Genomic DNA, 144,179 nt, shown 5'->3' with positions numbered 1-144,179 from the left:
CTGTCATTTTGACACCGATCCATTTTAGACGACAACTCCATTCTAAAACCGACAAACCCAGACGTACAGACAGACGTCTCAGATGCCGTGGGGTTTTGTACTGTGTATTTAAATACTGTATTCTCGACATAGCTCATTCTACTGTACATTGCATTTTAGTTAACACTGTTTATACACACCACATATTTATTTATATACTGAATTCTTGACATAGTTCGCTCTAATATATGTACTGCTGTACATATCTTTCTTAGTATATCTTGTGTAAATTCATCTGTTGTATATACTTATAGGTCAGAGGCTGGTGAGGGGAGGACGGCTCATAATAATGAATGGAATGGAGTGAATGGAATGGTATCAAACACATGGAAACCAGGTGTTTGATGGGTTTGAGACTATTCCATCAAATTCAAATTTTATTAAACACATCAGCAGATGTCACAAAGTGCTTATACAGAAACCCAGGCTAAAACCCCAAACAGCAAGCAATGCAGATGTACAAGCACGGTGGCTAGGAAAAACTCCCTAGAAAATCAGGAACCTCTTCTGGCTGTGCCAGGTGGAGATTATAAGAGTACATGGCAATTAAGGCCAGATCGTTCTTCAAGGTGTTCAAACGTTCATAGATGACCAGTAGGGTCAAATAATAATCAGTGGTTGTAGAGGGTTTAACAGGTCAGCACCTCAGGAGTAATTGTCAGTTGGCTTTTCATAGCGAGCATTCAGAGGTCGAGACAGCAGGTGCGGTAGAGAGAGCGAGAGAGAGGGGGAGGGAGAGAGAAATGGTCGAAAACAGCAAGTCCGTGACAAGCTAGCACATCCAGTGAACAGGTCAGGGTTCCATAGCCACAGGCAAGACAGTTGAAACTGGAGCAGCAGCAAGACAAGGTAGCACGTCTGGTGAACAGGTTAGGGTTCCATTGCCAGAGGCAAAACAGCAGAAACTGGATCAGCAGAAATTCCATTCAAGCCATTACTATGAGCCCGTCCTCCCCATTTAAAGTGCCACCAGTGGTATATAATGCATTTGGATTACTGTTACAGTGCTATTTGGGTTGTTAATTGGATTCGTTCTGATATTTCTAGATTGATTGTATTTTTTAAATATATATTTTTATTTGACTGCATTGTAAGAAGCTAGTAACATACGCATTTCACTGAACCCGCTATATCATCTGCTAAACGACCAATGCACGTTGATTTGATGTACAGACGCAGCCTACAGACACACACATTCACACAATAACAGGAAAGACTTAAGACAGTATGAAACCTGAAAAGCAACATTATCATAAAGATTATCTGCATTTATTTGCAGGCACGCACACACACCATCATCATCATGCACTCAACGCGTGCTGATATGTATAACAAAGGGTTTGCTGAGGATACACGGTGTTCATTTTATCTTGAAGTCATGCTATCAAGTTCTGATACAACTCAAAGTCCACAAAAGATGGGTTAATACACAAACGAGGCACGGTCCGACTTTCTAGACCAATTGCAGCCTCCCTCCGCCGTCATCCCGTCCTATAAATAATGCTTTGTAAGCAGGAATCGGCCTCCTCAACTAGTCGTCATTGTTGGAAGTAGGAGAGACAGTTTGTCTGTTCATTTTCTGCAGCTGTCGGTGTTGACGTTATCATATTTTCAAGTAAGTTTTACTTTCAGCTTCATGCTTAGCCTAAATGTACTAAAACTGGGAAAAAGGCTTCCGATGGACAGCAACGCTGAAAGCAGATGCTCTGAAATGTTGCAATGGAATTGTAGTAGGTTACAATGTTTCAGCCCGATGTTGCAAGAAACTCTATGGAAGTTTGCATTGTTTGAGGCTCAATGAGGTTTGCGGAACTCTGCAACCCATGCTTCAGATTCCTCTTCTGTCTAGTCAAAACATTAATGAGTGTAGGCTAACCGTTTTTATGGCAAGTGTAGGCTTACAACTTTTTGCTGTACTCAAATGTAGATATGCACGTATTTAATTGAAATAATGGGTTCTATAACTCGACAGCGTATACTTGACAGTATTTAGGTAGTCTGAAATGCCCCACAGAATTGTGTAACAATTGATCACATTTACATCCGACTCACTTGTTTTAATTATGTAGGGTAATCATGTTACAGCTTTTACGTCACCTTGAAGTGTGTTTTGAATAAACGTTTTGCAGCAGAAACTGCGTAATGAATACACCCCTGAAGTTACCTTATCTCCCTAGCACAAATAGGTTCACAGTTCACTGGGAGTCAGTCGAACCCCTCTGGAACCATATATTCTAAAGAGCAATCAGGAGGACGTTTATTCAAAACACACTTCAAGGTGACGTAAAAGCTGTTGGGTTCTTAAACGGTAGTGCTGAGAGATTGGTGCATTTTTTGGTCATTTTCGGTTCGATTATTAAGATAATTACTTTTCGGTTTCGATAATTAAAAAAAATAAACATTAAATGCATTATGAAATAATGATATTAATGTGTTAAGCTTTTTAATGGAAATTCCTAGAGGTGAAGCGAGAGGTTTCACTGTTACTAAAATCTGTCCAAAATGCGTTTGTATGGGTTATTTGGGGCCTACGCTTGTCACCTGCGTTCCCGCCTTTGGGACAACGACTCCCATTGTTAGGGCGGAGACATGAGCATCTCGTCTTTATATACAGATCTCTGATCAGTCTGTCCAATCCGGAAACAGGCGCTAATTATTGTAGCTAATTACCACGTTTCTGAGCAGAAATAGGTTGAGTATTTTCTGAATGAGAACTACAACTCCCTTCAAACCAGCGTCCCTCATAATTTTTTACTTGATTTCTCTCGTGAATGATTTGATTTCTCTGTAGAGAAACAGCACGCTGGGCTCACAAAAATATGAACTAAATTGAATTCAAGTAATTGAACAGACCTCGGTCAATTAGTTTAATAAACAGAAACAAATGAAATATCGGTTAATCGCACAACACTATTAAACAAAGTTGTAGTTCATTTTAATGTTATGTTTTACACAAGTTGCCATTCCAATCCGAAAAGTCGGCGACGTGTTTGGCACAAGCTACACGTCTATAAATTATCGATTTTTCTATGCTCTAAAGTGGAGTGAAGTCCTCGGTTCCTTCAAACTTCATCCAGCCACTTTGTTTTTTTAATAGACAAAACTGAACTACAAGTTCCATTTTAATAACAAAATGGTACTCTACATCTTGGGAGTAAACGGTTTCTGTTGCAAAACGTTTTGCAACAGAATATGCATAATTAATACACCCCTGCTTTCAGACTAAAGTTCAAACTACAAGCCAAATATTGACAGAGTTGCTGAGAGTGAAGGTCCAGTACAGTGGTGGTGGATACTGTCAGTGTCTGAGAATAAGCCACACTTGAACAAACTAGCCTACATAAATGGATTTAGGTTACTGGATTGAATTCCTTTTTGTTCTGTTTTAACAGACTTTTCTCACCTCCACAGGATGACTACCCAGTTCCCATCCCTCTCTCCGGCGCAGAAGAAGGAGCTCTCCGACATAGCCCAGAGGATCGTGGCTCCAGGGAAGGGCATCCTGGCAGCAGACGAGTCCACAGGTGAGTAGGCCAAACTGGCCATGGAGGACTGGATGAGTGGGGTGGAGAGGGTGTTGGCGAAGTGGGAAATGGCTGTTGCATTTTCTCAGCAAGTAGTGGTGGCCTGTATGGGTTAGGCATCTGAAGGATGAGTTCGAGGAAGCCTTAAGTTGAGAAGTTGTAGGAATCTGTCATTCTTAGATATTTTTCTCCCCCCTGAAATGCCACTAATGTTCTTTCCTGCCCATCATTTCTCCGTCCAGGCACTATGAGTAACCGCCTGCAGAAGATCAATGTGGAGAACACAGAGGAGAACCGTCGGACTTTCCGCGACCTCCTGTTCTCTGCAGTTGACCCCAACTGCATTGGTGGAATCATCTTTTTTCACGAGACGCTGTACCAGAAGTCTGACAAGGGCGTCCTCTTCCCCCAGGTCATCAAGGACAAGGGCATCGTGGTCGGCATCAAGGTGAGAGGACCAGCAATGTCAGAGGTCCCTTTTTGAATACCATCCTTCCATCCTTGATCAGGGAAGGTTTGATTGGTGAAAGCAACAGGGGAGGGAGGAAATATCTATTTTGAAAAGTTCAGAAAGGACTTGAGGCCACGTCCCTCATTCATGAGAATTACAATGTCTCCAAATACCCATACTAGTGTACTAAATAGTATGCAAAAAAATTATGTGAAATTTCAAAAATAGTACTCAATGCGTGATTGCATTGACTCCTGCCATTTGTTCATTTTATCTGATTATCAGCGTTTGTCAAACACGTGAGTCAGAAAAGACAAGTGAATTGTACTAGATCAAACGCCGAAATTAGTATGCAGTTTAAGTATGTAGTAGGCTAGTATGGGTATTCGGACACGGCCACTCTCTTTCCAATAGTCTACTGATAAGATTGGTTAGGTGAAGGCAATTATGACCATACGTCCACCCAGACAACAACTCAATACTGGAGTACCTACTGGTTTCACTTATCAAGATTGTGTGTGTGATGTAATATAATGGCACTATAACAATCAAACATTACTGGGAAAGGGTAGGCTTGGGCGCTATACTGTTTATACCGGGGTATTTTGAAATACCGACGGTATGATTTTCAATACCGTTGGGTTGGGGGCACCCCCGCGAGTGTGCTATGACACTGCTTATTACTAAGTTAAGTATAACTATAAGAAATCTAAGATGTGTCAAATGAATTGTATCCAGCTCAGGGCTCCAGCTATGCATTTGTTTGCTAAATGTTAAGATCAAGCTTCTTGGTTACAGCAGAGACGTTCAATCCCCTCCTTGCTCAAGATCCCTGTTGCCTAAATTGTTTTGTGTCCCCCCCCCCCCCCCCAATAAAAAAATAAAATGGCGCCCCTTGTGATTCCTTTCAGTAATACATACCTCTGTATGACTATAAATCTGGATACTGCCCAATCCTAGGAAAGTGGTTAGTTTGACAGTTTGTTTTCTAGGTGGACAAAGGCACAGCTGGTCTGAATGGAACAGATGGAGAGATGACCACACAGGGTAAGAATAACTCTTAAGTTATTTAGCAACTCTTAAGTAACAAATGCGTTTTAAAGCTATATGTTTAAATCAACCAGGTTCTTCAATCTCCCTAGCCCACATTTAGTCAGTTTGACATGATGGCTTGTAAGACGTATGACAACAGTAAAATGAGCTGGATGACTATGGAAGCAATGTAATATTAAAAACCTCTCATCAGGTCTTGATGGACTCTCGGAGCGTTGTGCTCAGTACAAGAAGGACGGTTGTGACTTCGCCAAGTGGAGGTGTGTGCTCAAGATCTCAGACGCCTGCCCCTCAGCCCTCGCCATCGCAGAGAACGCTAACGTCCTCGCCAGATATGCCAGTATCTGCCAACAGGTGTGTGTGTGCATGCCATGAGAACTTCTCCCTTCTAAAACTATAGTGCTTAGGGTAGGATCAAATGTAATGTCCCAGAGGAGGAAATTCTTAGACACACAGTACTGCTACTGTATACGCTACCGGACTTTACACACACAACTAACACATGATCTGAGAAATCCCTCAATGGCAAGGTTTGTCCATATACTGTTAGTGTGTCCATGTGATTCCTCTCCTCAGAATGGCCTGGTACCCATTGTGGAGCCAGAGATTCTGCCTGACGGAGACCATGACCTCCTACGCACTCAGTATGTCACTGAGAAGGTGAGATCATAACATTGTTATCCTCTCAAATACTCTGTTGGCCTTCAGTTAAACACTTATGTGAATCACATTTCTCAGTCCTTGTTTTGTCTTCCACAAAGCCAGTGCTGGCTGGTTTACCAGCATGGAATTACAAACTCATACCTCAATCTCCTCTTAGTCATGCTCCAATTTAATTTCACATCAATGAACTTGAACCAAACGCCTTTTTAAACCCAACTCGCCCTCACCAGGTCCTGGCTGCCACGTACAAGGCCCTGAACGATCACCATGTCTACCTGGAGGGCACCCTGCTGAAGCCCAACATGGTCACCGCCGGACACTCCTGCCCCAAGAAGTTCACCCCCCAGGAGGTCGGCATGGCCACCGTCACCGCCCTGAGGCGCACCGTCCCTGCCGCCGTGCCCGGTGAGACTGGGTTGGGGGTTTGTAGAGGTGGTGATGGTAATGTAGATGGTGGGGGATGTGATCAACACAATGAATGTCTCGGAAAGGTGGGGTTAGGTGTAAAGGTAGACTTGAAGGAGTAAAAACCGTATAATTTGGTTGATCGGTGATGCCAAAATGAACCCCATCAACAAATTGCTAAACATTCTACCCCCCTTAGGCATCACCTTCCTCTCTGGAGGCCAGAGCGAGGAGGAGGCCACTCAGAACCTGAACGCCATGAACCAGACGGCCCTGCACCGGCCCTGGAAGCTCTCCTTCTCCTACGGCCGCGCACTCCAGGCCTCTGCCCTCGCCGCCTGGAAAGGCAAGGCCGCCAACAAGAAGGCGGCACAGGATGCCTTCACCTCCAGAGCCAAGGTAAGATGGAGGTGCTACACTATTTTAGGGTAGAGTGGACACCTTGCTTAGAGGTACATGCTACATGAATATCATTGGGAAGCTATTGAATGGTGGAGTTCTCTTGTATCCTGAAGTAGTGTCCCATCTGTGGTCTCCTTTCTCTCTCAAAGCTTCATTCTGGAACCAAATACCTTGTTTACTGAATCACAAATGTACATTTCAGAGCAATAGTCTGGCCTCCAAGGGAGAGTACACAGCGGTCAGCGGCGCTGACCAGGCCTCCATGCAGTCCCTGCACACAGCTAACTACGTCTACTAACTAGACCACAAACGTCAGACAAGGACTACAGAATGCAGAAAATGTCACCTGTACACCGTCCCTTCTCTTTCCTGCAAGGACTACTTTCCGCTATGACCAATCCAGTTGTACAAGTTATTATTTTACTCAAGTCATTTATTAATAGTAAAGTGTGTAGGTGGGTGGGGGATGCATTTAGGGGGTTGCCTGTACATTCCTTAATGGGTAAAACATTTAACAATAACACCATTTGCTGAAAGTATGACAAACAATGTACAGAACATACATGTTGAACTGTAATGGCTACAATTGTTGGCTGGATTAAAAGGGTAAATGTCATGGTGGGTACTTAAAAATAAATAAAAATCTATATATTGAATTTGATGTGGGGAGTTGAGTGGGGCGGGCGGGCATAGGAAGTGGTCAGATGTTGATCCTATTGGCCAGGTGCAGCAGGTAGGACTGTTTTGTTGGAGAAAAGTGGGTGGACGTTTCAGGATGCTGGGCAGGTTGTTTGTACGGGCCTTGTCAGAGAAGAGGCGACTCGAGCGGGGATAACTGGGCCCATAATCGGTCTTCTCCAGCAGGTGGAGTTTTTCGCTCACCAAGTGGTGTTTTTGTATGGAGGTCGGTGTTGAATTTGGTCAACAAAAAAATGTCATGGCTTATTTGCGCGAATATACGTTTTGTAATGCTTAGGTTACAAGTGTAATGATAAGTAGGACACTTGACATCTGGCGACTTTGATAAACACTACCGGAGTTGTGCCTGTTCCCATGTATCTGCCCTCTCATTAGCTAGAATGGTCCTACCTGATCTTCCTCCCGCCCAACATTTTTGAAGACATTTCTTTCCCTTGTTAGAGCGGCCACTTGAGTATCTGGTCAACATAATGGATAATCTGTGAACCTGTCCAACGCCTGATGTCACGCTCCTGAAGAAGGGTTCAAATAGGGTTTTGGGGAAAATAAAACAGTTGCTTAGGAAAGGGTTACAAACTGGGACTGAACACCTTCAAATTGGCTAAATGGTTGTCATTGAGCGGTTACTGCCGTAATAACAGCCAAACCCTTCTATTTACGGATGTGTTGGAGGTACCAGAGGGGTGGCTCCGAACTCCAGCAGCCTGGACACCATGCTCCTCTCCCTTAGCTTGACTGCAGCGGCGTACTGCCGTTAGTCACTCTGGTCCAGGTTAATCTGGAAGCGAAAGAAACGCACACCTGGTTAGGCGAGGTGCTGGCTCGCGGTGTAGAACACTTGAAAAGGAGAGCCGCACACTCTAGGAGCTTGGATGCATACATTTTAAACCCAATAACCAACATTACGACAGACACGCTGTCTTCATTAGGGTATAATGACAAACACTGCGGGTCACTAGTTTATATAGTGTCAAAGGACACACACGTGTCTGTAATCATGGCCGGGTGTGGCTTGATAACATTGGTTAATTTACAGACATAAATAGAACATATAAAAAACATGAATGGTTAGCATACGATCATAGATACAATTTGGCTACATAGGCCTACAAACATTTACAATGAATAGCAAAATCACAAGAATGGCTTCAGATGAAAGTCTAAGTTGAGACCAAAGGGAGCAACGGTCTTTAAATTAAAGATCCAGGCAGCCTCACGTTTTAACAATAAATTGTCAAGGTCACCCCCTCTCCTAGTGAGGGTGACGTGTTCCGTTAGTCACTCTGGTCCAGGTTCACCCCAGACAGGTACCAGTCCTTGTTCAGGACATCCCTGATCAACACACACAACACGATTGAATGGACTTGCACCCACACATAACATCTACAATGAATTGAAAATAAAAACTTTATTTTCTTAAATACTATTTTGTCTCGCACTGGTTATCTGAAAGATGTGCATACCACCTTCGTTTGCTTATAGGCACAGACCGATAAGCAAATGTTGTATATGCTATGAAATGGAGAGATGCTGAGCCCAAACGTGTGGTTACAGTTGAAGTCGGAAGTTTACATACACTTAGGTTGGAGTCATTAAAACTCGTTTTTCAACCACTCCACAAATTTCTTGTTAACAAACTATAGTTTGGTAAGTCGGTTAGGACATCTACTTTGTGCATGACACAAGTAATTTTTCCAACAATTGTTTGCAGACAGATTATTTCACTTACAGTCGTGGTCAAAAGTTTTGAGAATGACACAAATACTAATTTTCACAAAGTCTGCTGCCTCAGTTTTGATGATGGCAATTTGCATATACTCCAGAATGTCATGAAGAGTGATCAGATGAATTGCAATTAATTGCAAAGTCCCTCTTTGCCATGAAAATGAACTTAATCCCCCCAAAAACATTTCCACTGCATTTCAGCCCTGCCACAAAAGGACCAGCTGCCATCATGTCAGGGATTCTTTCTTTAACACAGGTGAGAGTGTTGACGAGGACAAGGCTGGAGATCACTCTGTCATGCTGATTGAGTTAGAATAACAGACTGGAAGCTTTAAAAGGAGTGTGGTGCTTGAAATCATTGTTCTTCCTCTGTTAACTATGGTTACCTGCAAGGAAACACGTGCCGTCATCATTGCTTTGCACAAAAAGGGCTTCACAGGCAAGGATATTGCTGCTAGTAAGATTGCACCTAAATCAACCATTTATCGGATCTCAAGAACTTCAAGGAGAGAGGTTCAATTGTTGTGAAGAATGCCTCAGGGTGCCCAAGAAAGTCCAGCAAGCGCCAGGACCGTCTTCTAAAGTTGATTCAGCTGCGGGATCGGGGCACCACCAGTGCAGAGCTTGCTCAGGAATGGCAGCAGGCAGGTGTGAGTGCATCTGCACGCACAGTGAGGCGAAGACTTTTGGAGGATGTCCTGGTGTCAAGAAGGGCACCAAAGAAGCCACTTATCTCCAGGAAAAACATCAGGGACAGACTAATATTGTGCAAAAGGTACAGGGATTGGACTGCTGATGACTGGGGTAAAGTCATTTTCTCTGATGAATCCCCTTTCCGATTGTTTGGGGCATCCGGAAAACACCTTGTCCGGAGAAGACAAGGTGAGCGCTACCATCAGTCCTGTGTCATGCCAACAATAAAGCATCCTGAGACCATTCATGTGTGGGGTTGCTTCTCAGCCAAGGGAGTGGGCTCACTCACAATTTTGCCTAAGAACACAGCCATGAATAAAGAATGGTACCAACACATCCTCCGAGAACAACTTCTCCCAACCATCCAAGAACAGTTTGGTGACGAACAATGCCTTTTCCAGCATGATGGAGCACCTTGCCATAAGGCAAAAGTGATAACTAAGTGGCTCGGGGAACAAAACAACATGGCCAGGAAACTCCCCAGACCTTAATCCCATTGAGAACTTGTGGTCGATCCTCAAGAGGCGGGTGGACAAACAAAAACCCACAAATTCTGACGAACTCCAACATTGATTATGCAAGAATGGGCTGCCATCAGTCAGGATGTGGCCCAGAAGTTAATTGACAGCATGCCAGGGCGGATTGCAGAGGTCTTGAAAAAAAGGGTCAACTGCAAATATTGACTCTTTGCATGTAATGTCCCAGAGGGGGAAATTGTCTTAGACACACAGTACTGCTACTGTATACGCTACCGGACTTTACACACACAACTAACACATGATCTGAGAAATCCCTCAATGGCAAGGTTTGTCCACATACTGTTAATGTTCATGTGATTCCTCTCCTCAGAACGGCCTGGTACCCATTGTGGAGCCAGAGATTCTGCCTGACGGAGACCATGACCTCCTACGCACTCAGTATGTCACTGAGAAGGTGAGATCATAACATTGTTATTCTCTCAAATACTCTGTTGGCTTCAGTTAATTGACAGCATGCCAGGGCGGATTGCAGAGGTCTTGAAAAAGAAGGGTCAACACTGTAAATATTGACTCTTTGCATAAACTTAATGTAAATGGTCAATAAAAGCCTTTGACACTTATGGAATGCTTGTAATTATACTTCAGTATACCATAGTAACATCTGACAAAAATCTCTCATAACACTGAAGCAGCAAACTTTGTGAAGACCAATATTTGTGTCATTCTAAAAACTTTTGACCACGACTGTATAATTCACTCTATCACATTTCCAGTGGGTCAGAAGTTTACATACACTAAGTTGACTGTGCCTTTAAACAGCTTGGAAAGTTCCAGAAAATGATGTCATGGCTTTAGAAGCTTCTGATAGGCTAATTGACATCATTTGAGTAAATTGGAGGTGTACAATACCGGTCAAAAGTTTTAGAACATCTACTCATTAAGGGATTTCTTTATTTCTACATTGTAGAATAATAGTGAAGACATCAAAACTATGAAATAACACATATGGAATCATTTAGTAACCAAAAAAGTGTTAAACTAATGAAAATATTTTATATTTGAGATTCTTCAAATAGACACCATTTGCCTTGATGACAGCTTTGCACACTCTTGGCATTCTCTCAACCAGCTTCATGAGGTGGGGGGGGGTATACACAGAAAATAGCCCTATTTGGTAAAAGACCAAGTCCATATTATGGCAAGAATAGCTCAATTACGCAAAGAGAAACGACAGTCCATCATTACTTTAAGACATGAAGGTCAGTCAAGAAGTAACATTTCAAGAACTTTTAACGTTTCTTCAACTGCAGTCGCAAAAACCATCAAGCGCTATGATGAAACTGGCTCTCATGAGGACCGCCACAGGAATGGAAGACCCAGAGTTACCTCTGCTGCAGAGGATAAGTTCATTAGAGTTACCAGCCTCAGAAATTGCAGAACAAATAAATGCTTCACAGAGTTCAAGTAAGACACATCTCAACCTCAACTGTTCAGATGAGACTGTGAATCAGGCCTTCATGGTCGAATTGCTGCAAAAAAAAACACTGCTAAAAGACACCAATAAGAATAAGAGATTTGCTTGGGCCAAAAAACAAGAGCAATGGACATTAGACCGATGGAAATGTGTCCTTTGGTCTGGAGTCCAAATGTGAGATTTTTGGTTCCAACCGCCATGTCTTTGTGAGACGCGGTGTGGGTGAACGGATGATCTCTGCATGTGTATTTCCCACCGTAAAGCATGGAGGAGGAGGTGTTATGGTGTGGGGGTGCTTTGCCGGTGACACTGTCTGTGATGTATTTAGAATTCAAGGCACACTTAACCAGCATGGCTACCACAGCATTCTGCAGCCATACACCATCCCATCTGGTTTGGGCTTAGTGCAGTGCTTCTCAATTATTTTCTGTTACGCCCCCCCTAGGAAGAAGTAAACATTTCGCGCCCCCCAACTCTCCGCCGCGACTGTAAATAGTATCATTTGTCTATAAAATTGTTATATGTACACCTCTGCATAACATTGTATCCTTATTAACATTAAATAAAATAAAAAAGAAAGAAATATAGATCAACTTACAACAAAGAATAACTTTATTAACATAGTTTTTTAGTCTGTAACAGAAAAGACTTAAAGTCCATCAATTTGCCTGAGATAAAAAAAAAATGCAACCCTTATTTAAACTGTAAATTTTTTTGGACCATTTGATACTGAAAAATTAAATTAAATATAATCAATAAATAATAATAAATTCAAATTGATCAGCAACATTAACTCAGGAGCACAATATATGAAACACTTTGACCTATAAAACAAAAATGAATAAAACAATTTGTGCTGATTATTTTAATTTTTTTATCAAAATGAGGAAGTCAGGATTAATGGCTACAATGAGCACGTTTTGCAGTGCACAGCTTTTCGAAACGGGGTTTGAAGCATGATACTTCAACTCTCAGCTCCTGCTCAATGTTTAGCTGGGACCTGTACTTGGTCTTCAGTGCAGCAACAGCAGAGAAGCCAGTCTCACAAAGATAAGATGTTGCAAAACGAAGAAGAATGCCCATGGCCCTCTGCCCTAAGAGTGGATACTGCCTCTCTACACTCAGCCAGAATTCACTCAGTGTCTGTGATGTGAACCTCAGTCTCAATGTGGAGTCAGACGTGATATCAATGAACTGGTCCTCCTCTGCAGAGCTGAAACCAGTTGGAGCTGGTGCATTGAAATGATCTCTCACCCAGTCATATTGGGAACTGTTTTCAGGGAAGTACTATTTAAAGAATCCCATCAGTGATGAAATATGCTCCTTAATATATGAAATCACTGAGGTGGCATCATAGTCAGTAGTGTCAACAAATTCATGCAGGTTCTCGAATGAATCAGTATTTCCTTCATCAAGTCGCCTGCCCCACATTGCAAGCTTTCGAGTGAAAGAGCTGATCTTGAAGCTGTAGATTTAGTTCATTTAGCTTTCCAAATATGTCGCTCAGGTAGGCCAGTTTTGCCAGGAAGTTCTCATCAATAAATTTTTCTGCGAGGTCATACTTGTTCTCCTGCTCCGAAAACATTCTTATCTGCTCTCTGAGCTCAAAAACTCGGGACAAGACTTTTCCTCATGACAGCCACCTTGCTTCACTGTGAAACAGCACAGCTTGATGTTCAGCTCCCATCTCCTCACAGATAGCAGAGAAGACTCTTGTTTTTAGTGGTCTGGTCTTTATGAAATTGACTACACCTACAATGCCAGTCATAACCTCACTTAATTCAGAGGAAACGTGCCTTGATGCCAGTGCTTCTCTCTGTATAACACAGTGTGTCCACTCAGCATTAGGTGAGGCCTTCTTGATGAGTGCCCGAAGTCCTTTTCTCATCCCTGCCATGGTCTGTGCACCATCACTGCAAACACCAATGCAGTTCTCCCACTTTAGCCCATTCTCAGTCAGGAAGCAGTCCAGCATTTTGAATAGCTCTTCACCTGTGGCTCTGTCTCTGACATATTTACAAAAAAGTAGATCCTCACACAGGGAGTTTGTCATGTCAAAACGTACATAAACGATAAACAAACAGTCTTTGTTGCTGTCAGTTGCTTCATCGAACTGTAAGGCAAAACGTTTGTCTTTGAGTTTATCTACCAGCTGTTCTTTAAGATCGTTATCAATGTCGTCTATACGTCTGGCGACAGTGTCATTGGTGACAGTGTCATTGGACAGAGGGATAGTTTTTATTTTTGCAGCACTTGCGTCATCCAGCATGACCGAGACCATGTCTAATGCTGCAGGCAGTATCAGCTCCTCTGCTATGGAGTGGGGTTTTCTGCACTGAGCAATTTGGTACGCCACCTTATATGATGCTAACAGTGCTCGCTGGTTTACTGAAGTAGCATTCACAAAGTGGGACGATTGTTGGAAATATTCGGCATGTTTTTGCTGAAAAAACTCAAGAGGCTTATCAGCGTGATTGGGGTGTAATGTCTTTAACTGACGCCTTAATTTATTTGGCTTCATGCTGTCCGCTGCCAACATTTTTAGACACAGTAAACATACCGGTCTTTCCTCGTCTCCCACCGTAGTCACAGTGAAGCCAAGCGCTACATACGCTTCGTCATATTTCCTCGTCTTAGCTTTCGGGAGACTTTGTCTCATTATCTCCGTCTCTCTCCGCCTTTCTTTTCATCCCAGTTGAATATGTTTCCATGGTGTCTCTTAAGGGTTTGTTCTCTGCACTTCATATCTCCTGCTCTGTGCTGTGTGCTCTTGTTCGGTGCAAAAAAAACCTACTCCCTGCGGCAAAAGAAAGCATGTTCCCCGGGGTCACACGCGCCCCCCCTGGCATCGCTCCGAGCCCCCCCAGAGGGGCGCGCCCCACTATTTGAGAAGGACTGGCTTAGTGGGACTATCATTTGTTTTTCAACAGGACAATGACCCAACACACCTCCAGGCTGTGTAAGGGCTATTTTACCAAGAAGGAGAGTGATGGAGTGCTGCATCAGATGACCTGGCCTCCACAATCCCCCTACCTCAACCAAATTGAGATGGTTTGGGATGAGTTGGACCGCAGATTGAAGGAAAAGCAGATAACAAGTGCTCAGCATATTTACATTTTACATTTTAGCAGACGCTCTTATCATTTTACATTTACATTTTAGTCATTTAGCAGACGCTCTTATCCAGAGCGACTTACAGTTAGTGAATGCATACATTATTTATTAATTTTTTTCCTACCCCCTGTGGGAATCGAACCCACAACCCTGGCGTTACAAACGCCATGCTCTATCAACTGAGCTACATCCCTGCCGGCCATTCCCTCCCCTACCCTGGATGACGCTGGGCCAATAGCGCGCCGCCCCATGGGTCTCCCGGTCGCGCCGGCTACGACAGAGCCTGGATTCGAACCAGGATCTCTAGTGGCACAGCTAGCACTGCGATGCAGTGCCTTAGACCACTGCGCCACTCGGGAGACTTTAGAACCTTCTATCCAGAGCGACTTACAGTTAGTGAGTGCATACATTTTTCATACTGCATATGTGGGAACTCCTTCAAGATTGTTGGAAAAGCATTCCAGGTGAAGCTGGTTGAGAGACTTCCAAGAGTGTGCAAAGCTGTCAAGGCAAAGGGTGGCTATTTGAAGAATCTCAAATATAAAATATATTTTGATTTGTTTAACACTTTTTTGGTTACTACATGATTCCATATGTGTTATTTCATATTTTGTCTTCACTATTATTCTACAATGTAGAAAATAGTAAAAATAAAGAAATCCCTTGATGAGTAGATGTTCTAAAACGTTTGACCGGTATTGTACACCTCCAATTTACTCAAATGATGTCAATTAGCCTATCAGAAGCTTCTAAAGCCATGACATCATTTTCTGGAATTTTCCAAGTTGTTTAAAGGCACAGTCAACTTAGTGTATGTAAACTTCTGACCCACTGGAAATGCGATAGAGTGAATTATACAGTCGTGGTCAAAAGTTTTGAGAATGACACAAATATTGGTCTTCACAAAGTCCGCTGCTTCAGTGTTATGAGATATTTTTGTCAGATGTTACTATGGTATACTGAAGTATAATTACAAGCATTCCATGAGTGTCAAAGGCTTTTATTGACCATTTACATTAAGTTTATGCAAAGAGTCAATATTTACAGTGTTGACCCTTCTTTTTCAAGACCTCTGCAATCCGCCCTGGCATGCTGTCAATTAACTGAAGCCAACAGAGTATTTGAGAGGATAACATTGTTATGATCTCACCTTCTCAGTGACATACTGAGTGCGTAGGAGGTCATGGTCTCCGTCAGGCAGAATTTCTGGCTCCACAATGGGTACCAGGCCGTTCTGAGGAGAGGAATCACATGAACATTAACAGTATGTGGACAAACCTTGCCATTGAGGGATTTCTCAGATCATGTGTTAGTTGTGTGTGTAAAGTCCGGTAGCGTATACAGTAGCAGTACTGTGTGTCTAAGACAATTTCCCCCTCTGGGACATTACATGCAAAGAGTAAATATTTGCAGTTGACTCTTCTTTTTCAAGACCTCTGCAATCCGCCCTGGCATGCTGTCAATTAACTTCTGGGCCACATCCTGACTGATGGCAGCCCATTCTTGCATAATCAATACTTGGAGTTTGTCAGAATTTGTGGGTTTCTGTTTGTCCACCCGCCTCTTGAGGATTGACCACAAGTTCTCAATGGGATTAAGGTCTGGTGAGTTTCCTGGCCATGGAACCAACATTTCGATGTTTTGTTCCCCAAGCCACTTAGTTATCACTTCTGCCTTATGGCAAGGTGCTCCATCATGCTGGAAAAGGCATTGTTCGTCACCAAACTGTTATTGGATGGTTGGGAGAAGTTGCTCTCGGAGGATGTGTTTAACCATTCTTTATTCATGGCTGTGTTCTTAGGCAAAATTGTGAGTGAGCCCACTCCCTTGGCTGAGAAGCAACCCCACACATGAATGGTCTCAGGATGCTTTACTGTTGGCATGACACAGGACTGATGGTAGCGCTCACCTTATCTTCTCCGGACAAGCTTTTTTCCGGATGCCCCAAACAATCGGAAAGGGGATTCGTCAGAGAAAAGGACTTTACCCCAGTCCTCAGCAGTCCAATCCCTGTACCTTTTGCAGAATATCAGTCTGTCCCTGATGTTTTTCCTGGAGAGAAGTGGCTTCCTCGCTGCCCTTCTTGACACCAGGCCATCCTCCAAAAGTCTTCGCCTCACTGTGCGTGCAGATGCACTCACACCTGCCTGCTGCCATTCCTGAGCAAGCTCTGCACTGGTGGTGCCCCGATCCCGCAGCTGAATCAACTTTAGGAGACGGTCCTGGTGCTTGCTGGACTTTCTTGGGCGCCCTGAATCCTTCTTCACAACAATTGAACCTCTCTCCTTGAAGTTCTTGATGATCCGATAAATGGTTGATTTAGGTGCAATCTTACTAGCAGCAATATCCTTGCCTGTGAAGCCCTTTTTGTGCAAAGCAATGATTAGGGCACATGTTTCCTTGCAGATAACCATGGTTAACAGAGGAAGAACAATGATTTCAAGCACCACCCTCCTTTTAAAGCTTCCAGTCTGTTATTCTAACTCAATCAGCATGACAGAGTGATCTCCAGCCATGTCCTCGTCAATACTCTCACCTGTGTTAACGAGAGAATCACTGACATGATGTCAGCTGGTCCTTTTGTGGCAGGACTGAAATGTAGTGGAAATGTTTTTGGGGGATTACGTTCATTTTCATGGCTAAGAGGGACTTTGCAATTAATTGCAATTCATCTGATCACTCTTCATAACATTCTGGAGTATATGCAAATTTCCATCATAAAAACTGAGGCAGCAGACTTTGTGAAAATTAATATTTGTGTCATTCTCAAAACTTTTGACCACAACTGTAGTTCGTAGGAGTCACTAGCTAGATAGAGGTAGATAGGAAGATAGAACTCACTTGATCAGCTCCAGCCCGATCCTCACAGGCTCCAGAGACAGTGACTCCCTTCAGACGTGGATAATGTCAAAGTGCATGGAAGGAACAGTTACAATGGGTTACTTTGTCAATCCAGGTACGTCTTTGAAATTATTAGATACAATTGTATGCTTATTTGTCATTCAGCTGGTATTCAAATCACAAAAGCATATCCTGTAACTATTCACACTGCACCTGTTCTTGATGGCCAGGTGAAGAGGTGTGTTTCAAAGCGGTCTAGGTGCTGGCTCCTTTACTCATCAGGTACATGACCTTATCCAGTCGCCCTTCTCACAGGCCTTGTGTAGCGGGGTGATGCCGTTGTAGTCCCCACAGTTCACATCCATCTGGGAGAGGAAGGGGGAGAGTGTGTGTGTGTGAGGAGTTTAATCTCAGATGTGAAAGGGTGTGTGTGTGTCTGTGGTGAATAAATCCTCACCCTCCAGAATCTCCTGCAGGGAGAGGAAGTCATTGTTCTCCACACATCCAGAGGCAAAGGAGGGCAGCAGCTCCCCGATCAACACCTTGACCTCCTGAGAAAGAGATGGTGGATATCAAAGTGGGTGAACATCAGCCATGTTATTGGTCAAAGGTCAGAATAACTTAGTAATGAACCATAAGAAATACTACTTGGTAACACACTGTGTTCTTGTTCTTCAGCCATTTGAGTTTGCGCACTTGGCCCACCCATTGCAGTGCCCAGAATGATGATGGGTTTGGTGACAATATCAGGTCTATCCTGTTCGCTGCCACTGTCCATCTTGGCAAGGAGGATTTGATAAAAGGATGAGTTTGAGGGTTGGGAGTGGTTTCCAATAAAATAGGCTAACGTTACACCCAATGATGTTGAATGATGAAATGAAACCTAGATTGATCAAACGTTTGGTTTAAGTAGCTAATGTTAGCTAGCTAGCTAATTGTTAAAAAATATATATGGTAGAAAAATCCCCCAGGTAAGAAGAGAGAAGATGTTCTAGGAAAGAGGTACTAAAATCTTTGCTTTGTTTGGTTAGCTAGCTAACTAGCTAGCAGTTAAGTTATCTAGCTGTTAGCTTGCTAATATTATCGTTGGCCAACTTTTTCATGTAACTTAGACTCTCCTTTAACTCATTCTCAAACATTGTAAATCTAAGTAGAAAGTGAAGTAGCTAGCTAATTGTCAAGGTATTTCCGTATAGTAATATCTCAAATAGCTAGCCATTTAAGACTCAAATTGGACATAAGCAAAATTCTTGCACTTTCTAGCTAGTGTAGCCCAAAGGCCGGCAGATAGTGATCTTAAACGACTCAAAATCACCATCTGACGGCCTTTGGGGCTCTAGTGTGACTCACCTGCTGCGTTCTTTGACAGTCAACCTTTGACTTGATCGCGAGACCAACTGGCCAACTATACCTTGAGGCGGTAAGCAGCATAAAAGAAAAGCAGTCCTCTGCTGTTCAATGCTGAATTAAATGGCTTATCAATAATTATCGGTAGTCAGCTAAGTGTAAAAACAGTTCTTCGTAATCTGGTTGGCTAACCCAGTCGTCCTCAAACCTGTCCTTGTGGACCCCAGCTGGTTCATGTATTTCAGGGGTGTGAAACTCATTCCATGGAGGGCCTAGTGTCTGCTGGATTTTGGTTTTTCCTTTCAATTAAGACCTAGACCACCAGATGAGGGGAGTTCCTTACTAATCAGTGACCTTAGTTAATCAATCAAGTACAAGGGAGGAGCAAAAACCTGCAGACACTCGGCCCTCTGTGGAATGAGTTTGACACGTGATGTATTTGATCTATTCCAGAAGTAGCACACCTGATTTAACTTCTCAACTAACCCTTGATTTGGTGAATCAGGTGAACTAGTTCAGGGCTAATCTGTGAAAATTGTGAAACGTTTAGGGTCCCAGAGGAGAGGTTTGAGAACCACTAACCTAACCAGTTAAAACTCCGGATCCTAGTTGGAGGGTATGACATAGTAGTAAATCAGCTGTTAAACGGTTTTATATGGGCCATCATGGGACCAGATTTTTTCTAATCAGGTCATATGGTTAAAAAAAATAGACAACAACTGCGATTGGACAATAGAACTAATAAGGCTGAGTTTGCTTTATGCAGGGTTGCATCGTGTAGGCCTTTGCATCTATAATTAAAAAGTTACTCACACAGTATGTCATCACTATTGTGTTTGATTAATAGGTAGCCCAGCCACCTGAAGTTAGAATATAAACACAATTCTTTTAAAACAAATAAATAGGCCTATTTTAGGCTATAAATACATTGCTTAGGCTATAAATGCATGATGTTACTGCTTTGTTTCCCTTGGCCAGAGGGGATCAGAGCGCATAGGCTTTTCTAGGCAACCTGCAGTTGTGGTTGTTATCAGTAGGCTACAGTTGATCAGACTGAAGCACAGATTCATTGTGTGCGAGTTGACAAATCATGAGGCAAATCAGTCTAAACAACAGTACCCTAACCAAATCAAAAGTGTTGGGGCATATGCCAGCTCGCCACACGTTTTCCGGCTGCCCTAGTGTGCTGATCTCTGCAACATGAATAGATGGAAATCGGCACATAATGCTACAAATGAAGAAACATATCCTATATGTATGTTCTACTATCTCAAAATGTTGTTAGTATCTTATGCATCTTGAAATTTTGAGAGAGTATTGACAACAACAAAATAATTGTGGCAGTAATGGGCTTCCATACAAATGTCTGTACTCTGAAGCAGTCACTCAGTAAACTGGTACTACTTTGTTTATAGGCTATGTAGATTAGGTTAATGTCTTGGGGTCTGTCCTTTTTGTCTACAGGTTGACAGTCATTCTCACCCATCTACCATGGCAGGAAGGACATCATTAAACAATACTTAGGTTGAAAGGCCACTTATACAACACAAGGCTGTACATGGGAGATGGGGAGAGAGACAGAGCAAGGCAGAACTGAGAAAAGTGGATAAGAGAAGCTAAAACAAATGGATCAGGTTGGGTTTTTTGTTCTCTAATACTACATTAGTATAAAAATGGCGGAGCAGCTTCAAAATAGCGTGTCCCCTGTCAGCCATCTAGGGTTTATATTTCAGTTACATCTGAAACAAATCACTTCAGTGCTGAACTTTAGTGTTACCTAAGAACAACAAATACAATCTTATCCATTTGTTGACCTTTTTTTTTCTTTCTTTTTTCTCTCTCTCTCTTGCTCTCTCTCCCTCTCTCTCTCTAAAATGGATTAAATTGAGATTTTGTGTCACTGTGTCACGCCCTGGCTCCCCGCACCAAGCCAGTGGTGCGTGTGTCCAGTCCGGCACGGCCCGTGCCTGTTCCACCGGTGCCTGGTCCGGCACCGGTCAGCTGCTCCACTCCGGAGTCAGAGCAATCCGCTCCACCGGGGTCCGGTCCAACTCCAGTCAGCGGATCCACTCCGGAGCCAGAGCAATCCGCTCCACCGGTGTCCAGTCCAGCTCCGGCCAGTGGCTCCAGTCCGGAGCCGGTAAGGTCTGGTCCACCGTCGTCGGGTCCAGCTCCAGTCAGCGGGACCAGACCAGGGGCGCAACGGGGAGGTGGAGAAAAGGTGGCGGTCACGCCCGGAGCCGGATCCGCCTCCGAGGCGGAATGCCCACCCGGCCCCTACCCTCTTGTGTTTGTGTGGCGCGGGGGGGGGGGGTACTGTCACGCCCTGGCTCTGGGGACTCTTAAATGTTGAGCCAGGGTGTGGATTTTCTATGTTTAGTTTTCTATGTTTTTTGTTCTAGATCGTTTAGTTCTATGTTGGCCAGGGTGGTTCCCAATCAGAGGCAGCTGTAGCTCGTTGTCTCTGATTGGGGACCATACTTAGGCAGCCTGTTGGCACCAGTTAGTTTGTGGGATCTTGTTCCGTAAAGGTTTGTGTTGTTGTAACCTCAGGACTTCACGTATCGTTCGTTTTGTTGTTTTGTTCGTGTGTTGTGTACTAAATAAAATGTACGCTTATCACGCTGCGCCTTGGTTCCACGAGTCATCAGTCAACGTTCGTGACACACTGTCCTACACACAATAACGGAATTATGTTTTTAGACATTTGTACAAATTAATAAAAAATGAAAAGCTGAAATGTCTTGAGTCAATAAGTATTCAACTCTTTTTTTCTATGGCAACCCTAAATAAGTTCAGGAGTAAACATGTGCTTAACAAGTCACATCATAAGTTGCATGGACTGTGTGCAATAATAGTGTTTAACATGATGTACCCCACTCATACAATTATCTGTAAGGTCCTTCAGTCGAGCAGTGAATATCAAACACAGATTCAACCACAAAGACCAGGGAGGTTTTCCAATGCCTCGCAAAGAAGGCACCTATTGGTAGATGGGTCAATATAAAGAAAGCAGAAATTGAATATCCTTTTGAACATGGTGAAGTTATTAATTAATTAACTTTGGATGGTGTATCAATACACCCAGTCACTACAAAGATACAGGCGTCCTTCCTAACTCAGTTGTCAGAGAGGAAGGAAACCACTCAGGGATTTCACCATGAGGCCAATGGTGACTTTAAAACAGTTACAGAGTTTAATGGCTGTGATAGGAGAAAACTGAGGATGGATCAACAACATTGTAGTTAATTCACAATACTAACCTAAATGACAGAGTGAAAAGAAGGAAGCTTGTACAGAATAACAAATATTCCAAAACATGCATTCTGTTTGGAATAAGGCACAAAAGTAAAACTGCAAAAAATGTGGCAAAGAAATTTACTTTATGTCCTGAATACAAACTGTTATGTTTGGGGCAACTCCAACACAACACATCACAGAGTATCACTCTTCATATTTTCAAGCACGGTGGTGGTGTCAGGATAAACGTGTATGCGGTGAACGAAGTCAAGCGCAGGACACCGAGAGACTGGCAGATGTACTTTACTAATAAACATAATGAAAAGTACAAAACAACAAAACCTCCAAAACAGGGAGGAACAATAATCGCAATACACAGTCCTGCCGAAAACAAACGGAGAACAATCACACACAACAAACGAATGACAGACAGGGGTTATAAAGGGAAACCATCAACACTAATGGGAAACAGGTGTACACAAAGCAGACCAATCTAGATGATTGCTGAAACCTAGATCGGTGGCAGCTAGTACTCCGGGGACGACGAACGCCGAAGCCTGCCCGAGCAAGGAGGAGGAGCAGCCTCGGCTAAATCCGTGACAGGTGGCTGCATGATGTTATGGATATGCTTGTCATCGGCAAGGACTAGGGATTTAAAAAACAAAACGGAATAGAGCTAAGCACAGGCAAAATCCTAGTGGAAAACCTGTTTCAGTCTACATTCCAACAGACACTGGGAGACAAATTCACCTTTCAGCAGGACAGCAACCTAAAACACAAGGCCAAATATACACTGGAGTATCTTACCAAGACAACATTGAATGTTCCTGAGTGGCCTAGTTACAGTTTCACTTAAACCGGCTTGAAAATATATGGCAAGACTTGAACATTGCTGTCTAGCAATGATCAACAGCCAACTTGACAGAGCTTGAATAATTTTTTAAAGAATAATGACCAAATATTGTACAATCCAGGTGTGCAAAGCTCTTAGAGACTTACCCAGAAAGACTCACAGCTGTAATCGCTGCCAAAGGTGATTCTAACATGTATTGACTCAGGGGTGCGAATACGTATGTAAATTAGATATTTCTGTATTTCATTTGCAATAAATGTGCCAAAATGTTGAAAAACTTTTTCATTATCGGGTATTGTGCCCATCTGGTTTGGGCTTAGTGGGACTATCATTTGTTTTTCAACAGGACAATGACCCAACACACCTCCAGGCTGTGTAAGGGCTATTTTACCAAGAAGGAGAGTGATGGAGTGCTGCATCAGATGACCTGGCCTCCACAATCCCCCAACCTCAACCAAATTGAGATGGTTTGGGATGAGTCGGACGGCAGAGTGAAGGAAAAGCAGCCAACAAGTGCTCAGCATATGTGGGAACTCCTTCAAGACTGTTGGAAAAGCATTCCAGGTGAAGCTGGTTGAGAGAATGCCAAGATTGTGCAAAGCTGTCATCAAGGCAAAGGGTGGCTATTTGAAGAATCTCAAATATAAAATATATTTTGATTTGTTTAACACTTTTTTGGTTACTACATGATTCCATATGTGTTATCTCATAGTTTTGATGTCTTCACTATTATTCGACAATGTAGAAAATAGTAAAAATAAAGAAAAACCTTTGACCGGTAGTGTATCTCTCAAGTTTAGTTAGAAATCGATACATAGTGTGTGTAAGAGCAAACATGAATGAAAAGTATCTCTCAAGTATACTGTAAATGTGTGGTCTCTTTGCTCCCTGTCTTGGTGATACATTAACTATTGACTACTGCCACAACTTGAAAGCAGAGAAGTAGCCCATTATCACCAGATTTATCTGTGTTGGGACATTTATGTTAGGGTCATGTTTACATGCACACCATGAACAGATCAATACTGTGACATTTTTACTTTGTCATCATGAGTAACTCTGCTATATCAGCCACCACCAACACCCCTCCTAGTAAACTAGTGGTTATTACTGTCTCATAACTAATACGTCTAATGTCGGTTCTTACCCCGAGGCATTGTGGCTCTCCTCTGATGGAGAGTCTTCTGTCCTATAACCCCGCTAAACACCTTTATCCCCCATCCTTCCCTTCATCCCTCTCTCCACCCATCGTCATGGGAATGTCCATTCTCAAAGGTGCTGATCTTGTGTTCACCTGGCTGTGACTGAGGGGAATGATAGAAAGGGTTACACTTTACATTACAGTGTCCTTATTCCTGTGTAGTTAGTTATTCCTGCATTGTTTCACTGTACTCACCCTGTACTTAGGGTTAGGGTTACTGCTGTAATGGAAAGTGTTACTAAAGATGGTTATAGCAGATAATAATCGTATTAAGTCTGACCAACTGATGACATGCAGCTGCGCAGTTCATTTTGGCAGGCTTGTTTTGAGACCCTAGAAAAACACTGATAAAAACAAAACGCTCACTATTACTACACTACTGCTCAGAGCATAACATGCAAAGCTAAACTGAAAAGTTTGAGAGAGGGGATCAGATATACAAATCAAACAAAATGTAATTCACCCTTTTCCAGCTTAGAGATAAACAAAGTGTGAAATAAAAAGAGGGGACAGCATGCGTGGTGACAGACGGGAAAATAGGAGGGAGGACAACAGAAGAGGGAATTCGGGGGGGGGGGGGGGCGCATTAAAGGATTGAATTACTTCCGATTTTTTTTTCCTGAAAAGAGAGCAAGAGAGAGGGAGGGGTGTGTGTGAGAGAAAAACTCAAACAAATGTAAAACTAAGGTTCAGCGCTGAAGTGATTTGTGAACAGAAGCAGTTCCGACAGTCACTACTAGCAACAGGACTGGACTGCATCTAAGACTGAAAACAAGCACAACAAAGAGAGAGAAAGAGGGAGAAGTCGGGGTATAGGGAGGAAGACAGATGGGGAAGATGGAGAGAAGTGGAGAACTGAGAAAGAGTGAGAGAAAAAGTCAAGCAAATGGATCAGGTTGTGTTTGTTGTTCTAAGTTTCACCACCGGTGTGATTTGTTTGAGGTGTAACTGAACTGAAGCAGTTCCGACAGTCACTACTAGCAACAGCATTGGACTGCATCTAAGACTCAAAACAAGCACAACAAAGAGAGAGAAAGAGGGAGAAGTCGGGAAAAACGGTTTTTGGCAAACCTGTGCCAGGCTATAGAAAAGTCTCTCTTTCACTTAGTAAAATAACTCGGATTCACTTACATTTATAATCACCCCATCTACACAGTGTGAAAGAGAGACTTTGGAGCTCTGCTTTCAGATCTATTTAATTAATACATCCATTTAATTAAAACAATGTGTCAATAAAACAAACACAGAAAAGTTAAGAGTCTGTAGATCTGAATGTTTATTGTATTTTACATAACACAGGAAATGTAAATTGATCATTTGAATCAGAACAGTAGCTGAATCAAAACATTTGATCTTGAGCATGATATTGGTTATCTTTTTATTGATTCAAAACTTTAAAGAAAAAGTAATTTCCACACCAGTTATTGTTTATTGTCAACATAATTAAGGAACAGAAAAATCACTTTAGATCTGTGTTAATTATAAGGCTTTGTTCTCCATTGCTCACGTGGTGAAATTATTAATGACGCATATACAGTGGGGAGAACAAGTATTTGATACACTGCCGATTTTGCAGGTTTTCCTACTTACAAAGCATGTAGAGGTCTACAGAAAATCACATTGTATGATTTTTAAGTAATTAATTTGCATTTTATTGCATGACATAAGTATTTGATACATCAGAAAAGCAGAACTTAATATTTGGTACAGAAACCTTTGTTTGCAATTACAGAGATCATACGTTTCCTGTAGGTCTTGACCAGGTTTGCACACACTGCAGCAGGGATTTTGGCCCACTCCTCCATACAGACCTTCTCCAGATCCTTCAGGTTTCGGGGCTGTCGCTGGGAAATACGGACTTTCAGCTCCCTCCAAAGATTTTCTATTGGGTTCAGGTCTGGAGACTGGCTAGGCCACTCCAGGACCTTGAGATGCTTCTTACGGAGCCACTCCTTAGTTGCCCTGGCTGTGTGTTTCGGGTCGTTGTCATGCTGGAAGACCCAGCCACGACCCATCTTCAATGCTCTTACTGAGAGAAGGAGGTTGTTGGCCAAGATCTCGCGATACATGGCCCCATCCATCCTCCCCTCAATACGGTGCAGTCGTCCTGTCCCCTTTGCAGAAAAGCATCCCCAAAGAATGATGTTTCCACCTCCATGCTTCACGGTTGGGATGGTGTTCTTGGGGTTGTACTCATCCTTCTTCTTCCTCCAAACACGGCGAGTGGAGTTTAGACCAAAAAGCTATATTTTTGTCTCATCAGACCACATGACCTTCTCCCATTCCTCCTCTGGATCATCCAGATGGTCATTGGCAAACTTCAGACGGGCCTGGACATGCTCTGGCTTGAGCAGGGTGACCTTGCGTGCGCTGCAGGATTTTAATCCATGACGGCATAGTGTGTTACTAATGGTTTTCTTTGAGACTGTGGTCCCAGCTCTCTTCAGGTCATTGACCAGGTCCTGCCGTGTAGTTCTGGGCTGATCCCTCACCTTCCTCATTATCATTGATGCCCCACGAGGTGAGATCTTGCATGGAGCCCCAGACCGAGGGTGATTGACCGTCATCTTGAACTTCTTCCATTTTCTAATAATTGCGCCAACAGTTGTTGCCTTCTCACCAAGCTGCTTGCCTATTGTCCTGTAGCCCATCCCAGCCTTGTGCAGGTCTACAATTGTATCCCTGATGTCCTTACACAGCTCTCTGGTCTTGGCCATTGTGGAGAGGTTGGAGTCTGTTTGATTGAGTGTGTGGACAGGTGTCTTTTATACAGGTAACGAGTTCAAACAGGTGCAGTTAATACAGGTAATGAGTGGAGAACAGGCGGGCTTCTTAAAGAAAAACTAACAGGTCTGTGAGAGCCGGAATTCTTACTGGTTGGTAGGTGATCAAATACTCATGTCATGCAATAAAATGCAAATTAATTACTTAAAAATCATACAAATGTGATTTTCTGGATTTTTGTTTTAGATTCCGTCTCTCACAGTTGAAGTGTACCTAGAATAATAATTACAGACCTCTACATGCTTTGTAAGTAGGAAAACCTGCAAAATCGGCAGTGTATCAAATACTTGTTCTCCCCACTGTATTTGTAAAACAATTTGTCAATCTAAACATTACATTTATATCTGTGATGTTACATATCAATAACACATTCATAATCAGATGCATTGAAACTTCACAAATAAAGCAATTAACAAAACATGACAACATGAACACATATTACATATTAAGTTAATACAAAAGTTTGGATTTGGGGATTTCTTCAAATATGTTTTGGTTTTAGTGATGTAATCTTGCTCGGTTGTTTTATTCTTTAGCTTTCCTGTCACACCTCCTTTTGAAGAAAAGTGTCTGCTACTATACAATTCCCAAATATTACCTCAGAAATACATAAACAATCAGAAACAGAAGAAGCAGGAACTCCTTAACCTTTTGACTACTGTAACCCTTGTATGGGGGGTACTGAGGGGTGGCCAGGACATGTGGCATCTCAGTTTCACCCAGCCTACTGAGTACACCTGACACCAGACCGCAAATGCCACACCACAGACACTAACTGCCAAGATGAGGTCTTGTTCCGGGGTCAACGCATTTGCAATGGTGAAACTGCCTCAAATGACTTCCATAACAAAATAACACACAGCTTTTTATGGGTTAAACCGCCTCAAGGGAAAATGTGTGTGAGTATGTGGAAGAATTCAATCTCCATTTCTGTACCCTTTTAGTTACTTATTTTGGGGGGAACAACCTTTCACCTCAACCTTGTTAATTTAGACATGAACTTTCACACAACCTCTAACTTCACATGTACTCTAAGAATGAGGGAGGCAGAGTTCCAGAATTCCACATTTTCCCAGTAGTTCAAACGCGCCGACCCCGCAGACATCACCTCTGAGCCAAGAGTTAGAAGGTTCTGCAATCGCCACCCCTGTCCACCTGTTCCAGCGCTCTCCTCAAACCCCCATCCTCAAAATCTGCCATCTTCTTCTGCTCTTCCTTCATATAACTATTTAGCTAACGAAACTCTGACCTACTGTATGTGTAATATAACTCCCCCTCCAACCCTGCACTGCTATGTGTTCACAGTGTGCAGGCTATTAATCAACTGCTATGGCTGGATTATAATGTAGTAGGGTCATTCCACCAATTAGGTCCCTTTTGAGTAGTGTAACTTGGAGAGAAAAAACACATTTCATCTCATTTTAACATTGTCATGAAGAGCACATGTTCAACTTAATGAAAAACACCCCCCCCCATCTCAAGAGGTTAAAGAAAAAAATGACTATAGTAAGTGCCTATTTAGTGCCAAATACATTAACAGGGTTGACGACTTCATTTTAAATTCAGCCATAAATCTCCTTGTGACAGGGGGAATGGAAGCTTGTTGTGTACAACAGGGAGGGGTAATTGAATGCAATAGTAAAAAAATGTCTAAACTGTCTATCTCTATGGGCACCCTCAGCGGGGTGGATTCAATGGATGCATCTGTTTTTCAGGGTAAATGGAAAGAGAGCCTGTGTCGCGGCTTCCACTTTTGGACGTTAACAAGGCAACACTCCATCTTAACTCCTCCCCCACATTTACTGGATTGGTTCAAAGAGGACCTCCCCCAACAGTTTCTTTCTCATCAGGACCAGAAAGAAAGAAATGCCACCACCACAAAACACCAGAAAATTGCAAAAATGAGTAGAACCAGCTCATCTGCTTTACATATTTAAAAATGAATAGTTTCACCAATTAAAATGTGTTCAGTTCACGTAACAGGGTTGACCTTAAAATGAGGGACAGGGTTTTTTGTAGTCTGACGACCCACATTAATTTATTCCGCTTCTCTGTCGTTCGCTACATGCTTTAGTCTGAGACTGCCATCACTGAAGTCGTTTGTGGTGACGAGGGGCGTTGTACAAAACAAAGTCATCAGCGTTTGGATTGTCGCTAACCAATCAGAGTATCAAAGCCAAGTATGGGTAGCCAGGCAAGACTTTTTTTTTTTTTTTTTTTACTTCAAATTAATTACTAATAACAATCTTCAGAAATGACTTTGTCAAAGCAACAAAATGACTAGGGCTTTACAATGATGGTGAAACTTGGGAGATACATTGGGGTTAAGTGGGTTAAAACTTCCTAGAAGTCACAGAGGATGCACAGAGGGACATGTAAAAATGATGAATTTTAGCATTTTAGCAAGTTTTTATTCATAGTATAAATCTGATTGATTGAATTGTCCATGTGGTCTATATTAAAGGGCACTTCATTTAATATAACAAGCTTTTAAAATGCAATATTTGTGCACAATTTCTACTTAAAATATCAAAGGGACGCAAAAGGCACTCATTTTGTTGAACGACCCAGACTGCTGATGCCACAACCTAATTGATAGCAGGGGCGCAGTCAATTCGAATTGAACGCTGTCAATTCAGGAAGTTAACCAAAATTCAAATTCAATAATTGGACAAAGGGCCTCTATTTTCTTAATGACTGAAAAGTAGAAGCTATTTATTTAAAAAGGTTTTTCCATTTTTTAATTTGATATTGAAATCACTTCCTGAACCATGGTAGATAGATAAGACACCCATATCATATTCTCTCCAAATCACTGAAGATGATACCTATTTTATTCCTGAGATGGTCCCTAAAATTTAAGTGAGAAAAATGCAAAGGTTGTGAGATATGTTTTTATATAACAGGAGTGTTTTTTCTTCCTGTGATGTACCTTTTAAACTAACTAAACTAACCCTTACCCCAGTACAAAAATACACACCCGCACACAGCATACCCGTGCTAAACATGGGTTCTATTCAGAAGGGTCCAATGTTAGGAACAAACACTTAGGCAGGACTAAAACACATATGCTTCTCTGTCATGCAGAATAGGGAATCGATTTTTTTATTACTTTGATCTGTGACTAAAATCTAAACATTGCACCCTCCTGAACAAACCCCAGGTGCTTCTCCCCCCTGACTTCCTGTCTAGTTGAAGTGGGACAGGAAGTACCCCAGGTCGTAGCGTGGAGGACAGTGCAGGCCCAGCCCCTGGCAGAGGGCGAGGAGGCGCTGGCGAGCGTTGGCGGCATTGTGGGCGTCTCTCACCCCGACATTACAGAAGGGCTCCTCGTACTCCCCAGAGATCAATTCATCCTCCTCAGCCAGCTCGTTCAGCCATAGAGCCCCCTCCTGGTGCAGCCCTCTCAGGCGCTCAGGGCTGGCTGTGCTTCTCAGGGCCTGGAGGTGCTGTGACACCACCACCATCACCCCAGCAAAGTGGCCTCTGGCTGGGAGCGCTGTGGCCGAGGGCAGGCACGGACGCAGCCCGCAGGACACCATGAAGGCGGCCATCAGGATGTCCACGCCATACAGCTGCCGGATCCAGTCGCGCAGGTAGAAGCCGCCCATGCGGGCATTGATCTCGATGAGCCTCGGGCCCACCTCCGTCATCTTCATCTCAACGTTGAACACGCCGTCTTGCAGGCCGCATCCCAGGCAGGCGTGGTGCGCCGCGCGGATCAGCTGAGCACGCTTCTCCGGCGCCAGCCCAGAGGGCATCTGGGAGGCCGTCTCGGTGAAGGCCGGGGCACGGGTGGGGCCATTGTCGGACACGAAGGCGCCCTCCAGTCGCCCCTCAAACAGGACCACGTCCACATCGTGCTCTGTGCCTCCCACGTACTCCATGAGGGTCATGGCGTTGCCCCATCCCAGGCCAATGCCAGGGTAGTCTGTCTCCTCGCGGAGGTCCCCTCCAATCCTCTCAAAGTGTGCCAGGCTTTCCTCCAGAGAGCCCACCTTCCTCACGCCCACCGCCCCGGCCCCGTACTCCAGCTTCATGATGGCAGGGAACCTCACCACCCCTACACTGGCCCCACCAAGCCCCCCCACCCCACCACTGGCTGCCTTCTCCAGATCCAGGGCGCTCTCCACATGGATACAGGGAACAGCATAGGAAGAAGGGGAGGGAGAAAGGAGGGGAGCGGAGGGCCGGAAAGTGCCGAAGGACTGTGAGAAGGAAGAGGAGGCTGAGGCGGATGAAGAGGTAGAGGTGGTAGTGCCGGGTTTGCCCATTGCCTCATTGAAGAGATCCCCCCTGTCAAAATCGGCCATAGCTCTCATGCTATCTCCTTCCATGTTGACCATGCCGTTGACCACACCGTTCTGTTGTCTTCCTCTCCTCTCACCTTCTCTAAACTCAACCAGGCCATCCGCCTGACCGGAGGGTTGCTCAACACTGATCAAGTTAGTCCCAGTAGACTTTAGTAGGCCCTGGAGGTGCCTGTGGGTGCGGCTCTTCTCCTTTGCGATGCGGATGGCCTCGGGGGGAGGTCCCCTGAGCCCCAGCCTATCACAGACCAGAGACGTTAGCACCACGCAGTCATCCCAGAAGCACACGCAGCCATCAGGGCGGAGCCCGGAGGACAACAGCCAATCACAGATGCGGGAGCAGTGCTGGTCGTCACGGCGGTGGTCGGGCAGGTCTGGCAGGGGCAGGAAGTGGTCGACCAACTGGGAGGCGAAGTGGGCGGGGTCACAGTCCACCAGCAGGATCTGATTGGAGGGGAGGGAGTTGGTGAGTTCAGTTCAGCACATTAGCATAACTAGCTAACCAGTAACCATTAATGTGTCATTTGATCGGACTTGCACTGCAGTAAAATGCACTTCTAAAATGGCTGAAAAGTCTGTTGAGGCGATCTATTCACTTTCACTAGTTAATTCCCAATGTAGACATTCACCTTGAGTTTGTATTTTTTGGCTGCTCCCCAAATGAACTTCTTGCTGTGTCCTCCAGCTCCCACCACCAGCACAGTCTTCCCCTGCATCAGGTAGTACTGGGAGCGGGTGAGGGGGGTGAGGAGGAGGGTGCCCCTACTCCACCCCTCTATCCCACTGTCACATCCCTCCATCTCCATCCCCATCCCTCGGTCCGAGAAGGAGGAGCGGAGACAGAGGGAGGGGTGGAGGCCAAGAACAACAGGGCTGATGATGTAACCATCCATGGTGAAGAGGAGGTCTACGCCTAGGAGAGAGGGAGTAGAATGGAGGTAGAGAGATACAGAGGGAGTGGAAGGGTCAGACAGTAGCTCAGTGAGACAAAGGAGTGCTGACAGAGGGTGAAACTTATGATGCCATAAGTATACCCATGCTTTCAGAGAGGCTTCGACATGGATCTGCAGTAATCCTTATCAAGTTATAGATAAACTCAGACGGCTTCATGCTACCTTAGAGGGAAAACTTTGGCAGTGAGCCAACACACACCTATCATGTCGGTCTGGGCGCCCGCTCCACCGCGCAGTTCTGCAGACATGCTAGACTCTGTTTCCATGACAACACAGAGGCAGGACAGGGCGGTGTCCGTTGCTAGGCGACGGAGAGAGGTCGCCATGGTAGGGTCAGTGAAACCGCACTCTAATAGGGTGATCTCCAAGGACTGAGAGAGGGAGTGGCTGTGAGAGAGAGGGGCGTCGGACACACCCACTCTACACACCAACTGAGGGAGGGGGATAGAACGTGAGAGGGAGGGAAAGAAGAGAGAAGTTAGTGAAAAGGTCATTGATTTCAAACAAACATTTCAGTTCATGTACAGTGCCTAGAAAAGTACTCATCCCCCTTGGCGCTTTTCCTATTTTGTTGCATTACAACCTGTAATTTAAATGGATTTTTATTTGGATTTCATGTAATGGACATACACAAAATAGTCAAAATTGGTGAAGTGAAATGAAAAAAATTACTTAACGGAAAAGTGGTGCGTGCATATGTATTCACCTCCTTTGCTATGAAGCCCCTAAATAAGATCTGGTGCAACCAATTACCTTCAGAAGTCACAGAATTAGTTAAATAAAGTCCACCTGTGTGCAATCTAAGTGTCACATGATCTGTCACATGATCTCAGTATATATACACCTGTTCTGAAAGGCCCCAGAGTCTGCAACACCATTAAGCAAGGGGCACCACCAAGCAAGCGGCACCATGAAGACCAAGGAGCTCTCCAAGCAGGTCAGGGACAAAGTTGTGTAGAAGTACAGATCAGGGTTGGGTTATAAAAAATAAATCAGAAACTTTGAACATCCCACGGAGCACCATTAAATCCATTATAATTTTTTTTAAATAATATGGCACCACAACAAACCTGCCAAGCGAGGGCCGCCCACCAAAACTCACGGACCAGGCAAGGAGGGCATTAATCAGAGAGGCAACAAAGAGACCAAAGATAACCCTGAAGGAGCTGCAAAGCTCCACAGAGGAGATTTAAGTATCTGTCCATAGGACCACTTTAAGCCGTACACTCCACAGAGCTGGGCTTTAAAGAAGAGTGGCCAGAAAAAAGCCATTGCTTAAAGGAAAAAATAAGCTAACACGTTTGGTGTTCGCCAAAAGGCATGTGGGAGACTCCCCAAACATATGGAAGAAGGTACTCTGGTCAGATGAGGCTAAAATTGAGCTTTTTGGCCATCAAGGAAAACGCTATGTCTGGCTCAAACCCAACACCTCTCATCACCCCGAGAACACCATCCCCACAGTGAAGCATGGTGGTGGCAGCATCATGCTGTGGGGATGTTTTTCATCGGCAGGGACTGGGAAACTGGTCAGAATTGAAGGAATGATGGATGGTGCTAAATACAGGGAAATTCTTGAGGGAAACCTGTTTCAGTCTTCCAGAGATTTGAGACTGGGATGGAGGTTCACCTTCAAGAAGGACAATGACCCTAAGCATACTACTAAAGCAACACTCAAGTGGTTTAAGGGGAAACATTGAAATGTCTTGGAATGGCCTAGTCAAAGCCCAGACCTCAATCCAATTGAGAATCTGTGGTATGACTTAAAGATTGCTGTACACCAGCGGAACCCATCCAACTTGAAGGAGCTGGAGCAGTTTTGCCTTGAAGAATGGGCAAAAATCCCAGTGGCTAGACGTGCCAAGCTTATAGAGACATACCCCAAGAGACTTGCAGCTGTAATTGCTGCAAAAGGTGGCTCTAAAAATTATTGACTTTGGGGGGGGGGGTGAATATTTATGCACGCTCAAGTTTTCTGTTTTTCTGTCTTATTTCTTGTTTGTTTCACAATGAAAAATATTTTGCATCTTCAAAGTGGTAGGCATATTGTGTAAATCAAATGATACAATTTTAATTCCAGGTTGTAAGGCAACAAAATAGGAAAATGCCAAAGGGGGTGAATACATTCGCAAGCCACTGTATTTGGTCTTTTACAGGAATTTGTCTCACATTCCCGAGTTAAATAAATTTACAGAGCTATATATACACATGCTATAGGTTTACAGTATTGAGGGTCAATACAAATTGTGATGCACAGTCAACATTTCATTTCTCTCTCCTACCTCGTTCTCTCTCGTTCTCTCTCTCTCTTTCGCTCACCTTGTAGAGGAGAGGCAGGTCCAGAGGTGAGCGACTTACGATGGCACACAGTCTGAAGGACAGGTCTGGAACCTGAGGCCTGCAGTCTGACACACACACAACATCTACTACTTCACTATGAAAACACCAGGAGGATCATCTATGGTAACAGCCGTAGTACATTACGTTGTACTAGAGTCCTTACAAGTTCAATATCATGTGAGGAACACATTCAATAATCATGAAAATAAGGTCCTTAAACCTCGAACTACCCCCCTCTGTTCCAGACTCAAAGCCCTCACCGGTGTACCGTTCCCAGGTGCGGTCCTCTACCCGCGGCCCAGGCTTCAGTGGTGAGCAGTAGACCTCCAGCAGTACTGCCTCTCCAGGGAGGAGCTGGGGCAGGAGATAACCTACCTTGGCCCAGACCTCATCCCTATTGTTCCTGGACAGGTAGACAGGGGGTGAGGTTGCCTCGCCCACGAACCTTCCACCACTGCACCTGAGCACCACCTATACACAAAGTAAAAGGAAAGCTTGAGGAAATGTGTACATTTACACAAATGCTGACTAAAATATCCTCTAACAAACAGGACATACACTTTCAGATCCCTTCATATCCTCAGACTCCAGGAAAGAGTCCACCTTGTTTCGGACGGAGTTCATCCCTCCCTCTGCCCCCATTTCCAGGTGCACCACCTCCACCCCTCCTGTCCTGCCCTCCTCCAGTCCCATCTGCCCCGGGGGCAACAGTAGGGCCAGCGTCGGGGGGCAGTGGATCTTGGCCTTCTGCAGTAGAACCCTGGTGGTTAGAACATCCCCCCAGAACCGACCCAGTGCGCCGGAACCTCCGCTTGGGCAGTCTGTCTCCCGGGTCACTTCCTCCTCAGCCCAAGGGTCACATGACAGGAAGTAGGTGACCCTGCGAGGGGGGTTAAAGTTGGAGAGGAAAGTACGGCCTCCCAGGTCAAAGGTGACAGCCTTGTGGACCAGGAGGGAGGGGGAGGAGTGAGAGAGCCAGGACGGAGAAAGACACAGGAGAGCATCTCCTAGAGAGAAGAGTGGAATGGTTGGGGTAGAGAGAGACCGAGGGAGGTAAACGAGAGAGAGAAAGAGGGAGGGACAGAAGGAGTGGGTGATGTGGAAAGTGAAGTAGAGAGAAATTGGATGGGGGTAAGAGAGAGAGAGAGAAAGATTCTTGACCGGTCACAGCTTTCCATGAAAATATAGGGGGGTTGACGTACCTAGAAAACTGGAAATATCATTGACATATAAACATTTCCATAGAAAAAGGTCAAAAGTCATAGAGGCGATCGTTTCACCTGTAAAATGAACTATTTTTTCATTTTTTCCCCCTCTCCACCACTGAAGTAAAGTGTTTTAATCTGGTATTGGTCATAACAGAGAGACAAAGCAGGAAATAGAATTACTATTTATGTATAAATAGAGTCAGGAAGGGCAGTGACAATCTCATTAAATGTCAACCTGCACTAGTGATCTTTCCCCTCAACCGTTTGGCCATCAGGCTAAAATTAGAGCTATTACTGTTAGACTCAGAGCTTTTCTCTCTAGGGGGCGATTATGTTATTTGATAATGACACCAATGAATCCCATAAAAGGAATACCGTTCCAACATATATTTTGCCGGCGATCTGGCAAGGCAAAGTTTTGAGGTCCATAGATGGTGAAGAAAGCCATGTACAAGCTAACACCATTATTGGAATCACTAAGGAACACTTGGAAGACCTCTTGGAAAACACTTTGGCACCTACTTTGAAAGGAAGGGTGTATGTTTTGACTGATGCTCTGGCCAAATAGGGTTTTACATTGATTCACTGTCAGATTTCTACAGGTTAGCAAATGCTGGTACTGGTTGGTATAAAGTACCAAAGTATAAATAAAGTGGAGTGATTTATATATCGGTTGTATTTCCTGTCTGGCTGTGTTCTGCTAGCGTACCTGGGCTCCGTTGGCCTACCTCCAACAGCAGAGAGAGGTAGGGGAGGGGGGATCCCAAAGCGCAGACACACAGCTCAGAGTGACTCATACCTAGAAGAGAAGGAAAACAGTACAACAGCCATTAGTGACAAGGTCAAATTCCCCATGCATCAGTGCAGCCCTTCACTATGTAATAGAAAGTAGTTAATGAATGTTAGCCAATACAAAAGTTAGGTCCAAAAACAACCATATAGGGGCAGAAGGTCATCATTGCTCATTGAAGGACACACAACCTTATTGCTTACACCCCCATGGTCCCTCTGGCCCTTTCCCGTCTGCAAACACTAAATGGGTAGGTGCTAGGGGAAGTGGCTAGGATCTTGCCTAGGGGTTGTTTTTGGACCAGGTGAGAGTAAACGGAAACACACCTGTTCACCTAGTAGCCCATTGACATATAGTACTAAACTCACTTGGTCTGGGTGACTCTGTGCAGGTTAAGATCCAGTGTTTGTGATAGGTTTAACTCTGGTGTTCAAACATTCAGAGCATTGCAGATAGAAAGGTAAGGTCATAGAGCAGCCACAATTCCCATGTCATAGGGATTGTAATAAACAGCGTCCGGTGTCTTTCTAGCCTGGTACATTTCTATCTGCATCATCCTGTACGTTTCAGCCGGGTGATCGTAGCCCGGGTCTCACCCTGTGGCAGGTCCTGTGTTTCAGGCAGGTCGATCTCCCTCAGAGCCTCTTGCAGGGTCTGGAACAGCGCCACCTCCTGGCTGGAGGACCATACCCTTGGTCCCCCAGTAGCACATCCTCCTGGAGAGGAGGGGAGGCTGGGGACAACGGTGCTGGGGAGAGAGCTGAGAGAGAGCTGTGGGGGACAGGGTGAGTGTGAGAGACATAATAACAATGTTGAAATTATACATGTTGAGAGAAGGAGAAAGAGAAGGGGTTGTAAAATGACTTTACAGATGGATGTTCAGGGAGAAAAGAGGATAAAATGGTGATCATGAGCCAGAACAATGAGCCATTACAGGTTACTACTGATTTATAAACTATCTACAAATAATTAATAGTCTGTAACAACTTATAAACCATTTACAAACCCTCCATTAACTGTTTTTCCTTGATGTAAATGTTTTTTCCCTCAAGGAAAAGTGTTACCAAACACTGTCAGAGAGGAACATGAATGTCAGAGTGCCACCGATACTGTTAAACACATGCCACTGACAGCTGTGCGTGTACATCCCGCCCACGTAGTAAACACACCCATTCATTAACACACACACACACACACACACACACACACACACACACACACACACACACACACACACACAGATATGGACTTTAAACAATGGAATTTATTACAACAAAGCATTGATTGATATGTTGGCCAGCAAACTTTGTTAACCTCGTAACGATCGGACCCTTTTTTTCAATTTTCGCCTAAAATGACATACCCAAATCGAACTGCCTGTAGCTCAGGACCTGAAGCAAGTATATGCATATTCTTGATACCGTTTGAAAGGAAACACTTTGAAGTTTGTGGAAATGTTAAATTAACGTAGGAGAATATAACACATTAGATCTGGTAAAATATAATACAAACAAAAAAACATGCGTATTCATCTTTGAAATGCAAGAGAAAGGCCACAATATAATATTGCAGTTTAGGCGCAATTTAGATAGCAGCGTGTGTGCAAAGTTTCAGATTGATCCAGTGAAGCATTGCAATACTGGACTATTTTGTATCAAGTCTGCCCAAATGTGCCGAATTGGACAATTTATAAATGTTCAAGTACATAACTATAGAGAACATACAAACATGATATGATTATACAAAATGTAAGTTTACACACTCCCAGGAATGTCATACATGATGGATCATTAGCTTATACACTAACTTTCACACATCTAGATGGCCGGACGGGGTGGGTGTGGAGCCAGAGACAGCAGGGGTTCAAACTGTAGAACCCAGTTCCTACATTTGAATATAAAAATGGATTTTATCAAACAAAACTATGCTATATTTGATCTCTGAGACCCTTAGGATGATAAATCAGAGCAAGATTACTGAATGTAAGTACATTATTTACCTTCAGAGGTGAATGTATCAAACCAGTTGTCGTGATAAGTTTTGTTGTTGTTGTGCACTCTCCTCAAACAATAGCATGGTCTTTTTTCACTGTAATAGCTACTGTAAATTGGACAGTGCAGTTAGATTAACAAGAATTTAAGCTTTCTGCCCATATAAGACATGTCTATGTCCTGAAAAGTTTGCTGTTACTTACAACAGTCATGCTAATCACATTAGCGCACATTAGCTCAACCGTCCCGTATAAGGGACACCGATCCCGTAGAGGTTAAATACTAAGATATCTATCTTCTGGTTTATATGGGTATTAAGATAATCAAATCAGTTGTATCCTTGAGGGAAAAAACAATGTTTGAAGTTATCTTTTTTTATTTAATTTTTTTACAGAAAATTATATCTTAGAATATTTATGAGTTAGCTGTTTAAATCATTGAACTTGCATTGTTAAATTCTCCGTGGCTCTCTCTACTTCAGTAGCAGGTTGTGTGGGCGCTCAGATTATATACGATACACACAAACAAACCACATGCATTGTTATGCAAAACGATCACCTACACAGCAACGGCATTGTTTGGTGTGCAATCACGTGAGAACAATACACACGGTCCACTTGTTCTCCTTCAACTCTCGTCACCCTCTCTTTGTCCTCTTCCCTCCTTCACCCCTCTCTCCCTCTATTTGCCCATCATCACCAGATATGTTTATTTACCTTCTCTTCTAATGACCTACACACCTGAAGGGTTTTACTCTACTGTTTAATTCCCACCACCATGTACTTGTAGAGCTCCAGTAGTTTGCTGCCTGTATAAGACATTCAATGAAACTATAAATACTTATTGGCACCGCAGAAAACACAGCCCCACCTCTCGCTCAGCATTACTTGCACTGTAACCTATGTAAATCACACTTGACACTAAATTTAACACGATACGCACAGACCCTCTGACACTTTTCTCTCTCACAGACAACAAGCAGAACTGTAAAGGTTCCGCGATGAACAGTCGCAGCTGCTTTCCCTCCAATCTCTCCCCATTCCTCTCTACAGCAATCGCTCAGCAGTCTCACTCCATTCCACCTCGTCGTTCAGTCTCTGCCACCCTGTCTTGGGCTCTCTTTCATTCCTCACGTCTATCACTTGTATTTCAACAAGCCTGTTGCACTCAATTGCATTTGATTGCCAAATACTGAAAAAAACGATTCAGTCAATTTATCAAATGTAATAAAATGCAGAGCAAGACCAAGCAAACCTTTGAAGACTTATCATGCATTAACATACAACAACTATCACACAATTATAGGAAAAACTTTGCAGAAAAGCTAAAGAACGCTTACTTCAAATAGAAATGTTGAAAACCTGCAGATATAAGCTTACATCAACGTTCATGCTACCCAACTCTCTTATTCAACTCACCATTATGTCTGCAGTGACCAAGTGGCAACCTGGAAATGACAGAAAGAGGAAGAAAGTGAGAGGGTAAGGTAAGAAAGGGAGGGAGGGAGGGAGGGAGGTAGGAAGGGAGCAAGCTGGAAAGGGTCAGAGGAGGGAGGGGGCAGAAATAGGAAATGTGGAGCATACTGAAAGCTGAGAAGAAGTAAAAACATAACAGGTGACATGCTATTCAACTTGTCTCTGTTTTCTTATGTAATATATTGTAAAAAGCCCATGTGAGCCTAATAAATCTAAGTGGCAGTATTATTAGTACGCTGACCTATAGACTATTTATAAACACAAACACATTGTGAGAGCCAAGGCACTTCCATAGACCTCGGAGATCACAGGAATGCCAACCTGTTGGTCGGTTGTGACACCCTGCCATGCAAATGATGCTACGGATGTTACGTCCCCAATTCCTTACATGTAAATACTTATTGGCGTAGTCTGCAACTTAAATGGGCAAGATAACTTGGTTTACCGTTTTCCATCGTTTAATCCCTTTCTGTAATTGAAGAAAGGCAATACAACCTAACTCTCTGAAAGAACAATGGTAAATCACTTGTACACCAACACATTACACAGACATTATAGGCTACCCTTTTTTCAACCCTGGTTAGGGCTGTGGCGGTCATGAAATTGTGTCAGCCGGTAACCATCATGCAAATAACTGTCGGTCTCACGGTAATTGACTGTTAATGAACATAAACATATTTAGCATCTCCCGGCTTCCACGCATCGCCTACAAGCCACTGATGCAGAATTTTTGAACATTTACATTTGAAAAAGTCTTATAATTCCATTTAATATAGCCTACTCCATCACAATAAATCCATTATTTATTTTAGGCAGGTCTAAAGAAATATTATGATATGAAGAAAATGTAGCCTATTTCAGAAGAACAGAATAGCATATTCTGAGTCGTCCTTATGTTAGGCACTGATCTGGCTATGCCATATGGCTATACCAGTTCATTTAGCAGACAAGATTAGCTTATAATTCCCGTGGCATTATTTTATATTCTTTTCTAGTAAGAAGGATACAATTGAACATACTGTAGCTGAATAAAATAGAAAGGGTATTTTTCCCCAAACGATTTCAGAGGGAGTGCGCACATGCAGCTATTCTGTGTTGAGCAGTTAACCAAGTGATTATTTGAAACAGGTCCTCCTATATGCTTAAATGGAAATGTAAAAAAAATGTCAGCTTCATATTCATCTCCAGCACCACCCCAACATCAACATACAGTATGTGAAAATGGTGTGTTTCTATGTTTTGTACAAAAAAAGATAGAGGAAGATGAGTGTTTCCAATGACATCATCAACTAATTATACTGAACAAAAATATAAACGCAACATGTCAAGTGTTAGTCCCATGTTTCATGAGTTGAAATAAAAGATCCCAGAAATGTTCTATATGCACAAAAAGCGTATTTCGCTCTGATTTTTTGCACAAATTTGTTTACATCCCTGTTAGTTAGCATTTCTCCTTTGCCAAGATAAATCCATCCACCTGATAGGTGTGGCATATCAAGAAGCTGATTAAACAGCATAATCATTACACAGGGGCACCTTGTTCTGGGGACAATAAAAGGCCACTCTAAAATGTGCAGTTTTGTCACACAATGCCAGATGTGTTAAGTTGAGGGAGCGTGCAATTAGCATGCTGACTGCAGGAATGTCCACCATTGAAAAGGCATGGGACAACATTCGACAATCAACAGCCTGATCAACTCTTTGCGAAGGAGATGTGTCGCGCTGCATGAGGCAAATGGTGGTCACACCAGATACTGACTGGTTTTCAGATCCACGCCCCTACTTTTTTTTTTAAGGTATCTGTGACCAAGAGATGCATATCTGTATTCCCAGTCATGTGAAATCCATATATTAGGGCCTAATGAATTTATTTCCTTATATGAACTGTAACTCAGTAAAATCTTTGAAGTTATTGCATGTTGCGTTTATATTTTTGTTCAGCGTAGTAGACAATTAGTGGGCATTGCCTACTCATAATTGGTTAAAATCACATGATGCATACCAATGATGTCATTGGAAACTTATTTTCCTCTATCCTTTTCACTAAAAAACATAGAAACGTGCCATTTTCACATATGTTGATGTTGGGGTGGTGCTGGAGATGATGAATATAAGGTTTCAAAATTGTGAAATGTTCCTTTAATTTAGAGTTATTTATGCAACTTTAGTTGTGATACAAACCTTATGCTATATGTTTTGATTTCTAGTACAATCGAAGGCTGCATGATGCGACTCTAATGATGATTTGAAAAAAGTTGCATGAAAGGCATGTGCTCTGCTCTGTTTCTTACGCAGGCTGCACACACTTCATCAGCCTCTCATTCACAATTTGACAGGCACTTGAAAATATTCTCATCCATCAGACTATTCTCAATTTAATCTGGTCTTTACATATAGCCTACTAATATACAGTGCCTTCCGAAAGTATTCATACCCCTTGACTTTTTCCACATTTTGTTGTGTTACAGCCTGAATTTTATATGAATTAAATTAAGATTGTTTCACTACACACAATACCCCATAATGTCAAAGTAGAATTATGTTTTTAATTTATTTTTTACAAATTCACTCAAAATGAAAAGCTGAAATGTCTTGAGCACAGGAGGTTGGTGGCACCTTAATTGGGGAGAACGGGCTCGTGGTAATGACTGGAGCAGAATCAGTGGAATGGTATCAAATACATCAAAACACATGGTTTCCAGCTGTTTGATGCCATTCCATTTGCTCTGTTCCGGCCATTATTATGAGCTGTTCTCCCCTCAGCAGCCTCCACTGGTCTTGAGTCAATAAGTATTCAACCCCTTTGTTATGACGCCTAAATAAGTTCAGGAGTAAAAATGTGCTTAACAAGTCACATAAGTTGCATGGACTCACTCTGTGTGCAATAGTGTTTAACATGATTTTTGAATGACTACCTCATCTCTGTACCCCACACATAAAATTAACTGTAAGGTTGATCACTTGAGCAGTGAATTTCCAACACAGATTCAACCGCAAAGACCAGGTAGGTTTTCTAATGCCTCGCAAAGAAGGGCACCTATTGGTAGATGGGTTAAAAATATAAAAAAACATACATTGAATATCCCTTTGAGCATGGTGATGTTTTTAATTACACTTTGGATGGTGTATCAATACACGCAGTCACTACAAAGATACAGGTGTCCTTCCTAACTCAGTTGCCGTAGAGGAAGGAAACCGCACAGGGATTTCACCATGAGGTCAATGGTGACTTTAAAACAGTTAGAGTTTAATGGCTGTGATAGGAGAAAACTGAGGATGGATCAACAACATTGTAGTTACTCCACAATACTAACCTATATGACAGCGTGAAAAGAAGGAAGCTTGTACAGCACACGTGTCAAACTCATTCCACGGAGGGCCGAGTGTCTCCGGGTTTTCGATCCTCCCTTATACTTGATTGATGAATTAAGGTCACTAATTAGTAAGGAACTCCCTTCCCCTGGCTGTCTAGGGCTTAATTGAAAGGAAAAACCAAAAACCAGCAGACTCTAGGCCCTCCATGGAATGAGTTTGAAACCCCTGCTGTACAAATTTACAATATTCCAAAACATGCATCCTGTTTGCAATAAGGCACTAAAGTAAAACTGCAAAAAATGTGGCAAACAAATTAACTTAATGTCCTGAATACAAAGTGTTATGTTTGGGGCAAATCCAACACAACACATCACTGAGTACCACCAAGTGTTTTGGGGGATAAAAATAAAATGGAATAGAGCTAAGCACAGGCAAAATCCTAGAGGAAAACTTGGTTCAGTCTGCTTTCCAACAGACACTGGGAGACAAATTCACCTTCCAGCAGGACAATAACCTAAAACACAAGACCAAATATTAACTGGAGTTGCTAACCAAGAAGACAGTGAATGTTCCTGAGTGGCCTATTTACAGTTTTGACTTAAATTGGCTTGAATATCTATGGCAAGACTTGAAAATGGCTGTCTTGCAATGATCAACAACCAATGTGACAGAGCTTGAAGAATTTTAAAAATAATTATGTGCAAATATTGTACAATCCAGGTGTGCAAAGCTCTTAAGACTCACAGCTGTAATCGCGGCCAAAGGTGATTCTAACCTGTATTGACTCAGGGGTGTGAATACTTATGTAAATGAGATATTTCCGTACTAAAAAAATAATTTAGTCTATTTTGAATTCAGGCTGCAACAACAAAATGTGGAATAAGTCAAAGGGTATGAATACTGTCTGAAGGCACTGTATGTGTGGAATTATTTTTTATTTAAAAAACATGTAATCCGTAGAACGATTGCACAATGACTGGGCTTATAAGAACACGTTTCACTAGGCTCTGTAGGCTATGGGCTTTCCAACCCTGTTCCAGGGGTCTTTGGCCTATAGGCTGCCCTTAGAGTTATTTGGCCACTTCAGTTGTGATATACAAACCTTATTAAAATAGGCCTATGGGCTAGGCTACATTAGGCCTCTTCTTGCCTTAGACTGCACACGCTGGGCATCATTCACAAGGAATAATATTCTCACCCATCAGACTATTCTCAATTTAATCTTGTCTTTGCATATACTAAATCATATATGTGTGAAATTAGTTTTGATTTAGAATGGACCACTATCATGCACCTGTCGGAACAGAAAAAAAAGACATCATCCGTATGCACTTGAATAGCGGACGCTTTTCCCACAGTTCATTTTCATGCTAGCTAGGTAGGCTACACCGGTTGTAAAGCAAAGCAATGTGCTTAATATATGGAAAGTTGAGAAATAAATATAGTAGGCCTAGCCTATAGAAAGCTGATGGGATCCTCCTCTTTTTAATAAGAGGCCATCAAAACTCTGTTTTCTCGCGCAATTGCATAGAATAGCCTATAGAAATGTTGTGCAACATGGGCTTATAGGAACACATTTCATTCCATGCATCAACCAGCTATGAGGAGCTGGCTCTCGCTGTGCAACAGGTGATCCTATTCCACTCAAACGCTGATTGCCAGGGCTTTCATAAAATATTTAATTCGATTTTCGATTTCATTTGCATTGATGTCAGCGTGATTTGAAAGAGAATAGAGCGCTGATTACCAGGCCATTAGCGACTGGCTATTAGCAAGTTTGGTAGGCTACTGGTCACGTGGAATTTGACTGAGGTCATGACTCGTGACTGCCGGTGTTGTGGTAATACATCACCGTAACGGCCCTAACCCTGGTTATTGTTGCCCTTTAAGTCAACCACTCTGTATGAAGCTTGCCAATGTAAACAGACTGAGGAGATTGCGGGGAGGAGCCAGGCTGTACCAGGACAGACGTTGATTGGCAGGGGAGGAGCCAGGCCGTACCTCTGTTCCACCTCTGCCAGCCCTGTACAGGTGAGTGTCGACTAAAAGGGAAGATCCCCTACCTTATCAGGTGCCATGGAGGTGTAGGGACAGGGATGGAGGAGAAAGGTACAGTCCGACACTATCAGTACGTCTCGCTCCTTCACACAGGCTCTACCTGCCGGCCTCCTTGGCTATCTGACCACTGTGATAGTCAAGGGCTTTTAGACGTCTGAAACACACAACACAGACAAAAGTAATTTAATCAGAAGTAATCAACCGTTATCAACCTAATGATTGATGCGAACAGGTGTGTATGTTTACTGTTGAGTCACTAACCTTGTTCACTGGACACTTCCTCGCTATGCGCAATTAGCTTGGGGACAAGGTTACTGAGTCACTCACACGCACACCTGCTGTACTAATCGAACAAAAACAAGAGGCTCCAAAGATATCATATTCTGTTGGTTTAATTTGGCATTTTATTAAAGCAGTGTAAAAATAACATCCTATTGATATCCAGCACATATTTACATTTGAACATCTTCACATAATTGTATAAAAACTTTTGAAATGTACTAGTAGGTTTTCTGAGTAGACCTGTTTAAAACATTTGGAAGTCTTGGGTTTGTGGCTATCCCGTTCAGTAGGCTCCTCATGGGGATGCAGAGGTATCCACCTTTAACAACAAAACAAAGCATTAATAAATGTCTGTACTCTAAAACACATACACTGAGTGCCAGGTGCACCGGTTTGTGTCAAGAACTGCAACGTGGCTGGGTTTTTCACGCGCAACAGTTTCCTGTGTGTATCAAGAATGGTCCACCACCCAAAGGACATCAAGCCAACTTGACACAACTGTGGGAAGCATTGGAGTCAACATGGGCCAGCATCCTTGTGGAACGCTTGACACCTTCTAGAGTCCATGCCCCGACAAATTGAGGTTGTTCTGAGGGCAAGGGGGGGAATGCAACTCAATATTAGGAAGGTGTCCTTAATGTTTTGCACACTCAGTGTATATGTATACCCACGTACAGATGTACACACACCCGGCCTGTGTCAGGGCAGAGTCCTCACCGTGCAGCGTGGGGGCAGGTGATGTTCCAGCAGGTGGGTTGCTCTGAGGCGGATGGTCTCCTGGTTGCTATACTGGATGGCTTCCAGCACCGGGAGTCCACTCTGCCTCACAAACTCCTCTGCCAGCTGAGAAGAAGAACCACTGCTTCATCGAAGTCATCCTCTAGCTGCCTGTGCTAGTCTGTTTCTGCCAGATATCACATTTACAGCCCCCTTTTTCCATACATTAAAGACAGCATATAAACAATGCAAGACTAAGACAGCATATTAAACATTGTTTATGGCTAACAACAAACTATGACATCTGCATGGCAGGCAGCCATCTTTAGTGTGGCGGGGTGTTGGGAGCCTTCCCTACCTGTGGGTCACTGGCCACCAGCTGGCCCAGCACCTCCAGGCTGAAGGTCACCACCTCGGAGTCGGCCATCTTGAGTGTGGCACAGAGAGCAGGCAGCAGGCCAGCTTGAGCCAGGTGGAGACAGTACTCTCTCCCCTGATGGGCAATGTTAGCCAGAACCCTTAGCACCTGAAAAGGTTGGGGGTGAGGAGGGAGAAAGATTTTAATTCAATCTAAATGTCACATCCTTTCCCTAACCCGAGTAAAACTGCTGATGTCTATAGTGTATGGCTCAGTGGATTGGAGCAGTGGATGTAGAAGCATAATGCTGCCCACATCAAGGTTGAATGGGCCAAATAATACTGGGAAAAATGTGTATTAACAGTAAGTTGTAAGTCACCTTTCAGGGAAGTGTTGGCTTGATAACAATGTTACTACTATGAACAGAAGCGTCAGTGCACTGACCATGATGTTGATGCCGTGGGAGAAGGGCAGGAGCTGGATCAGAGTAGGAACCAGATTCAGATAGAACAGGGCAGAACAGAACACACTGGAGTCTGCAGCAGCTGATGGAGGGGAAGGGGGGGAGAGAGAGAGAGTGCGAGAGAGATGGAATAGGAGAGGGAGAGCAGACGGTAGAGAGGAGAGAGATTCCTGACCGGTTATCAGAGGTCACATAAAGTTCAGCTGAAAAAAGCTGAACTTTATGTGACATTATGTACACTGTACATAATGACATCATGTAAACTGGAGATTAAAAATCAGATCAAGGAAACAGTACCACAGAGTAAGACACAACAATGACATACTTAGGGGCATGTTTTTTTTGCCCTGACTACGTGACCTGACCAGGAAACACCTGACCAGTTACAGTACACAATCAGATAGAGCAGGGCAGAACACACTGAAGTCTGCAGCAGCGGATAGAGAGAGAGAGAGAGACGGAGACTTCCACTATGAAAAAGTCAGCTGAAGCAAGCACACACATTTTCTTCACGAAATGTACCTTTTCTACTTTATTCTCTGATTTGCTCACTTTGATCCTTCTTGTCAGAAGCTTTGAAAACACACACAGAGAGAAAGCGAGAGAGAGCGAGAGAGAGCAGAAGGTAGAGAGGAGAGAGATTCCTGACTGGCCTGAGAGGATGGAAGTTAAATATGTAGCTAGACGTAGTAGGCTAATTTGAACTAGCCGGCTAATCGTTGCCCATGAAATGAAGTTAGGCTAGCGAGTAAGCATTTTAGCCAGGTAGCCTAGGACAACAATTAAAAGCATGTACTGTATGACAAAGTCATAGACCGTTTCGGCAACATGAAAGAGAGGAGGACGGCATTGAAACAAAGGTGTGGTTGAATTTGAACTAACAGGTTATAGAGCAAACAACGCAATTATCACAACACATAGGTTGTAATATGGCTTTTTTCCCCTGGCTTGGCTTCCCCAGTCATTTTACCCACGCACCGCTACTGCCCTGACTACATTTACATTTACATTTTAGTCATTTAGCAGACGCTCTTATCCAGAGCGACTTACAGGAGCAATTAGGGTTAAGTGCCTTGCTTAAGGGCACATCGACAGATTTTTCACCTAGTCGGCTCGGGGATTAGAACCAGCGACCTTTCGGTTACTGGCACAACGCTCTTACCCACTAAGCTACCTGCCGCCGCCTACGTGACCAGACCAGGAAAAACCTGACCAGTTACAGTAATGCTGTAACTTTTCCTGGCCAGGTCAAATGATAAATGTGTCCCGTCAAAGGAGTTAAATCAATCATGTTTGAATGAGTTGACATTTATGATATGATGGATATAACACAAGCATTCAATATGGCCGAGCTCCAGAGTGTGAAGGGAGTGATGTATTACCGCTGCTGAAAATATGGTCACTTTATATGACAAGCAGTTATCTATACAGATTTATAACACAAACAGATGTATGAGTCAATTCACTCTCTCACACACACACACAGCCTTGTCTCACCTGTGAGATTGTTGAGGACCCAGATGCTCTCTCTGGCCAGGGCTGGGTGGGTCTGGAGGAAGGCCTGAGAAAACGCACACAGAGCAGCCAGGAGACGGCTATCGTTTAGCTGGGGCTGCAGGGCCCCCAGGGGCCCAGATAACAGCAGGTTCCCCACGCAGCGCAGCAGGGGCCAGATCAACTGGAGAGGAGAGAGCGAGAAAGGAGGGCGGGGATGTAGATTATGACAGTAGCCTAGGTTATCTACATATCTATTCATCTCATCAAATGGATTCCTTGCCTTCTGGTGCAGTTGGTGTCTATCAGCCACACAGTTACAACACATGTACTTGTATTGTTTGGAAGAGTAACTTCGAAAAAGTGTTTGGATTCAGCGACTACTCACCAGCTCCATTCCCTCCTCTGTACTTTCTTTAGCAACAGCACCACCAAGTGTCACCAGGAGGGAAGTGCACTGTAGAAGAGTCCCTTGGGCCACCAGTGCCCCATTGTCCACGTTGCTTTAGACAAGAGAGCAACAAACAGACAAAGGAATCAGTACTAGATCCATGGCAACAACTGACAGAGTAATTGGTCCTCCTGGGTGACACGTTACACCCAGGTTAAGGTGATATAGTGTGCATCCGAAATGGCAACCTATTCCCTACAAAGTGCCCTACTTTTGACCAGGGCCATTAGGCTCTGGTCAAAAGTAGTGCACTATATAGGGAATAGGGTGTCATTTGGGACGAACCTGATTCTAAGGTGAAGTGTCTGACCTGCAGGCCAGGTAGTGCAGGCACCAGGCACACTCAATGGCTGGTCCCAGGCCAAACTGAGAGTCAGGGGTCAACACTGAGAGGAGGTGAGGGATCAAACCAGACGCCAAGACTGCCCTACAGACAAACGGACAGGAGAGGAGAGCATAGCCCTGACTATGAAGGGATCACTCAATGGCGTCTCTGAATGGTGTCTGATGAAGTTTCTATAGTATAGTATAATATTATCCCTCAGTTTAGCTACAACCATGATGTTAACTTACGGGATGATTCTACCTGTGACGTGGTTCGCTGAGATGAGCTGGGAGAGGGTGAACCCCACTGCTTCAACCACTGCCAGGTTTGTCCTGTGGATCTACACACACAAACACGATTATAGTGTGCTATAAGGAGTCAATTGCAGGTTGGTCCATTGGCAGACAGTACAGAGGTTTGTAGCTGACCTGGATGCAGCTGGTCAAAGCAGGTATGATGCCCTGAGCTAGAAGCATATCTCTCACATTCTCACTGTCTGGACACATGTTACCCAGGGTGTACAGACACAGCTCCTGTAGAGAAACACACACCCACACAACACAACACATACAAAAGTGAGAAAAACATATACTGTAATACTTCACTAGGCTGTTTGATAAGACTGTTGTAAGGTGCTGTGTACGAGCTGTGGGACTGACAGTGAACTTGGGGCTCTGTCCAGAGAGGAAGGTGATCAGGTAGGGTGTGGCCTGTCGGAGCCTCCAGGAGTCCACCTCGTGGTGGTCGGAGTGGGACAGCTCGTGGAGACAGCGGGCAGCCTCCAGACGACACTGAGGGTTGGGGCCACTGAGGTTAGTCACCAGGATCGCAATACTGCTCTGCTGCCTGAGCACAGATGGGACGGACAGACAGAGACGAGAAATGAAGGCCCATACTGATATATACACATATATACAGTCCCTCTCAAAAAACCTCTTAGATTTCTTCATTTTTTATTGTTTTACGAAGTGGGATTAAAATTGATTTAATTGTCATTTTTTGTCAACAATCTACACAAAATACTGTAATGTCAAAGCGGAAAAAATATATAGTACCAGTCAAAAGTTTGGACACACCTACTCATTCATTTCTACATTGGACGACATTGAAATGTAAACTATGCTAATATTTTTTTAGGTGGTTTGACACTTTATTCAGACTAATTCAATTAGATAGGGAGACAGGCAAATACTAGAAACAGTGGGAAGGTTAGAAGCAGGGATTGATCCCTGTTCTCAGTGTTACCACTACACCAAGGCTCTGCACAGAAAATAGTAATGGTCGATGGCAGTGGTTAACCTATTCATAGATTGCAGTCTCCTTGTCCATAGACTGCTTTCAAGGTAAGGACACAAACATTTTGTATTTTGTCATTTGGGTGAACTATCTCTTTAAAATAAGGCAGGAAGAAAATCCTGCTTGCTCTCCAGGAGGGTTGGCCACCCCTGATTTATGTTTCCCAAGTGCTGGGTGTTTGAAAATGTTGTTGTTATAACACTTAATTTCTCAAAATCACCAAACCTTCATGGAAAATCAAATGAATATCAATATTCAGGTGGTTTATACCTACTAGTTGAAGATCCCTGCCATCATCTTACTCTACATAGACACAATATGATGTGTTTATGAGTTGCCTAGCATGTGCACAATACTAAAATGTCAAATTATTTTAGATTCCTGGAGCATTTAATATCCAACGCTTATTTGTATGACTTATTCAAGACTGTCCATGAATGGCTGCAAAAATACATAGCCTCATAATTCATTTTGAAAGACAAGTAGGCATATAGGTTCAAATATGTGTTTACACAAGCAACATGTGGAAGAAATTGAGTAATACACTAAGTGTGGGGAAAACAGTAGCGTTCTTTCTGACAAGCACAGTAATTACCCTAATAATCTCCTGAAGACAAGATTATATAAATTTGCCCCTACACCCTAACCAAATAATTTGTATATTTATTGTCTCCCCTCTAGAATCAAACTTAAACTTTTGGGTTCACAATCTGTTTGACAAAATTATTTTCATATTTACAAATCAGGTCACCAAATTTCCCTGCTAAAACATACTGTCTGCTGCCTTTTTGTTGTCACAGCCTAAATGGCAATCACCAAACGAGGGGACTAGTTCAAATGAGGATTAAATCGACTTTAGTACATGCTGTCAAAAAGCTGCATTCTGCAATAGAGACGGGAGTAAAAGCAACCTAATTTTGTTGACAACAATGTACATAAAACAGTGCTACTCTTTTTACAGTTTTATAAACTCAGTGGAGAACCTTCTCTCTCTCCATTCAGCTCCACTCTAATCTTGAGGGGCGTTTCTTTAAAACATGCATCCAATCCTCTTGATCCCTTACATAATGTTACGCGTTCACAGTGCTGTGGCAAGGCAGGACAATGATACAGGTTCCGCTCGTGATGTTAAATTGCAGGCGCAGATGCTCCAATTTCAAAACGAGTTGGAGCACAGTTGAAAAGTTAACGCGCTGACAATACAATGGACGAATTAGAAAAATGAAAGCAGTACTTTTCAATGCGTGAGATTTAAGAGGTGTACCGTGAGAGCGTGAGAAGAGGGTAAAATGTGTGTCTCAAGGCCAATGCGTGAGAGTTGGCAGCTCTCTAGTTACAGAATTTTTGTAAATCTTTTTTTTTTTTATTATGAATTTTTCTTCCAATTTGACATTAGAGTACTTTGTGTAGATTGTTGACCAAAGAAATTACAGTTAAATACATTTTAATCCCACTTTGTAACACAATCAAATGTGAAGAAATCCAAGGGGTCTGAATACTTTTGCAAGACACTGTACATGTACCCACACACACAGAGAGAGAGAGAGAGAGAGAGAGAGAGAGAGCGAGAGAGAGAGAGAGAGAACTTCATACTTGATGAAGATGAGGTGGGCTGAGGGGCTGCGGAGGGCTTTCCTCAGAGCTCTTAGGTCAGCCTCTTTCTTCACCAAGTCCCTGCCATGGTGAACCATCTTGAACAACTCTACCACCAAGGAATCACTTGTATTGGAGCTACCCCCTAGTAAATCTCTCTCCTCTTCTATCCTGGAGTTCTACCGATCCCAGCTATTTCCCCTAGTGGCCATTAAATACTCTGCTCTCGTCTGTTCCTTTTCTTACTCTGTTAGTCTCTGCTTTTCAAGCTCCAGAAACTGTTATCTCTGTCTCTCAGCCTTTTATTCTCTCCCTCTCTAACTTCCTCTGTCTCTCTAAGTCTGTCTCTGCCTCTCCTTTTTCCCGCCAACCAGAGCCACAAATCATTCTCCTTGTCCTCAACTCTCAACCCTCTCAGCTCTATCGCTACTTCCCTCCTATCATTACTGAATCAATGATAATACATTTACATTCTAGTCACCCAGCAGACGCTCCTATCCAGAGCAACCTAGTGAATACATTTTTATTATTTTAATCTTTTTTTTTTTTTACTGGCCTCCCCCTGTGGGAATCGAACCCATAACCCTGGCGTTGCAAACACCATGTTCTATCAACCGAGCTCCATCCCTGCCGGCCATTTTCCCCCCTACCCTGGACGACACTGGGCCAATTGTGCGCCGCCCATGAGTCTCCCGGTCGCTGTCGGCTGCGACAGAGCCTGGATCCGAACCAGGATCTCTAGTGGCACAGTTAGCCCTGCGATGCAGTGCCTTAGACCACTGCGCCACTCAGGATAATAATAATTGCAATAACTATCAATAATAATTATAATAACTATTACGGATTATATTGTCCTTTTTCTGATGTTCCAATTGTAGTCTATTCATTTTAGTTTAAAATATAAAGTTATTTATAACAAATCCAGAACCCACCACAGGCTGGCGCTATTTCCCCAGCACAACAGCCAATGCCACTTGCTTCCTTGTAACGAAAATAAATTACGTTTTAAAATGTTCCAATTATTTGTATTCCATGCCTTTCATTTTCAGTTCGCTATTCAATATATTTAACAGTTTTCTCTGATTAGGCCCCAATCAATAAAACAAACGCTTGATATTATTTATCAGCATCCACTTAATGACATTCCTACCATTTGAACGATGTCCTGTCTCTCACTCCCCCCCCCCTCCTACATTATGGGGGAGGCGCGGGAAACTTCCCTACAATTTTACTTCTTAGGAAATAATGTCATTAGTACGTATAACATATTTTCATAGACATATCTAGAATATTACTAAAGCTATCTAATGCAACTTTTAATACACGTAAAAAAACTCCACCCATTCCTTTTCGAATAAGTGCGTCTTCCTAGTTACCCCATAACCACGCCTCAAATCTTTTATTTAGCATTTAACCAACCAAATACTAAGTAGTATCCGGTTATCATTCATACCCGCCGTTGAATTTCCTCATACACACATATTTCATCTTCTGCCATTCAAATGCCCAACACAACAGAATAGTTCCATGCAAACCTCTATTGGCTCTTCAAGTCGCTCCGGACTAGAGCGTCTGCCAACTGACCAAAAACGCAAATATTCTCCACCTTCCCACTCATAACGTACGTCTACGTTTGAGTGCGAAAGCTCATACACACGCATAATAATATGTCATTTAGCAGACGCTTCCATCCAAAGCGACTTACAGTCATGCGTGCATACATTTTTTATTATGGGTGGTCCCGGGGATCGAACCCACTACCTTGGCGTTACAAGCGCCGTGCTCTACCAGCTGAGCTACAGAGGACCACATCGTTGGATTTTATAGGTACCTCTCAAATAATCGCTTTGTGGTGTTTTTAGCCAATTCTATTCTTAACCTGACTACCTCCTGTTGTAAAACTTCCCCCTCTTTGTTCTCTTCACTGGCCTCTTTACTCTGCCCCCCGTCTTCCCGCCCTTCCAACATTCCGGCTTGGCCGTCATATGGTGGGGGAAGGACGGGGATCACCCCTAATCTTCTTTTACACATGACAACGGTGTCATCTGGGCTTTCTTTCCAAGCTTGCTCTACCAACTCTGGATATAACCTCTCTGCTCTTTGCTGTGGGGGAGGTCCTGAAACTTCCTTTTTCTCCTTCCTCTCTCCTTCGCGCTTCAAAAAGCCATACCCTCGCTGTCTCTAGCCCCTCCGCTCGCTGTTTTTTAACATTTGCTCCACAGTTGATATGCATTTGCGTAATCATATTTTCTAACTTTGCAACATCGAGATGCGCAATAAATCCATATCTCTTATCCCAAATGGACCCATAAAACATATTTCTTTCATCTCCCGTTAATTCTCGGACTTGTTCAGAAGATGTCTTTCCCATCGTGGAACAATAAGAAATCCCTCCCCCCCTTTCAGTTTTTTAAATAATTCACTCCCGAATTATTTCCGTAGGAGCCAATCTCTTAGTGCGCCTCTTGCTTTTGTAATTAACCCTTTAAAATTATTTAACCCCTAACCCAGAGTTTCTATTTAAAACTCCGGTTTCATGAAAAGAGTAAGTTACCCAATTTTCCTCACGGGACTTATTTTTTTCCCTCCACCCCTGAAATAATGATCACGTCTCCGAGGGATTAAGTCTCACACACATACGACCTTATCATCTGTCAAACTTGTTTGCACAGTTCTAGCAAATGCCCAGTCGCATATATGAACTCCCGACACATCCCTCTCATACGATGATAATTATTTCCCTGTTTATACTGAACATTGCAATTCGTACAATGACAATATTAACTTAGTTTACATTTGTGATTGCAATTCACTACCATGTCATTTCGGACTATTTTTTTTTTGTAATAGCTATTTACCTCTAGGATCAATTGCGGACCCTCCCTGTCGTAATAATTATTACCTTCTTTGACTTTGGTAACTAAGTTCAACTCATTTTACCAAAATCCATGAATAAAAATTACTGACCTTTTCCTTGCAGTCTGGATTAAAATGCTTTTTCAATCTTGTTAACGTCTTTATCGTTCATAAAGAGTAATCACCGGCCTGTTTATTAACCTTAACGTGGAAGGCCAGGACTATTTTTCACGGATGTGATCACCCGGCCGTGCACGGATTTCGGTGTCTCTAGAACGATAAAGATGTATTAAGATCCGGCTCGAAGGACCAATCTGTCATGTGAATTTTTATCTCTAATTCACCCTAAGCTTGAATCATGACCACAGGTTGTAAGGCTCTGGTTTTAATCATCAATGATTCAAGGTCCACAACTCACAACTCTTATCTGTATTTTTATTCATGACGAGAGCTCTGCTCAAAAACACAAATATCGTGTTTTTATACTCCTTGACAAACAAAGACACTATGCTCCTCCCACCTTTCTTAAACAGTTCCCGCCTTCCCCCTTGAATGGTTAGTAACGCCCCTTCTGTTAGTGGGTTGACACTACATGATAATTCTAACATTTATACTGTGTTTGGGGTGAAATTCTTTAGTCATTATTCTTAAAATCCAAATCAATCTAACACTCCCCCTCCAACCCTGCACTGCTATGTGTTCACAGTGTGCAGGCTATTAATCAACTGCTATGGCTGGATTATAATGTAGTAGGGTCATTCCACCAATTAGGTCCCTTTTGAGTAGTGTAACTTGGAGAGAAAAAACACATTTCATCTCATTTTAACATTGTCATGAAGAGCACATGTTCAACTTAATGAAAAACACCCCCCCCCCCCATCTCAAGAGGTTAAAGAAAAAAATGACTATAGTAAGTGCCTATTTAGTGCCAAATACATTAACAGGGTTGACGACTTCATTTTAAATTCAGCCATAAATCTCCTTGTGACAGGGGGAATGGAAGCTTGTTGTGTACAACAGGGAGGGGTAATTGAATGCAATTGTAAAAACATGTCTAAACTGTCTATCTCTATGGGCACCCTCAGCGGGGTGGATTCAATGGATGCATCTGTTTTTCAGGGTAAATGGAAAGAGAGCCTGTGTCGCGGCTTCCACTTTTGGACGTTAACAAGGCAACACTCCATCTTAACTCCTCCCCCACATTTACTGGATTGGTTCAACAGTGCAAAGAGGACCTCCCCCAACAGTTTCTTTCTCATCAGGACCAGAAAGAAAGAAACGCCACCACCACAAACACCAGAAAATTGCAAAAATGAGTAGAACCAGCTCATCTGCTTTACATATTTAAAAAGGAATAGTTTCACCAATTAAAATGTGTTCAGTTCACGTAACAGGGTTGACCTTAAAATGAGGGACAGGGTTTTTTGTAGTCTGACGACCCACATTAATTTATTCCGCTGCTCTGTCGTTCGCTACATGCTTTAGTCTGACACTGCCATCACTGAAGTCGTTTGTGGTGACGAGGGGCGTTGTACAAAACAAAGTCATCAGCGTTTGGATTGTCGCTAACCAATCAGAGTATCAAAGCCAAGTATGGGTAGCCAGGCAAGGCCTTTTTTTTATTTTTTACTTCAAATTAATTACTAATAACAATCTTCAGAAATGACTTTGTCAAACCAACAAAATAACTAGGGCTTTACAATGATGGTGAAAACTTGGGAGATAAATTGGGGTTAAGTGGGTTAAAACTTCCTAGAAGTCACAGAGGATGCACAGAGGGACATGTAAAAATGATGAATTTTAGCACTTTAGCAAGTTTTTATTCATAGTATAAATCTGATTGATTGAATTGTCCATGTGGTCTATATTAAAGGGCACTTCATTTAATATAACAAGCTTTTAAAATGCAATATTTGTGCACAATTTCTACATAAAATATCAAAGGGACGCAAAAGGCACTCATTTTGTTGAACGACCCAGACTGCTGATGCCACAACCTAATTGATAGCAGGGGCGCGGTCAATTTGAATTGAACGCTGTCAATTCAGGAAGTTAACCAAAATTCAAATTCAATAATTGGACAAAGGGCCTCTATTTTCTTAATGACTGAAAAGTAGAAGCTATTTATTTAAAAAGGTTTTTCCATTTTTTAATTTGATATTGAAATCACTTCCTGAACCATGGTAGATAGATAAGACACCCATATTATATTCTCTCCAAATCACTGAAGATGATACCTATTTTATTCCTGAGATGGTCCCTAAAATTTAAGTGAGAAAAATGCAAAGGTTGTGAGATATGTTTTTATATAACAGGAGTGTTTTTTCTTCCTGTGATGTACCTTTTAAACTAACTAAACTAACCCTTACCCGAGTACAAAAATACACACCCGCACACAGCATACCCGTGCTAAACATGGGTTCTATTCAGAAGGGTCCAACGTTAGGAACAAACACTTAGGCAGGACTAAAACACATATGCTTCTCTGTCATGCAGAATAGGGAATCGATTTTTTTATTACTTTGATCTGTGACTAAAATCTAAACATTGCACCCTCCTGAACAAACCCCAGGTGCTTCTCCCCCCTGACTTCCTGTCTAGTTGAAGTGGGACAGGAAGTACCCCAGGTCGTAGCGTGGAGGACAGTGCAGGCCCAGCCCCTGGCAGAGGGCGAGGAGGCGCTGGCGAGCGTTGGCGGCATTGTGGGCGTCTCTCACCCCGACATTACAGAAGGGCTCCTCGTACTCCCCAGAGATCAATTCATCCTCCTCAGCCAGCTCGTTCAGCCATAGAGCCCCCTCCTGGTGCAGCCCTCTCAGGCGCTCAGGGCTGGCTGTGCTTCTCAGGGCCTGGAGGTGCTGTGACACCACCACCATCACCCCAGCAAAGTGGCCTCTGGCTGGGAGCGCTGTGGCCGAGGGCAGGCACGGACGCAGCCCGCAGGACACCATGAAGGCGGCCATCAGGATGTCCACGCCATACAGCTGCCGGATCCAGTCGCGCAGGTAGGAGCCGCCCATGCGGGCATTGATCTCGATGAGCCTCGGGCCCACCTCCGTCATCTTCATCTCAACGTTGAACACGCCGTCTTGCAGGCCGCATCCCAGGCAGGCGTGGTGCGCCGCGCGGATCAGCTGAGCACGCTTCTCCGGCGCCAGCCCAGAGGGCATCTGGGAGGCCGTCTCGGTGAAGGCCGGGGCACGGGTGGGGCCATTGTCGGACACGAAGGCGCCCTCCAGTCGCCCCTCAAACAGGACCACGTCCACATCATGCTCTGTGCCTCCCACGTACTCCATGAGGGTCATGGCGTTGCCCCATCCCAGGCCAATGCCAGGGTAGTCTGTCTCCTCGCGGAGGTCCCCTCCAATCCTCTCAAAGTGTGCCAGGCTTTCCTCCAGAGAGCCCACCTTCCTCACGCCCACCGCCCCGGCCCCGTACTCCAGCTTCATGATGGCAGGGAACCTCACCACCCCTACACTGGCCCCACCAAGTCCCCCCACCCCACCACTGGCTGCCTTCTCCAGATCCAGGGCGCTCTCCACATGGATACAGGGAACAGCATAGGAAGAAGGGGAGGGAGAAAGGAGGGGAGCGGAGGGCCGGAAAGTGCCGAAGGACTGTGAGAAGGAAGAGGAGGCTGAGGCGGATGAAGAGGTAGAGGTGGTAGTGTCGGGTTTGCCCATTGCCTCATTGAAGAGATCCCCCCTGTCAAAATCGGCCATAGCTCTCATGCTATCTCCTTCCATGTTGACCATGCCGTTGACCACACCGTTCTGTTGTCTTCCTCTCCTCTCACCTTCTCTAAACTCAACCAGGCCATCCGCCTGACCGGAGGGTTGCTCAACACTGATCAAGTTAGTCCCAGTAGACTTTAGTAGGCCCTGGAGGTGCCTGTGGGTGCGGCTCTTCTCCTTTGCGATGCGGATGGCCTCGGGGGGAGGTCCCCTGAGCCCCAGCCTATCACAGACCAGAGACGTTAGCACCACGCAGTCATCCCAGAAGCACACGCAGCCATCAGGGCGGAGCCCGGAGGACAACAGCCAATCACAGATGCGGGAGCAGTGCTGGTCGTCACGGCGGTGGTCGGGCAGGTCTGGCAGGGGCAGGAAGTGGTCGACCAACTGGGAGGCGAAGTGGGCGGGGTCACAGTCCACCAGCAGGATCTGATTGGAGGGGAGGGAGTTGGTGAGTTCAGTTTAGCACATTAGCATAACTAGCTAACCAGTAACCATTAATGTGTCATTTGATCGGACTTGCACTGCAGTAAAATGCACTTCTAAAATGGCTGAAAAGTCTGTTGAGGCGATCTATTCACTTTCACTAGTTAATTCCCAATGTAGACATTCACCTTGAGTTTGTACTTTTTGGCTGCTCCCCAAATGAACTTCTTGCTGTGTCCTCCAGCTCCCACCACCAGCACAGTCTTCCCCTGCATCAGGTAGTACTGGGAGCGGGTGAGGGGGGTGAGGAGGAGGGTGCCCCTACTCCACCCCTCTATCCTACTGTCACATCCCTCCATCTCCATCCCCATCCCTCGGTCCGAGAAGGAGGAGCGGAGACAGAGGGAGGGGTGGAGGCCAAGAACAACAGGGCTGATGATGTAACCATCCATGGTGAAGAGGAGGTCTACGCCTAGGAGAGAGGGAGTAGAATGGAGGTAGAGAGATACAGTGGGAGTGGAAGGGTCAGACAGTAGCTCAGTGAGACAAAGGAGTGCTGACAGAGGGTGAAACTTATGATGCCATAAGTATACCCATGCTTTCAGAGAGGCTTCGACATGGATCTGCAGTAATCCTTATCAAGTTATAGATAAACTCAGACGGCTTCATGCTACCTTAGAGGGAAAACTTTGGCAGTGAGCCAACACACACACCTATCATGTCGGTCTGGGCGCCCGCTCCACCGCGCAGTTCCGCAGACATGCTAGACTCTGTTTCCATGACAACACAGAGGCAGGACAGGGCGGTGTCCGTTGCTAGGCGACGGAGAGAGGTCGCCATGGTAGGGTCAGTGAAACCGCACTCTAATAGGGTGATCTCCAAGGACTGAGAGAGGGAGTGGCTGTGAGAGAGAGGGGCGTCGGACACACCCACTCTACACACCAACTGAGGGAGGGGGATAGAACGTGAGAGGGAGGGAAAGAAGAGAGAAGTTAGTGAAAAGGTCATTGATTTCAAACAAACATTTCAGTTCATGTACAGTGCCTAGAAAAGTACTCATCCCCCTTGGCGCTTTTCCTATTTTGTTGCATTACAACCTGTAATTTAAATGGATTTTTATTTGGATTTCATGTAATGGACATACACAAAATAGTCAAAATTGGTGAAGTGAAATGAAAAAAATTACTTAACGGAAAAGTGGTGCGTGCATATGTATTCACCTCCTTTGCTATGAAGCCCCTAAATAAGATCTGGTGCAACCAATTACCTTCAGAAGTCACAGAATTAGTTAAATAAAGTCCACCTGTGTGCAATCTAAGTGTCACATGATCTGTCACATGATCTCAGTATATATACACCTGTTCTGAAAGGCCCCAGAGTCTGCAACACCATTAAGCAAGGGGCACCACCAAGCAAGCGGCACCATGAAGACCAAGGAGCTCTCCAAGCAGGTCAGGGACAAAGTTGTGTAGAAGTACAGATCAGGGTTGGGTTATAAAAAATAAATCAGAAACTTTGAACATCCCACGGAGCACCATTAAATCCATTATAAAAAAATTGAAATAATATGGCACCACAACAAACCTGCCAAGCGAGGGCCGCCCACCAAAACTCACGGACCAGGCAAGGAGGGCATTAATCAGAGAGGCAACAAAGAGACCAAAGATAACCCTGAAGGAGCTGCAAAGCTCCACAGCGGAGATTTAAGTATCTGTCCATAGGACCACTTTAAGCCGTACACTCCACAGAGCTGGGCTTTAAAGAAGAGTGGCCAGAAAAAAGCCATTGCTTAAAGGAAAAAATAAGCTAACACGTTTGGTGTTCGCCAAAAGGCATGTGGGAGACTCCCCAAACATATGGAAGAAGGTACTCTGGTCAGATGAGGCTAAAATTGAGCTTTTTGGCCATCAAGGAAAATGCTATGTCTGGCTCAAACCCAACACCTCTCATCACCCCGAGAACACCATCCCCACAGTGAAGCATGGTGGTGGCAGCATCATGCTGTGGGGATGTTTTTCATCGGCAGGGACTGGGAAACTGGTCAGAATTGAAGGAATGATGGATGGTGCTAAATACAGGGAAATTCTTGAGGGAAACCTGTTTCAGTCTTCCAGAGATTTGAGACTGGGATGGAGGTTCACCTTCAAGAAGGACAATGACCCTAAGCATACTACTAAAGCAACACTCAAGTGGTTTAAGGGGAAACATTGAAATGTCTTGGAATGGCCTAGTCAAAGCCCAGACCTCAATCCAATTGAGAATCTGTTGTATGACTTAAAGATTGCTGTACACCAGCGGAACCCATCCAACTTGAAGGAGCTGGAGCAGTTTTGCCTTGAAGAATGGGCAAAAATCCCAGTGGCTAGACGTGCCAAGCTTATAGAGACATACCCCAAGAGACTTGCAGCTGTAATTGCTGCAAAAGGTGGCTCTAAAAATTATTGACTTTGGGGGGGGGGGGGGGGGGGTGAATATTTATGCACGCTCAAGTTCTGTTTTTCTGTCTTATTTCTTGTTTGTTTCACAATGAAAAATATTTTGCATCTTCAAAGTGGTAGGCATATTGTGTAAATCAAATGATACAATTTTAATTCCAGGTTGTAAGGCAACAAAATAGGAAAAATGCTAAAGGGGGTGAATACATTCGCAAGCCACTGTATTTGGTCTTTTACAGGAATTTGTCTCACATTCCCGAGTTAAATACATTTACAGAGCTATATATACACATGCTATAGGTTTACAGTATTGAGGGTCAATACAAATTGTGATGCACAGTCAACATTTCATTTCTCTCTCCTACCTCGTTCTCTCTCGTTCTCTCTCTCTCTTTCGCTCACCTTGTAGAGGAGAGGCAGGTCCAGAGGTGAGCGACTTACGATGGCACACAGTCTGAAGGACAGGTCTGGAACCTGAGGCCTGCAGTCTGACACACACACATCATCTACTACTTCACTATGAAAACACCAGGAGGATCATCTATGGTAACGGCCGTAGTACATTACGTTGTACTAGAGTCCTTACAAGTTCAATATCATGTGAGGAACACATTCAATAATCATGAAAATAAGGTCCTTAAACCTCGAACTACCCCCCTCTGTCCCAGACTCAAAGCCCTCACCGGTGTACCGTTCCCAGGTGCGGTCCTCTACCCGCGGCCCAGGCTTCAGTGGGGAGCAGTAGACCTCCAGCAGTACTGCCTCTCCAGGGAGGAGCTGGGGCAGGAGATAACCTACCTTGGCCCAGACCTCATCCCTATTGTTCCTGGACAGGTAGACAGGGGGTGAGGTTGCCTCGCCCATGAACCTTCCACCACTGCACCTGAGCACCACCTATACACAAAGTAAAAGGAAAGCTTGAGGATATGTGTACATTTACACAAATGCTGACTAAAATATCCTCTAACAAACAGGACATACACTTTCAGATCCCTTCATATCCTCAGACTCCAGGAAAGAGTCCACCTTGTTTCGGACGGAGTTCATCCCTCCCTCTGCCCCCATTTCCAGGTGCACCACCTCCACCCCTCCTGTCCTGCCCTCCTCCAGTCCCATCTGCCCCGGGGGCAACAGTAGGGCCAGCGTCGGGGGGCAGTGGATCTTGGCCTTCTGCAGTAGAACCCTGGTGGTTAGAACATCCCCCCAGAACCGACCCAGTGCGCCGGAACCTCCGCTTGGGCAGTCTGTCTCCCGGGTCACTTCCTCCTCAGCCCAAGGGTCACATGACAGGAAGTAGGTGACCCTGCGAGGGGGGTTAAAGTTGGAGAGGAAAGTACGGCCTCCCAGGTCAAAGGTGACAGCCTTGTGGACCAGGAGGGAGGGGGAGGAGTGAGAGAGCCAGGACGGAGAAAGACACAGGAGAGCATCTCCTAGAGAGAAGAGTGGAATGGTTGGGGTAGAGAGAGACCGAGGGAGGTAAACGAGAGAGAGAAAGAGGGAGGGACAGAAGGAGTGGGTGATGTGGAAAGTGAAGTAGAGAAATTGGATGGGGGTAAGAGAGAGAGAGAGAAAGATTCTTGACCGGTCACAGCTTTCCATGAAAATATAGGGGGGTTGACGTACCTAGAAAACTGGAAATATCATTGACATATAAACATTTCCATAGAAAAAGGTCAAAAGTCATAGAGGCGATCGTTTCACCTGTAAAATGAACTATTTTTTCCCCCTCTCCACCACTGAAGTAAAGTGTTTTAATCTGGTATTGGTCATAACAGAGAGACAAAGCAGGAAATATAATTACTATTTATGTATAAATAGAGTCAGGAAGGGCAGTGACAATCTCATTAAATGTCAACCTGCACTAGTGATCTTTCCCCTCAACCATTTGGCCATCAGGCTAAAATTAGAGCTATTACTGTTAGACTCAGAGCTTTTCTCTCTAGGGGGCGATTATGTTATTTGATAATGACACCAATGAATCCCATAAAAGGAATACCGTTCCAACATATATTTTGCCGGCGATCTGGCAAGGCAAAGTTTTGAGGTCCATAGATGGTGAAGAAAGCCATGTACAAGCTAACACCATTATTTTAATCACTAAGGAACACTTGGAAGACCTCTTGGAAAACACTTTGGCACCTACTTTGAAAGGGTGTATGTTTTGACTGATGCTCTGGCCAAATAGGGTTTTACATTGATTCACTGTCAGATTTCTACAGGTTAGCAAATGCTGTATAAATAAAGTGGAGTGATTTACATATCGGTTGTATTTCCTGTCTGGCTGTGTTCTGCTAGCGTACCTGGGCTCCGTTGGCCTACCTCCAACAGCAGAGAGAGGTAGGGGAGGGGGGATCCCAAAACGCAGACACACAGCTCAGAGTGACTCATACCTAGAAGAGAAGGAAAACAGTACAACAGCCATTAGTGACAAGGTCAAATTCCCCATGCATCAGTGCAGCCCTTCACTATGTAATAGAAAGTAGTTAATGAATGTTAGCCAATACAAAAGTTAGGTCCAAAAACAACCATATAGGGGCCAGCAAATATGGCAGAAGGTCATCATTGCTCATTGAAGGACACACAACCTTATTGCTTACACCCCCACAGCCCTCTGGCCCTTTCCCGTCTGCAAACACTAAATGGGTAGGTGCTAGGGGAAGTGGCTAGGATCTTGCCTAGGGGTTGTTTTTGGACCAGGTGAGAGTAAACGGAAACACACCTGTTCACCTAGTAGCCCATTGACATATAGTACTAAACTCACTTGGTCTGGGTGACTCTGTGCAGGTTAAGATCCAGTGTTTGTGATAGGTTTAACTCTGGTGTTCAAACATTCAGAGCATTGCAGATAGAAAGGTAAGGTCATAGAGCAGCCACAATTCCCATGTCATAGGGATTGTAATAAACAGCGTCCGGTGTCTTTCTAGCCTGGTACATTTCTATCTGCATCATCCTGTACGTTTCAGCCGGGTGATCGTAGCCCGGGTCTCACCCTGTGGCAGGTCCTGTGTTTCAGGCAGGTCGATCTCCCTCAGAGCCTCTTGCAGGGTCTGGAACAGCGCCACCTCCTGGCTGGAGGACCATACCCTTGGTCCCCCAGTAGCACATCCTCCTGGAGAGGAGGGGAGGCTGGGGACAACGGTGCTGGGGAGAGAGCTGAGAGAGAGCTGTGGGGGACAGGGTGAGTGTGAGAGACATAATAACAATGTTGAAATTATACATGTTGAGAGAAGGAGAAAGAGAAGGGGTTGTAAAATGACTTTACAGATGGATGTTCAGGGAGAAAAGAGGATAAAATGGTGATCATGAGCCAGAACAATGAGCCATTACAGGTTACTACTGATTTATAAACTATCTACAAATAATTAATAGTCTGTAACAACTTATAAACCATTTACAAACCCTCCATTAACTGTTTTTCCTTGATGTAAATGTTTTTTCCCTCAAGGAAAAGTGTTACCAAACACTGTCAGAGAGGAACATGAATGTCAGAGTGCCACCGATACTGTTAAACACATGCCACTGACAGCTGTGCGTGTACATCCCGCCCACGTAGTAAACACACCCATTCATTAACACACACACACACACACACACACACACACACACACACACACACACACACACACACACACACACACACACACACACACACACACACACACACAGAGATATGGACTTTAAACACTGGAATTTATTACAACAAAGCATTGATTGATATGTTGGCCAGCAAACTTTGTTAACCTCTTAACGATCTGACACTATCTTTCAATTTTCGCCTAAAATGACATACCCAAATCGAACTGCTCAGGACCTGAAGCAAGTATATGCATATTCTTGATACCGTTTGAAAGGAAACACTTTGAAGTTTGTGGAAATGTTAAATTAACGTAGGAGAATATAACACATTAGATCTGGTAAAATATAATACAAACAAAAAAACATGCGTATTCATCTTTGAAATGCAAGAGAAAGACCACAATATAATATTGCAGTTTAGGCGCAATTTAGATAGCAGCGTGTGTGCAAAGTTTCAGATTGATCCAGTGAAGCATTGCAATACTGGACTATTTTGTATCAAGTCTGCCCAAATGTGCCGAATTGGACAATTTATAAATGTTCAAGTACATAACTATAGAGAACATACAAACATGATATGATTATACAAAATGTAAGTTTACACACTCCCAGGAATGTCATACATGATGGATCATTAGCTTATACACTAACTTTCACACATCTTCTCTTCTAATGACCTACACACCTGAAGGGTTTTACTCTACTGTTTAATTCCCACCACCATGTACTTGTAGAGCTCCAGTAGTTTGCTGCCTGTATAAGACATTCAATTAAACTATAAATACTTATTGGCAGCGCAGAAAACACAGCCCCACCTCTCGCTCAGCATTACTTGCACTGTAACCTATGTAAATCACACTTGACACTAAATTTAACACGATACGCACAGACCGTCGGACACTTTTCTCTCTCTCACAGACAACAAGCAGAACTGTAAAGGTTCCGCGATGAACAGTCGCAGCTGCTTTCCCTCCAATCTGTCCCCATTCCTCTCTACAGCAATCGCTCAGCAGTCTCGCTCCATTCCACCTCGTCCTTCAGTCTCTGCCACCCTGTCTTGGGCTCTCTTTCATTCCTCACGTCTATCACTTGTATTTCAACAAGCATGTTGCACTCAATTGCATTTGATTGCCAAATACTGAAAAAAAATATTCTGTCAATTTATCAAATGTAATAAAATGCAGAGCAAGACCAAGCAAACCTTTGAAGACTTATCATGCATTAACATACAACAACTATCACACAATTATAGGAAAAACTTTGCAGAAAAGCTAAAGAACGCTTACTTCAAATAGAAATGTTGAAAACCTGCAGATATAAGCTTACATCAACGTTCATGCTACACAACTCTCTTATTAAACTCACCATTATGTCTGCAGTGACCAAGTGGCAACCTGGAAATGACAGAAAGAGGAAGAAAGTGAGAGGGTAAGGTAAGAAAGGGAGGGAGGGAGGTAGGAAGGGAGCAAGCTGGAAAGGGTCAGAGGGAGGGGGCAGAAAGAGGAAATGTGGAGCATACTGAGAGCTGAGAAGAAGTAAAAACATAACAGGTGACATGCTATTAAACTTGTCTCTGTTTTCTTATGTAATATATTGTAAAAAGCCCATGTGAGCCTAATAAATCTAACTGGCAGTATTGTTAGTACGCTGACCTATAGACTATTTATAAACACAAACACATTGTGAGAGCCAAGGCACTTCCATAGACCTCGGAGATCACAGCAATGCAAACCTGTTGGTCGGTTGTGACACCCTGCCATGCAAATGATGCTACGGATGTTATGTCCTCAATTACTTACATGTAAATACTTATTGGCGTAGTCTGCAACTTAAATGGGCAAGTGATAAAGAAATGTGTGTATAAGATATGACTAAAATGTAACTATGACTATTAGAAGACTAGAGCTTAGAGAGTTAATCATATGTGCTTGTATAAGATGCATATTTGCCCAGCAACAGAGTATTTGTGTCTTGTGAAACCAGTTAAGGAAGTCTGTGTATGTAATTATCCAAAGCGACTTACAGTCGTGCGTGCATACATTTTTTGTGTATGGGTGGTCCCGGGGATCGAACCCACTACCTTGGCGTTACAAGCGCCGTGCTCTACCAGCTGAGCTACAGAGGATGTGTGTGACCTGATACTGGAGGAACCAGAAAAGCAACCACACGAACACTGCTGGAGTGTGAAATAGATACAAGAAGAAACAAGTAGGTTGTTGTGCAAGCCTACAGAGAAATGTGACAGTTGCCTAAATATGGGCTAGGAGATTTCTCATTGGCCCACTTAGGGGCGTAGTAAAGGTATAAAAAACATTGTGCATTGTATGATTTTCAGAGCACTCATTAATAAAGACTGATCTATTGCAGAAATGGGATTTTGTTTAATTAATTATTAACTAGAGCCTTACAACCTCTGGGAATTATTCAAAACTTGAGAAGTAGTTGACTTCAACCATTGAGATAACACAATTCTCGTGACAGCAAGATCACTTGGTTTACCGTTTTCCATCATTCAATCCCTTTCTGTAATTGAAGAAAGGCAATACAATCTAACTCTCTGAAAGAACAATGGTAAATCACTTGTACACCAACACATTACACAGACATTATAGGCTACCCTTTTTCAACCCTGGTTAGGACTGTGGCGGTCATGAAATTGTGTCAGCCGGTAACCATCATGCAAATAACTGTCGGTCTCACGGTAGTTGACTGTTAATTAACATAAACACTGATGCAGAATTTTGGAACATGGTTCCAGTAATGCCTGGCGAAAACCAAACTCTGCATTCCACAGTAAGAACATCATACCAAAGGTCAAGCATGGTAGTGGTGGTGTGATGGTTTGGGGATGCTTTGCTGCCTCAGGACCTGGACGACTTGCCTTAATAGAAGGAACCATGAATTCTGCTCTGTATCAGAGAATTCTACAGGAGAATGTCAGACCATCCGTCTGTGAGCTGAAGCTGAAGCGCAGCTGGGTCATGCAGCAAGACAATGATCCAAAACACACAATCAAGTCTACATGAAAATTGCTAAAAAGCAACAAATTGGAAGTTTTGGAATGGCCCAGTCAAAGTCCAGACCTAATCCCAATTGAGATGTTGTGGCAGGACTTGAAACGAGCAGTTCATGCTTGAAAACCCACACGTCACTGAGTTAAAGCAGTTCTGCATGGAAGAGTGGGCCAAGATTCCTCCACAGCGACGTGAGAGACTGATCAACAACTACAGGAAGCATTTAGTTGTTGTTGTGTTATTTGTCCACTTATGTTCCCTTTATCTAATATTAGGTTTTGGTTGAATATCTTATAATTCATTATCACAAATATGCAAAAGTAGAGAAAATTAGAAAGGGGGCAAATACTTTTTCATAGCACTGTAGAAACGCGCCATTTTCACATATGTTGATGTTGGGGTGGTGCTGGAGATGATGAATATAAGGTTTCAAAATTGTGAAATGTTCCTTTAATTTAGAGTTATTTATGCAACTTTAGTTGTGATACAAACCTTAGGCTATATGTTTTGATTTCTAATACAATCGAAGGCTGCATGATGCGACTAATGATGATTTGAAAAAAGTTGCATGAAAGGCATGCGCTCTGCTCTGTTTCGTACGCAGGCTGCACACACTTCATCAGCCTCTCATTCACAATTTGACAGGCACTTGAAAATATTCTCATCCATCAGACTATTCTCAATTTAATCTGGTCTTTACATATAGCCTTCCGAAAGCATTCACACCCCTTGACTTTTTCCACATTTTGTTGTGTTACAGCCTGAATTTTAAATGAATTAAATTAAGATTGTTTCACTACACACAATATCCCATAATGTCAAAGTAGAATTATGTTTTAAATTATTTTTTTTACAAATTCATTCAAAATGAAAAGCTGAAATGTCTTGAGCACAGGAGGTTGGTGGGACCTTAATTGGGGAGAACAGGCTCGTGGTAATGACTGGAACGGAATCAGTGGAATGGTATCATATACATAAAACACATGGTTTCCAGCTGTTTGATGCCATTACATTTGCTCTGTTCCGGCCATTATTATGAGCTGTTCTCCCCTCAGCAGCCTCCACTGGTCTTGAGTCAATAAGTATTCAACCCCTTTGTTATGACGCCTAAATAAGTTCAGGAGTAGAAATGTGCTTAACAAGTCACACAAGTTGCATGGACTCACTGTGTGCAATAGTGTTTAACATGATTTTTGAATGACTACCTCATCTCTGTACCCCACATATAAAATTAACTGTAAGGTCGATCAGTTGAGCAGTGAATTTCCAACACAGATTCAACCGCAAAGACCAGGTAGGTTTTCTAATGCCTCGCAAAGAAGGGCACCTATTGGTAGATGGGATAAAAATAAAACATACATTGAATATCCCTTTGAGCATGGTGAAACTATTAAATTACACTTTGGATGGTGTTATGATGAGTTTCTCTGGTGTTCAAAGAATCAAGGATGCAAGGATATACTGAGACACTTTGTAGAAAGTTAATGCAAATATTTAATGATCGGTACCGGGTTCGTGACAACAATGACCAGAGCTTTGCCCTTGATGCTACGAACTAACTTGAACAAAGAAGACACTTTACCTTATATACCCTTTATTACCCTCCTCCTGGCATACATCTGGCAAGTCTCCATGGGCACTCCCTGTCTTTGATGTTCATCACTCTTTACCCCAAGTCAGTATCCTGCCCATCACTCATGCTATTCTAAACATCACTAATCTACCTTGACATAAGGAATGTAGACTTCATGGCCCCAAACCACTCATCTCTTAACTCTTTCCTTGTCCTCACAATCCTATTGTTACGCACACCTCTCGGAAGAGGGAACGCAACACCCTGCTACAACTCAACTCTACGTGGTGTGAAAGAGGTATGGGACTTTTTGCTCCATTTCTAACCGGGCCAGCCTCACCTTTAGCCTAGCGGTCCCGCTTGAACGACCTGAAGCAGAAGATAAAGGATCGAATCGGGGCAATGTAAAGGGGGTACGAGCAACCCCTTCCTCCGTCCTGTCCTCCGACTTGGCATCGGAAGGTCTACCCGTCTCCTCTCCTGAAGCCTCCCGCTCATTATCTTGAAATGAGAGAATTCGCTCTCTCATTAAACCCTCCCTGACTAGCACCAAAAGCTCCGCCTTTAGGGCTTTCTCAGGGACAACAATTCCATAATGGTGAGCAATAGCGAAAAGATCTGTTTTCCGAAACTTCACCAAACTATCAACAGAGGGCGCTTCAATGAACTTGGAGATGGCTGAGGCAGCCATCTTGTATACAGCAGCCTCCTGAATACACACAAACTAAACAAGTCACCCAAACTCACAACCTCCCATCACACCTCAATCACAACTCAGAGAGCTCAGTGCAGCAGGGTCCGGTGGGTTTAATGAAATCCCAGACGAGCCCCCATTATGTTACGCACGCCTCTCGGAAGAGGGAACGCAACACCCTGCTACAACTCAACTCTACGTGGTGTGAAAGAGGTATGGGACTGTAGGTGTGAGTAAGGATGACAAAAGGCAGAGAATACCGTTAACAGGAATGCAAACCTGTTGGTCGGTTGTGACACCCTGCCATGCAAATGATGCTACGGATGTTATGTCCTCGATTACTTACATGTAAATACTTATTGGCGTAGTCTGCAACTTAAATGGGCAAGTGATAAAGAAATGTGTGTATAAGATATGACTAAAATGTAACTATGACTATTAGAAGACTAGAGCTTAGAGAGTTAATCATATGTGCTTGTATAAGATGCATATTTGCCCAGCAACAGAGTATTTGTGTCTTGTGAAACCAGTTAAGGAAGTCTGTGTATGTAATAATAACAATAATAATAATAATAATAATAATATGCCATTTAGCAGACGCTTTTATCCAAAGCGACTTACAGTCGTGCGTGCATACATTTTTTGTGTATGGGTGGTCCCGGGGATCGAACCCACTACCTTGGTGTTACAAGCGCCGTGCTCTACCAGCTGAGCTACAGAGGATGTGTGTGACCTGATACTGGAGGAACCAGAAAAGCAACCACACGAACACTGCTGGAGTGTGAAATAGATACAAGAAGAAACAAGTAGGTTGTTGTGCAAGCCTACAGAGAAATGTGACAGTTGCCTAAATATGGGCTAGGAGATTTCTCATTGGCCCACTTAGGGGCGTAGTAAAGGTATAAAAAACATTGTGCATTGTATGATTTTCAGAGCACTCATTAATAAAGACTGATCTATTGCAGAAATGGGATTTTGTTTAATTAATTATTAACTAGAGCCTTACAACCTCTGGGAATTATTCAAAACTTGAGAAGTAGTTGACTTCAACCATTGAGGTAACACAATTCTCGTGACAGCAAGATCACTTGGTTTACCGTTTTCCATCATTCAATCCCTTTCTGTAATTGAAGAAAGGCAATACAATCTAACTCTCTGAAAGAACAATGGTAAATCACTTGTACACCAACACATTACACAGACATTATAGGCTACCCTTTTTCAACCCTGGTTAGGACTGTGGCGGTCATGAAATTGTGTCAGCCGGTAACCATCATGCAAATAACTGTCGGTCTCACGGTAGTTGACTGTTAATTAACATAAACACTGATGCAGAATTTTGGAACATGGTTCCAGTAATGCCTGGCGAAAACCAAACTCTGCATTCCACAGTAAGAACATCATACCAAAGGTCAAGCATGGTAGTGGTGGTGTGATGGTTTGGGGATGCTTTGCTGCCTCAGGACCTGGACGACTTGCCTTAATAGAAGGAACCATGAATTCTGCTCTGTATCAGAGAATTCTACAGGAGAATGTCAGACCATCCGTCTGTGAGCTGAAGCTGAAGCGCAGCTGGGTCATGCAGCAAGACAATGATCCAAAACACACAATCAAGTCTACATGAAAATTGCTAAAAAGCAACAAATTGGAAGTTTTGGAATGGCCCAGTCAAAGTCCAGACCTAATCCCAATTGAGATGTTGTGGCAGGACTTGAAACGAGCAGTTCATGCTTGAAAACCCACACGTCACTGAGTTAAAGCAGTTCTGCATGGAAGAGTGGGCCAAGATTCCTCCACAGCGACGTGAGAGACTGATCAACAACTACAGGAAGCATTTAGTTGTTGTTGTGTTATTTGTCCACTTATGTTCCCTTTATCTAATATTAGGTTTTGGTTGAAGATCTGATAATTCATTATCACAAATATGCAAAAGTAGAGAAAATTAGAAAGGGGGCAAATACTTTTTCATAGCACTGTAGAAACGCGCCATTTTCACATATGTTGATGTTGGGGTGGTGCTGGAGATGATGAATATAAGGTTTCAAAATTGTGAAATGTTCCTTTAATTTAGAGTTATTTATGCAACTTTAGTTGTGATACAAACCTTAGGCTATATGTTTTGATTTCTAATACAATCGAAGGCTGCATGATGCGACTAATGATGATTTGAAAAAAGTTGCATGAAAGGCATGCGCTCTGCTCTGTTTCTTACGCAGGCTGCACACACTTCATCAGCCTCTCATTCACAATTTGACAGGCACTTGAAAATATTCTCATCCATCAGACTATTCTCAATTTAATCTGGTCTTTACATATAGCCTTCCGAAAGTATTCACACCCCTTGACTTTTTCCACATTTTGTTGTGTTACAGCCTGAATTTTAAATGAATTAAATTAAGATTGTTTCACTACACACAATATCCCATAATGTCAAAGTAGAATTATGTTTTAAATTATTTTTTTTACAAATTCATTCAAAATGAAAAGCTGAAATGTCTTGAGCACAGGAGGTTGGTGGGACCTTAATTGGGGAGAACAGGCTCGTGGTAATGACTGGAACGGAATCAGTGGAATGGTATCAAATACATAAAACACATGGTTTCCAGCTGTTTGATGCCATTACATTTGCTCTGTTCCGGCCATTATTATGAGCTGTTCTCCCCTCAGCAGCCTCCACTGGTCTTGAGTCAATAAGTATTCAACCCCTTTGTTATGACGCCTAAATAAGTTCAGGAGTAGAAATGTGCTTAACAAGTCACACAAGTTGCATGGACTCACTGTGTGCAATAGTGTTTAACATGATTTTTGAATGACTACCTCATCTCTGTACCCCACATATAAAATTAACTGTAAGGTCGATCAGTTGAGCAGTGAATTTCCAACACAGATTCAACCGCAAAGACCAGGTAGGTTTTCTAATGCCTCGCAAAGAAGGGCACCTATTGGTAGATGGGATAAAAATAAAACATACATTGAATATCCCTTTGAGCATGGTGAAACTATTAAATTACACTTTGGATGGTGTTATGATGAGTTTCTCTGGTGTTCAAAGAATCAAGGATGCAAGGATATACTGAGACACTTTGTAGAAAGTTAATGCAAATATTTAATGATCGGTACCGGGTTCGTGACAACAATGACCAGAGCTTTGCCCTTGATGCTACGAACTAACTTGAACAAAGAAGACACTCTACCTTATATACCCTTTATTACCCTCCTCCTGGCATACATCTGGCAAGTCTCCATGGGCACTCCCTGTCTTTGATGTTCATCACTCTTTACCCCAAGTCAGTATCCTGCCCATCACTCATGCTATTCTAAACATCACTAATCTACCTTGACATAAGGAATGTAGACTTCATGGCCCCAAACCACTCATCTCTTAACTCTTTCCTTGTCCTCACAATCCTATTGTTACGCACACCTCTCGGAAGAGGGAACGCAACACCCTGCTACAACTCAACTCTACGTGGTGTGAAAGAGGTATGGGACTTTTTGCTCCATTTCTAACCGGGCCAGCCTCACCTTTAGCCTAGCGGTCCCGCTTGAACGACCTGAAGCAGAAGATAAAGGATCGAATCGGGGCAATGTAAAGGGGGTACGAGCAACCCCTTCCTCCGTCCTGTCCTCCGACTTGGCATCGGAAGGTCTACCCGTCTCCTCTCCTGAAGCCTCCCGCTCCTTATCTTGAAATGAGAGAATTCACTCTCTCATTAAACCCTCCCTGACTAGCACCAAAAGCTCCGCCTTTAGGGCTTTCTCAGGGACAACAATTCCATAATGGTGAGCAATAGCGAAAAGATCTGTTTTCCGAAACCTCACCAAACTATCAACAGAGGGCGCTTCAATGAACTTGGAGATGGCTGAGGCAGCCATCTTGTATACAGCAGCCTCCTGAATACACACAAACTAAACAAGTCACCCAAACTCACAACCTCCCATCACACCTCAATCACAACTCAGAGAGCTCAGTGCAGCAGGGTCCGGTGGGTTTAATGAAATCCCAGACGAGCCCCCATTATGTTACGCACGCCTCTCGGAAGAGGGAACGCAACACCCTGCTACAACTCAACTCTACGTGGTGTGAAAGAGGTATGGGACTGTAGGTGTGAGTAAGGATGACAAAAGGCAGAGAATACCGTTAACAGGAATGCAAACCTGTTGGTCGGTTGTGACACCCTGCCATGCAAATGATGCTACGGATGTTATGTCCTCAATTACTTACATGTAAATACTTATTGGCGTAGTCTGCAACTTAAATGGGCAAGTGATAAAGAAATGTGTGTATAAGATATGACTAAAATGTAACTATGACTATTAGAAGACTAGAGCTTAGAGAGTTAATCATATGTGCTTGTATAAGATGCATATTTGCCCAGCAACAGAGTATTTGTGTCTTGTGAAACCAGTTAAGGAAGTCTGTGTATGTAATAATAACAATAATAATAATAATAATAATAATAATATGCCATTTAGCAGACGCTTTTATCCAAAGCGACTTACAGTCGTGCGTGCATACATTTTTTGTGTATGGGTGGTCCCGGGGATCGAACCCACTACCTTGGTGTTACAAGCGCCGTGCTCTACCAGCTGAGCTACAGAGGATGTGTGTGACCTGATACTGGAGGAACCAGAAAAGCAACCACACGAACACTGCTGGAGTGTGAAATAGATACAAGAAGAAACAAGTAGGTTGTTGTGCAAGCCTACAGAGAAATGTGACAGTTGCCTAAATATGGGCTAGGAGATTTCTCATTGGCCCACTTAGGGGCGTAGTAAAGGTATAAAAAACATTGTGCATTGTATGATTTTCAGAGCACTCATTAATAAAGACTGATCTATTGCAGAAATGGGATTTTGTTTAATTAATTATTAACTAGAGCCTTACAACCTCTGGGAATTATTCAAAACTTGAGAAGTAGTTGACTTCAACCATTGAGATAACACAATTCTCGTGACAGCAAGATCACTTGGTTTACCGTTTTCCATCATTCAATCCCTTTCTGTAATTGAAGAAAGGCAATACAATCTAACTCTCTGAAAGAACAATGGTAAATCACTTGTACACCAACACATTACACAGACATTATAGGCTACCCTTTTTCAACCCTGGTTAGGACTGTGGCGGTCATGAAATTGTGTCAGCCGGTAACCATCATGCAAATAACTGTCGGTCTCACGGTAGTTGACTGTTAATTAACATAAACACTGATGCAGAATTTTGGAACATGGTTCCAGTAATGCCTGGCGAAAACCAAACTCTGCATTCCACAGTAAGAACATCATACCAAAGGTCAAGCATGGTAGTGGTGGTGTGATGGTTTGGGGATGCTTTGCTGCCTCAGGACCTGGACGACTTGCCTTAATAGAAGGAACCATGAATTCTGCTCTGTATCAGAGAATTCTACAGGAGAATGTCAGACCATCCGTCTGTGAGCTGAAGCTGAAGCGCAGCTGGGTCATGCAGCAAGACAATGATCCAAAACACACAATCAAGTCTACATGAAAATTGCTAAAAAGCAACAAATTGGAAGTTTTGGAATGGCCCAGTCAAAGTCCAGACCTAATCCCAATTGAGATGTTGTGGCAGGACTTGAAACGAGCAGTTCATGCTTGAAAACCCACACGTCACTGAGTTAAAGCAGTTCTGCATGGAAGAGTGGGCCAAGATTCCTCCACAGCGACGTGAGAGACTGATCAACAACTACAGGAAGCATTTAGTTGTTGTTGTGTTATTTGTCCACTTATGTTCCCTTTATCTAATATTAGGTTTTGGTTGAAGATCTGATAATTCATTATCACAAATATGCAAAAGTAGAGAAAATTAGAAAGGGGGCAAATACTTTTTCATAGCACTGTAGAAACGCGCCATTTTCACATATGTTGATGTTGGGGTGGTGCTGGAGATGATGAATATAAGGTTTCAAAATTGTGAAATGTTCCTTTAATTTAGAGTTATTTATGCAACTTTAGTTGTGATACAAACCTTAGGCTATATGTTTTGATTTCTAATACAATCGAAGGCTGCATGATGCGACTAATGATGATTTGAAAAAAGTTGCATGAAAGGCATGCGCTCTGCTCTGTTTCGTACGCAGGCTGCACAAACTTCATCAGCCTCTCATTCACAATTTGACAGGCACTTGAAAATATTCTCATCCATCAGACTATTCTCAATTTAATCTGGTCTTTACATATAGCCTTCCGAAAGTATTCACACCCCTTGACTTTTTCCACATTTTGTTGTGTTACAGCCTGAATTTTAAATGAATTAAATTAAGATTGTTTCACTACACACAATATCCCATAATGTCAAAGTAGAATTATGTTTTAAATTATTTTTTTTACAAATTCATTCAAAATGAAAAGCTGAAATGTCTTGAGCACAGGAGGTTGGTGGGACCTTAATTGGGGAGAACAGGCTCGTGGTAATGACTGGAACGGAATCAGTGGAATGGTATCAAATACATAAAACACATGGTTTCCAGCTGTTTGATGCCATTACATTTGCTCTGTTCCGGCCATTATTATGAGCTGTTCTCCCCTCAGCAGCCTCCACTGGTCTTGAGTCAATAAGTATTCAACCCCTTTGTTATGACGCCTAAATAAGTTCAGGAGTAGAAATGTGCTTAACAAGTCACACAAGTTGCATGGACTCACTGTGTGCAATAGTGTTTAACATGATTTTTGAATGACTACCTCATCTCTGTACCCCACATATAAAATTAACTGTAAGGTCGATCAGTTGAGCAGTGAATTTCCAACACAGATTCAACCGCAAAGACCAGGTAGGTTTTCTAATGCCTCGCAAAGAAGGGCACCTATTGGTAGATGGGATAAAAATAAAACATACATTGAATATCCCTTTGAGCATGGTGAAACTATTAAATTACACTTTGGATGGTGTTATGATGAGTTTCTCTGGTGTTCAAAGAATCAAGGATGCAAGGATATACTGAGACACTTTGTAGAAAGTTAATGCAAATATTTAATGATCGGTACCGGGTTCGTGACAACAATGACCAGAGCTTTGCCCTTGATGCTACGAACTAACTTGAACAAAGAAGACACTCTACCTTATATACCCTTTATTACCCTCCTCCTGGCATACATCTGGCAAGTCTCCATGGGCACTCCCTGTCTTTGATGTTCATCACTCTTTACCCCAAGTCAGTATCCTGCCCATCACTCATGCTATTCTAAACATCACTAATCTACCTTGACATAAGGAATGTAGACTTCATGGCCCCAAACCACTCATCTCTTAACTCTTTCCTTGTCCTCACAATCCTATTGTTACGCACACCTCTCGGAAGAGGGAACGCAACACCCTGCTACAACTCAACTCTACGTGGTGTGAAAGAGGTATGGGACTTTTTGCTCCATTTCTAACCGGGCCAGCCTCACCTTTAGCCTAGCGGTCCCGCTTGAACGACCTGAAGCAGAAGATAAAGGATCGAATCGGGGCAATGTAAAGGGGGTACGAGCAACCCCTTCCTCCGTCCTGTCCTCCGACTTGGCATCGGAAGGTCTACCCGTCTCCTCTCCTGAAGCCTCCCGCTCCTTATCTTGAAATGAGAGAATTCGCTCTCTCATTAAACCCTCCCTGACTAGTACCAAAAGCTCCGCCTTTAGGGCTTTCTCAGGGACAACAATTCCATAATGGTGAGCAATAGCGAAAAGATCTGTTTTCCGAAACCTCACCAAACTATCAACAGAGGGCGCTTCAATGAACTTGGAGATGGCTGAGGCAGCCATCTTGTATACAGCAGCCTCCTGAATACACACAAACTAAACAAGTCACCCAAACTCACAACCTCCCATCACAACTCAGAGAGCTCAGTGCAGCAGGGTCCGGTGGGTTTAATGAAATCCCAGACGAGCCCCCATTATGTTACGCACGCCTCTCGGAAGAGGGAACGCAACACCCTGCTACAACTCAACTCTACGTGGTGTGAAAGAGGTATGGGACTGTAGGTGTGAGTAAGGATGACAAAAGGCAGAGAATACCGTTAACAGGGAATTTATTCCTTCGCACGGTAAGTTTGGGGAAAAGGGGCTGGACGGAACCAAAGCAAAGAAAGTAAATAAATATCAAAGCCCCCTCTCCTACCTTACCTGCCTACCCACTACTTACTTAACTAGCACCACCTGGTGCACTAACCAAAATACAAGGGATGGTCCGCCCAGGTCTTTCCTAGTGTGCATAGACAGTCAACTTCTACTGGTAATGTATGCCCGCGGGCCTCTTGCCTAAGCACTCCCTAGGTGCCTTCCCCTTCCCCCCTTGGGAACAAATTAAACAAAAATAGCACAAACTGGTTCACAACAACACCTGAGAAAAAAACTAACTCAGGACATTAAAGAAACTCTGAGCCACAAACTAACACAAAACATTACAATTGGTTCTCAGAGCAACAACAACACAGTACATATCAAACTCTTAGCATTCAACCAACATGCTGTAACTCTCAGCAATTCTGGTTCCCCTTTTCTGCCTTTTCTGAGCAACTGGGGCTTATATAGCTTCAGGAGGAGTTGGTAAATTGGAGACAGCTGCGTCCTGACAAGGGCGCGGTGTCAGCTCTCCAATCATCAATGTTTTTCAACTCAATCAGCTGCTTGTTGGGGAATTTCAGGAACCCATTTCCTGAAATACCTACATGAAAATACACAAACCACAACATAGAAACTGGGGAACGTAACACCTATGACATGACATCATTACAGATGGTGTATCAATACACGCAGTCACTACAAAGATACAGGTGTACTTCCTAACTCAGTTGCCGGAGAGGAAGGAAATCGCTCAGGGATTTCAACATGAGGTCAATGGTGACTTTAAAACAGTTAGAGTTTAATGGCTGTGATAGGAGAAAACTGAGGATGGATCAACAACATTGTAGTTACTCCACAATACTAACCTAAATGACAGCGTGAAAAGAAGGAAGCTTGTACAGCACGTGTCAAACTCATTCCACGGAGGGCCGAGCGTCTCCGGGTTTTCGATCCTCCCTTATACTTGATTGATGTATTAAGGTCACTAATTAGTAAGGAACTCCCTTCCCCTGGTTGTCTAGGGCTTAATTTAAAGGAAAAACCAAAAACCAGCAGACTCTAGGCCCTCCATGGAATGAGTTTGAAACCCCCTGCTGTACAAAATTACAATATTCCAAAACATGCCTCCTGTTTGCAATAAGGCACTAAAGTAAAACTGCAAAAAATGTGGCAAAGAAATTAACTTCATGTCCTGAATACAAAGTGTTATGTTTGGGGCAAATCCAACACAACACATCACTGAGTACCACCAAGTTTTTGGGGGGATAAAAATAAAATGGAATAGAGTTAAGCACAGGCAAAATCCTAGAGGAAAACCTGGTTCAGTCTGCTTTCCAACAGACACTGGGAGACAAATTCACCTTCCAGCAGGACAATAACCTAAAACACAAGACCAAATATTAACTGGAGTTGCTAACCAAGAAGACAGTGAATGTTCCTGAGTGGCCCATTTACAGTTTTGACTTAAATTGGCTTGAATATCTATGGCAAGACTTGAAAATGGCTGTCTAGCAATGATCAACAACCAATGTGACAGAGCTTGAAGAATTTTAAAAATAATTATGTGCAAATATTGTACAATCCAGGTGTGCAAAGCTCTTAAGACTCACAGCTGTAATCGCGGCCAAAGGTGATTCTAACCTGTATTGACTCAGGGGTGTGAATACTTATGTAAATGAGATATTTCCGTACTAAAAAAATAATTTAGTCTATTTTGAATTCAGGCTGCAACAACAAAATGTGGAATAAGTCAAAGGGTATGAATACTGTCTGAAGGCACTGTATGTGTGGAATTATTTTTTATTTAAAAAACATGTAATCCGTAGAACGATTGCACAATGACTGGGCTTATAAGAACACGTTTCACTAGGCTCTGTAGGCTATGGGCTTTCCAACCCTGTTCCAGGGGTCTTTGGCCTATAGGCTGCCCTTAGAGTTATTTGGCCACTTCAGTTGTGATATACAAACCTTATTAAAATAGGCCTATGGGCTAGGCTATATTATGCCTCTTCTTGCCTTAGACTGCACACGCTGGGCATCATTCACAAGGAATAATATTCTCACCCATCAGACTATTCTCAATTTAATCTTGTCTTTGCATATACTAAATCATATATCTGTGAAATTAGTTTTGATTTAGAATGGACCACTATCATGCACCTGTCGGAACAGACAAAAAAGACATCATCCGTATGCACTTGAATAGCGGACGCTTTTCCCACTGTTCATTTTCATGCTAGCTAGGCTACACCGGTTGTAAAGCGAAGCAATGTGCTTAATATATGGAAAGTTGAGAAATAAATATAGTAGGCCTAGCCTATAGAAAGCTGATGGGATCCTCCTCTTTTTAATAAGAGGCCATCAAAACTCTGTTTTCGCGCGCAATTGCATAGAATAGCCTATAGAAATGTTGTGCAACATGGGCTTATAGGAACACATTTCATTCCATGCATCAACCAGCTATGAGGAGCTGACTCTCGCTGTGCAACAGGTGATCCTATTCCACTCAAACGCTGATTGCCAGGGCTCTCATTAAATATTTAATTCGATTTTCGATTTCATTTGCATTGATGTCAGCGTGATTTGAAAGAGAATAGAGCGCTGATTACCATGCCATTAGCGACTGGCTATTAGCAAGTTTGGTAGGCTACTGGTCACGTGGAATTTGACTGAGGTCATGACTCGTGACTGCCGGTGTTGTGGTAATACATCACCGTAACGGCCCTAACCCTGGTTATTGTTGCCCTTTAAGTCAACCACTCTGTATGAAGCTTGCCAATGTAAACAGACTGAGGAGATTGCGGGGAGGAGCCAGGCTGTACCAGGACAGACGTTGATTGGCAGGGGAGGAGCCAGGCTGTACCTCTGTTCCACCTCTGCCAGCCCTGTACAGGTGAGTGTCGACTAAAAGGGACGATCCCCTACCTTATCAGGTGCCATGGAGGTGTAGGGACAGGGATGGAGGAGAAAGGTACAGTCCGACACTATCAGTACGTCTCGCTACTTCACACAGGCTCTACCCTGCCGGCCTCCTTGGCTATCTGACCACTGGGATAGTCAAGGGCTTTTAGACGTCTGAAACACACAACACAGACAAAAGTCATTTAATCAGAAGTAATCAACAGTTATCAACCTAATGATTGATGCGAACAGGTGTGTATGTTTACTGTTGAGTCACTAACCTTGTTCACTGGACACTTCCTCGCTATGCGCAATTAGCTTGGGGACAAGGTTACTGAGTCACTCACACGCACACCTGCTGTACTAATCGAACAAAAACAAGAGGCTCCAAAGATATCATATTCTGTTGGTTTAATTTGGCATTTTATTAAAGCAGTGTAAAAATAACATCCTATTGATATCAAGCACATATTTACATTTGAACATCTTCACATAATTGTATAAAAACTTTTGAAATGTACTAGTAGGTTTTCTGAGTAGACCTGTTTAAAACATTTGGAAGTCTTGGGTTTGTGGCTATCCCGTTCAGTAGGCTCCTCATGGGGATGCAGAGGTATCCACCTTTAACAACAAAACAAAGCATTAATAAATGTCTGTACTCTAAAACACATACACTGAGTGCCAGGTGCACCGGTTTGTGTCAAGAACTGCAACGTGGCTGGGTTTTTCACGCGCAACAGTTTCCCGTGTGTATCAAGAATGGTCCACCACCCAAAGGACATCAAGCCAACTTGACACAACTGTGGGAAGCATTGGAGTCAACATGGGCCAGCATCCTTGTGGAACGCTTGACACCTTCTAGAGTCCATGCCCCGACAAATTGAGGTTGTTCTGAGGGCAAGGGGGGGAATGCAACTCAATATTAGGAAGGTGTCCTTAATGTTTTGCACACTCAGTGTATATGTATACCCACGTACAGATGTACACACACCCGGCCTGTGTCAGGGCAGAGTCCTCACCGTGCAGTGTGGGGGCAGGTGATGTTCCAGCAGGTGGGTTGCTCTGAGGCGGATGGTCTCCTGGTTGCTATACTGGATGGCTTCCAGCACCGGGAGTCCACTCTGCCTCACAAACTCCTCTGCCAGCTGAGAAGAAGAACCACTGCTTCATCGAAGTCATCCTCTAGCTGCCTGTGCTAGTCTGTTTCTGCCAGATATCACATTTACAGCCCCCTTTTTCCATACATTAAAGACAGCATATAAACAATGCAAGACTAAGACAGCATATTAAACATTGTTTATCGCTAACAACAAACTATGACATCTGCATGGCAGGCAGCCATCTTTAGTGTGGCGGGGTGTTGGGAGCCTTCCCTACCTGTGGGTCACTGGCCACCAGCTGGCCCAGCACCTCCAGGCTGAAGGTCACCACCTCAGAGTCGGCCATCTTGAGTGTGGCACAGAGAGCAGGCAGCAGGCCAGCTTGAGCCAGGTGGAGACAGTACTCTCTCCCCTGATGGGCAATGTTAGCCAGAACCCTTAGCACCTGAAAGGGTTGGGGGTGAGGAGGGAGAAATATTTTAATTCAATCTAAATGTCACATCCTTTCCCTAACCCGAGTAAAACTGCTGATGTCTATAGTGTATGGCTCAGTGGATTGGAGCAGTGGATGTAGAAGCATAATGCTGCCCACATCAAGGTTGAATGGGCCAAATAATACTGGGAAAAATGTGTATTAACAGTAAGTTGTAAGTCACCTTTCAGGGAAGTGTTGGCTTGATAACAATGTTACTACTATGAACAGAAGCGTCAGTGCACTGACCATGATGTTGATGCCGTGGGAGAAGGGCAGGAGCTGGATCAGAGTAGGAACCAGATTCAGATAGAACAGGGCAGAACAGAACACACTGGAGTCTGCAGCAGCTGATGGAGGGGAAGGGGGGGAGAGAGAGATGGAATAGGAGAGGGAGAGCAGACGGTAGAGAGGAGAGAGATTCCTGACCGGTTATCAGAGGTCACATAAAGTTCAGCTGAAAAAAGCGGAACTTTATGTGACATTATGTACACTGTACATAATGACATCATGTAAACTGGAGATTAAAAATCATATCAAGGAAACAGTACCACAGAGTAAGACACAATAATGACATACTTAGGGGCATGTTTTTTTTGCCCTGACTACGTGACCTGACCAGGAAACACCTGACCAGTTACAGTACACAATCAGATAGAGCAGGGCAGAACACACTGAAGTCTGCAGCAGCGGATAGAGAGAGAGAGAGAGAGAGAGAGAGAGAGAGAGAGAGAGAGAGAGAGAGATGGAGACTTCCACTATGAAGAAGTCAGCTGAAGCAAGCGCACACATTTTCTTCACGAAATGTACCTTTCCTACTTTATTCTCTAATTTGCTCACTTTCATCCTTCTTGTCAGAAGCTTTGAAAACACACACAGAGAGAAAGAGAGAGAGAGCGAGAGAGAGCAGAAGGTAGAGAGGAGAGAGATTCCTGACTGGCCTGAGAGGATGGAAGTCAAATATGTAGCTAGACGTAGTAGGCTAATTTTAACTAGCCGGCTAATCGTTGCCCATGAAATGAAGTTAGGCTAGCGAGTAAGCATTTTAGCCAGGTAGCCTAGGACAACAATTAAAAGCATGTACTGTATGACAAAGTCATAGACCGTTTCGGCAACATGAAAGAGAGGAGGACGGCATTGAAACAAAGGTGTGGTTGAATTTGAACTAACAGGTTATAGAGCAAACAACGCAATTATCACAACACATAGGTTGTAATATGGCTTTTTTCCCCTGGCTTGGCTTCCCCAGTCATTTTACCCACGCACTGCTACTGCCCTGACTACATTTACATTTACATTTTAGTCATTTAGCAGACGCTCTTATCCAGAGCGACTTACAGGAGCAATTAGGGTTAAGTGCCTTGCTTAAGGGCACATCGACAGATTTTTCACCTAGTCGGCTCGGGGATTAGAACCAGCGACCTTTCGGTTACTGCCACAACGCTCTTACCCACTAAGCTACCTGCCGCCGCCTACGTGACCAGACCAGGAAAAACCTGACCAGTTACAGTAATGCTGTAACTTTTCCTGGCCAGGTCAAATGATAAATGTGTCCCGTCAAAGGAGTTAAATCAATCATGTTTGAATGAGTTGACATTTATGATATGATGGATATAACACAAGCATTCAATATGGCCGAGCTCCAGAGTGTGAAGGGAGTGATGTATTACCGCTGCTGAAAATATGGTCACTTTATATGACAAGCAGTTATCTATACAGATTTATAACACAAACAGATGCATGAGTCAATTCACTCTCTCTCACACACACACAGCCTTGTCTCACCTGTGAGGTTGTTAAGGACCCAGATGCTCTCTCTGGCCAGGGCTGGGTGGGTCTGGAGGAAGGCCTGAGAAAACGCACACAGAGCAGCCAGGAGACGGCTATCGTTTAGCTGGGGCTGCAGGGCCCCCAGGGGCCCAGATAACAGCAGGTTCCCCACGCAGCGCAGCAGGGGCCAGATCAACTGGAGAGGAGAGAGCGAGAAAGGAGGGCGGGGGTGTAGATTATGACAGTAGCCTAGGTTATCTACATATCTATTCATCTCATCAAATGGATTCCTTGCGTTCTGGTGCAGTTGGTGCCTTTCAGCCACACAGTTACAACACATGTACTTGTATTGTTTGGAAGAGTAACTGAGTTTGGATTCAGCGACTACTCACCAGCTCCATTCCCTCCTCTGTACTTCCTTTAGCAACAGCACCACCAAGTGTCACCAGGAGGGAAGTGCACTGTAGAAGAGTCCCTTGGGCCACCAGTGCCCCATTGTCCACGTTGCTTTAGACAAGAGAGCAACAAACAGACAAAGGAATCATTACTAAATCCATGGCAACAACAGACAGACAGAGTAACTGGTCCTCCTGGGTGACACGTTACACCCAGGTTAAGGTGATATAGTGTGCATCCGAAATGGCAACCTATTCCCTACAAAGTCCCCTACTTTTGACCAGGGCCATTAGGCTCTGGTCAAAAGTAGTGCACTATAAAGGGAATAGGGTGTCATTTGGGACGAACCTGATTCTAAGGTGAAGTGTCTGACCTGCAGGCCAGGTAGTGCAGGCACCAGGCACACTCAATGGCTGGTCCCAGGCCAAACTGAGAGTCAGGGGTCAACACTGAGAGGAGGTGAGGGATCAAACCAGACGCCAAGACTGCCCTACAGACAAACGGACAGGAGAGGAGAGCATAGCCCTGACTATGAAGGGATCACTCAATGGCGTCTCTGAATGGTGTCTGATGAAGTTTCTATAGTATAGTATAATATTATCCCTCAGTTTAGCTACAACCATGATGTTAACTTACGGGATGATTCTCCCTGTGACGTGGTTCGCTGAGATGAGCTGGGAGAGGGTGAACCCCACTGCTTCAACCACTGCCAGGTTTGTCCTGTGGATCTACACACACAAACACGAATATAGTGTGCTATAAGGAGTCAATTGCAGGTTGGTCCATTGGCAGACAGTACAGAGGTTTGTAGCTGACCTGGATGCAGCTGGTCAATGCAGGTATGATGCCCTGAGCTAGAAGCATATCTCTCACATTCTCACTGTCTGGACACATGTTACCCAGGGTGTACAGACACAGCTCCTGTAGAGAAACACACACCCACACAACATACAAAAGTGAGAAAAACATATACTGTAATACTTCACTAGGCTGTTTGAAAAGACTGGTGCTGTGTACGAGCTGTGGGACTGACAGTGAACTTGGGGCTCTGTCCAGAGAGGAAGGTGATCAGGTAGGGTGTGGCCTGTCGGAGCCTCCAGGAGTCCACCTCGTGGTGGGGGGAGTGGGACAGCTCGTGGAGACAGCGGGCAGCCTCCAGACGACACTGAGGGTTGGGGCCACTGAGGTTAGTCACCAGGATCGCAATACTGCTCTGCTGCCTGAGCACAGATGGGATGGACAGACTGAGACGAGAAATGAAGGCCCATACTGATATATACACATATATACAGTCCCTCTCAAAAAACCTCTTAGATTTCTTCACTTTTTATTGTTTTACAAAGTGGGATTAAAATTGATTTAATTGTCATTTTTTGTCAACAATCTACACAAAATACTGTAATGTCAAAGCGGAAAAAATATACAGTACCAGTCAAAGGTTTGGACACACCTACTCATTCATTTCTACATTGGACGACATTGAAATGTAAACTATGCTAATATTTTTTTTAGGTGGTTTGACACTTTATTCAGACTAATTAAATTAGATAGGGAGACAGGCAAATACTAGAAACAGTGGGAAGGTTAGAAGCAGGGATTGATCCCTGTTCTCAGTGTTACCACTACACCAAGGCTCTGCACAGAAAATAGTAATGGTCGATGGCAGTGGTTAACCTATTCATAGATTGCAGTCTCCTTGTCCATAGACTGCTTTCAAGGTAAGGACACAAACATTTTGTATTTTGTCATTTGGGTGAACTCTCTCTTTAAAATAGGGCAGGAAGAAAATCCTGCTTGCTCGCCAGGAGGGTTGGCCACCCCTGATTTATGTTTCCCAAGTGCTGGGTGTTTGAAAATGTTGTTGTTATAACACTTAATTTCTCAAAATCACCAAACCTTCATGAAAAACCAAATGAATATCAATATTCAGGTGGTTTATACCTACTAGTTGAAGATCCCTGCCATCATCTTACTCTACATAGACACAATATGATGTGTTTATGAGTTGCCTAGCATGTGCACAATACTAAAATGTCAAATTATTTTAGATTCCTGGAGCATTTAATATCCAACGCTTATATGGGCGGCAGGTAGCTTAGTGGTTAAGAGCGTTGTGCCAGTAACCGAAAGGTCGCTGGTTCTAATCCCCGAGCCGACTAGGTGAAAAATCTGTCGATGTGCCCTTGAGCAAGGCACTTAACCCTAATTGCTCCTGTAAGTCGCTCTGGATAAGAGCGTCTGCTAAATGACTAATTATTATTATTATTATTATTATTATTATTTGTATGACTTATTCAAGACTGTCCATGAATGGCTGCAAAAATACATAGCCTCATAATTCATTTTGAAAGACAAGTAGGCATATAGGTTCAAATATGTGTTTACACAAGCAACATGTGGAAGAAATGGAGTAATACACTAAGTGTGGGGAAAACAGTAGTGTTCTTTCTGACAAGCACAGTAATTACCCTAATAATCTCCTGAAGACAAGATTATATAAATTTGCCCCTACACCCTAACCAAATAATTTTTATATTTATTGTCTCCCCTCTAGAATCAAACTTAAACTTTTGGGTTCACAATCTGTTTGACAAAATTATTTTCATAGTTACAAATCAGGTCACCAAATGTCCCTGCTAAAACATACTGTAGGTCTGTCTGCTGCCTTTTTGTTGTCACAGCCTAAATGGCAATCACCAAACGAGGGGACTAGTGCAAATGAGGATTAAATCGACTTTAGTACATGCTGTCAAAAAGCTGCATTCTGCAATAGAGACGGGAGTAAAAGCAACCTAATTTTGTTGACAACACTGTACATAAAACAGTGCTACTCTTTTTACAGTTTTATAAACTCAGTGGAGAACCTTCTCTCTCTCCATTCAGCTCCACTCTAATCTTGAGGGGCGTTTCTTTAAAACATGCATCCAATCCTCTTGATCCCTTACATAATGTTACGCGTTCACAGTGCTGTGGCAAGGCAGGACAATGATACAGGTTCCGCTCGTGATGTTAAATTGCAGGCGCAGATGCTCCAATTTCAAAACGAGTTGGAGCACAGTTGAAAAGTTAACGCGCTGACAATACAATGGACGAATTAGAAAAATTAAAGCAGTACTTTTCAATGCGTGAGATTTAAGAGGTGTACCGTGAGAGCGTGAGAAGAGGGTAAAATATGTGTCTCAAGGCCAATGCGTGAGAGTTGGCAGCTCTCTAGTTACAGAATTTTTGTAAATCTTTTTTTATTTTTTTATTATGAATTTTTCTTCCAATTTGACATTAGAGTATTTTGTGTAGATTGTTGACCAAAGAAATTACAGTTAAATATATTTTAATCCCACTTTGTAACACAATCAAATGTGAAGAAATCCAAGGGGTCTGAATACTTTTGCAAGACACTGTACATGTACCCACACACACAGAGAGAGAGAGAGAGAGAGAGAGCGAGAGAGAGAGAACTTCATACTTGATGAAGATGAGGTGGGCTGAGGGGCTGCGGAGGGCTTTCCTCAGAGCTCTTAGGTCAGCCTCTTTCTTCACCAAGTCCCTGCCATGGTGAACCATCTTGAACAACTCTACCACCTAGGGAGAGAAAGAAAACCAGGAAAGAACATATGTGATACTCAGTAGTACCCTTCAATTAACAGTTGTTGTGCTTCTCTGCTGGGTTGCTGACTAGAATCTTCATCTCTGACAGTGGTTGTTATACAAGAGCCCAATACCTGATCATTGGCCAGTGTGTCCATGGTGCCATCCTCCTCCTCATCATCATTCAGCAGGAGTCTCTTGCTGACCAGCTGTCTGTCCTTCCGGGCCCGTCTTAACTCTACAGTGAGAGACCCAGCAAATCAACTTAGAGCAATGACAACCGTAGCTGCACAATACTTATATGGTATATGTAATGACTACGGGTGAACGGTTAGTATGTAATGTGATAATGTTAACACGCATCCCGCGCACATGACATCACTACTTGGAGGCCAGGAAATTCCACCACCATGCACGATTTGTACGGCTCCGGTTACTTTGAATAAATATTACATCAGTTTATAAAGAACAAGTGTTTCTAAAGTTTTGTATTAATTTCACAATAAGATACAGCAATGTTATAGAGGGAATATATAGAGAGCGTAGCTTGTCAAGTCTAACCACAGCTGGCAAGGTAGCTAGCTAACGTTCAGCTAGCTCACCTTTCTCATGTGCTCGCCTCTTGAACTTGAACTCCTCCAAGTCGCTGCCATGACGACCAGCTTTGTGGCGGACTACGTTCAACCTCCACATTTCATCTATCGACCAACTTATCAGTTTTAATAAGTTAAATAGCTACGTTAATAGGCCATATGAGCTAGAATTTGATCTTGTCAGGCAAGCCAAGAGTTGTTGACATAATCTTCTTTGTCGGAAAATCGGATACAGTAATGTTATTACACAATGTGCGTATTGCCACCTATCGGACAGGCATGGCATGGTCCATCTTCAGGAACGCAATTCTTCAAAGCACTGAAGAAGACTCCAAGACACCAACACCAGAAAGAGAAATTGTTTAAAGACAAGTTTTTGGCACCTCAAACCCACTGTAACAAAATGGACACAAAAAACACAAACTGTGGAAAAATATGACTTTTAATTCCATGAAAAAGATACAGTAAACACATCTGACCATGAAACTTAAAAAAAAACATTTTCCCTAGTAGTTAGTATCTCTCATATATTTTCGATCTTATTCTCTTACCATTCATATTATGTATTCATTACTAGGGTGTTGGGGTTAAGCAATGTTGGGTTTAAGCAATACCATTCATATTATGTATTCATTACTAGGGTGTTGGGGTTAAGCAATGGCTCTGGGTTTCATTACTGTATTGAGGTTCATGATCATTCCCTCCATTTAGGATCGGCCTTATCCACCATGTGAGACAAAGCAGCAGATGCTGTCATAAACTTAACATTTCCATGAATCATTCTGTTTATCGCTGTCACAAGAACATGCAAGAAAACACATAAAAACAGCTGCAGTACATCACATAGTATGCCATCTTCAAATAGGAAACTACAGTTTGAAACTGTACAGTTAAAAAATGTGATAAACAAATAGGCTAAAAAACACTGTTTCAACTTTAGCAAAACAGGAAAAGTGTTCATTTGTTACAGTATACAATGTTGTAAAAAAAAAGAACAAATCCCCAGTTGATCTGGTCTAGGGACACCATTGTGTGGACGGACAGTCTTCACCCGTTACTGCTCCACTACCATTTAGGTAGAACGGGTCCAGGTCCACACACTTGAGAAAACCCCTTGTAGATGGTCTTCATCTTTAAAGGCCTTACTTACTCTTAGATTATTTATTTTTCTGAGGAGAATAAAACCCAAAACATTTAGGGCTCTGTTATTTTTGCCAGTTATAGGTCTTGAGCTGAGGCATGCAGGGAGTAGTATAAGCATGCTGGAATGGAAGGTCAAGAAAAAGCATGTGTGTCTGTCTAGCTATAACTTCTGCGCCTTGATGATGAAGATGAGGTGAACTTCCTTACCTTTTTAGGAGGGGTCTCTGTGGGTGCTGGAGGATGCTGTACAGGGATGGAGTCTTGGGCAGGGGTGACTGGCATCTCAGCCACTGCAGTCTCTGAGAGTTTAAGCTTTTTCTTCTCTGTAGAGTTTTTATTTATATACATTTTATTACACAATCATTTTCAGTATAGAATAATATAGAATCATATTTTTTTCACTCTCTGAAACAAGGTTTTTAAAGGAAGAGTCACTCACTTTTCTTCTTTGTTGGAGGATCAGGTGTTACTGTGGTGGATGGAGGTGGTGGGTCCTTGTCAACACAGTTCTCATTAGTTTTCTTCTTCTTCTTTTCCTTTTCCGGTTCCATCTTAGTCTCATTCTCCTTTCTCATCTTCTCCTGTTTCTTCTTCTTTTCCTTCTTCTCCTTTCCTGCCCCATTCTCCTTAGTCGTCTTCTTCTTTTTCTTCTTTTCCTTCTCTGGTTCCTTCTCTTCTACAGTCTCAGTTTTCTTTTCATCAGTCTTCTCTTCGCCGGTCTCCCTTTTCTTCTTCTTTTTGGGTTCTTTTTTTTTTTTTTTTTATTTCACCTTTATTTAACCAGGTAAACCAGTTGAGAACAGGTTCTCATTTACAACTGTGACCTGGCCAAGACAAAGCAAAGTAGTGCAACAAAAAACAACACAGAGTTACATATGGGGTAAAAAAAAAAACATAAAGTCAGAGATACAACAGAAAATATATATACAGTGTGTGCAAATGTAGCAAGTTATGGAGGTAAGGCAATAAATAGGCTATAGTGCAGAATAATTACAATAGTATTAACACTGGAATGCTAGATGTGCAAGAGATTATGTGCAAATAGAGATAATGGGGTGCAAAAGAGCAAATTAAATAACAATATAGGGATGAGGTAGTTGGGTGGGCTAATTTCAGATGGGCTGTGTACAGGTGCAGTGATCGGTAAGGTGCTCTGACAACTGATGCTTAAAGTTATTGAGGGAGATAAGAGTCTCCAGCTTCAGAGATTTTTGCAATTCGTTCCAGTCATTGGCAGCAGAGAACTGGAAGGAATGGCGGCCAAAGGAGGTGTTGGCTTTGGGAATGACCAGTGAGATATACCTGCTGGAGCGCAGACTACGGGTGGGTGCTGCTATGGTGACCAATGAGCTAAGATAAGGCGGGGATTTGCCTAGCAGTGATTTATAGATGGCCTGGAGCCAGTGGGTTTGACGACGAACATGTAGTGAGGACCAGCCAACAAGAGCGTACAGGTCACAGTGGTGGGTAGTGTATGGGGCTTTGGAGACAAAACGGATGGCACTGTGATAGACTACATCCAATTTGCTGAGTAGAGTGTTGGAGGCTATTTTATAAATGACATCGCCGAAGTCAAGGATCGGTAGGATAGTCAGTTTTACGAGGGCATGTTTGGCAGCATGAGTGAAGGAGGCTTTGTTGCGAAATAGGAAGCCGATCCTAGATTTAACTTTGGATTGGAGATTCTTTATGTGAGTCTGGAAGTTGAGTTTACAGTCTAACCAGACACCTAGGTATTTGTAGTTGTCCACATACTCTAGGTCAGACCCGTCGAGAGTGGTGATTCTAGTCGGGTGGGCGGGTGCTAGCAGCGTTCGATTGAAAAGCATGCATTTAGTTTTACTAGTGTTTAAGAGCAGTTGAAGGCTACTGAAGGATTGTTGTATGGCATTGAAGCTCGTTTGGAGGTTTGTTAACACAGTGTCCAATGAAGGGCCAGATGTATACAAAATGGTGTCGTCTGCGTAGAGGTGGATCTGAGAGTCACCAGCAGCAAGAGCGACATCATTGATATACACGGAGAAAAGTGTCGGCCCAAGAATTGAACCCTGTGGCACCCCCATAGAGACTGCCATAGGTCCAGACAACAGGCCCTCCGATTTGACACACTGAACTCTATCTGAGAAGTAGTTGGTGAACCAGGCGAGGCAGTCATTTGAGAAACCAAGGCTATTTAGTCTGCCAATAAGAATGCGGTGGTTGACAGAGTCGAAAGCCTTGGCCAGGTCGATGAAGACGGCTGCACAGTACTGTCTATTATCAATCGCGGTTATAATATCGTTTAGGACCTTGAGCGTGGCTGAAGTGCACCCGTGACCAGCTCGGAAACCAGATTGCATAGCGGAGAAGGTACGGTGGTATTCGAAATGGTCGATGATCTGTTTATTAACTTGGCTTTCGAATACTTTCGAAAGGCAGGGCAGGATGGATATAGGTCTGTAGCAGTTTGGATCTAGAGTGTCACCCCCTTTGAAGAGGGGGATGACCGCGGCAGCTTTCCAATCTCTGGGGATCTCAGACGTTATGAAAGAGAGGTTGAACAGACTAGTAATAGCGGTTGCGACAATTTCGGCGGCTAGTTTTAGGAAGAAAGGGTCCAGATTGTCTAGCCCAGCTGATTTGTAGGGGTCCAGATTTTGCAGCGCTTTCAAAACATCAGCTGTCTGAATTTGTGTGAAGGAGAAGCGGGGGGGGCATGGGCAAGTTGCAGCAGAGGGTGCAGAGTTGGTGGCCGGGTTAGTGGTAGCCAGATGGAAAGCATGGCCAGCTGTAGCAAAATGCTTGTTGAAATTCTCGATTATTGTAGATTTATCGGTGGTGATAGTGTTTCCTAGCCTCAGTGCAGTGGGCAGCTGGGAGGAAGTGCTCTTATGTTCTGGTGGATTCTCATCTGCTTTAGTCTCATTGTTGTTCCCATTTTTCCTCTTCCCTTTCTTGGCTGATAGTTTTCCATTAGGTGTTGTGGTAGCAGGCGTGGAGGGTGGCTGTTTGTCTGCCACAGTCGTAAGGTCGGCATTATTATTGTTGATCTCCTCTGCTTGGCCTTCAGGGGATGGGGTGGGAGGTGTTTTGACTGATAGGGTGGGAAGTGCTGCCTTCTTAGCCTGACTGGACTTGGCTTTACTGGCTTTTGCTGGTGTCTTGGTCTTCCCTTTCCCCTCAGCCCCATCTTCCTTTTCAGCTGTAGTCTTGACCTTTTTAGCAGGACTAGCCTTTTTCACTGCAGCGCCAGCCTTGGGTTTAGGTGTCTTCGGTGCAGCTTTAGCCCTGGGTTTGGTGGGCGTTTTCGGTGCAGCTTTAGTCCTGGGCTTCCTCGGGGCTCTTGTTTTCTTCGCTGCTGAGGCAGGAGCAGGTGGAGCGTTCAGCGCAGTGAAGGTGTCCATTTTGCCGATGTCAGTGTCTGTGGACAGAGAGGTGGGTAGACAGTAAATAAACAACATGGCTACCTTGGAGACCTACTCTGAACTCTCAACTGTCAACACCTGTACTTTACATAAAAGACATCATACAGTTCTGTTTATATTGACTCACAAAATTATTCCATAATTAAGTTATTAAAGGGTGATGCTGTGTGTCTTCTGGCTGTTATGACGCTTTTGAATCCTCCCCCGCTCTCTGACTCACAACCCCTCTTTGTCCACTAATCTTCCTCCTGCTCTCTTCCTCGGTCTCCCTCCCCCTTCCCTCTCTTTCGCCTGACCCTCACTCGCCCTCCTCCTTTTCCACAGTTTTTCCCTCTCTCTCACCTGACAGTTCCAGTGCCAGTCTCTTCCACTTCTCCACGTCCAGATCGGTGTCAGAGTCCGAGCTAGAGTCGTCTCCCCCTGTAGGAGGAGGACCAAGAAGGGTCAGAGGCAGGGCAGCCATGACAGTCTCAGGGGAGGGCTTCTTCTTTTTGCCTTTAATGGGCGTGTCCCCTGGTTTGTCTTCCCCTCTTTTCCTCTTGGCTGATGGAGCTGAGGCCTGAAACAAGGGTTGGTAAGAAGAATTCAGTTACACAGAATGATCTAGCTAACAAGCACTTGAGGATATGGTTCCCAATGAGCATATACAGATAAGAAAATAAGTCAATGCAATTTAATACAGTGAGTTAGTATCTGTACTTGTGATTTTTTCGATGAGGTTGCTTTCTTGTCTTTTGCGGCCACCTTCTTTCCTTTAGATGTGGCTGGAGCAACTACAAACAAGAAACAGAGACAAAAAACATACAGTAATGAAGACCATCAATGCAGAACACACATAGGGCCACAGAGGAGTTTGCACAAAAACCCTGCACCATAACACCAGTACATACCAGCAGGGGTTACTGTAACAGCTGGAGTTTCCTCAACTGAGGAGTCTCCACTTCTGCCACGCTTCTTCTCAGTGGCTTTAGCTGTGGGTGACTGGTGAAGGAATATCAAAAGGTTAGAATAAGGCTAATCATCATCTACATCTCATAGCTCCTGGTTTGAACAGGAAGAGGTATATTGATCTTACAGAGAGACTGTTCAGCAGTAGGAGTAGGTCCTTAGAAGCAGTTTTCTTTCCCTTTCCCCCACTCTGGGCCTTCTTGGCTGAAGCAGGGGTCTTAAGTTCAACCTCAGCCTGCTTCGCTGGGGCTTCATCTGGGATGTCTGATGGTGAGTCACTGCTGTCACTGGACGACTCTGGTGCTGTCCTTGTAGGTGTGACAGTGGGTGTTGCCTGGGCCTTGCTTGGTGTAGCAGCAACAACTGGCTTAGCTGGAGTAGCAGGAGTGACTTTCAGTTTTGCTTGTTTCGCTGGTGTCACTGGTGTTGCTTTTGGTTTTGAGGTTGTTGTCTACAGCAGTGTGAAGATGAATCAAATAAGACACAAACGTTCATAGACAGTATTCAGGAAAATATTAGCGACGGACTATTATATATACCAGCAATATATTCACTTTTAAAACTCACCGTTGCTGGACCTTCCTCCTCGCTGTCTGATAATGAATCACTACTGTCACTGGACTCCTTACTAGCTGGGGTCTTGCTTGGAGTGGCAGCAATCACTGGTTTAACCGGGGTAGCCGGAGGGGCTTTTGACTTGGCTGTTGATGTTGCTTTCTGTTGCTTCAATGGTGTAGCTTTCGGGGTTGCAGCTGTTGTCTGAATCAGTGTTAAGACAGATATTTATGATGAAATATCTGAAGAAAATATACAGATTATTCCATACTGCACAGGAATAGACTAATACCAACTCACCGTTACTGGACTCTCCTCTTCGCTGTCTGACGAGTCACTGCTGTCACTAGATGACTCTGCTGTTGTAGTCTTGGCTGTGACAGTGGCTGTTGCCTTGGCCTTGCTTGGAGGGGCAACAGTCGATGCTTTAGCTGGGTCAGCAGGAGGGGCTGCTGTCGCGGCTTTTTTCTGAATCAATGTAATATAAAGAAAATATTCAACCCAGTGTTTAATTTCAACCCAGAGTCCTCCTATTGCTGGACTCGCTGGAATCACTGGTATGGCTTTTGGTGTTGAGATTGTGGGCCACAACAGTGTGACGATGATGAAAATGAGACACAAACGTTCATAGATATTATTCATAGATATATAAAGGATAGATTATTATACAGCCAGGATCTGATTAACTCTTTAAAACTCACTGCTGCTGGACCCTCTTCTTCACTGTCTGATGACGCATCAATGCTATCACTGGACTTCTTACTAGCTGGGGTCTTGCTTGGAGTAGCAGCAACCACTGGTTTAACTGGGGTAGCCGGAGGGGCTTTCGTCCTGGCTGTTGATGTTGGTTTTGATTGCTTCACTGGTGTAGCTTTTGGTGTGGCAGCTGTTGTCTGAATCATTGTAAAGACAGATACAACAGTGAAGAAATGTGTAAAGAAAACTAATTATGAAGATTATTTCACACTACACAGGGATATATGAACTCTTCAAAACGTACCACTGCTGGACTCTCCTCTTCGCTGTCTGACGAGTCACTGCTGTCACTAGATGACTCTGTTGTTGTAGTCTTGGCTGTGACAGTGGCTGTTGCCTTGGCCTTGCTTGGAGGGGCAACAGTCGCTGCTTTAGCTGGGGTAGCAGGTTTAGTGGGTTTCGCCTGTGTTGTGGTTGTTTTCTGAATCAGTTTGATATGAAGATAATATTCAAACCATTGTTTCATTTGAGAGGGTAAGAAAATATAAGATAATTCTACAGGACAAAAAAACATGTTTTGGTTTTAAAAAACTCACCGTTGCTGGACTTTCCTCTTCGCTGTCTGATAAATCACTGCTGTCACTGGACTCCTTACTAGCTGGGGTCTTGCTTGGAGTGGCAGCAATCACTGGTTTAACCGGGGTAGCCGGAGGGGCTTTTGACTTGGCTGTTGATGTTGCTTTCTGTTGCGTCACTGATGTAGTTTTCAGAGTGGCAGCTGTTGTCTGAATCAGTGTTAAGACAGATATTAATGATGAAATATCTGAAGAAAACATACAGATTATTCCATACTGCACAGGAATAGACTAATACCAACTCACCGTTGCTGGACTCTCCTCTTCGCTGTCTGATGATGAATCACTGCTGTCACTGGACTTCTTCCTAACTGGGGTCTTGTTTTGGGTAGCAGCAACCACTGGTTTAACTGGGGTGGCTTTCATCTTGGCTGTTGATGTTGCTGTCTGTTGCTTCACTGGCGCCGTCTGTGTTTTCTAAATTGTGTAATATGAAGAAAATGTTTACACCTATGTTTATCATGCGAGACTAAGAACACATACAGATAATTATACAGAAATGATTTTGGTTTTTTCAAGTCTTTTAAAAAAACTCACCACTGTTGGACCTTCCTCTTCATTGTCTGATGATGAATCACAGCTGTCACTGGAAGACTCTGGCGCTGTAGTCTTCGATTTGGTTGTTGGCTTGGCCGTTGATGTTGTTTTACTAATTGGTGTTACTGGTTTTGCAGGTGTTCCTTTTGGTGTTGTGGGTGTTTTCTAAATCAGTGTAAAAAAAAAGGCGAATTAAAACATTTCATTAAGGGTTTAATTAGTGAATGTAATATATCATTAAAATGCATCAACACTCCAGAGTGGTAAACTCACCACTGCTGGACTCTCCTCTTCGCTGTCTGACGAGTGACTGATGTCACTAGATGACTCTGTTGTTGTAGTCTTGGCTGTGACAGTGGCTGTTGCCTTGGCCTTGCTTGGAGGGGCAACAGTCGCTGCTTTAGCTGGGGTAGCAGGTTTAGTGGGTTTCGCCTGTGTTGTGGTTGTTTTCTGAATCAGTTTGATATGAAGATAATATTCAAACCATTGTTTCATTTGAGAGGGTAAGAAAATATAAGATAATTCTACAGGACAAAAAAACATGTTTTGGTTTTAAAAAACTCACCGTTGCTGGACTTTCCTCTTCGCTGTCTGATAAATCACTGCTGTCACTGGACTCCTTACTAGCTGGGGTCTTGCTTGGAGTGGCAGCAATCACTGGTTTAACCGGGGTAGCCGGAGGGGCTTTTGACTTGGCTGTTGATGTTGCTTTCTGTTGCGTCACTGATGTAGTTTTCAGAGTGGCAGCTGTTGTCTGAATCAGTGTTAAGACAGATATTAATGATGAAATATCTGAAGAAAACATACAGATTATTCCATACTGCACAGGAATAGACTAATACCAACTCACCGTTGCTGGACTCTCCTCTTCGCTGTCTGATGATGAATCACTGCTGTCACTGGACTTCTTCCTAACTGGGGTCTTGTTTTGGGTAGCAGCAACCACTGGTTTAACTGGGGTGGCTTTCATCTTGGCTGTTGATGTTGCTGTCTGTTGCTTCACTGGCGCCGTCTGTGTTTTCTAAATTGTGTAATATGAAGAAAATGTTTACACCTATGTTTATCATGCGAGACTAAGAACACATACAGATAATTATACAGAAATGATTTTGGTTTTTTCAAGTCTTTTAAAAAAACTCACCACTGTTGGACCTTCCTCTTCATTGTCTGATGATGAATCACAGCTGTCACTGGAAGACTCTGGCGCTGTAGTCTTCGATTTGGTTGTTGGCTTGGCCGTTGATGTTGTTTTACTAATTGGTGTTACTGGTTTTGCAGGTGTTCCTTTTGGTGTTGTGGGTGTTTTCTAAATCAGTGTAAAAAAAAAGGCGAATTAAAACATTTCATTAAGGGTTTAATTAGTGAATGTAATATATCATTAAAATGCATCAACACTCCAGAGTGGTAAACTCACCACTGCTGGACTCTCCTCTTCGCTGTCTGACGAGTCACTGCTGTCACTAGATGACTCTGTTGTTGTAGTCTTGGCTGTGACAGTGGCTGTTGCCTTGGCCTTGCTTGGAGGGGCAACAGTCGCTGCTTTAGCTGGGGTAGCAGGTTTAGTGGGTTTCGCCTGTGTTGTGGTTGTTTTCTGAATCAGTTTGATATGAAGATAATATTCAAACCATTGTTTCATTTGAGAGGGTAAGAAAATATAAGATAATTCTACAGGACAAAAAAACATGTTTTGGTTTAAAAGAACTCACCGTTGCTGGACTTTCCTCCTCGCTGTCTGATAAATCACTGCTGTCACTGGACTCCTTACTAGCTGGGGTCTTGCTTGGAGTAGCAGCAACCACTGGTTTAACCGGGGTAGCCGGAGGGGCTTTTGACTTGGCTGTTGATGTTGCTTTCTGTTGCGTCACTGATGTAGTTTTCAGAGTGGCAGCTGTTGTCTGAATCAGTGTTAAGACAGATATTAATGATTAAATATCTGAAGAAAACATACAGATTATTCCATACTGCACAGGAATAGACTAATACCAACTCACCGTTGCTGGACTCTCCTCTTCGCTGTCTGATGATAAATCACTGCTGTCACTGGAAGACTCTGGCGCTGTAGTCTTCGATTTGGTTGTTGGCTTGGCCGTTGATGTTGTTTTACTAATTGGTGTTACTGGTTTTGCAGGTGTTCCTTTTGGTGTTGTGGGTGTTTTCTAAATCGGTGTTAAAAAAAAGGCGAATTAAAACATTTCATTCAGGGTTTAATTAGTGAATGTAATATATCATTAAAATGTATCAACACTCCAGAGTGGTAAACTCACCACTGCTGGACTCTCCTCTTCGCTGTCTGACGAGTCACTACTGCAACTGGATGACTCGGGTGCTGTAGATTTAGGTGTGGCAGTAGTTGTTGCCTTGGCCTTGCTTGGAGTAGCAACAACCACTGCTTTAGCTGGAGTAGCTTTCGTCTTGGCTGTTGATGTTGGTTTACTGGTTGGTGTCACTGGTGTTGCCGTTGGCGTCAAGGGTGTTTTCTGAATCAATGTTGAGACAATTAGAGATGTGACACAATCTTTACACAAAGGGTTTTATTTGTGAATCTAAAGAAAGGTTTAGAATATGCTACAAAGGAATAGATGAACTCACCACTGTTGTTTCCTCTTCACTGTCTGAAGACGTATCAGTGGTATGGCTGGAGGCCCCAGACTTAGGCGTGGAAGTGGTTGTTAGCTTGGCCTTGGTTGGGGTCGATGGTGTGACCTCTGACCTGGCCTTGACCTTTGCAGCTGGAACATGATTGGCTTTGGGCGCAGCAGGGCTTTTCTGTAAACAGCAGAGGAGAGGAAGAGAGGACTCCATCAGTAACAACAGGGAGAAGAAGAGTTTATATTTGATTTGTCATTGGTATTCACCTGTGTGTTTACGTCTGTGCTTGCTTACCTGTGGCGGTGTCTCTTCACTCTCAGAGTCCTCTGAGCTGTCTGTCCCAGTGCTCTCCTCGACTACTGCCCCCTTCCCTCCAAGAGTTCTCTGCACTGCAGTCTTGGCCTTAGCTGGGCTGGCCTTAGCTGGGCTCAGAGGCTTTGGGGTCTGGGAGGCTGGAAAGATCTTCAGACTTAAACCACATGAGAATGTTGAGGAGCAATCTACTAACTTATTAGTTGTTGTTTACAATGGTCACCTACACGTCTACTGAAAAAAGCCTGTACCTTTAACAGGTGTTGTTTCTTTCTCTTCTGAACTCGAGATCTCTGTGCTGCTTTCAGGGTCTGCTTGACGGTCCTTTTTTAACTCAGAAGAATCTGGTTCTGTTCCCGTCTTTGTGCTCTTGGAAGCACTGAAGAACACAGTTGAATGTCAAAATCAACCCAATGCAATGAGGTCAGTTAATCAGACAAAAGAATGGCTTGTATTTTGAGAGAACCTATAGGCTAGCTACTCACTCTCCAAACCATTTATTGTAGATGTCCAGTAGTGAAGTTGACAAAGCTTCTGGTTCTCTGCCCTAGACAAAATATTAAGAGAAACTAAATCAGACACAGGGAAATCTAGCTAGCTGGCTACATAATAAACACAAGACAGCCAACACAGCAAAGTTCAATCTATTAGTGTAGTCTCCAAGTACAGTCTACAGTCTCTACCAAGAGGTCTGGGCCTTCATGGTACTGGCACAGTAGTGTAGAGCCCATAGGTAGACTCTTGTTCAAGCGCTGCTCCGGCTGTTCCTCACGCTAGCTAACTACACTGTTACAACTATGTTATTACATTGTAACAACGACACCGTTCTGGAAGTACAAATCTCACAATATGTTGCAAAGTTTCCCTTAATGGAGTGATACATGTTACAATGTATGAAGTATGAAACGGATAGATATAGCGACCTTCTTCACATGCTCTTTGAGTTCTTCTGCAGCTTTTTGGAAGCCGTTCTCCTTCAAATGCCGGTATATCAAATGGGTCAATTGATGATTTGATCCATGCTTCTTCTTTGAAGACATATTCCGACGTGAAGACTAACACAACAATTACATAACATTACGTTTTAACGAATTGAATAAACTTGGCCACATCGGTGTGCATGCTTTCGTTCTTCACATCGTGCATGGTAAGCGTTCAACTTTGACCCATGCCTGTCTTTCCGGTGAAGTCGGTGTGCATAACGGGAATTGTAGTGCGGCGGCAAATACTATACTCACGCTTTATTCCTAGACGAGTCCTCCTAGCGGCCTACATATGATAAGGCTTATCTTTTACAATAAAAAGCATCCCTCCGCTGTTAGTCACTGTGGTGCAATTTTCACAAGTATGTGGTCCATTTTAAGCACCAAAATCTGAACAGATGATCAAAATGGCTTGTGTTTTAAAACTCTAAGCACATTTTTAATTGACTGAGTACAACAAACACATTCACAAAGTAACTTGTTCACTGCACCAAATCACTCTTTCAATTAGGAACAAGCATCTGCTTTTCAAAATGCAATATTCACTTGACTTTTGCTATGATTTTTGTTGTCATTTCTTAACAATACAATTGACTATCACTTAATCAAACTGCTCAAAACTGATAACTACTGAACCAAAATGATATAGTGCCTAGTTAACATTTATAGTTTGATAACTGCTGAACACTGTATTTTAAAAAACATTTTTACCTCATAAATGTATCAATTTGACATCAATTTAGTTTAGAAGGTAAAACCAAATCATATATGGATGTGGCTGTAAATACTACATCATTTCCCATCAGCCTGTGTGCTGCAATAGGACAAAGTGGAAAAAGTCACTCTATATGCGACTATTTGGAATTATAGTGTAGTGTACAATACACTGCTGAAATACCTGGATTGTATATAACAATATATTCCACTCATTATCTGAATTACTGTACATTGATACACTGTAAGCTGATGAATTCCAAGCAGAGAGACAGGCGATGCTGTATCAGTTGACAAGTCATGTAGAAAAGGTGATCTACTATTCTTTCTATTCAGCACTACAAAAATAACAGTTTTGAAATGTGTATCTTGTATTTTTGCTATTGGATTAAATGGTAGTTAAAATGACTAAATGGTGAGCCTATAATTATCTGATGTATTGGTGGCTAAACAAAATGTGCTAATGGTATTTCACGTAAAATGAATGACTCAGGGGAAAAAGATGTGTGAACCCCCAATGAATCAAAGGAACAATCAAAGGTTCTGAACGTAAGAGAGGGGACATTACAAGTGCTATCAGTTTAGAGTTTTGTACTTAGAGTTTTGAAAATATACTACTTACATCTGAAACATTTGCCAAAGTGATTGAAAAAACCCGGTAATGTTGCACAATTAATGTATTTTAAACCTTGAGAGATTTCACATAACTTTGGCATACCAGTAGGCTCCTCTTGACTGTCAGAATTTAGAAATCTTAAGTTCAATATTTTATATTTTTTAGATGTAAAACTGTGATTTCCTTCAGCCACCTGTTATTACCTGATATTATGACCTGGGGCTGAGCACAGCCATCTGTCTTTGGCAGATTCTGTTGTTTAATAGCTGTGTTCTGTTCTCACATAATTGCCTGGTCATTATGATCCTGAATGAACTAGTGTGAGGGCCTCAAGTTTACCCAGGCACACCTGTACAAAGGCCCCTCTCTCTTTCCCTCTCTTCCTGTTTCTTCCTTTCCCGTCATCATTTTCCTATGATTTCAATTAATTTTTGCCCAATCAGACATCCTGTCTTGAAAATAAAAACAAACGTCTGAAGAATGGCTGACTTTAGAGCACTCCGTTCCCCTCAGAACCATGGGATTTGGACTGATCTCACCTGTGCAGTGTTTTAGTGGTAGGGGTTGAGAAGGACTCGATAATTATCTGATAGCTTGGAGACCTGCAATGGCAAGGTTGTAGTGGACTTGGTTGTCATGGGTTCTTTATATTATAAGAGTTAGAATATTAGTATTGTGGTTTCTCCTGGTTCTTCATGGTGGTCCAAGAGGACATGTAAGCTGTTTCACAACAGGAATAACATCCCTGGGCCAGCCAGGCCATTGGGCAGCGCCAGACCAGATGCTCCACAAACCATCCTGAGACAAATCAAATACACAAATTAAAACAACTTCTTCAAAATCTGCCAATGTGGTCAGATCTGATTGGAGCAGGTGTGTGTGGATAAGGTTTGGGCCATGGGTGGAGCGGTGTAGAGGGTGTGTTCCAACATACCACCTGGATGTGAGTCTGAAAGGCAGTGGTGGTGGTGGGGCATTTTGTTTGGGTCAATCTGGGGGAGAGCATTGCTTAAGCAGGGGGTCAGTGGGAGCAGGGAGCTGAAAGAAACCCATTCATGGAGGATGGAGGCGAAACCAGAAATGGAAAGCAGTGTGTATTCCAAACCTGACAGTAGGTCTCAACCAGCTTGATTCCACCACCTCTCCGTTCCAGCCCTCTCCTCCACACACACACACACACACACACACACACACACACACACACACACACACACACACACACACACACACACGTACGTACGTACGTACGTACGTTATGGAGAGATGAAATGGTTGGTTATGGAGAACTACAATGCGAACTCAGCTTCCATTTTCGCAGTGTTGATTGGTTAGGCCACCAAAGTTTTATGGAAGAATAAATTGTGTTAAAACTAGAAATTGAACATTTCCTTTGCTCATTCCCCCCATTCCACCTCCTATACATAGGTGTGTATGCATATGGTGTGTGATATAGAGTGCCTTATGCTGTTTATACACTCCTACACATAGTTCCTGAGTGGTAGACACAGAATGAGACTGGAGACCTGGGGGAGCGTTCCCACTTGCTGTGATTGTATGAAACACACTGAGGGACTGAGCTTGTTCATTCAGGTTACCCTTCTAAATGGACGTCTGTTTGACAGAAGTAAATACATTCCTAGATTTCAGCCACTCAAGTCCCGGCTACCGCTCTTGCTTTCTACAGGTAATTAACCGCAGTCAGTCCCAGGGTTTATTTTTGCTATAGTGAGTTCTCATGGTCACAGCCACAGGCTGTCTTTACTATACAGTCTTACTGTAAAACAGAAACTGTACTTAGAATACTGAATGTTGTGTTTATTTGATCTTTTTGATAAATCAGATAGATTATTCATAGATTATTTATCAATAGATTGTTCATAGTCCCTCATGTTCAGCAGCCATGGCCTCTGTAGATGTCCATCCAGATGCCTGCTCACTGTTCAGGGGTCCTAATGAGCTGTTGTGTCTGTCCCAGGTGGCCAGGTGCTGTGTAGAGAGAGAACCGCTGCTTTGTGCTGCCAATTTAAACAGGCAGTGGGTCTGGGACCAGCCCCGGATCACCTGGGAGGTCCCTTCTGGAGACCATGGTGTAAATAATGAACACTAAACAGGCTGGGGGAGGATTGTATCAAGAAGTGTTGGATTATGAATCAACGGGGAAAGACAATAGCAATTGGTGGGGAGTTAGCATTAGATAGTAAATTGCCCCCAGGCCAGCATTAGATACACTACATGACCAGAAGTATGTGGACAGCTGCTCATCGAACATCTCATTCCATTATCATGGGCGTTAATATGGAGTTGGTCCCCCCTTTGCTGCTATAACCGCCTCCACTCTTCTAGGAAGGCTTTCGACTAGATGTTGGAACATTGCTGCAGGGACTTGCTTCCTTTCAGCCATGAGCATTAGTGAGGTTGGGCACTGATGTTGGGAAATTAGGCCTGGCTCGCAGTCGGCATTCCAATTCATCCCAAAGGTGTTCGATGGGGTTGAGGTCAGGGCTCTGTGCAGGCCAGTTAAGTTCTTCCACACCGATCTCGACAAACCATTTCTGTATGGACCTTGCTTTGTGCACGGGGGCATTGTCATGCTGAAACAGGATAGGGCCTTCCCCAAACTGTTGCCACAAAGTTGGAAGGACAGAATTGTCTAGAATGTCATTGTATGCTGCAGCGTTAAGATTTTCCTTCACTGGAACTAAGGAGTCTAGCCCAAACCATGAAAAACAGCCCCAGACCATTATTCCTCCTCCACCAAACTTTACATTTGGCACCATGCATTCGGGCAGGTAGTGTTCTCCTGGCATCCGCCAAACCCAGATTAGTCCGTCGGACTGCCAGATGGTGAAGCGTGAATCATCACTCCAGAGAACGCGTTTCCACTGCTCCAGAGTCCAATGGCGGCAAGCTTTACACCACTCCAGCCGACGCTTAGCATTGCGCATGGTGATCTTAGACTTGTGTGCGGCTGCTTGGCCATGGAAACCCATTTCATGAAGCTCCCGACGAACAGTTCTTGTGCTGACGTTGCTTCCAGAGGCAGTTTGGAACTCGGTAGTGAGTGTTGCAACCGAGGACAGACAATTGTTATGCGCTATGCGCTTCAGTACTCGCCGGTCCCGTTGTTGCTCCTAGACGTTTCCACTTCACAATAACAGCACTTACAGTTGACCGGGGCAGCTCTAGCAGGGCAGAAATTTTATGAACTGACTTGTTGGAAAGGTGGCATCCTATGACGGTGCCACATTGAAAGTCACTGAGCTCTTCAGTGAGGCCATTCTACTGCCAATGTTTGTCTATGGAGATTACATGGCTGTGTGCTCGATGTTATACACCTGTCAGCAATGGGTGTGGCTGAAATAGCCGAATCCGCTAATTTGAAGGGGTGTCCACATACTTTTGTATATATAGCACTAGAAAGACACGAGAGAGAGAGAGAGAGAGAGAGAGAGAGAGAGAGAGAGATTAACATTCCCTTCTTTGAACGTCATGTCCAAACAGCCCTAAATCCTTAATCCTGATCCATTCCCTCCTCACATTTGATAAAGTAATGTTGACAACCAGATATCTCTCCTTGCTTAACACCATTCCATAGTAGGTATCAGCCAGGATCCATGGTTACCTGACTGACAAAGTGACTGTCGTTAGATGCATATAACAATGGAGGAAAACAACATCCAAGAAAAACGCTTGGCTGGAGGTAGGTGTGAAGAAAGGCCGAGAACAAATTTCATTTCAGAACCTTCCCAAAAAAATGAGGAAAGAAAAAAGGTTGAAAGGGGGAAAGAGAGAGAGAGAGAGAGAGAGAGCAATGTGCAGGTTTACTGGCAGTGCTGCGTTGATTAGAAAGGGGGTAGTGTTCGTAGTGAGGGCGCAGCTGTATTTAATAACAGCGTCTCTCCCTCTGCCAAACGCTACATCTGGTGGCTACCAACACAGAGCAGCACAGCTCCCTACTACCTTTTCATCTAATTATTTCCTTTCATGTCCCCACGTTTTCTTAGAAAGTAAAGGAATGAAAACTGCTACCTGGTAGGAAAGTGATAGAGGGATATGTGTGAGACGGGTAACAGTAAACTAAAGGATCTTTGATGAGTCTGTCGTACCTCAAACTCCTGTCCTCATTAAGAAACCAACCCACACAAGGTCATGTTCTCTTTTCTTGCGGCTTATTTGCTCTAAGAGTTCAAAATAAAATGTTACCAGGTAAAATGGGATAGAAATTCATGTCAATGCAGTATGTCTTTCAGTAAGACCTTTGTCAGAGTGAGCAGAAGCAAGCTGTATGTCACTAACTGTGGTGGGCCTATTTGTGTCAAGAAAGTGTTTGACTTTTTATTTTCCATTTATGAGTTCTCTTTTAAATGAAATAGGCTCATATTCTCTGTTTATATCCTTTGTTCATTTGAAAGTAGCAATGGGAAACTTTTCATATTATAAAGATATAAAGGATCTTGTTCATTTAACTCCAGAAATACACAAGTTGTCGTGCCAATAAACAAACAAATAGAAAGTGAAACGTTGATGTTCTTAATGTTTATGACATCAATAACCATTTTTAACATCAAGCGGTAGAACTCATTTCTTCTTTATTGATACCACTCTAATCCTCAATTTCCCATTGAAACCAATTAAACTGTGTTTTTTACATCTATAGTAAATCCTTCTCTCTTGGCTGTTTGGCCCTGTTTTGAAGTATTGGCCTAATTAGTCTCACGGGGCCATCTTTACAAATCTCGTATCTATGAGCGAAGCAGTTCACACTGGTCTGCTGATTGTAGAGACCAAGACAAACATGAAGTGGATGAGATGGAATAAGTGCATGATGAATACTGTACAGTGTTTGGTGTGGGCTCAGATTCCACTTCCGACACCATTAATGAAGACGGTCATTTGCAGTAGCAAGTTGACTTTGTAAAGGCAAAAGAGGAGACTTGACTTCCACGATCCAGTCGAAGTAAAAGTTTTAATACAGAGCTTTCAGGGCACAGGTAGTCATGTAAAAATGCAACAGCTAATAGCCGTTGTTGATAAAAAGGATGGTATAATATCACTAGAAGTGGCTAACAGTGGCTAAAAGCATAGTGGCTAAAGAGCACAGGACAATAGCATGGAGGCTAGAAAGCATGGCTAAAGAGCACAGGACAATAGCATGGAGGCTAGAAAGCATGGCTAAAGAGCACAGGACAATAGCATGGAGGCTAGAAAGCATGGCTAAAGAGCACAGGACAATAGCATGGAGGCTAGAAAGCATGGCTAAAGAGCACAGGACAATAGCATGGAGGCTAGAAAGCATGGCTAAATGCGCAAATTATTCTTCTGAGTCTCAAGATTATATTGTAATTCTGAATTACGTGTACATGCATCATTACAGATGGTTGATATGAAACAACTTTCAATTGAACAACGATAACAGTGAGACATCGGCTACTGTCATGTTTCCTGGGACAGAAAGTGAAATTCAGCAGTTTGGCAAGTTCAAGCTTGGATTGTCACGAGTGTCAAAGGGTCACAGTGTGATGGAAAAACACTTGTATACTTTTAAAATTATGTGTAAGCAATTAAGCAGGTTAAGCAGATTATGATTGTAAAATATGTGAGGATATGACATCTGTGTTGTCGTCTTGACCTCCGGATCGGCCCCTACAATAGGGTCATTCCATCCATTCAGTGTCTGAGAATGTGATCTGCTTTATCCATATAGCTAATGTTCCACTGAATCACCTCCTGTTCAACCAAACTAGTAATTTAAAGCAATCTGATGTAATTTTTATCCTGGAAAGGTACCTCTCCCATGAACACCACTAACCAGAATGCAATGGGAGCACATTTAACTTTAGATAACTTAAATCGAAAAAGTACCTTTTATGTGCATTACGTCAACACGCACTGCTTTTTATCGGCAACAAGTCATGTTTGGTGGAAACACATCACTGCTTGGAACATTTGCATATTTCTTTATGCAGATTTTAGAATATTTGCATAAAAATCTGTCGCCAATTGGATGGAAACCAAGCTACTGACATGAATCATGCTATATGTGGTAGCCTACTTGCCTGTTGTTTGCAAATATTATTTATAAACCTCTATATTTGTCTCTTATATTTCGGTATTGTGTAAGAACACAGTTAGACATGATGAAAATATAGCAAACAAATACATTAAAATACCTCTCAGAAACCAGATACTCTATTTACTCAAGCGTCTGGGGTCGAGTAAAGTTGTTTTCGGGTGCATTGTAAGGTATCTGTCATACTGTCCTCAAACATAGTTACTCTTTGTTTCCACAGATATGGTAGAATTCTCAGTGGAAATATTGTTGGCAGTTGGACGATTTTAAAGGCCATGATGGAATTAGCCTTCATCATGATGTAAACCTGACATCTCCTCCTCATCCTCACCCTGGCCCTTTGGGCATCAGTTGTCTTTGGGTGGGGTTGCGGCTGAGGTTGGGGGGTTGGAGGACTGATGTTGATTCTGGTGATGTTGTTGTTTACTCTCAGAGCATTCCACAGCTCCCTGTGTGTGTGTGTGTGTGTGTGTGTGTGTGTGTGTGTGTGTATGAGTGTGCGTGTGTGTGTGTGTGTGTGTGTGTGTGTGTGTATGAGTGTGTGTGTGTGTGTGTGTGTGTGTGTGTGTGTGTGAGTGTGTGTGCTGATGGGATATTGTTCCAGCATGTGGAGCAGATCATTTTCCTGGCATATTACTGTAGGAACGATCATCGAAATTGTTAAAAGGTTTAAAAGCAATTCTAATAAATGCAACAGCTGTACAATGGATGGTATTTTGGTGGGAATTCAGGTATTCAATTTATTGTACAATTTCACTTTATTTTTTTCTTATAATGCATTCATATATACATTTTCTTAGTATATCAGGTATTTTTAAAATACTTTGTGATAAAATAAAGAACATTGTATGTGCCTTATTTGCATATACACTGAGTATACAAAACATTAAGGACACATGCTCTTTCCATGACACAGACTCACCAGGAGAATCAAGGTGAAAGCTATGATCCCTTATTGATGTCACTTGTGTAGATGAAGGGAGGAGACATGTTAAAGAAGGATTTTAAAGTCTTGAGACAACTGAGACATGGATTGTATATGTGTGCCATTCAGAGGGTGAATGGGCAAGACAAAATATTTAAGGGGCTTTGAACGGGGTATGGTAGTAGGTGCCAGGCACACCAGTTTGTGTCACACTCAACAGTTTCCCATGTGTGTCAAGAATGGTCCACCACCCAAAGAACATCCAGCCAACTTTACACAACTGTGGGAACCATTGGAGTCAACATGGGCCAGCATACCTGTGGAACACTTTCAACACATTGTAGAGTCCATCCCCCGACGAATTGAGGCTGTTCTGACGGAGAGTTAGATGTGTGAAAAGGATAGTTTGACTGTAAGCTATTGTAAGCTCTATCATACAGTATATTGTGATATGTGGTCCAATCACTTGTTCCAATCAGATTATGGCCCACAAATGCACAGCAGAACCTGAAATGATAACAGGCCAAAGAGGTCAAGATTTTAAAGAAAAACCTATTTTTGAGTTTGGCAATGCAGATGTTGATAGTGGTTTGAAGAGAGAAATGTGGGCACGTCGGCCAATGGTTAGCCCGGGGGATGTTTAAGAACCTCTACCACTAAAACACAGCACAAGAGTGGGAAAGGGTCACCAGAATAAAATGAAAGCAATCAATCTAGCAAGATTTCAGTAACGAGTGGATACTGCACCCCTCAAACACAGGAAATAGATTACTGAAAAGGAGAGATCCAAAGGTGGGCGGGGCATGCGTGTTGCTATATTACAGTGTGACCCCCACGTCTTCTTACCCTCCACAGTGATCCCACAGAGACAAACACTTTCTCCATGAATCTGTCTCTCTGTCTTTCTGTGTTAATCTATTTATCTGAGCCTACTCTTTCATTTTCAGTTACAGCGAAATGTACAATGTCATTTAAAGGATGAGATGTACTGTGTGGCTCTTCGGGTCACTGTACTCTCTCGATCCCCTGATGCCTGTAGAGATTCTGATTGGGTAGCAGGTCTTTGGTTTTGGTGCGGTTTGCTAAGATGACCCTCTTTACCGGCATTCCAAGCCTCTCCCAGTCCCTCTAGGAAAGTAATACATAAATAAACAAGGAAGTGTAAACCTCAGGTACACCTCTCTTCTTTTTTCTCTCTCACTTTTTCCTGCCTTGACCTGCCTTAAACTCACCCTCAGACCAGGCCAGCTCTGGCTGCAGAGTAAAACGTATTTTCTGCTAAGTAAACTTCCCCTGCTTCAATTTCATACCCTTTAAGGGGGTCTTACACATCCCCCGGGCTAACCATTGGCCGACGTGCCCACATTTCTCTCTTCAAACCACTATCAACATCTGCATTGCCAAACTCAAAAATAGGTTTTGATTTTCTTAAATATGTTGACCTCTTTGACCTGTTATCATTTCAGGTTCTGCTGTGCATTTGTGGGCCATAGTCTGATTGGAACAAGTGATTGGACCACATTTCACAATATATGATAGAGCTTACAATAGCTTACAGTCAAACTAACCTTTTCACACATCTAACTCTCTGTCGGCGTCTACTATACCCGTTAATCTGTGAGCAGCACTACAGTGTCTCTCTCAGTCAAGGGAACTCTGTAAAATCCCCTTCAAACCTACAAAACTGGTGAAGTGACCATAGAACAGAACTCCAGTCTCCATGTTTTCCTGCCGGGTGGGTGTCTGTGATTTGTAAGTGGCTCTTTCAGAAGCCTGGTAGGAGATGTTATCAGGTCGGCTGTATGTACTCTGGATCTGTGAGTCTGCTCTTTCTCCCCCAGCTCTGCAGCCCTCGTAAAATAGCAGGAATAATAATGAAAGGGGGTCTGTGAGCGGAGCTGAGTGGAGAACACTGTCTGTGATTGTGTCATGGGTTTAGGGGCCCCAGCCCAGTCACAGCTCCCCAAGAACACCCCGGGCCCATACCATGTTTTCCTAATGTTTATGATTCTTAGACTGGGTCTATAATTCATAGAAAATATTAGACTTAATGTTTGACATGAATTCATACATATGAATTAGAACAGAATTATGTTTTATCATAAGTAGCTAATGTATCAGGCCTACATTATTTCACACTGTTAATTGATTTATCAATAGTAAATAGTATGGTTTATACAGCTTAAGTATCCATGGAATATTTGAAGTACAGGCTACAATTTAGTTTATTAGAGCATAAGAGTTCACTATTTGATGGAAATGTCTTCCTGTGGAGTGTTACTATGGCTTTAATGACTGTGAGCTGGTAGGATCCAGCCCACCGGGCATAGACGTCAGTTCAATATCTAGTTTTGATTTATATTTGGTTGAGTTGTCAACTAACGTGAATTCAACGTGAAATCAACCAAACATTTAAGTTAAAAGTTTGGTGAAAGAAATACGAAATGCCCTTACGTTGATGACTTTTTATAAATCCAATCAGTTTTACACGTTGATTCAATGTTATCACATAGATATTGATTCAACAAGTTTTTGCCCAGTGGGAGATTTCCAGAGTCATTCTACAGTATTATTTCAATCACACTGAACAGCATGCCAGAGCCACGTGGCAGAGTTGTGTGTGTGTTGTGTGTGTGTGTGTGTGTGTGTGTGTGTGTGTGTGTGTGTGTGTGTGTGTGTGTGTGTGTGTGTGTGTGTGTGTGTGTGTGTGAGTGAGTGAGTGAGTGAGTGAGTGAGTGAAGGGGAGGGGGGTCTAGGGGCTCCTACAGCTTCTTCCCAGTAAGCAAAATTATGTTGAAAAGATGTCTAAAAGACGTATTTTCCGCACGTTGAAAATACGTATTTTTCCAGGCTTTGAAATCAAGTTAATCTTCGGTTCTGAATGAAAGTTGAAAATACATAATTTACAGATGCTGAATATATGTATTTTGGGGTCATTGATTCTATGATCAAATTTCAACTGCACATACAGTACATTCTCAATGAAGTAAGCATTATATCACAATAATATTTGTTTTATCCATTTAATATAGGAAAGAGGAGCCAACTGAAAATTGCAACATAGATTATTTATTATTGCTCCCATCTGCCACATGCACTTATGTTAGCTTTTTCAAAAGCTTCAAATCTGGCAGCGATAATGTTCAAAGAAGACAGACCACTTTAACTACAATAACATTCTCAGTAACGGTTACATAAATATTTGTTTCTTGCTATGACTGTGATATGTTCCTCGGTGTCCACTTCACTAAGGACCTATCATGGTCCAAACCCACCAAACAGTCGTGAAGAGGGCATGACAATGCCTCTTCCCCCTCAAGAGGCTGAAAATATTTGGCATGGGTCCTCAGATTCTCAAAGAGTTATACCGCTGCACCATTGAGAGCATCTTGACTGGCTGCATCACCGCTTGGTATGGCAACTGCTCAGCCTCCGACCGCTAGGCGCTACAGAGAGTAGTGCGTACGGCCCAGTACATCACTGGGGCTGAGCTCCCTGCAATTCAGGACCTCTATACCAGGCGGTGTCAAATGAAGGCCCTAAAAATTGTCAAAGACTCCAGCCACCCAAGTCATAGACAGTTCTCTCTGCCATCACACCGCAAGCGGTACCGGAGCGCCAAGTCTGGGACCAAAAGGCTCCTGAACAGCTTCTACCCCCAAGCCATAAGACTACTGAACAGTTACTCAAATGGCCACCCTGACTATTTGCATTGACCCCTTTTTATTTGCACGGACTCTCTTGCACCGGCTGTATGCACACTCACTGGACACTACCCCCACACTCACACATACTACACTGACACTCCCAACACACACTATATGTGCTCACACACAAATAACACACACACACGCATATTAACGCCACATACACATGTACACACTCACACGCTTCACATACGCTGCTGCTACTCTGTTTATTAGATCCTGTTGCCTAGTCACTTTTACCCCTACGTACAGTACATGTACATATATTACCTCAATTACCTCGTACCCCTGCACATTGACTCGGTACCTGTACTCCTTGTATATAGTCTCGTTGTTGTTCTTTTATTGTGTTACTATTTCCTTGTTTCTTTTTCGCTAACTTTTCTTACTTTTTAACTCTGCGTTGTTGGGAAAGGGCTCGTAAGTAAGCATTTCATGGTAAAGTCTACACCTGTTGTATTCGGCGCGTGTGGCATTCTAATGAGCTCCGCCCCCAAACAAGTAAAGACTTTGACCAAATCTAGAGTTTAATTTAGTACAGTAGAGTACAGTAGAGTACAGTTCAGTAGAGTATATTTCAGTAGAGTACAGTACAGTTTAATTCAGTAGAGTAGAGGACAGTTTAGTTCAGTAGAGAAAATGAGGGTACAATACAGTACATTATACAGTACTATACTCTACTGAACTATACTTTGCTCTACTTTACTGTACTTTACTGTGCTCCACTGCATTGTATTGTACTGTACAATACTATAATCTACTTTTCTTTGCTGTACTATAATGTACTGTACTCTGTAGGCTTGGGCGGTATCCAGATTTTCATATCGTCATACCGTCCTTCTCTTATCCTGGGATTTATGGTATTACCGGAATAGCACACAAGGGGGCGCTAAAAATGGAAGAGAAGCCCATTGGGCCTCTATTACCAGAATGCTAACAACATTTGCACAAACTAATAGCAAAATTACATAGACGCTGTTAGCTAAATGCTAACGAGCGAAAAACGAACATACCTAATTGCAAAGACAGGCAAATCCAGCTCATAAAGTTATACAAGCATAGCATAGCTAGTGAGTGTGGACATATAAAAGTGAAAGTGAACGAAATAAATTGTGTAAATGAACAAAGTTGTGATGCATGCTTTTCTGTAGGAAGAGCAGCATGTGAACACGGAGCAGAGGGGAGAAGGAAGGAGGAGAAAAAAAAAGTAGCAAGCACAGGGAAAAAATGGCAACTGTACAGATAACTCATCCAGAGCTGTTTGTCTTCTGGTAGAAAGCCATTTTAAGATATCTGATGGCAAACATTTAGTAGTGACTTGAATAACTTCATCACCTCGTGCGCCGAGACTTGCCGATAGATATAGAACGCTATGGACTTACCAGCTCCTGCTTTCTCCCGTTGTGCTATTTCCAAACAAACATGTGACATTTTCTCCAGTTGTGCTATTTACAAACAAACACGTGACTGGCTCAGCTGTTCTGGGGAACTAGGGTAAGCTTCTAGTTGGGGCTGCTGAGGGGAGGACAGCTCAAAATAATGGCTGGAACGGAGCAAATGGAATGGCATCAAACACCTGGAAACCATGTGTTCGATGTTGTTGATACCGTTCCACCTATTCCGCTCCAGCCGTTACCATGTGCCCGTCCTCCCCAATTAAGGTGCCACCAACCTCCTGTGTAAGCTTCATAATGTAAAATAATATGAGAGGTGAAATTAAGAACGCAATCTGTAGTGTGCAGTAATATTTGATATGTGTCTATACAGTTGATCATACATACCTCACATGTGACTCGTAATAAGACTAAGCAATTAGCCTATTAAAATGTTACGTTATCTGACTCCATAAAGATAATTTAAATATACAAGTAAGTATTAGGCAATGCGTTGACGTTGACTAGAAAGAATTGGTCTGAGAATTGTCTATATCAAAGGCAGATATTTAATTAACATTGTACAATGAATGGATTCACATACAAGGCATAAAGCTTAAGTTACAAAGTATTGACAAGCTTTACAAAGCATACTTCTAGGCATATATACTGAACAAAAATATAAACGCAACATGTATAGTGTTGGTCCCATGTTTCATGAGCTGAAATAAAAGATCCCAAAATGTTTCCATACGCACAAAAAGCTTATTTCTCTCAAATTTTGTGCACAAATGTGTTTATATGCCTGTTAGTGAGCATTTCTCCTTTGCCAAGATAATCCATCCACCTGACAGGTGTGGCATATCAAGAAGCTGATTAAACAGCATGATCATTACACAGGTGCATCTTGTGCTGGGGACAAGAAAAAGCCACTCTACAATGTGCAGTTTTGTCACACAACACAATGACACAGATGTCTGAAGTTTTGAGGGAGCTTGCAATTAGCATGCTGACTGCAGGAATGTCCACCAGAATATTATGTTAATTTCTCTACCATAAACTGCCTCCAACGTCGTTTTACAAAATTTGGCAGTACGTCCAACCGGCCTCACAACCACAGACCAGTCATATGCTACGGACAATGAACACAATTGCATTTTATCGATGGCAATTTGAATGCACAGAGATACCGTGACGAGATCCTGAGGCCCATTGTTGTGCCATTCATCTGCCGCCATCACCTCATGTTTCAGCATGATAATGCACGGCCCCATGTCGCAAGGATCTGTACACAATTACTGGAAGCTGAAAATGTCACCGTGTTCCAGTTCCCGCCAATATCCAGCAACTTCGCACAGCCATTGTAGAGGAGTGGGACAACATTCCAAAGGCCACAATCAACAGCCTGAGCAACTATGCGAAGGATATGTGTTGCGCTGCATGAGGCAAATAATGGTCACATCAGACTCTGACTGGTTTTCTGATCCACGCCCCTACCTTTTTTTTAAGGTATCTGTGACCAACAGATGCATATCTGTATTCCCAGTCATGTGAAATCCATAGATTAGGGTCTTATTTATTTATTTAAATTGACTGATTTCCTTATATGAACTGTACATGAACTATATTTTTGTTCAGTGTAGATCCCAAGGTTAACTTAGAAGACAAAGCATGAACAAAGAGATGCTTACTAGGCCAGAGGCCTAGGAAATGAGAATTGATCATACAACCTTCCTCCATGGACTGGATACAGGATAAGAGAGAGAACAAAGCCATTTAATTCCATTTATGATTGGTTCAGATTTGGTCGGGTCCGGATCAATCATAGACTTCCATGTTTGGGCCAAATCAAGGCCCGTTTGGACCGAACCAAATCCAAACCAAAGATAGACATCTATGTTTGGCCCAAATCAAACCCGGTCCAGACCTGGACGTTGAAATCAACCAAAAATGACCTAAAAAATACATCCAAAAGATGTCGTCTTGGTCTGTTATTAGAGGGTTATTTTAATGAGCCAGGGCAAACTCATTCGGGTGGGGTTAGTACCACCACTGGGGAAAGAGGAATGTTTTTTAAGGAGTCTTAAACATTTTAAGAGACGTCAGCAAAAGGGATGGTAGTAGTATATATCTCTGATCATTACGTACAAGGTTAGTGGGCATCATCATCATAGCAGGAGGAGAGATCAAACCTGCTTGGTAGGTGCAGGCTACTTTTGCTAGAGGGATACTGTACCTATCGTTTCAACATGCTTTTCTCATTTATGACAACATTATACAACGAATTAGGTATATATTTTCAGTTATAGATTGCCTAAACGTTTAAAGGCGCGCAGTTACCATGGCAGTATCAGCTCTAACCGGATTCTCCGTGGTCAGTTTGCTTAGTCTCGGCTACCTGTCGTGGGACTTGATGAGTCCGAACCAGGTGGAGAACGAGTCTGTTCCGAACTTTCGAGACCGGTCGCCGGTACCACATCCCCCTCACATCATCTTCATCATGACGGACGACCAGGGATTCAACGATATCGGTTACCACGGCTCCGACATCCAGACACCAACGCTGGATAAACTGGCCGCGGATGGAGTGAAGCTGGAGAACTATTACATACAGCCAATATGCACGCCATCTCGCAGTCAGCTGATCACCGGCAGGTAAGTGCATCTTTTATCACCAGAGCTGAAGTAGCCTAGAGAGTTGTTTTATTGTAGCCAACTAATTCATGATTTATTCATACATATGCTTTTGTCTTTGTCTTTTTTTCTAGGCATTGTTGTATTTTATCTGTAGGATCTATTCCCTATAGATGGATGTGTAGCAACCAAGACATTGGTGGCTTAGCCCAAAGGCATTATGGGGGTCCGGGGCCCCCCATGAATTTGGTGCACTTTGAGATGAACATTGAGAGATTAGAACACTGAGAGATTAGATATTTTTCAGATAGATTACACCTTCCCACCTGCCACAGCAGAAACTGCCAGGACTCAGTTACAGTAGCTACTGTGGGTCTCTCTACTCTAGAACACTCTCTACTCTCTACTCTGGGACACATACATCTACAGTGTATTGCCAAAAACCTCCATACCACTCGACAACTTCAAACATAGACTCGGACCTGTCCAATGAGCCAAATTGATTCAATAATCCCACAGTAAATAATCCCTCAGGTTCTTGTTTGTTACTGTCTCCTTTGTCTATCCTCTTCTGTTATGGCCTGTTCCGTTTTACTGGTGTCTGTCTCCATCATATCCTATTTTTCTGTTGCTGTCTCTGTGTCTCTCTCAGTGGAGGCTGGTGGGAGGAGCTATAGGAGGACAGAATAATTGTAATGGCTGAAATGGAATAAATGTAACGGTATCATACACATCAAAGATATGGAGACCACATGTATGACTCCGTTCCATTTATTATATTCCAGCCATTACAATGAGCCTGTCCACCTATAACTCCTCCCACCAGCCTCCACTGGTCTCGTTCCATCATGTCCTATTCTTCTTTCGCTGTATCTGTGTCTTGTCTGGTGTGTCTCTCTCCATCATCTACTCTTCTGCTGCTGTCTCTGTGTCTTGTCTGGTGTCTCTCTCCTTCACCTATTCTTCTGTTGCTGTCTCTTGTCTGGTGTGTCTCTTTAGTTTTGCAATCATAAATGGTCAAGGGGATAATTGGGTAGCTTAACTTGTTTTGGGCCTATGTCTGGGTCACCTAAATCATCCTCTTCCCTACCAGTTGCCCCTGGCTGCTGCTGTGCTAAGTGCTCCACTGGCCTGCTGTTCTCATCTGTCCTCTTCCTTGGCTCATCTGCAAGGTAGCACGGTAGTGGTACAACATGTCATTAGTTTGTTTTAAAGGGCAACTGCACTTCCTGATTTTGCCTCATTTTATTTGGTTCATTAAGAAATGCTTGCGGCCATGACTCAATTCAAATGTGAGTTGGTTTTGGAGTGTGGTTTGATGTGGGTGTCTCATGTGTGTTCACAGGTGGGAAAAGTTAGCCATATGATTTAGCCAATTAGCTGCAGCCGGCTGGTGTGTAACCTGACATTGACTTTGGATAGCCTAGTTCCGGGGCTAGTTAGGGACCGTCAATAAATTACACAATGTAAATGGGACAATATTGTCATTCTCATTAAATGCTTTAAATATTTGTATAAGAATTTCTACAATTTATAGTTGGTTTGAGGTTTTTAAGTCATTGAAATTTGGAGCTATTGGAATTTTAACATACTGTCCCATGTACATTGTGTAATTTACCGATGGTCCCTAACCCCATAGGGATATCCAAAGTCAACCCAAATTTACTACAGTCATTAAGTTCGGGTCGCGTGTAGCTGCCAGCTGTGGGCAGGATTGAAACAAACCCAACCTTAATCAAAATTGCACCTAAACTGCAATATTATATTGTGGCCTTTCTCTTGCATTTCAAAGACGATGAAAAAAAAAAAAAAAAGAAAACGCATGTTTTTTTTTGGTATTATCTTTTACCAGATCTAATGTGTTATATTCTCCTGCATTAATTTCACATTTCCACAAACTTCAAAGTGTTTCCTTTCAAATGGTGTCAAGAATATGCATATCCTTGCTTCAGGTCCTGAGCTACAGGCAGTTCAATTAGGGTATGTCATTTTAGGCGAAAATTGAAAAAAGAGGTTAAGCAATAAGGCACGAGGGGGTATGGTATATGACCAATATACCATGGCTAAGGGCTGTTCTTATGCACGACGCATCGCGGAGTGCCTGGACACAGCCCTTAGCCGTGGTATATTGGCCATATACCACAAACCCCCGAGGTGCCTTATTGCTATTATAAAATGGTTACCAACATAATTAGAGCAGTATTTTCAGGTCTTGCGATAGATTTTCAAGACGATTTAAGTCAAAACTGTAACTCAGCCAGGAACATTCACTGTCTTCTTGGTAAGCAACTCCAGTGTAGATTTGGCCTTGTGTTTTAGGTTATTGTCCTGCTGAAAGGTGAATTAATCTCCCAGTGTCTGGTGGAAAGCAGACTGAACCAGGTTTTCCTCTAGGATTTTGCCTGTGCTTAGCTCCATTCCATTTATTTTTTATCCTGAAAAACTCCACAGTCCTTAACGATTACAAGCATACCCATATTCAATGTCTGCTTTTCTTATTTTTAGCCATATACCAATAGGTGCCCTTCTTTGCGAGGCATTGGAAAACCTCCTGGGTCTTTGTGGTTTAATCTGTGTTTGAAATTCACTGCTCGACTGAGGGACCTTACAGATAATTGTATGTGTGGGGTACAGAAATGAGGTAGTCATTCAAAAATCATGTTAAACACTATTATTGCACACATAGTGAGTCCATGCAATGTATTATGTGACTTGTTAAGATTGTGTGTAGGCCAGTGACAAAACCCCCCACAATTTAATACATTTTAAATTCAGGCTGTAACACAACAAAATGTGGAAAAAGTCAAGGGGTGTGAATACTTTCTGAAGGCACTGTATATACAGAAGCCCAGGCCTAATGATGCCACTGGATCCTGTTCAAACTCAGTATTGTTTGATCCATATATCTGTCTGTTTTCTACTTAGATTTTTGATCATTCATATTTGATACATTGATTTAGGCTACTTTCATTATTAGTCAATTACTTGAGTGACCAGACATTTTATGCCTTTGTGTCCATCTACCTAGGTATCAGATCCACACTGGCCTGCAGCACTCCATCATCCGACCCCGTCAGCCCAACTGCCTTCCCTTTGACCAGGTCACCCTGCCCCAGAGACTGCAGGAGGCTGGCTACTCCACCCATATGGTGGGCAAGTGGCACCTGGGCTTCTACAAGAAGGAGTGCCTGCCTACCCGCCGGGGTTTCGACTCCTACTTCGGCTCTTTGACAGGCAGCGTGGATTACTACACCTACAAGTCGTGTGACGGCCCAGGGATGTGTGGTTTTGACCTCCACGAGGGGGAGACGGTGGCATGGGGTCAGGGGGGGAAGTACTCCACCCAACTGTACACCCAGAGGGTGAGGAAGATCTTAGCTGCCCACGACCCTCAGGCCCAGCCTCTGTTTATATACCTCTCCTTCCAGGCGGTGCACACACCTCTCCAGTCCCCGCGGGAGTACATCTACCCATATCGCGGCCTGGGCAACGTGGCAAGGAGGAAATATGCAGCCATGGTGTCGGCTGTAGACGAGGCGGTGAGGAATGTGACCTATGCCCTCCGCAAGTACGGCTACTACCAGAACAGTGTCATCATATTCTCCACCGACAACGGAGGCCAGCCCTTCTCCGGGGGCAGCAACTGGCCTCTGAGGGGGCGTAAGGGCACCTACTGGGAGGGGGGCGTCAGGGGACTGGGCTTCGTCCATAGCCCCCTGCTGAGGCGCAAGAGGAGGGTGAGTAAGGCCCTGGTGCACATCACCGACTGGTACCCCACGCTGGTTGGGCTGGCTGGGGGAAACGCGTCACTGACCGAGGGGCTAGATGGGTATGACGTGTGGGGGGCCATCAGTGAGGAGAAGGAGTCCCCCCGACTGGAGATCCTCCATAACATCGACCCTCTCTACAACCCGGCCCGGAGCGGCTCCCTGCAGAGTGGCTATGGCATCTGGAACACAGCCATCCAGGCCTCCATCCGGGCAGGCGACTGGAAGCTCCTGACCGGAGACCCCGGATACGGAGACTGGACCCCGCCCCAGATGCTCCCCGGCTTTCCCGCCGGCTGGTGGAACCTGGAACGCCACCTGGAACCTCAGAAGTCAGTATGGCTCTTTAACATCAGCGGAGACCCGTATGAACGCTACGACCTGGCCGAGCAGCGACCGGATGTGGTCAAAGAGCTCCTGGCGCGGTTGGTGTTCTACAACCGGACCTCTGTCCCGGTGCGGTACCCCTCTGAGGACCCCAGAGGCGACCCGGACCTGAACGGGGGTGCGTGGGGACCGTGGGTGGGGGACGAGGAGGAGGACCACTGGAACGGGGTTTACCACAAAAAGACCAAGGATGGGAAGAAGTACAAGCTGTCCAAAACCAAATCCTTCTTCAGGAGATTTAACACTAGAATCATGTCCAACCGGATATAGGAGCTGCTTTAGTCTTAAACCTCCCTATAGGGATGATGTGGAACCAGACTTTTAAAGCAATTACTTGTTTACACAAGCTTTATGTTTCTGTAAGTCTTCTTTTGTAAACAGTGGCTATCTGATTTGTGATCAGAATAAGGTTGACTATGGAATCACATTCTGTACTCTGGGCAGAGCTAAGAAGAGTTTGAGTTGAGTCCAACTACACACACCTGTGACAGTAGCTCTTGCTGTTGCTGTGTGTTTTCTGCTGATAAAATGAAGAATCAGCACCACATAGACCTATGGATGATTTATCCTTTCTCCATTATACTGTAGGATAGTTGTTGATATTCAAGATACCCCATTCAAACATGGGTTATGTCAAAGATACTGTATACTTTTCTGTTTCTGTTGGATAATCTCTTGAGAGTGACTAAATAGGAATAGTAATAAATATGAAAAAGTCCAAGATTTCCACTCTTCTTCAAATGCCTTTTCTGAGGTTGATCCAGTAGGTCAGACCAATGCCCCCTCATCTCATCACATTGAACTTTGTAGTCTGGACACATCAATGTGATGATTGAGGTAACATTGCCCTCTGATGGAAGTTAGGAAAAGCTCAGTTTTTATGCCACCATACTATATCTCCTGTAGCCTCTTCACTCACTTCTCTTTTAAAAATTCCAGTCGATTAGAAGTAAAGAGAACCCACTCTAACCTATACCGAGTTTTATGGAATATGTCAGGAGGTGTCGATTCTGAAGGTACCAGATTATGGTTGGATCTGGCGAATTGTGGAAACTATTACATGCGCTAGGGGCAATGTGAGCGCTTATTACCTTCTAGTAGGCATGCGGCTTGCTAAGGCATTGTGAATGAGGGATGGTGGATCGGCGTTTAAACCGCTCCAGCTCCGACGGTCGCGTGTTCAGTCGTAGGCACTAAATGTTAGTGTTTTTTTTTGTTTTAAGCCTTTCCCAAACCTTAATCCTGAATTTAACCACTCGGAATTAATACCTAAAATTAATTTTAACCCTAACCATTCGGAATTAATGCCTAAACGTAAGTTTTCGTTTCACCTTTGTAAAGTTTGACTGACAGCTAAGATACGACACCACATAGCTTAATTAAAACGTTAAGCCATGGCATAATTCTGTTACTGCAGTTACGCCACGGTTTGCCATTTTATTTGGAGATTGGGTTGAGAAAGAAACATATCAGTGTTTTTTTTTTTTTTGAACTGTGTGCATAAGTATATTTTTCATTTGAGAGCAGTATGATATCGGCATGCCAGACTTTGTCAGTGGAATGTAGAAGTGAGAGATGACCCTTGTGTTCAACAACTCCCTGGCTCAGAGGCAACACCATCACTTGGTTTCCTGACTCTCACACCTCATCACTACTTCGTCTGACAACTAGGTTAATCAATAATCAATACGTTTCTGGCTTTAAGGATCACTTAACTCTTATTTAATGAGATTATCTAAACAAGGTTCAAGGTTTTACAGTAACTGGAGTTAGAAGATTGTTGTGTGAAGAGACATGGAGGCTGTGTTTGTACTAGTGTTGGTGGTGTTAGCAGAAGTGGCTCCTGGTAAGATGTATTATATATTTCTGCATTTTCTACATGTTTTTAGTGTTTTGTTGAGATATAAATGGTTATTGAGTTGAATGCACATACTGCATCATGCATTAGATCAGTGCCACCGTTGCTCATTGCCACAGTGTAATTTCAATTTATTGTTGTGCATCCCACTGCCTTCATGGCAAAACACTATCAATTCTATCAAAAATTTACAGAAAATATTATCATAACATTGTTCTCTCTCTCTCTCTCCCTCTCCCTCTCGCTCTGTCTCTCTCAGCTACAGACATGACCACCTGTACTGCTACTCAGAACTCATCCCAGTGTTCTGTGGCTCTGTGTGGAACTCTGGATCTCCAGCTGCTGACCAATGCTAGTGGATGTGAATTGCTGTTTAAAAAGAACCTCACCGCTGGTCCCACACTGATATTCTCACTGAAAAGAAACAAGGTGACCTTCAAGAGACCCACTGAAGGCAGATTAAAGTTCTTTATGAATAACGGGACCTTTAGGTTAACCAACGTAGAGAGGGCTGATTCTGGGAAATACTTCTTGGAGATCTACAATTCCGGAGGGGCACGTTTGGGAACCAGACGAGTACAACTGGACATTGAAGGCAAGTAACATCATAAGACAATTTCATTCATACCCTATCTATCTAAATGACCAAATACAAAACAAATGGAATAAGGTGGAAGCAGAACAAAATAGCCATACTGCCCAGTAAAACCAAAAACACATCAGTTACACCGGTAGTGACTACTTCCTTAGACCTAGTAACCGTTTCCTTAAATGGTTGGAAATACAGTCAGATTGAAGCAAATTGTGTAATATATGTGGTTACAATATACTTAGACACAGCATGTGTGGCAACCCTTAACATTTAAGGTTCTGCACATGTAGTCCTATGTGTACAAGCGGCTTAAAAGTCATGGAATCATTGAATGCAAACAATGATTACTGCATTTCATTAAAATAATAATTTACACCAGTTTGGGATTGTAGAATTAGGGAGATGTTCTCATAAAGGAAGTTGTAAGCCTTGTATGTATGTACTGTACACTACCGTTCAGAAGTTATTAGAACACCTACTCATTCAAGGGATTTTCTTTATTTTTACTATTTTCTACATTGTAGAATAATAGTGAAGACATCAAAACTATGAAATAATACATATGGAATCATGTAGTAACCAAAAAAGTGTTAAACATATATATTTTATATTTGAGATTCTTCAAATAGCCACCCTTTGCCTTGATGGCAGCTTTGCACACGCTTGGCATTCTCTCAACCAGCTTCACCTGGAATGCTTTTACAACAGTCTTGAAGGAGTTCCCACATATGCTGAGCACTTGTTGGCTGCTTTTCCTTCACTCTGCGGTCCAACTCATCCCAAACCATCTCAATTTGGTTGAGGTCGGGGGATTGTGGAGGCCAGGTCATCTGATGCAGCACTCCATTACTCTTATTCTTGGTAAAATAGTCCTTACACAGCCTGGAGGTGTTTTGGGTCATTGTGCTGTTGAAAAACAAATGATAGTCCCACTAAGCCCAAACCAGATGGGATGGCGTATTGCTGCAGAATTCTGTGGTAGCCATGCTGGTTAAGTGTGCCTTGAATTCTAAATAAATCACATACAGCGTCACCAGCAAAGCACCCCCACACCATAATACCTCCCCCTCCATGCTTTATGGTGGGAAATACACATACGGAGATCATCCGTTCACCCACACCGCGTCTCTCAAAGCCACTGCGGTTGGAACCAAAAATCTCAAATTTGGACTCCAGACCAAAGGACAAATTTCCACCGGTCTAATGTCCATTGCTCGTGTATCTTGGCCCAAGCAAGTCTCTTCTTCTTATTGGTGTCCTTTTAGTAGTTGTTTCTTTGCAGCAATTCAACCATGAAGGCCTGATTCACACAGTCTCCTCTGAACAGTCGATGTTGAGATGTGTCTGTTACTGGAACTCTGTGAAGCATTTATTTGGGCTGCAATTTCTGAGGCTGGTAACTCTAATGAACGTATCCTATGCAGCAGAGGTAACTCTGGGTCGCCCATTGATGTGGCGGTCCTCATGAGAGCCAGTTTCATCATAGTGCTTGATGGTTTTTGCGACTGCACTTAAAGAAACGTTCAAAGTTATTGATATTTTCCGTATTGACTGACCTTCATGTCTTAAAGTAATGATGGACTATCATTTCCCTTTGCTTATTTGAACTGTTCTTGCCATAATATGGACTTGGTCTTTTATCAAATAGGGCTGTCTTCTGTCACAACACAACACAATTGATTGGCTCCCACACATTAAGAAGTAAAGAAATTCCACAAATTAACTTTTAACAAGGCACACCTGTTTATTGAAATGCATTCCAGGTGACTACCTCATGAAGCTGGTTGAGAGAATGCAAGAATGTGCAAAGCTGTCATCAAAGCAAAGGGTGGCTATTTGAAGAATCTCAAATATAAAATGTATTTTGATTTCTTTAACACTTTTTTGGTTACTACATGATTCCATATGTGTTATTTCATAGTTTTGATGTCTTCACTATTTTTCTACAATGTAGAAAATAGTATTACATTTTTGTCATTTAGCAGACGCTCTTATCCAGAGCGACTTACAGTTAGTGAGTGCATACATTTTTCATACTGGCCCCCTGTGGGAATCGAACCCACAACCCTGGCGTTGCAAGCTCCATGCTCTACCAACTGAGCTACAGGATATACCCTATATAATATTTTGATTAAGCATCCAACTCACTTCCATTAGTAAAAATAAAGAAAGACCCTTGAATGAGTAGGTGTTCTAAAACTTTTGACCGGTAGTGTATGTGCTTCTGCAGTTGCCACTTTCAGTAGATTAGTGTTGTTGCTTGGTAACCGTGGTCTGAATTCTGTCAGGGGTCCTCATCAGCTATAATATATGTTGTGTTGAGTGTATTACCATTAATGCTCATAACCTTTACACCATGTTACCTCTCTTCTACCCAGGACTATGTCTACCCATGGTGCTCATTTTAGGGTCAGGGTCAGCTGGTGTCGTCCTCCTAGCAGTGATGTTGGTAGCCTGCTGTATTGGGAGGAGAAGGAGAATTTCAACACCACAGGTTAGAACACAGCAAGCACCTCACCCATAATGTTACCATAGGTTTATCAATGAGGGCTACAGCACAGCACAGGTGTGTGTCACCAATACCTAAGATTAAACTGTGTCATCAAATCACTGATTTCACCGTCATCTCACATTTTCAGATGCAGAACTCAAAGGACTTCAGCCTTCAGAATGATGAAAGAGACAATCAAACCTATGAAAACCTGTAATAGAGAGGAGATAGAGGTTGAGGAGCAGTGGAGGCTGCTGAGGGGAGGACGGCTCATAGTAATGGCTGGAATGGAGTCAATGGAATGGGATCAACCACATGGAAACCACATGTTTGATACCATTCCATTGACTCTGTTCCAGCCATTACTATGAGCCGTCCTCCCCTCAGCAGCCTCCACTGTTGTGGAGTCATTAGTAGACCTACTGTAGCAGAGAGTGCTTATTGATTAGAAACTCGAATGGAGAGAACATATTGATTGATGTATTGAATGAATGTATTAGATAATTAAGCTGATCCAGCCAGAGACAACATTACATACATTAAAACATTATCGAGGATAAAAACACAATAAAGCCCGGAGTCTTATTTCCATTGGGGTCTTCTGGCAGTGAGATGGCAGGTGGGCAAGACTGACACTTAACAACAGTAGCCATTTACAACAATTTAGAACAATATCCATTTAAAACAATTTAGAACAATATCAACAGCATAGAGGTCCCGTTTGAGTCACCTCGTGAAAGAATACCCCAAATCAAACTGACATGTTATTTCTCAGGTATGCTTTTAGTGACACCTTAAAGCAACTCTATGATGACAGAGTTTTCAGGTAGCTTGGTAAACTGTTCCACAGAACTGTAGCAGAATACAGGAAATCGTGTTTTCCCATGGATCTACAGGGAACAAAGTTAATAGAGTTCCCTCTGGTGGAATACTGATTGGTGTCATTTACAGTGGGGAAAAAAAGTATTTAGTCACCCACCAATTGTGCAAGTTCTCCCACTTAAAAAGATGAGAGAGGCCTGTAATTTTCATCATAGGTACACGTCAACTATGACAGACAAATTGAGGGAAAAAAATCCAGAAAATCACATCGTAGGATTTTTAATGAATTTATTTGCAAATTATGGTGGAAAATAAGTATTTGGTCACCTACAAACAAGCAAGATTTCTGGCTCTGACAGACCTGTAACTTCTTCTTTAAGAGGCTCCTCTGTCCTCCACTCGTTACCTGTATTAATGGCACCTGTTTGAACTTGTTATCAGTATAAAAGACACCTGTCCACAACCTCAAACAGTCACACTCCAAACTCCACTATGGCCAAGACCAAAGAGCTGTCAAAGGACACCAGAAACAAAATTGTAGACCTGCACCAGGCTGGGAAGACTGAATCTGCAATAGGTAAGCAGCTTGGTTTGAAGAAATCAACTGTGGGAGCAATTATTAGGAAATGGAAGACATACAAGACCACTGATAATCTCCCTCGATCTGGGGCTCCACGCAAGATCTCACCCCTTGGGGTCAAAATGATCACAAGAACGGTGAGCAAAAATCCCAGAACCACACGGGGGGACCTAGTGAATGACCTGCAGAGAGCTGGGACCAAAGTAACAAAGCCTACCATCAGTAACACACTACGCCGCCAGGGACTCAAATCCTGCAGTGCAAGACGTGTCCCCCTGCTTAAGCCAGTACATGTCCAGGCCCGTCTGAAGTGCATTTGGATGATCCAGAAGAGGATTGGGAGAATGTCATATGGTCAGATGAAACCAAAATATAACTTTTTGGTAAAAACTCAACTCGTCATGTTTGGAGGACAAAGAATGCTGAGTTGCATCCAAAGAACACCATACCTACTGTGAAGCATGGGGGTGGAAACATCATGCTTTGGGGCTGTTTTTCTGCAAAGGGACCAGGACGACTGATCCGTGTAAAGGAAATAATGAATGAGGCCATGTATCGTGAGATTTTGAGTGAAAACCTCCTTCCATCAGCAAGGGCATTGAAGATGAAATGTGGCTGAGTCTTTCAGCATGACAATGATCCCAAACACACCGCCCGGGCAACGAAGGAGTGGCTTCGTAAGAAGCATTTCAAGGTCCTGGAGTGGCCTAGCCAGTCTCCAGATCTCAACCCCATAGAAAATCTTTGGAGGGAGTTGAAAGTCTGTGTTGCCCAGCGACAGCCCCAAAACATCACTACTCTAGAGGAGATCTGCATGGAGGAATGGGCCAAAATACCAGAAACAGTGTGTGAAAACCTTGTGAAGACTTACAGAAAACGTTTGACCTGTGTCATTGCCAACAAAGGGTATATAACAAAGTATTGAGAAACTTTTGTTATTGACCAAATACTTATTTTCCACCATCATTTGCAAATAAATTCATTAAAAATCCTACAATGTGATTTTCTGGATTATTTTTTCTCATTTTGCCTGTCATAGTTGACGTGTACCTATGATGAAAATTACAGGCCTCTCTCATCTTTTTAAGTGGGAGAACTTGCACAATTGGTGGCTGACTAAATACTTTTTTTCCCCACTGTATATGGCTGAAATAATGTTGTTGGCAAGCCCCAACTTAAACTGGGTGATTCTTGTTTCCACCTTGAGCCTTTGCAGTTCATCAAAGTGAGAGGGTTCAAGAAGAATATGAGGTGGAAGTTTCAGAATTATCCTGACTCTTACAGTGAGGGGAAAAAAGTGTTTGATCCCCTGCTGATTTTGTACGTTTGCCCACTGACAAAGACATGGTCAGTCTAATTTTAATGGTAGGTTTATTTGAACAGTGAGAGACAGAATAACAACAAAAAGATCCAGAAAAACGCATGTCAAAAATGTTATAAATTGATTTGCATTTTAATGAGGGAAATCATTATTTGACCCCTCTGAAAAACATGACTTAGTACTTGGTGGCAAAACCCTTGTTGGCAATCACAGAGGTCAGACGTTTCTTGTAGTTGGCCCCCAGGTTTGCACACATCTCAGGAGGGATTTTGTTCCACTCCTCTTTGCAGATCTTCTCCAAGTCATTAAGGTTTCGAGGCTGACGTTTGGCAACTCGAACCTTCAGCTCCCTCCACAGATTTTCTATGGGATTAAGGTCTGGAGACTGGCTAGGCCACTCCAGGACCTTAATGTGCTTCTTCTTGAGCCACTCCTTTGTTGCCTTGGCCGTGTGTTTTGGGTCATTGTCATGCTGGAATACCCATCCACGACCCATTTTCAATGCCCTGGCTGAGGGAAGTAGGTTCTCACCCAAGATTTGACGGTACATGGCCCCGTCCATCATCCCTTTGATGCGGTGAAGTTGTCCTGTCCCCTTAGCAGAAAAACACCCCCAAAGCATAATGTTTCCACCTCCATGTTTGACGGTGGGGATGGTGTTCTTGGGGTCATAGGCAGCATTCATCCTCCTCCAAACACGACGAGTTGAGTTGATGCCAAAGAGCTCGATTTTGGTCTCATCTGACCACAACACTTTCCCCCATTTCTCCTCTGAATCATTCAGATGTTCATTGGCAAACTTCAGACGGCCCTGTATATGTGCTTTCGTGAGGAGGGGGACGTTGCGGGCGCTGCAGGATTTCAGTCCTTCACGGCGTAGTGTGTTACCAATTATTTTCTTGGTGACTATGGTCCCAGCTGCCTTGAAATCATTGACAAGATCCTCCCGTGTAGTTCTGGGCTGATTCCTCACCGTTCTCATGATCATTGCAACTCCACGAGATGAGATTTTGCATGGAGTCCCAGGCCGAGGGAAATTGACAGTTCTTTTGTGTTTCTTCCATTTGCGAATAATCGCACCAACTGTTGTCACCTTCTCACCAAGCTGCTTGGCGATGGTCTTGTAGCCCATTCCAGCCTTATGTAGGTCTACAATCTTGTCCCTGATATCCTTCGAGAGCTCTTTGGTCTTGGCCATGGTGGAGAGTTTGGAATCTGATTGATTGATTGCTTCTGTGGACAGGTGTCTTTTATACAGGTAACAAGCTGAGATTAGGAGCACTCCCTTTAAGAGTGTGCTCCTAATCTCAGCTCGTTACCTGTATAAAAGACACCTGGGAGCCAGAAATCTTTCTGATTGAGAGGGGGTCAAATACTTATTTCCCTCATTAAAATGCAAAATCAATTTCTAACATTTTTTACATTCGTTTTTCTGGATTTTGTTGTTGTTATTCTGTCTCTCACTGTTCAAATAAACCTACCATTAAAATTAGAGACTGATCATTTCTTTGTCAGTGGGCAAACATACAAAATCAGCAGGGGATCAAATACTTTTTTCCCTCACTGTATATGTATATACAGTTGAAGTCGGAAGTTCACATACGCTCAATTAGTATTTGGTAGCATTGCCTTTAAATTGGTTAACTTGGGTCAAATGTTTCGGGTAGCCTTCCACAAGCTTCCCACAATAAGATGGGTGAATTTTGGCCCATTCCTCCTGACAGAGCTTGTGTAACTGAGTCAGGTTTGTAGGCCTCCTTGCTCGCATACGCTTTTTCAGTTCTGCTCACACATTTTCTATAGGATTGAGGTCAGGGCCTTGTGATGGCCACTCCAATACCATGACTTTGTTGTCTTTAAGCAATTTTGCCACAACTTTGGAAGTATGCTTGGGGTCATTGTCCATTTGGAAGACCCATTTGCGACCAAGCTTTAACTTCCTGACTGATGTCTTGAGATGTTGCTTCAATACAGTGGGGAAAAAAAGTATTTAGTCAGCCACCAATTGTGCAAGTTCTCCCACTTAAAAAGATGAGAGAGGCCTGTAATTTTCATCATAGGTACACGTCAACTATGACAGACAAAATGAGAAAATAAATTCCAGAAAATCACATTGTAGGATTTTTAATGAATTTATTTGCTAATTATGGTGGAAAATAAGTATTTGGTCAATAACAAAAGTTTCTCAATACTTTGTTATATACCCTTTGTTGGCAATGACACCGGTCAAACGTTTTCTGTAAGTCTTCACAAGGTTTTCACACACTGTTGCTGGTATTTTGGCCCATTCCTCCATGCAGATCTCCTCTAGAGCAAAGATGTTTTGGGGCTGTCGCTGGGCAACACGGACTTTCAACTCCCTCCAAAGATTTTCTATGGGGTTGAGATCTGGAGACTGGCTAGGCCACTCCTTCGTTGCCCGGGCGGTGTGTTTGGGATCATTGTCATGCTGAAAGACCCAGCCACATTTCATCTTCAATGCCCTTGCTGATGGAAGGAGGTTTTCACTCAAAATCTCACGATACATGGCCCCATTCATTCTTTCCTTTACACGGATCAGTCGTCCTGGTCCCTTTGCAGAAAAACAGCCCCAAAGCATGATGTTTCCACCCCCATGCTTCACAGTAGGTATGGTGTTCTTTGGATGCAACTCAGCATTCTTTGTCCTCCAAACACGACGAGTTGAGTTTTTACCAAAAAGTTATATTTTGGTTTCATCTGACCATATGACATTCTCCCAATCCTCTTCTGGATCATCCAAATGCACTCTAGCAAACTTCAGATGGGCCTGGACATGTACTGGCTTAAGCAGGGGGACACATCTGGCACTGCAGGATTTGAGTCCCTGGCGGCGCAGTGTGTTACTGATGGTAGGCTTTGTTACTTTGGTCCCAGCTCTCTGCAGGTCATTCACTAGGTCCCCCCGTGTGGTTCTGGGATTTCTGCTCACCGTTCTTGTGATCATTTTGACCCCACGGGGTGAGATCTTGCGTGGAGCCCCAGATCGAGGGAGATTATCAGTGGTCTTGTATGTCTTCCATTTCCTAATAATTGCTCCCACAGTTGATTTCTTCAAACCAAGCTGCATACCTATTGCAGATTCAGTCTTCCCAGCCTGGTGCAGGTCTACAATTTTGTTTCTGGTGTCCTTTGACAGCTCTTTGGTCTTGGCCATAGTGGAGTTTGGAGTGTGACTGTTTGAGGTTGTGGACAGGTGTCTTTTATACTGATAACAAGTTCAAACAGGTGCCATTAATACAGGTAACGAGTGGAGGACAGAGGAGCCTCTTAAAAAAGAAGTTACAGGTCTGTGAGAGCCAGGAATCTTGCTTGTTTGTAGGTGACCAAATACTTATTTTCCACCATAATTTGCAAATTCTTTGTACAGCTGCACCATCGAGAGCATCCTGACTGGTTGCGTCACCGCCTGGAATGGCAACTGCTCAGCCTCCGACCGCAAGGCACTACAGAGGGTAGTGCGTACGGCCCAGTACATCACTGGGGCCAAGCTTCCTGCCATCCAGGACCTCTATACCAGGCGGTGTCAGAGGAAGACCCTAAACATTTTCAAAGACTCCAGCCACCCTAGTCATAGACTGTTCTCTCTGCTACCGCACGGCAAGTGGTACCAGAGCGCCAAGTCTAGGTCCAAAAGGCTTCTTAACAGCTTCTACCCCCAAGCCATAAGACTCCTGAACAGCTAATCATGGCTGCCCGGACTATTTGCATTGCTTTTGGTAGAAGAATGACTTGGTGCAACAAAGCTACTCCACCTCGTACTGAACCCTGTCAGCCACAACGGCCTCAGCGGAGAGGTCGTTCTCCTCTTTAAAGCAAATCAAAACCTACAGACGGACTAGGATCGGAGAAGGATGGCTGTCATCCTTGTCCCTCATGCCAATTGAGGCTGAGAGACTTTTTAAACTCAAAAGGAATAAAGAAGACTTTTACAACGCTGTCACCAAGCGGTTCACCCTGAAGGAGAGACGAATGGACTTAATTTACAAGTAAAGGTAGGCAGATATTTTTTGTTTTTTTTTGTTTGTGGGTTAGGCTACTGTTGAATGAACATGAGAATAGTGCTGCTGTCCATTCAGCACTACAGAGTTAACATGTAGGCCAGGGTTCCCCAACTGGTGGCCCACAGGATTTTATTTGGCCCCCAAAAATATATATGTATATTTATTTTTACTGTTGGACATAAAAGTCTTTAAAAACACCAGTAAATCAGCTCGAAGTGATTTTAATGTTGGAAATCTGTTCCAAAGTATTCCCATGCATGATAGAGAGATACACTCACCCCGTTCACGAAATTGGATCGCTCCCATAGACAGTGAATCACGAGGTCGTGGCTTGCTATATAAAACAGGCAGATATACGTCAAGGCATTCAGTTACTGTTTAATTGAATGTTAGAATGGGCAAAACGAGTGACCTAAGCGACGTTGACCTTGGTATGATTGTTGGTGCTAGGCACGCCGGATCCAGTATCTCAGAAACGGCAGCCCTCCAGGCTTTTCACACACGACAGTGTCTTGGGTTTACAGAGAATGGTGCGACAAACAAAAAAGCATCCAGTCAGCGGCAGTCCTGTGGTTGAAAACAGCTTGTTGATGAGAGAGGTAGAAGGAGAATGGCAAGAATCATGCAAGCTAACAGGCAGACCACAAACAGACAAATAACGGAGCATTACAACAGTGGTGTGCAGAACGGCATCTCGGAATGCACAACTCGTTGATCCTTGTCACGAATGGGCTATTGCAGCAGATGACCACAGCTTGAGATGATGTCAAATCAAATCAAATCAAATTTTATTGGCCACATGCACCGAATACAACAGGTGCAGACATTACAGTGAAATGCTTACTTACAGCCCTTAACCAACAGTGCATTTATTTTTAATAAAAAAGTAAAATAAAACAACAACAAAAAAGTGTTGAGAAAAAAAGAGCAGAAGTAAAATAAAATAACAGTAGGGAGGCTATATATACAGGGGGGTACCGGTGCAGAGTCAATGTGCGGGGGCACCGGCTAGTTGAGGTAGTTGAAGTAATATGAACATGTGGGTAGAGTTAAAGTGACTATGCATAAATAATTAACAGAGTAGCAGCAGTGCAAATAGTCCAGGTAGCCATGATTAGCTGTTCAGGAGTCTTATGGCTTGGGGGTAGAAGCTGTTGAGAAGTCTTTTGGACCTAGACTTGGCACTCCAGTACCGCTTGCCGTGCGGTAGCAGAGAGAACAGTCTATGACTAGGGTGGCTGGAGTCTTTGACAATTTTGAGGGCCTTCCTCTGACACCGCCTGGTATAGAGGTCCTGGACGGCAGGAAGCTTGGCCCCAGTGATGTACTGGGCCGTACGCACTACCCTCTGTAGTGCCTTGCGGTCGGAGGCCAAGCAGTTGCCATACCAGGCGGTGATGCAACCAGTCAGGATGCTCTCGATGGTGCAGCTGTATAATTTTTTGAGGATCTGAGGACCCATGCCGAATCTTTTCAGTCTCCTGAGGGGGAATAGGCTTTGTCGTACCCTCTTCACGATTGTCTTGGTGTGTTTGGACCATGATAGTTCGTTGGTGATGTGGACACCAAGGAACTTGAAGCTCTCAACCTGTTCCATTCTCGATGAGAATGGGGGCGTGCTCAGTCCTCTTTTTTTTCTTGTAGTCCACAATCATCTCCTTTGTCTTGGTCACGTTGAGGGAGAGGTTGTTATCCTGGCACCACACGGCCAGGTCTCTGACCTCCTCCCTATAGGCTGTCTCATCGTTGTCGGTGATCAGGCCTACCACTGTTGTGTCGTCGGCAAACTTAATGATGGTGTTGGAGTCGTGCCTGGCAATACAGTCATGGGTGAACAGGGAGTACAGGAGGGGACTGAGCACGCACCCCTGAGGGGCCCCCGTGTTGAGGATCAGTGTGGCAGATGTGTTGTTACCTACCCTTACCACCTGGGGGCGGCCCGTCAGGATGTCCAGGATCCAGTTGCAGAGGGAGGTGTTTAGTCCCAGGATCCTTAGCTTAGTGATGAGCTTTGAGGGCACTATGGTGTTGAATGCTGAGCTGTAGTCAATGAATAGCATTCTCATGTAGGTGTTCCTCTTGTCCAGGTGGGAAAGGGCAGTGTGGAGTGCAATAGAGATTGCATTATCTGTGGATCTGTTGGGGCGGTATGCAAATTGGAGTGGGTCTAGGGTTTCTGGGATAATGGTGTTGATGTGAGCCATGACCAGCCTTTCAAAGCACTTCATGGCTACAGACATCAGTGCTACGGGTCGGTAGTCATTTAGGCAGGTTATCTTAGTGTCCTTGGGCACGGGGACTATGGTGGTCTGCTTGAAACATGTTGGTATTACAGATTCAGTCAGGGACATGTTGAAAATGTCAGTGAAGACACTTGCCAGTTGGTCAGCACATGCTCGGAGTACACGTCCTGGTAATCCGTCTGGCCCTGCGGCCTTGTGAATGTTGACCTGCTTAAAAGTCTTACTCACATAGTCATCCGGAACAGCTGGTGCTCTCATGCCTGCTTCAGTGTTGCTTGCCTCGAAGCGAGCATGGAAGTGGTTTAGCTCGTCTGGTAGGCTTGTGTCACTGGGAAGCTCGCGGCTGTGCTTCCCTTTGTAGTGTGTAATAGTTTTCAAGCCCTGCCACATCCGACGAACGTCAGAGCCGGTGTAGTACGATTCAATCTTAGTCCTGTATTGACTCTTTGCCTGTTTGATGGTTCGTCGGAGGGCATAGCGGGATTTCTTATAAGCGTCCGGGTTAGAGTCCCGCTCCTTGAAAGCGGCAGCTCTACCCTTTTGCTCAGTGCGGATGTTTCCTGTTTTCCTGCTCTAGAGGAGATCTGCATGGAGGAATGGGCCAAAATACCAGCAACAGTGTGTGAAAACCTTGTGAAGACTTACAGAAAACGTTTGACTGGTGTCATTGCCAACAAAGGGTATATAACAAAGTATTGAGAAACTTTTGTTATTGACCAAATACTTATTTTCCACCATAATTAGCAAATAAATTCATTAAAAATCCTACAATGTGATTTTCTGGAATTTATTTTCTCATTTTGTCTGTCATAGTTGACGTGTACCTCTGATGAAAATTACAGGCCTCTCTCATCTTTTTAAGTGGGAGAACTTGCACAATTGGTGGCTGACTAAATACTTTTTTCCCCCACTGTATTGAAGCAACATCTCAAGACATCAGTCAGGAAGTTAAAGCTTGGTCGCAAACGGGTCTTCCAAATGGACAATGACCCCAAGCATACTTCCAAAGTTGTGGCAAAATTGCTTAAAGACAACAAAGTCATGGTATTGGAGTGGCCATCACAAGGCCCTGACCTCAATCCTATAGAAAATGTGTGAGCAGAACTGAAAAAGCGTGTGCGAGCAAGGAGGCCTACAAACCTGACTCAGTTACACAAGCTCTGTCAGGAGGAATGGGCCAAAATTCACCCATCTTATTGTGGGAAGCTTGTGGAAGGCTACCCGAAACATTTGACCCAAGTTAACCAATTTAAAGGCAATGCTACCAAATACTAATTGAGCGTATGTGAACTTCCAACTTCAACTGTATATACATATACAGTGAGGGAAAAAAGTATTTGGGCCAAAATACCAGCAACAGTGTGTGAAAACCTTGTCCAATCCTGTGGGCCACCAGTTGGGGAACCCTGGCCTACAGGTTAACTCTGTAGTGCTGAATGGACAGCAGCACTATTCTCATGTTCATTCAACAGTAGCCTAACCCACAAACCCAAAAAAAATAATAATAATCTGCCTACCTTTACTTGTAAATTAAGTCCATTCGTCTCTCCTTCAGGGTGAACCGCTTGGTGACAGCGTTGTAAAAGTCTTCTTTATTCCTTTTGAGTTTAAAAAGACTTACAGAAAACGTTTGACCTGTGTCATTGCCAGCAAAGGGTATATAACAAAGTATTGAGAAACTTTTGTTATTGACCAAATACTTATTTTCCACCATAATTTGCAAATAAATTCATTAAAAATCCTACAATGTGATTTTCTGGAATTTGTTTTCTCATTTTGTCTGTCATAGTTGACGTGTACCTATGATGAAAATTACAGGCCTCTCTCATCTTTTTAAGTGGGAGAACTTGCACAATTGGTGGCTGACTAAATACTTTTTTTCCCCACTGTATGTGGTTCTCTCACCTAGCTATCTGAAGATGAATGCACTAACTGTGAATGACTAAAATGTAAATGAAAATGTAACAGCACCTAGTAACTCTGGTGTCCCCGTAAAAAAGTCCAGCCAGTGGGCCATGATCATCCTGCTTAAACAGTTGTAGCCCTCTGGCTGGGTATCAAAAATGGCATGGATAGGCAGAGCTGGTGATTGGATGTGGCATGGCATCATATTGACCTCTGCATGAATACATTTCCCTGAAGTGTATTGAGGACTTCTTCCCAAGAAAAATAACTGTAACACCTTTTAAATAAGAAGTTAGACATTACACTTGTGTCATGGCTTCTTTTATCACAGGGCACACACATTTTTTATTAGCTGAATATTTACTGAGGTTTTTTACACAAACAGGAAAACCCTGTGGGGGAATTTGGCTTCCCTATATAAAGACTGGGCCAACTCTTAGTTTCTCATGCATTGCTTGATCAATAGGCAAGTGTAAAGTCAGCAAAAGTCAGCATTGTGATGGATACATATTTTTGTCTCAATCCTCAGGCATGGAGACCTACTGTAATGCTACACTGGAGCTCCATGTTACAGAACTCTGGGAGGAACTTTCCTTGTCCATCTGAAAACTAGTCCCAGGGAACATAAACTGATGGAGGATAAATTGAGGGAAGATAGATTTTGGGAAGATAAAGAAAATAGACTGAGGCCAGATACATTGAGGGAATTACACACAACAGAATGAGGGAAGATCAAGAAAATAGATTCAGACAAAATAGATTGAGGGAAGATACATTCAGGGAAGATAAGAGGGAATCTATAAAAAGTCTAAGATGTAGTGGGGGGGACATAAACTGACATATGGAATCGGTCATACCATGGTCATACCATGGATCATTTAGCTATTTGATTTAGAGTTTTAGGACCCCTTTGGGTATAACAAATATATACAAAAACAATTTGATAAATAGTACCAAATCCCATATAAACGCATTGAATAAAAAATTAAGAAATGGCAAAAAATAAATTCCAAAAATCAATCATAAGGAATACATTTTTGAAGTGTCTGTCCTATATATCTAGGAGAAATAAGAATGCTCAGGAAATATTTTTGTTGTTTTGACACATACAGTAGGGAGAACAAGTATTTGATACACTGCCGATTTTGCAGGTTTTCCTACTTACAAAGCATGTAGAGGTCTGTCATTTTTACCATAGGTACACTTCAACTGTGAGGGACGGAATCTAAAACAAAAATCCAGAAAATCACATTGTATGATTTTTTTATAATTAATTTGCATTTTATTGCATGACATAAGTATTTGATCACCTACCAACCAGTAAGAATTCCGGCTCTCACAGACCTGTTAGTTTTTCTTTAAGAAGGCCTCCTGTTCTCCACTCATTACCTGTATTAACTGCACCTGTTTGAACTCGTTACCTGTATAAAAGACACCTGTCCACACACTCAATCAAACAGACTCCAACCTCTCCACAATGGCCAAGACCAGAGAGCTGTGTAAGGACATCAGGGATACAATTGTAGACCTGCACAAGGCTGGGATGGGCTACAGGACAATAGGCAAGCAGCTTGGTGAGAAGGCAACAACTGTTGGCGCAATTATTAGAAAATTGAAGAAGCTCAAGATGACGGTCAATCACCCTCGGTCTGGGGCTCCATGCAAGATCTCACCTCGTGGGGCATCAATTATCATGAGGAAGGTGAGGGATCAGCCCAGAACTACACGGCAGGACTTGGTCAATGACCTGAAGAGAGCTGGGACCACAGTCTCAAAGAAAACCATTAGTAACACACTACGTCGTCATGGATTAAAATCCTGCTGCGCACGCAAGGTCCCCCTGCTCAAGCCAGCGCATGTCCAGGCCCGTCTGAAGTTTGCCAATGACCATCTGGATGATCCAGAGGAGGAATGGGAGAAAGTCATGTGGTCTGATGAGACAAAAATATAGCTTTTTGGTCTAAACTCCACTCGCTGTGTTTGGAGGAAGAAGAAGGATGAGTACAACCCCAAGAACACCATCCCAACCGTGAAGCATGGAGGTGGAAACATCATTCTTTGGGGATGCTTTTCTGCAAAGGGGACAGGACGACTGCACCGTATTGAGGGAAGGATGGATGGGGCCATGTATCACGAGATCTTGGCCAACAACCTCCTTCCCTCAGTAAGAGCATTGAAGATGGGTCGTGGCTGGGTCTTCCAGCATGACAACGACCCAAAACACACAGCCAGGGCAACTAGTTTTAAATGCTTACAGGCCTCAAAGACAAGCCATGCACCACACCAAAACCAGACTTGGTGATCACCACTGGAAGACCACGTCAAGGCAAACATGCAAACATCACAGAAGAAGTCTACTCATATACTGGCATTTCTTGTTATCTAATAGTTTTCTACTCTTATTCCCCCACAGCCCCATTGTCCTCTCCTAAGCTGTCCTCTCAGTGTCAGAGATGAGGGTGTCCTGCACCTCTGAGGGGCAAGGCCCCACCAGTACAGCTGGACTCTTGACGGACATCCACTGAGAGCGGCCTCTCCTAGTTACTACACAAACACAAACACCATTACTCTGAAGAAAGGCCTGTCTGGAGATCTCATCTGCACCGTAAGAAATGACATCAGTAGTTTTGCAATCAGCAAGACATATCACCTTGTCCAGGTAAGCATTACCCCCTGCACAACGTCTATTTGCGCCTCTACCGGATGGAAACTACAGATGTAATGGCTGCGCTCAATGCAATGGCACTTACAAATGTAGATCCTTCAAACACCCCCAAACATGGAAACAGATCCCAATCAAACGTGTTATCACATGCTCCACTAAGGCAGTTATTTATCTTATAACTTGTCCTTGTGGTAAAATGATGTGGGTAAAACTAAGCGCAAATTAAAAGTACGAATCTCGGATTATCATAGCACCATTAGGGCAAAAACTCGACGTACCCTATGTTGCCAAATTGTATCTATGATCGTATGCTATCCATTTATGTTTTTTTATATGTTCTAGTTAGATCTGTAAATTAACCAATGATATCAAGCCACACCCGGCCATTGTTACAGACACCTGTGTGTGTCCTTTGACACTATATAAACTAGTGACCAGTGGAGTTTGTCATTATACCCTGATGAAGACAGCTTGTCTGTCGAAACATTGGTTATTAGGTTATTCAATTATTGCATCTGAGCTCCTAGTGTGCAGCTCTCCTTTTCTTTTTCAAGCATTACCCTTCTGTCATGTTGTCAATAGGCCTACTATCTGTATTATAATTTATTTAGAAAATGAATTATATTGATGACAATAATGATAACTGCCATAATCATAATGATCTCATCATCATCATCCAAACAACATGTCATCATCGTTTAGCAAACTGTAGATGTTGTCATTTGCCAGATTTCATCTCAGATACTGTATGATTCCTTTCTTTAATGTTTTTGAATTGCTTACCGGTCTAAAATATGAAACATGCACCTTTCCCAGTGGGACAAAGATATCAGACTGAATGATCACAACTGGAAGACCACATCCGCAAGGCAATCATGCAAACATCTCAGAGGAAATCTCTCTCAGTCCAGGGTACCAGTGGACTCAGAGGAGGCCAGGCTGTGAAATACAGGAAGCTTAATGTGTGTAAATTGGCTTTTCGATATTGTTCTTAATTGTATTTCAAACAACTGTGTACTACTATTGGACAAACTCTGTAATTGTATCTTGTCTTAATTCATCAAATATTTAATAATTATTTTGTTTGAGTTTTTTATTTGTTTTTTGTGTGCGCATGTTTTCTATCCAGAATAGAGTACTGTATTGGAAATGATAATTGCTTTTTCACCTAAATAAATACATGTTCAGATGACAAATGCAACTGAAAGTAGGCTACTGTCGTTTGTCTGGTGGTAAACATTCTATTTAACTGACACAGTACAATACTCATTATTGTATTTTTGGTATTTAGAGGAAGATTCCCCTCTAGTGGCCTACAGATAGTGGTCCAGTCTGTTAGTGCCGTGTAGCCAACTCATCTCTGTGTTTGTTCATTGTCATGACAAACATCTCATGTTTGGCTCAGTGTGGCTCAGTCGGTAGAGCATGGCACTTGCAACACCTAGGTTGTGGGTTCAATTCCCAAGGGGGACCAGTACTAAAATGTATGCACTCACTACTGTAAGTCGCTCTGGATAAGAGCATCTGCTAAATTACTAAAATGTAAAAAACATTTAGTATGGGACCAGGCTAGCATGTAGAGCAGGGGTGTCAAACGTCCGTCCCGCGGGCCGCAAACGGGTTTAATCCGGCCCGCGAGATGATTTTGTAAAGTATAAAAATGGGCTGCAATTTTTCAATAAAAGAAACTGCTGTTCCAATTGCGTCCACTGGATGGCAATAGCAATTGTGTTAAGCAAGCAAACTGTTTATACCGGGGCAGAGCAAGTAGGTCAAGCAAGTGCAGCCAGTCCGGATGAGCTACTTTGTTTTGCCCGCGATATTTATTACGGCTTCTACTTTTAACATTATGTGCTTTGGCACCCTCATTGCCACAATATGTCTCTGTCAAAAAATTGAAAAGTGGACGCAGAGTGTTCCAAGAAAATTTGTCATCCTCCTATTTATTCACGGAATTGAATGGGAAAGCTGTATGTTTGGTGTGTTCACAGCATGTTGCAGTGCTGAAAGAATATAACCTTCGTCGCCACTATGTGAGTCTTCATGCCGACATATATGACAACTTTCAAGGACAGCGGAGAAGAGAGAAGGTGAATGAACTGTTGGCGGGTCTGAAGAAACAGCAGTCTGTGTTTACTCACAGCCGAGACATCAGTGACGCTGCAGTGAAAGCTAGCTACCTCATTGCTAATGAAATCGCAGTGGCTTCAAAACCATTTAGTGAGGGTGAATTTGTAAAAACATGATGAAGGCAGCGGAGATTGTGTGCCCTGAAAAGCGCCAGGCTTTTGCAAATATCAGCCTGACAAGAAACACAGTTGCAGACAGGATTTCCGATCTTTCAGTGGATTTGGACAGCCAGTTGAAGCAAAAAGTAAAGTCCTTTATTGCGTTTTCGGTTGCAATTGATGAAAGCACAGACATTACAGATGTTGCACAACTGGCCATTTTCATCCGCGGAGTTGATGACACATTGACCGTCACCGAGGAGTTAGTGGAGTTGGTGCCGATGACAGATACAACGACAGCAGCTGATATTTTCACCGCACTCGTCGGCGTGCTGGACAGGGTCGGAGTGGACTGGTCCCGCGCTGTCAGCCTGGCTACAGATGGTGCGCCCTCAATGATCGGGAAAAAAGCAGGCGTTGTGACAAAGTTCAGAGAGAAAGTGCAATCTGCAAATGGAGGACGTGATTTTTGGACTTTTCACTGTTTTGCACCAGGAGGCTTTGTGTTGCAAGTCATTAAATATGGATGACGTCATGAAGGTGGTCATCCAAACTGTTAATTTCATCCGATCCAGAAGCCTGAATCACCGTCAGTTTGACAGCCTTCTCAGAGAGAAAGACCACATCTATGGCCTGCCATACCACACTGAGGTAAGATGGTTAAGCCGAGGTGCTGTGCTGAGGCGTTTCTTTGATTTACGAGAAGAAATTGAACAGTTCATGGAAGAAAAGCGCAAACCAGTGTTAGAATTTCATTCCGCAGAATGGATGCAGGACCTTGCATTTATGTTGATGTTACAGAGCACCTGAATAACTTGAACAAACAGCTGCAAGGGCGCAACAAAGTTGTCACGCAGTATTATGACAGCATATGTTCTTTCAAGTTGAAGCTGTCATTGTGGGAGACGCAACTCGCCGGTGGTGATGCAGCTCACTTCCCCTGTCTGAAAAATGTGTGCGCGACCCAACATGTGGCAGACATGAAGCGGTTCAAAGATAAAATAACGGGACTGTTACCGGAGTTTGAGCAACACTTTCAGATTTTTGGTGAACTAGAGAAAGACTTCAAAGTTTTTTGCTCGCCATTCACCGTGAATCCCTCTGATCTGCCCGTCAGCATCCAACTTGAAATAAAAGATTTGCAGTGTGACTCGGATTTGAAGGGCAAATTTGCTGCAGCTGGCTTGGACACATTTTATCAGAATCTCTTGCCAGGTTACCCCAACTTGACAGCCCTCGCTGCAAAACTGTTGTGCATGTTTGGAACCACATATCTTTGTGAGCAAGTTTTCTCTGTAATGAGCATAAATAAAACAAAGCTGCGCTCAAGGCTCACGCACAAGCACTTGAATCACATCCTGAAGTTGGCTGCCACTCAGGATGTGACGCCTGATATTGATGAGCTGGTGAAAGCTAAAAGATGCCAGGTATCAGGAGTCAAATAAACTATGCAACCCCACTTAAAGTGCTGTTATGAGACACCCTGATATAGTTCTGTGATCTGTGATATACTTCTGTGAATCACTGAGGCATTGTGTGTTTGTGTGTTCTTTGTCCTCAGAATTTTCAATTAACTTGAGGTGTTTTATGATTAAAAGTGATGTTGTGCTTTTGGACACACTGTCCTCAGGCTCCAGCTTTATGTTTATATGTTTTTATGTTGATGTGCTATTGTTTTTAATTGATTTTATTTTATTTGTATATTTAACCTATTCTTGACTCTGTGGTTCTTGCACTTGTTTGGGGAACAGGATTTCATTATTTTTATCTACATTTCTGCCCGAGAAATGACACCCTGATATAGTTCTGTGATCTGTGAAACAGTTCTGTGAATCACTGAGGCATTGTATGTTTGTGTGTTCTTTTTCTTC

The 144,179-nt window shown here is 43.3% G+C and overlaps 6 protein-coding genes across 10 annotated transcripts; 2 read left to right on the top strand and 4 right to left on the bottom strand.

The window, feature by feature from the left end:
• Positions 1-1,546: 1,546 nt before the first annotated feature.
• Positions 1,547-7,193, top strand: LOC311107809 (fructose-bisphosphate aldolase B-like). 3 transcript variants are annotated; one of them, XM_084150361.1, is made up of 9 exons: positions 1,547-1,654; positions 3,451-3,563; positions 3,806-4,011; positions 5,007-5,061; positions 5,261-5,421; positions 5,644-5,727; positions 5,961-6,135; positions 6,335-6,534; positions 6,740-7,193. In XM_084150361.1, the coding sequence occupies exons 2-9, from the start codon at positions 3,452-3,454 to the stop codon at positions 6,833-6,835; spliced, it is 1,089 nt and encodes a 362-aa protein (XP_084006487.1). In that variant the 5' UTR covers positions 1,547-1,654; position 3,451; the 3' UTR covers positions 6,836-7,193. The 3 variants fall into 3 exon arrangements, with proteins under 3 accessions (XP_084006487.1, XP_084006488.1, XP_084006489.1); XM_084150362.1 differs by having other exon boundaries at positions 1,563-1,654; positions 3,432-3,563; XM_084150363.1 differs by lacking the exon at positions 1,547-1,654 and adding an exon at positions 2,230-2,317.
• An 18,262-nt stretch (positions 7,194-25,455) lies between these two features.
• On the bottom strand, positions 25,456-45,559 carry LOC311107890 (carnosine synthase 1-like). The gene is made up of 10 exons (XM_084150476.1): positions 45,430-45,559; positions 39,995-43,880; positions 37,182-37,356; positions 36,505-36,594; positions 35,146-35,594; positions 34,848-35,058; positions 34,567-34,652; positions 32,450-32,681; positions 31,927-32,210; positions 25,456-31,741 (listed from the first exon to the last, which is right to left on the bottom strand). Exons 2-10 carry the CDS (start codon positions 39,995-39,997, stop codon positions 30,176-30,178), a joined length of 3,096 nt encoding a protein of 1,031 aa, XP_084006602.1. The 5' UTR covers positions 39,998-43,880; positions 45,430-45,559; the 3' UTR covers positions 25,456-30,175.
• Positions 45,560-45,800: 241 nt separating this feature from the next.
• LOC311107889 (carnosine synthase 1-like) lies at positions 45,801-66,892 on the bottom strand. The gene is made up of 19 exons (XM_084150475.1): positions 66,796-66,892; positions 64,844-65,018; positions 64,155-64,244; positions 62,836-63,284; positions 62,538-62,748; positions 62,257-62,342; positions 60,133-60,364; positions 59,608-59,891; positions 57,882-59,422; positions 50,174-50,360; positions 49,943-50,047; positions 49,763-49,854; positions 49,500-49,616; positions 49,127-49,241; positions 48,742-48,922; positions 47,226-47,326; positions 46,782-46,949; positions 46,424-46,549; positions 45,801-46,025 (listed from the first exon to the last, which is right to left on the bottom strand). Exons 1-19 carry the CDS (start codon positions 66,796-66,798, stop codon positions 46,002-46,004), a joined length of 4,287 nt encoding a protein of 1,428 aa, XP_084006601.1. The 5' UTR covers positions 66,799-66,892; the 3' UTR covers positions 45,801-46,001.
• Positions 66,893-79,890: 12,998 nt separating this feature from the next.
• Positions 79,891-89,822, bottom strand: tmco6 (transmembrane and coiled-coil domains 6). 3 transcript variants are annotated; one of them, XM_084150478.1, is made up of 15 exons: positions 89,596-89,822; positions 89,128-89,231; positions 88,872-88,987; positions 86,442-86,628; positions 86,225-86,329; positions 86,045-86,136; positions 85,782-85,898; positions 85,405-85,519; positions 85,028-85,208; positions 83,492-83,592; positions 83,048-83,215; positions 82,690-82,815; positions 81,952-82,291; positions 81,695-81,844; positions 79,891-80,149 (listed from the first exon to the last, which is right to left on the bottom strand). In XM_084150478.1, exons 1-13 carry the CDS (start codon positions 89,684-89,686, stop codon positions 82,268-82,270), a joined length of 1,527 nt encoding a protein of 508 aa, XP_084006604.1. In that variant the 5' UTR covers positions 89,687-89,822; the 3' UTR covers positions 79,891-80,149; positions 81,695-81,844; positions 81,952-82,267. The 3 variants fall into 3 exon arrangements, with proteins under 3 accessions (XP_084006604.1, XP_084006603.1, XP_084006605.1); XM_084150477.1 differs by lacking the exon at positions 79,891-80,149 and having other exon boundaries at positions 81,110-81,844; XM_084150479.1 differs by lacking the exons at positions 79,891-80,149; positions 81,695-81,844; positions 81,952-82,291 and having other exon boundaries at positions 82,791-82,876; positions 89,596-89,792.
• A 189-nt stretch (positions 89,823-90,011) lies between these two features.
• On the bottom strand, positions 90,012-101,575 carry LOC311107956 (uncharacterized protein). Its single transcript, XM_084150582.1, has 25 exons — positions 101,329-101,575; positions 100,891-100,952; positions 100,657-100,784; positions 100,388-100,545; positions 100,094-100,270; positions 99,769-99,981; positions 98,646-98,810; positions 98,355-98,525; positions 98,070-98,258; positions 97,778-97,954; positions 97,505-97,669; positions 97,214-97,384; positions 96,929-97,117; positions 96,637-96,813; positions 96,338-96,529; positions 95,937-96,104; positions 95,649-95,840; positions 95,209-95,532; positions 95,024-95,114; positions 94,833-94,906; positions 94,476-94,692; positions 93,597-94,129; positions 91,169-91,463; positions 90,937-91,052; positions 90,012-90,755 (listed from the first exon to the last, which is right to left on the bottom strand). The coding sequence occupies exons 1-25, from the start codon at positions 101,443-101,445 to the stop codon at positions 90,744-90,746; spliced, it is 4,473 nt and encodes a 1,490-aa protein (XP_084006708.1). The 5' UTR covers positions 101,446-101,575; the 3' UTR covers positions 90,012-90,743.
• Positions 101,576-117,134: 15,559 nt separating this feature from the next.
• LOC311107501 (arylsulfatase I-like) lies at positions 117,135-121,851 on the top strand (the record flags this gene model as incomplete). The annotated part of the gene is made up of 2 exons (XM_084149998.1): positions 117,135-117,448; positions 120,456-121,851. The coding sequence occupies 2 exons, from the start codon at positions 117,135-117,137 to the stop codon at positions 121,849-121,851; spliced, it is 1,710 nt and encodes a 569-aa protein (XP_084006124.1).
• Between the last annotated feature and the right edge of the window lie 22,328 nt (positions 121,852-144,179).

Source organism: Coregonus lavaretus (genome assembly GCF_964263955.1).
Source record: "Coregonus lavaretus genome assembly, chromosome: 32".
NCBI lineage: Eukaryota > Metazoa > Chordata > Actinopteri > Salmoniformes > Salmonidae > Coregonus > Coregonus lavaretus.
Note: the sequence above shows the minus strand (reverse complement) of the source record. Positions and strands in the feature narration are given on the sequence as shown.

What these genes read in the sequence shown, in the direction of transcription:
- tmco6 (XM_084150478.1), bottom strand. Translation starts at nt 89,686, where the DNA reads ATGTGGAGGTTGAACGTAGTCCGCCACAAAGCTGGTCGTCATGGCAGC. An exon ending in ACACACTGGCCAATGATCAG is followed by an intron (nt 88,988 to 89,127) that starts GTATTGGGCTCT and finishes TTCTCTCCCTAG; the next exon opens with GTGGTAGAGTTGTTCAAGAT. An exon ending in GTCACAGGGAGAATCATCCC is followed by an intron (nt 85,899 to 86,044) that starts GTAAGTTAACAT and finishes GTTTGTCTGTAG; the next exon opens with GGCAGTCTTGGCGTCTGGTT.
- LOC311107889 (XM_084150475.1), bottom strand. An exon ending in ACCTGCCTCTCCTCTACAAG is followed by an intron (nt 60,365 to 62,256) that starts GTGAGCGAAAGA and finishes CCCCTCCCTCAG; the next exon opens with TTGGTGTGTAGAGTGGGTGT. An exon ending in CTTTGACCAGCTGCATCCAG is followed by an intron (nt 49,855 to 49,942) that starts GTCAGCTACAAA and finishes TTGTGTGTGTAG; the next exon opens with ATCCACAGGACAAACCTGGC.
- LOC311107890 (XM_084150476.1), bottom strand. An exon ending in GGTAGGCCAACGGAGCCCAG is followed by an intron (nt 35,595 to 36,504) that starts GTACGCTAGCAG and finishes TCTTCTCTCTAG; the next exon opens with GAGATGCTCTCCTGTGTCTT. An exon ending in ACCTGCCTCTCCTCTACAAG is followed by an intron (nt 32,682 to 34,566) that starts GTGAGCGAAAGA and finishes CCCCTCCCTCAG; the next exon opens with TTGGTGTGTAGAGTGGGTGT.
- LOC311107809 (XM_084150361.1), top strand. Translation starts at nt 3,452, where the DNA reads ATGACTACCCAGTTCCCATCCCTCTCTCCGGCGCAGAAGAAGGAGCTC. An exon ending in ATGCCAGTATCTGCCAACAG is followed by an intron (nt 5,422 to 5,643) that starts GTGTGTGTGTGC and finishes TCCTCTCCTCAG; the next exon opens with AATGGCCTGGTACCCATTGT. An exon ending in CTCAGTATGTCACTGAGAAG is followed by an intron (nt 5,728 to 5,960) that starts GTGAGATCATAA and finishes CGCCCTCACCAG; the next exon opens with GTCCTGGCTGCCACGTACAA.
- LOC311107956 (XM_084150582.1), bottom strand. Translation starts at nt 101,445, where the DNA reads ATGTCTTCAAAGAAGAAGCATGGATCAAATCATCAATTGACCCATTTG. An exon ending in CCTCATCGAAAAAATCACAA is followed by an intron (nt 94,693 to 94,832) that starts GTACAGATACTA and finishes CCCTTGTTTCAG; the next exon opens with GCCTCAGCTCCATCAGCCAA. An exon ending in TCCTCCAACAAAGAAGAAAA is followed by an intron (nt 91,053 to 91,168) that starts GTGAGTGACTCT and finishes AAAACTCTACAG; the next exon opens with AGAAGAAAAAGCTTAAACTC.